This window comes from Schistocerca piceifrons, chromosome 8 (assembly GCF_021461385.2).
Source record: "Schistocerca piceifrons isolate TAMUIC-IGC-003096 chromosome 8, iqSchPice1.1, whole genome shotgun sequence".
Lineage (NCBI taxonomy): Eukaryota > Metazoa > Arthropoda > Insecta > Orthoptera > Acrididae > Schistocerca > Schistocerca piceifrons.
Window position 1 is genome coordinate 484,229,738 of NC_060145.1, and position 144,179 is coordinate 484,373,916.

Sequence of the window (144,179 nt, forward strand, 5' to 3'; positions counted from 1 at the left end):
AATCACTCCTAATGCGTACTCCCAGATAATTTATGGTATTAACTGCTTCCAGTTGCTGACCTGCTATTTTGTAGCTAAATGATAAGGGATCTATCTTTCTGTGTATTCGCAGCATATTACACTTGTCTACATTGAGATTCAATTGCCATTCCCTGCACCATGCGTCAATTCGCTGCAGATCCTCCTGCATTTCAGTACAATTTTCCATTGTTACAACCTCTCGATACACCACAGCATCATCCCCAAAAAGCCTCAGTGAACTTCCGATGTCATCCACAAGGTCATTTATGTATATTGTGAATAGGAACGGTCCTATGACACTCCCCTGCGGCACACCTGAAATCACTCTTACTTCGGAAGACTTCTCTCCATTGAGAATGACATGCTGCGTCCTGTTATCTAGGAACTCCTCAATCCAATCACACAATTGGTCTGATAGTCCATATGCTCTTACTTTGTTCATTAAACGACTGTGGGGAACTGTATCGAACGCCTTGCGGAAGTCAAGAAACACGGCATCTACCTGTGAACCCGTGTCTATGGCCCTCTGAGTCTCGTGGACGAATAGCGCGAGCTGGGTTTCACATGACCGTCTTTTTCGAAACCCATGCTGATTCCTACAGAGTAGATTTCTTGTCTCCAGAAAAATTATACTCGAACACAATACGTGTTCCAAAATTCTACAACTGATCGACGTTGGAGACATAGGTCTATAGTTCTGCACATCTACTCGACGTCCCTTCTTGAAAACGGGGATGACCTGTGCCCTTTTCCATTCCTTTGGAACGCTACGCTCTTCTAGAGACCTACGGTACACCGCTGCAAGAAGGGGGGCAAGTTCCTTCGCGTACTCAGTGTAAAATTGAACTGGTATCCCATCAGGTCCAGAGGCCTTTCCTCTTTTGAGCGATTTTAATTGTTTTTCTATCCCTCTGTCGTCTATTTCGATATCTACCATTTTGTCATCTTTGCGACAATCTAGAGAAGGAACTACAGTGCAATCTTCCGCTGTGAAACAACTTTGGAAAAAGACATTTAGTATTTCGGCCTTTAGTCTGTCATCCTCTGTTGCAGTACCATTTTGGTCACAGAGTGTCTGGACATTTTGTTTTGACCCACCTACCGCTTTGACATAAGACCAAAATTTCTTAGGATTTTCTGCCAAGTCAGTACATAGAACTTTACTTTCGAATTCATTGAACGCCTCTTGCATAGCCCTCCTCACACTACATTTTGCTTCGCGTAATTTTTGTTTGCCTGCCAGGCTTTGGCTATGTTTATGTTTGCTGTGAAGTTCCCTTTGCTTCCGCAGCAGTTTTATAACTCGGTTGGTCCATTGATCGTGACCGGGCCAAATATCTAACGAAATAAGCGTCAAACGAAAAAAATACAAAGTACGATACTTGTCTAGTTTGCAGGGGGAAACTAGATGGCGCTATAGTTGGCTCGCTAGATGGAGCTGCCATAGGACAAACGGATATCAACTGCGTTTTTTAACGCAGGTTGGCCTAGAACCGCTCGGCCACCGCGGCCGGCGGGTACGTTTTCCATGCTGGTTTGTGCAGAAGCTATCATCGACCTGTATTGCGTTCTCAGTTAACCTTATGCATCACTGTGACGCTTAATGAAATGGGCAATGGCATCGTTGTCATCACGGTTGAGTGAGAGATCTGTAACCATCTTAAAGGCTTCTCTTAGCGTTTGTTTCCGCTTCAAATGCCCTAACCCGAGGAGACGTAATTTCTCTTGAACGGCCTTTCATGCCTACGCGAGTTTATGCTTAGTCGGCATTTCATTGTATACTAATCGGACAGCTGTGCACGTGAGGTTAATTGGTGCAGCAGATACAGCATTCCCACGAATAATATAAGTTATTGATTACTACCGCCCTCTTGTACATATCGACTCTTCTTCTCCTTATGCTGCTCCTCCTTCAGTTAAGTCGTTTACTTTCTTTTCGATTGTGTTAACGCAATCATTCAGTGTATTATTCAGTCTCAGAAGGCTATGACAATGTCTCTGGTTACTTACGAACGCCTCCAACTTCACTTTCGAGAGTTTGAATTTTCACGTCAATTATAAGTAAATGGTTTATGTATGCACACCAATCCAAACCAGATTGAGCACCTGACATGCGTGTGAATTTATCCATGGTGATGTACTCACCTCTTTCCATGGATATGTATGTATATAGGAAATCGTCTGTACCCGTGGTCTAGGGGTAGCGTCTTCGATTCATAATCAAAAAACGTCTTCGGTCTCGGGTTCGATCCCCGCCACTGCCTAAATTTTGATAAATAAACAGCATTGGCGGCCGAAGACTTCCAGCATAAGATGTCACCCTCATTCTGCCAACGGCCTTGTCAAAGAGGGCGGAGGAGCGGATAGAGGTTCAGGGCACTCTCTTCTCCTAGGGGTGGGAAATTGCCTCTAATGGCGGAAGAATCAGCAATGATCAACGACATGAGGATGCAGAAGGCAATGGAAACCACTGCATTAAAGACACGTAACGTGTATCCACAGGACATGTGGCCTGTAATTGAAGAAGTGTCATGAAGATCTCTCCATTGGCAAAAGATTCCGGAATAGTCCCCCATTCGGATCTCCGGGAGGGGACTGCCAAGGGGGAGGTTACCATGAGAAAAAGATTGAAAAATCAGCGAAAGGATAACGTTCTACGAGTCGGGGCGTGGAATGTCAGAAGCTTGAATGTGGTAGGGAAACTAAAAAATCTGAAAAGGGAAATGCAAAGGCTCAATCTAGATATAGTAGGGGTCAGTGAAGTGAAGTGGAAGAAAGACAAGGATTTCTGGTCAGATGAGTATCGGGTAATATCAACAGCAGCAGAAAATGGTATAACAGGTGTAGGATTCGTTATGAATAGGAAGGTAGGGCAGAGGGTGTGTTACTGTGAACAGTTCAGTGACCGGGTTGTTCTAATCAGAATCGACAGCAGACCAACACCGACAACGATAGTTCAGGTATACTTGCCGACGTCGGAAGCTGAAGATGAACAGATAGAGAAAATGTATGAGGATATTGAAAGGGTAATGCAGTATGTAAAGGGGGACGAAAATCTAATAGTCATGGGCGACTGGAATGCAGTTGTAGGGGAAGGAGTAGAAGAAAAGGTTACAGGAGAATATGGGCTTGGGACAAAGAATGAAAGAGGAGAATGACTAATTGAGTTCTGTAACAAGTTTCAGCTAGTAATAGCGAATACCATGTTCAAGAATCACAAGAGGAGGAGGTATACTTGGAAAAGGCCGGGAGATACGGGAAGATTTCAATTAGATTACATCATGGTCAGACAGAGATTCCGAAATCAGATACTGGATTGTAAGGCGTACCCAGGAGTAGATATAGACTCAGATCACAATATAGTAGTGATGAAGAGTAGGCTGAAGTTCAAGACATTAGTCAGGAAGAATCAATACGCAAAGAAGTGGGATACGGAAGTACTAAGGAATGACGAGATACGTTTGAAGTTCTCTAACGCTATAGATACAGCAATAAGGAATAGCGCAGTAGGCAGTACAGTTGAAGAGGAATGGACATCTCCAAAAAGGGCCATCACAGAAGTTGGGAAGGAAAACATAGGTACAAAGAAGGTAGCTGCGAAGAAACCATGGGTAACAGAAGAAATACTTCAGTTGATTGATGAAAGGAGGAAGTACAAACATGTTCCGGGAAAATCAGGAATACAGAAATACAAGTCGCTGAGGAATGAAATAAATAGGAAGTGCAGGGAAGCTAAGACGAAATGGCTGCAGGAAAAATGTGAAGACATCGAAAAAGATATGATTGTCGTAAGGACAGACTCAGCATACAGGAAAGTCAAAACAACCTTTGATGACATTAAAAGCAACGGTGGTAACATTAAGAGTGCAACGGGAATTCCACTGTTAAATGCAGAGGAGAGAGCACATAGGTGGAAAGAATACATTGAAAGCCTCTATGAGGGTGAAGATTTGTCTGATGTGATAGAAGAAGAAACAGGAGTCGATTTAGAAGAGATAGGGGTCCAGTATTGGAATCGTAATTTAAAAGAGCTTTGGAGGACTTACGGTCAAATAAGGCAGAAGGGATAGATAACATTCCATCAGAATTTCTAAAATCATTGGGGGAAGTGGCAACAAAACGACTATTCACGTTGGTGTGTAGATTATATGAGTCTGGCGACATACCATCTGACTTTCGGAAAAGCATCATCCACACAATTCTGAAGACGGCAAGAGCTGACAAGTGCGAGAATTATCGCACAATCAGCTTAACAGCTCATGCATCGAAGCTGCTTACAAGAATAATATACAGAAGAATGGAAAAGAAAATTGAGAATGCGCTAGGTGACGATCAGTTTGGCTTTAGGAAAAGTAAAGGGACGAGAGAGGCAATTCTTAAGTTATGGTTAATAATGGAAGCAAGGCTAAAGAAAAATCAAGACACTTTAATAGGATTTGTCGACCTGGAAAAAGCGTTCCACAATATAAAATGGTGCAAGCTGTTCGAGATTCTGAAAAAAGTAGGGCTAAGCTATAGGGAGAGACGGGTCATATACAATATGTACAACAACCAAGAGGGAATGATAAGAGTGGACGATCAAGAACGAAGTGCTCGTATTAAGAAGGGTGTAAGACAAGGCTGGAGCCTTTCGCCCCTACTCTTCAATCTCTACATCGAGGAAGCAATGATGGAAATAAAAGAAAGGTTCAGGAGTGGAATTAAAATACAAGGTGAAAGGATATCAATGATACGATTCGCTGATGACATTGCTATCCTGAGTGAAAGTGAAGAAGAATTAAATGATCTGCTGAACGGAATGAACAGTCTATTGAGTACACAGTATGGTTTGAGAATAAATCGGAGAAAGACGAAGGTAATGAGAAGTAGTAGAAATGAGAACACCGAGATGCAGGAATGATGGTCACGAAGTCAATGAAGTTAAGGAATTCTGCTACCTAGGCAGTAAAATAACCAATGACGGACGGAACAAGGAGGACATCAAAAGCAGACTCGCTATGGCAAAAAAGGCATTTCTGGCCAAGAGAAGTCTACTAATATCAAATACCGGCCTTAATTTGAGGAAGAAATTTCTGAGGATGCACGTCTGGAGTACAGCATTGTATGGTAGTGAAACATGGACTGTGGGAAAACCGGAACAGAAGAGAATAGAAGCATTTGAGATGTGGTGCTATATACGAATATTGAAAATTAGGTGGACTGATAAGGTAAGAAATGAGGAGGTTCTACGCAGAATCGGAGAGGAAAGGAATATGTGGAGAACACTGATAAGGAGAAGGGACAGGATGAAAGGACATCTGCTAAGACATGAGGGAATGACTTCCATGGTACTAGAGGGAGCTGTAGAGGGCAAAATCTGTAGAGGAACACAGAGATTGGAATACGTCAAGCAAATAATTGAGGACGTAGGTTGCAAGTGCTACTCTGAGATGAAGAGGTTAGCACAGGAAAGGAATTCGTGGCGGGCAGCATCAAACCAGTCAGTAGTCTGATGACAAAAAAAAAAAAAAAAAAAAAAAAAAGGATAGCCTGGAAGTTCCATATATGCCTGCCAACATTGTTTTCTTGATTGATCCAAAACAATAATAATAATCAACAACGATAATGGTAATGTCATTCCAGCAATCTGCACATATCTTTACAGAATCATTGAACGGCATGTCGCTTCCTATGTGAGCGTGGTAAATGGTAAATGTGTTTTAAATTCAGATGTACTGTTTGAACGCTATAATTATGTTTTTATTATCCCTCACCAGCTCTTTTAGGATTCTGGAATGTGTCTGACTCCGATAAAATACACCAACAGCCATATGGCGTCCAAAACGGAAATATCGTCGAATTTAATCTTCGTTCTCCTCAGCAACATCATCGAATATGAACACTGTGTTTGTATTTACTTTTTCCAGTGGAGGGATAACACTGCTCTCACTGAATGTCATGTACATCACACCATCTAGACCCTGAAATATCTCGTGTAATAGTTGGTATTTGCGCTGAAACAGTGTTTTTGAAAATACTCGTATATGCTCAAAGTGGACCCCACCTGCATGTGTTAGCCGGCCGCTGTGGACCAGCGGTTCTAGGCACTTCAGTCTGGAACCGCGCTGCTGCTACGGTCGCAGGTTCGAATCCAGCCTTGGGCATGAATGTGCATGATGTCGTTAGGTTTAATTAGTTATAAGTCTAGGGGACTGATGACCTCAGATGTTAAGTCCCATGGTGCTTAGAGGCATTTGAACCATTTTTTTTTTTTTTTTGCATGTGTTAGCAGCAACATGGGAACATTTCTCTTGAAACAGTTGGATGGACCTACATTTACTGCACGTATGTGCCATCCTTCTTCCAGTCTTCTTGCACACTGTCACAGTCACTTACAACAGTCTTGATGCTTCACCCGCCTTGCCATGATACCGACTACGTCAGGTACCTGTATGCAACGGGTTTTTATAGAAAATAATGAAGAGTGTGCCCTGCCATGACACCGTCTACGTCATGCATGGCATGCAGTGGGCTTTTACAGAGAATTTAGATAAATGACTATTTTCTGCTGTTGCATGATTGCAGAAACTACCGATAGCAACAGCTTCAGTACATGCAGTATAATGAGAGGTGAGAAATAAGACATATACATGGTTATATACATTTTTTTTCAGTAAGCATACATGGAGTGCGCTACATCAATAGGTTCTTTCTTTATCTTAACACCAGTACAGAATATAGAAAATAAGCCTTCTTGTAAGCACGGAATTCAACATGTATTTCTCTCAAACTTATTGGCAGTACATACATTTCTGTTGGCACCCTATTGACCCACTGTTAGAAGTTGTCTACATGCACACTGTTCATATGGTGATACTCTGCAATGTTCCTATACACAACTTCAACACAAGGCAGCCATCTGTTCAGTCTTTCCAACAGAATGGATAGCACCATCTGTAGACCAAACAAGTTTGTAATAGTGGAATGCTGCAGATAAATGGATGTGTCACCTGATTTGACACAGAGGGCAGAAACAGCGTACACTATTGTAATGCAGTTACAGCTGCACAGTAAATATTCAGAGGAGGATGGCTCCAAAATACTCAGCAGTCAACTGCTGCTTGATGTAGGCTTTTGCATGACACAGTTAATCCCACTCCACCACTGTAAACGTCACTTTAACACTTTTAGCTGCATTCTCATCACCATACATGTCTCTGTCTGTGGATGCCCCTATACCAATATGTAAATGCATATCATCACTCACTGGAATATTCTGTGATAACACATATGATGAGGTTCAGTACTGACCTGCGTCAGGCTGATAGGGCCCCCAGTGCACCTCTGCAAGTCAGGGACTGGCTGGGTGTCTTCAACTGACAACAACAGGTCTTTGTCCAGCGCCAACAAGCTGACCAGGTGCGCGATAGGGCCCAAGCTACTGCTGCGGGTCCTGACAAGCCAGATGGTGCCACTGCTGCAGGTTCAGATGGGTTGGGTCATGTCGCTGCTGCATGTCCTTACAGGGTAGAGGTCACCGCATCATTGATGAACACAGAAGAAAATCCATTACAAGCTATAAGAGCAGCGCAAAGACTTCATCTTCCTCACAACAACAGTAACCACAGAGATTAAGGAAGACTTACTTACTACTCTGCAAGTTCTTACTATTCTGCTGCTGCTGAAGCTGGGCAGCGCTGGACGATCTTGGCTGTCATTTCGTGCTGACTGACTGTCCGCAACTGACGCTGCAGAGCTACTGTGGCCACCTTATATCCCTGATGTGATCGGATGCTGCGTTCGTATTGGCTGCTGCAAATATCAAACGCCTCTACTGGCACAATTGTGAACTAGATCAGTTTCTTCATCTGTTGAATCAGTGGCAGACATCTCTTGTCAGATGCAAAACTGATTGTGAATATCAAAAAATGGCAAGCAGTTATAACAACAACATCGGCTGTATGATTTGCAGAATGCGTCTTGATACAATTCTGCTGCATATCCTTTATCTACTGGAAAGTATTCTTCTTCTCCTTCTTCAGACACTCATCCAATATAACTTCTTTCCACTCTGCATGTAGCAGGCTGTGGGTGCAGTCCTCAGCTGTGTGCTTACAGGCAGTATGGATCTTAAACTCCTCCCCTCCTGGTCAGACACCAGCAGCTCTTTGACAGAATACATTCCACACAGCAGTGCGGATGGTGACTGACTGAAGATGGTAAGAGAGGATGGGTTGGTGGAGACAGAAGTGGATGGGGATGAGCAGTTGAAGCTCTACAATGGTATATGTTACATATACCAATATGCTTCCACTGAAGCAAATTAGCTTCAACTGCCCACCTCTTCCATTTTGGAAGATGATTGCTTTATGTGGAATATCTTGGCAGTTTGTGCATGCATATGAGCATTTATCAGTTGTGACGTGCATCTTGGCTCCATCCCTCTGCATTGCCACAATCTGCTGACATCCCTCTGCATTGTCACAATCTGCTGAACCGAATTCTTCTGTTCCTTTTCCCTACAGTCTTCCATTATCATAGTCTTCCATCCCCCATGTAACGAACTGTGGCTACAGTCCTCCCTCAAATCTGTATGTGTAATACAGATATTGAAGTTTCCTCTATCCTTCACATTCATCTCATTGATCAAATACATCATGAAGCTTCCACTATGACGGCTCAACATATACCGAACGTCTCTCACCAATACCGGTCATGTGAGCAAAGAAAAAAATTTCCTGCAAATTTCTTGGGCAAGGGGGGGGGAGGGGGAGGGGGACGTCAGTACAGCGTTAGAGCAATGAAACTCCCACCATTTCAGAAATTCCCACCAGTTTTTAATTCCACACCAAAATTCGAAATTCCCATCAATAGGGTAGGTGGGGGAGGGGGGGAGGTGAGGATGGGGTGGGGGAAAACACATGACTTCATCTGAGGGTGGGACTAAATAAATCAATTGAATTAATTTGCATATCAATTTGATATCAAAAGTGTGCCAGGACCCCCATTGCCCTACTACTAACTTGACCACATGAGTTACTGATGGAGCAGGCGTTGGAATTATCATTGATGGAGCAGCACTCGTCGCGCCATGGCATTTGCCTTGGGAATGCTCAGGAACTCCAACTGAAAAACCAAGCACAGGGCACACACCCGTAGTCAGTGTCGGCCGATCTTCGTTCGTTGTCATTTCAATGTCTTGTAGTGGATCGCCTATGTCATTAAGATTGGTGGTCAGGTGTTTCTTTCCCACCACCATTGTCAGTAGCTTGGGGTGCCGTGATGATGTCACTGGAGTAAACCCACGGTCGGCGAGGGGTTGACTGCAGTGGCAGCATTATCCTACGTGGCACTGCCTACGACACTGAAAATCTGAGGCAGGATCATGTAGGCGACATCGACCAATTTGGCTGTAATACCTTCTGTGTACACCGGAGGGACCTTGAACTGTAAATAAAAATCGTCAATGAATATTATAGTGCGTTTAAAATAAGTTGTGACTTTTGATAGCTCAGTACCAAGGGAGTGGAGGGAAGCGTAATTGCAGTGTGTGCTGGGCGTATTAGGAGGTGACCACAGTGTAATTCCACGCCTACTAGATGCGGAACCTGGCAGGGTCGCTGGACTAAGTGTACAGAAAGCCGCGCAAGCCGACTGATCTGCGGTCTTTCTCAAACGTTTTTAAAGATACTGTTCGGTAATAGACTCTAATTCTCGCACACCTTATAGTTTAATGACCCTGCTATCGTTTCGTTAATGATAATCGTTACTGTGATATTTCGATAGTAGGTAAACTACTGCAAGAAATTCTTAGTTTGCAGTGAAAAATAGGTATCGCTATGAATTTGTGTTTGGTGCGTGATAGGTTACATGTTGCTGCGTATGAAATGTAGATGATCTATTGAATTATCCTTTAAACTTGTAAGGATATCGTCATCTGTTTCCAATTTCCAGAAAGTTTAACATATTTAAAGCGCTGCGTGACGAGGTAGAATAAAATACTTGTAAATTTCTCGTATCTCATAAATGGATTGAGATATCCAAACAAGATTTTGGCAAATGATAGAGCGCAAAGACGAAAGTGTTTTGCGACAGAATTAATACGCGAAACTTCCATATCTGCCGTGATATTCGAACAACTACAAATTTTTTCAGTGAAGTAATGTAATGACTGAGAGCCATCGATAGCTGGTGAAATGGTAACTGATGTGTAATTTGTGACCTCACTTCGTGTTGTTTTTTGCCGCATTACTTTTCACCTAGGCCCAGATACTTTGTCGGATTTAAAAGAATATGATACGGAGGAAGCCTGATTAAACTCTCACCTTTACCATTAGCCAGTTCGTCGACCTAGTAACGTGACGTTTTGGCTTGCACAGCACTGCAAGTGCCATTACCTTCGCCTTATGCATGCAAGGTTCACCTTTATCTCATGAAATATATTTTCGTGCCTACGAAATGTCTGCTTTCCTTCACTACATTGTTGGAGCTTTATGCATCATAGCAGAGTGGTAATGCGTTTTGTCCATTACTACTGCCTAATTCCGAGGAACGTTTTGCAGCAGAACATTATGCAGTACAACGCTATCTTCCCAGCCCATTAACGTGTTCTCAGGCTTTTGTTGAAATTTTCGTATTTAGATGTATTGGACTGTTGTTATTAATGCAACGCCAACACAAAACACTTGTTCACAATACCTGACGACTATGGACTACTTCATTGCCAGAAAGTGCGACGTTACAACGAGAGCTGACGAATGTTGATGCTTCTAATGCGTACTGATGTGGCACAGAGGCGCGTTACCAGCCAATCCGCTGGCGGCGTGGTAGGGAAAGCCGGCTCGCCATTGGTGGTACCTGGGCAATGGCGTCGCGTTCTTCTCCGGTCAGCCATACGTCAAAAGTCGCAATTAATTTTAAGACCACTATAGTACTTATTCCGCTTCCCCATCTCCTGCGGGCTCTAAAGACTCTGAAAAAAAACCAAAATGATTAGTTTTGTACATTTTGTGTACTTCTTTACCATGGGGTGTTGGGTGTAGGCCAGTCAAAAAATGTTTGAGGTGAAGCAGCTTGATGGTCCGCACAGAACCGACAATTGGAAGTTAACTGTTCCCTTTGGTAGTCCGTACCGACCCAAGTAAAATGGTACCGGGCGAGTTCTTTTGTTCTGACTATGGCCCAATGGCCTCTATGCAACGAATTAAGAACCTCTTTTTGCAATGATCTGGAATGAGCGCTCTGGACTGATTTGATTCTGTGTGAAGAATATTGACATCTTGCCGAGTTGAAAGACCGAACCAACGAATTTTGAATTGTTTTAATTGTTCTTGGCCAACCATTGTGGATGTACTGAACCTAAAGTTGCAGATCCGGCGCGCCGCTGTTTCCTGAGCAGTTGTCCTGTATGTGGTTGCAAACCCTTGTAGTGTCTCTGCGTCCTGAGCATCTACATAAAAACACGAGGTATTTCTCTGTCTTCTCGAAAACTGGATCCGTACCAACAGGTAATATTGTCAGTGTGTCAGCGTTTGAGTGCTTCGCCGTCGGACTGTAAGGAATCTCATACGGTAATAATTAGACAGAATGAGAGACCAGCGCTGTAGCTTTTGAGCTGTGCACCATGGGACAGGGCGGGACGCCTAACAATGAGGTCAAGGGCTTGCGATCCGTGACGAGGTAAAAATTTGACTCTACAACTAGTGGATAAAGTTGTTTGCGCTGAATTCGATTGCCAAATCCTTCTTTTGTAATTGAGAAAAACTGTGTGTGTGTATGACTTCCGAAGGGACCAAACTACTGAGGTCATCGGTCCCTACACTTACACACTACTTTAACTTACGCTAATAACAACACACACACCCATGGCCGAGGGAGGACTCGAACCTCCGGCGAGAGGGGCCGTGCAATCCGTGAGATGGCGCCTTAAACCGCGCGGCCACTCCGCACGCCTGAGAAAAACTGCACTGTGTTTTAGTGAGCACATTTAATTCTGTGGCACAAGACCGCTCCAATCCCGTGGATGACGCGCCAGAATTTGCGGTTTCGACGGGTCGGAATGTGTCATGCAGTTGTCACTGAACAAAGCGTCTCTCAGTCGCTTGAGTGCAGTAGCACACTCCTCTGACCACACAAACTGAACGTTCTCCTTGCGAAGAAGATGCAGCAGAGCTCTGATTTTAGAGGCGTTCGGGATAAACCAAATGTAATGTGTTAGTCTCCCTAGAACTGTCTGCAATTCTTTGACATTACGAGCCTCTGCTAAGTCAGGAACGACTTTGAGATGTGTCTGTGCCGGATGACTTCCTTGAGCATTTATCAATTGACACTGTTGTTCGTTACATCGGAGGCCTTGGAGAAGAAATCATTTCAAATATCCTTCTGAGGTTTGACAAATGCTCTTCTGGCGTACGCCCGGAAACTACACTACTGAACATTAAAATTGCTACACCACGAAAATGACGTGCTACAGACGCGAAATGTAACCGACAGAAAGAAGGTCGGATTGTAGCCTATCGCGATTGCGCTTTATCGTATCGCGACATTTCTGCTCGCATTGTTCGAGATCCAATGATTGTTAGCAGAATATGGAATCGGTGGGTTCAGGAGGGTAATACGGAACACCGTGCTGGATTCCAACGGCATCGTTCAAATGGTTCAAATGGCTCTGAGCTCTATGGGACTTAACATCTGTGGTCATCAGTCCCCTGGAACTTAGAACTACTTAAACCTAACTAACCTAAGGACATCACACACATCCATGCCAGAGGTAGGATTCGAACCTGCGACCGTAGCAGTCGCGCGGTGCCGGACTGAGCGCCTAGAACCGCTAGACCACCGCGGCCGGCCCAACGGCCTTGTATCACTAGCAGTCGAGATGACAGGCATCTTATCCGCATGACTGTAACGGATCGTGCAGCCACGTCTCGATCCATGAGTCAACAGGTGGGGACGTTTGCAAGACAACAACCATCTGCACGGACACTTCGACGACGTTTGCAGCAGCATGGACTATCAGCTCGGAGACCATGGCTGCGGTTACCCTTGTCGCTGCATCACAGACACGAGCGCCTGCGATGGTTTACTCAACGACGAACCTGGATGCACGAATGGCCAAACGTCATCTCTTCGAATGAATCGAGGTTCTGTTTACGGCATCATGATGGTCAGATTCGTGTTTGGCGACATCGCGGTGAACGCACATTGGAAGCCTGTATTCGTCATCGCCATACTGTCGTATCACTGGGTGTGATGGTATGGGGTGCTATTGGTTACACGTCCCGATCACCTCTTGTTCGCATTGGCGACACTTTGAACAGTGGACGCTACTTTTCAGATGTGTTTCGACCCGTTGCTCTACCCTCCATTCGATCCCTGCGAAACCCTACATTTCAGCAGGATAATGCACGACCGCATGTTGCAGGTCCTGTACGGGCCTTTCTGGATACAGAAAATGTTCGACTGCTGCCCTGGCCAGCACATTCTCCAGATCTCTCACCAATTGAAAACGTCTGGTCAATGGTGGCCGAGCAACTGCCTCGTCACAATACGCCAGTCACTACTCTTGATGAACTGTGGTATCGTGTTGAAGCTGCATGGACAGCTGTACCTGTACACACCATCCAAGCTCTGTTCGACTCAATGCCCAGGTGTATCAAGGCCGTTATTACGGCCAGAGGTGGATGTTCAGGGTACTGATTTTTCAGGATCTATGCACCCAAATTGCGTGACCATATAATCTCTTGACAATTCTAGTATAATATATTTGTCCAATGAATACCCGTTTATCATCTGCATTTCTTCTTGGTGTAGCAATGTTAATGGCCAGTAGTTTACAATTTCGTTAAGTAGTCTGAAGACGACGGCGGCTTCTCTGTCATCTGTTCTAAATAACGTTGAAATATGGCAGCTGCTAACGCACTGCCGAAAGGTAACAGCAAAAATTTGAACAAGTCCTTGTGCGCGTATATCACAAACTTTTTGCGGATGTCCATCTCACGGTCTCTGAAGATAGGCGTCCTTCGAATCAATTTTCGAAAACTACCGGGCAGCACCTAACCTGTCCACAAGTTCATGTTGTCGTGGCAACAGATAGGAATCCACAACCGTCGTAGGATTTACAGTTTTCTAGAAATATGCATATAAGCGTAACTTTACTTTCGGTTTGATCAAACTGACCAATGGGGAACCCTCAATGGCGCAGTGGTTCGCATACTGGACTCGCATTCGGGAGGACGACGGTTCAAACCCGCGTCCGGCAATCCTGATTTAGGTTTTACATGATTTTCCTAAATTGCTTCAGGCAAATACTGGGATGGTAGGGCACGGCCGACTTCCTTCCCCAATCCGATGCGACCGATGACCTCGCTGTTTGGTCACCTCCCTCAAATCAACCAACCCTACTTGCTGCTAGCAATTGGTTGAACAACACCTTTCCGCTTCCGTAATTCTTTTGCCGCTTTGTCTCCTATGGTTTGTGGATCAGGCCTGGCGCGAAAGAATTTCCGTTGCGCATTATCTTTCAAAGTAAATTGTTTACCTGGCCTAATGTGTCCTAAAACAGTTCACTAAACTCGTTACATAATTAGGCGCAAAAACGTTCAGTGACAACACACTGCCTTGTGTCGGTAAGCGAAACAGATCGAAGGCGACGAGGCCGGAAATGTTTGCACTTCCTTTTGACTGAAGAGATGTTTTTATGACGTTTTGTATGATGCCAGTGAGGTACAAACGACGAGCACCGGAATGTCTTCTCCTTTAGACGTTGACATCACTTTTTGTCAATGAGACAACTTTGGACTGCCTAGCCAATCGTAAGTGTGTCTATTTAAAAATGTTACAGAAGCTCCGGTGTCGAGCTGCATCCGCACTTCCTGATGTGAAATGTTGAGTGACAAACAATTTATTAGCCTGTGTGTGGATGGGAGATGAGCTTCGTGATTTTGACATTTATTTACACACTGACCGATTGTCCTTTGACAGTGTTTGCACTAGCAGGTTTTGACAAAACTATGTTTACGATTAAGGCTGAATCTTTACTAGAAAAAAAGCCTGATCTTTCCTGCCTGAATTTTTGCAAGCATCCAGTCTGAACCTGCCGCAGTTGTAACATTGTTTGTTACGGAAAGGGCATGCCTGTCGTTTATGGGACTCGAAACAACGCGGACAGGAATGAGCACTATTGCCTTGTTTAGCGTGGAAACAGCTGGAACCTGTCTAGCCTGAGCTGGTTGTCGTCGGCTGCGCCGCTTTGAGCCGGACTGCGGGCTGTGTACGTCACGCACTGGCTGTTCACACTGCCTACTTTAAAGTAGAGACATGTACGCGAGCTCAGACCCTGACTAGCACTGTCTAAAGCGTCTAATAGTTAACACTTGTTTCAAGGTAGGGTCTCCGTATTTCAAAATTTGGTCTCCAGTACTACTGCCTGACTCGTTTAGAGTTATGTCGTAGCGTAGCATTTCATATGCAAAGTACTTGCCAGACTCGCATTTAAATTTACACTGTCTTGTGAGGCCTCACAACTCTGCTACCCACTCTTTATTTGTCCGATTCGGCTTTCTCCGAAGCGTGAAAGATTTAAACCTAGCAGCCGCGACGTGGACCTGCTCCTCGAAATGTTCACCACTGGCAGCCACTGGTCCGTCATACTCAATGTTTTCTGGGCGCGTCTCTGGAAACAGCTTGCAACATAAACATCTACCCTTAATGACCAGAAAATCTGAAGGGCGCTCACTATCTTGTACACGGTGTGCAGCGAAGTGCTCCTGAAGCTGAGCGATGTAATCTGTCCACTCTTCCGCTTGTGCGTCGAATTTGCGGAACTATGGTGCACAAACGGGTGTTGTATTCTGTGGATGATCGTGGGTGGTTGCCAATTTCATAAGCTCTGTCATTCAAATTATCAGTGTCTGTATTTGTTGGGCCTGTAAATGTACGACTTGTATTAGAGACATTTCTTGTGCATCCATATTTTACAAGCAACTTTCTATGCTCTTACATAAACTCAAAAGTCAATGCTTATCCAAATAAAAAAAATTATACACACGAAAAACAAGAACTGCTGGAAAAGAAAGTTACTGTTGGGTGCGACACGAACACTCTGAAAGGAAAAAGAATATAATTTACACTATTGGCCAATAAAATCGCTACACCACGAAGATGACGCGCTACAGACGCGAAATTTAACCGACAGGAAGAGGATGCTGTGATATGCAAATGATTAGCATTTCAGAGCATTCACCCCCCAGGGGGTCCACAACTCTTTTGTGGATACGTGCGTGGCGAGCACGGGGCCCCGAGCCATTGCAGCCTTCTTTCTCTCCCGGGCTGCATTTTCTTTCCCTTCCCCTCCTTTCCCCTCCATACCCCTTTCCCCTCGCCCTCTCCTCTCCCTCTATTGGTGTCCTTGCTTATGTTGGCCCCCGCTATCCTCCTGGTTCTGTTGGTTTTACACTCCGGCTTTGTTGCGTAATCATCTCCTCCTTTTGGCATTCCTTGGTCCCCCTCTGGGGTTTGACCTCCATTCCAAAATTTCTCTTCCGTAGTGTGAGCCATTTGGGGAAGAGCACCTTACCTAGTGTCTCCGACGTGTGCCCTCCTGGTCCATTCCACCTTTTCTTTTACGTCGTTGTCTGATGCTAGGGTGCATAGCCAGCACGGTAGCCAGCCCGTGTGGTGGGGTCGCTATGTACCCTTTTGGTTGAGCCCCCTGAACACACAGGGATCACACTTCTGATACCTGAGCAGTGACCTCCTCATGCATGCCTTGGAGTGGTTGCTCGTCATCCTGGAGCATCGGAACTCCCGGCAATGGCCGCCGTGCCAGACGGCCCTTGCTGTGGCTGGGTGGCGCCCGTGAGGAGAGCCCCTGATCGGAGTGGGTGGTATCAGGGCGGACGCTATGCAGATGAAACGCATACGGGTCTAAAACTCTGGCCGCTCTTCTGCGGCCGTCTCTCTGCGTGGTACTGATTCCTCAAGTGCTGCTTCTCTTGCCCCTTCGGCCTTCCCTTTCACGGCTACCCCCTGGGAGGAGGGTCAGGCCCGTCGTCTAGGGGCAAAACCTTTCCCCCGTTATCTAGTTTGCACCAGGACTGATGGAGATACTTTCACCAGTGTCAAACCTTTATTCTTTGTGGAACACATTGAAGACAAATTCGGCGAAGTGGACTCCCTGAGCAAGATGCGGTCGGGTTCGTTGCTGATAAAAACTGCTTCGGCTGCCCAATCTGCGGCCCTTCGTGCCTGTACCCATCTTGGCACAATTCCCGTGTCCATTACCCCTCACCAGTCTCTAAATATGGTACAAGGTGTGATTTTTCACAGAGACCTCATCCTTCAAACTGATGAGGAACTTCGGGACAATCTCGGACGGCGGGGTGTTCATTTTGTTCGGCGTGTTCAGAAGGGTCCTAAAGATAATCGTATTGATACTGGTGCCTTTATCCTGGCCTTTGAAGGGGATACCCTTCCTGAGAAAGTTAAGATTATGGTCTATCGCTGTGATGTGAAGCCGTACATCCCACCTCCTATGCGGTGTTTTAAGTGCTTGCGTTTTGGCCACATGTCTTCTCGCTGTTCCCAGGACCCTCTCTGTGGTGACTGTGGACGTCCACTCCATGAGGGGAGTCCCTGTGTTCCCCCTCCTGTATGTGTAAATTGTCATGGTAGTCATTCTCCACGTTCAGCAGATTGCCCAGTCTATAAGAAAGAAAAAAAGATACAGGAGTATAAGTCCCTTGATCGTTTAAGCTACACAGAGGCCCGTAAGAAATATGCACGATTGCACCCTGTGTCCATGACATCTAGTTACGCCTTGGTTACATCTTCATCCCTTCCTCCCCCTTCCTTACCCCCATCCCGGACCCCTCTCCTTCCCCCCTCCCCTGCGGCTCCCACACCTTCTCCTCTGGGCGCTGCTCCCCCTCCCCAGCCGGAGAAGTGTCCCACTCCTTCGGCGTCTGCCGGTCAAGGGTGCCTCTCCCGGGATGCCCCTTCCCGGCACCTTCCAGGTCAAAGGTCTGCTGCAGCGCGGAGACCGCGAGAGCCGCGGTCTATCGGCCCCCAGGTCGCCCGGTCTCTTTCTGTTCCTGATCTTGCTGCAGCTGGCTCCATTATGCCACACAGCCCTCCTCGATCTCAGCCTGAAAAGAAGAAGAAACATAAGTCCCGGGACAAAGAGCCTCTGGTGTCACCGGAGGTCCCTTCCCCGACTTCACAACCGGATTCTGACCTGTCGTTTATGGATGTCGCCCCCTCCTTGTCGGTGACGGGTGGGGACCCGGCGGTATGACTGGATTTAGCGTGTTCAGCCCTCATTTAAACCATCGTTCTGTGGTTCTCCAATGGAATTGTAATGGCTACTATCGTCACCTTCCGGAATTGAAATCCCTTCTTTCGTCCTACTCAGCAGCTTGTGTGGTTCTCCAGGAATCTCATTTTACTGATGCTCACTCACCGACCCTCTGTGGGTTCCGTGTTTTCTGTCGAAATCGGGTCGGACCCTTGCGGGCTTCTGGTGGCGTTTGTACGTTGGTCCGCACAGACATTGCTAGCACGTGGATTCCTCTCCAAGCTACATTGGAAGCGGTTGCTGTTAGGGTCCACTTAGACTCTGCAGTCACAGTATGCAATCTTTATCTCCCTCCTGACAGGACTCTTACACCTGCTGCCTTAACCACCCTTCTTCAGCAACTTCCTCCTCCCTTCCTCCTCCTTGGGGATTTCAATGCTCATCATCCTTTGTGGGGCAGTGCCTTTCCATCTAGACGAGGTCTTCTTATAGACCAATTTATTGCAGACCACGACCTGTGCCTTCTTAATGATGGCTCCCCTACTCATTTCAGTGCTGGTCATGGTACCTTTTCTGCCACTGATCTTTCTCTTTCTTCTCCCTCTCTCCTCCCTTCATTACACTGGTCGCCACACGACGACCTTTGTGATAGTGACCATTTCCCGTTGATTATCACGCTCCCTTCCCGCTCCCCGATGGAGAGGTTACCTCGTTGGTCTTTCCACCGCGCCGATTGGCCTCTATATACTGCACAGGTCGAGTTTTCTCCCTCTTTGTCGGGTTGTATTGATGACGTCCTACGTGACGTGTCTGACGCGATTGTTCGCGCTGCTAACCTTGCTGTCCCGCGCTCATCTGGACAATTTCGTCGTCGGCAAGTCCCGTGGTGGAGTACGGCCATTGCCATTGCCATCCGTGATCGCCGTCGAGCTTTGCAACACTTTAAGAGGCACCCATCTGTAGCCAGCCTTTCTACCTTTAAGCGCCTTCGCGCTAAAGCCCGTTATTTAATCAAACAGAGCAAGCGGATATGTTGGGAACGATTCGTTTCTTCCCTTGGTTCCACTGTCCCTCTGTCACGGGTATGGGCTACACTTCGCTGTCTCCAAGGTTGCCATCGGCAGTCCACCCTCCCAGGCCTTCACCTCCCAGATGGCATTTGTACGGATCCATTAGTTGTCGTAGAACATCTTGCGACCCATTTTGCAGTGGCATCAGCGTCGGCCTCCTATCCAGCTGCTTTCCTTCATCAAAAACAGCAGGCTGAAGCTGTCACCTTATGTTTCACCACTTGAGTCGGAATCTTACAACGAACCTTTCACTGAATGGGAATTTCTTTCTGCTCTATCTTCTTCTCACGATACGGCCCCTGGCCCAGATTCCATTCATAACTAGCTGCTTCAACATCTCAGTGCTCCACAACGGCACCATCTTCTTCGGGTGTTTAACTGTATCTGGCTCCAGGGTGACTTCCCTTCTCAGTGGAGGGATAGCATTGTGGTTCCTGTCCTTAAGCCTGGTCAGAACCCCCTATCTGTTGACAGCTATCGGCCAATTAGTTTGACCAATGTTGGTTGTAAGTTACTTGAACGGCTGGTAGCCCGTCGGCTCACTTGGATCCTCGAATCTCGGGATCTATTGTCCCCTTACCAGTGTGGCTTTCGAGAGGGACGATCTCCAATCGATCATTTACTTCGCTTGGAATCCGCAGTTCGGCAGGCTTTTTCCCAGCGCCGCCATTTGGTTGCAGTGTTTTTTGACCTTCGCAAGGCCTATGACACGGCCTGGCGCCATCACATCTTACTAACCCTTCATCAGTGGGGTCTTCGGGGCCCACTCCCGATTTTTATCCGCCAGTTCCTGATCCATCGGTCATTCAGAGTTCGAGTTGGTACTGCTTTTAGTTCTCCACGGACCCAGGAGACGGGCATCCCACAGGGTTCTGTCTTGAGTGTCCTTCTTTTCCTCATTGCTATCGATGGACTTGTGGCCTCTATCGGTCCCTTGGTCGCCCCTGCCCTGTATGTGGATGATTTCTGCATTTGGGTTAGTTCCTCCTCGATGCCATCTGCAGAACGGCAGCTCCAGGTGGCTATACGGCGTGCCTCTGCATGGACCCTCTCCCACGGGTTTCAATTCTCTCCTTTAAAATCGCGGGTGGTCCACTTCTGTCGCCGTACTACGGTCCACCCTGATCCAGAGCTCTATCTCGCTGCACAAAGATTGCCTGTGGTTCCACAGTTTCGTTTCCTAGGTCTTCTTTTCGACAACAAGCTCACTTGGCTGCCCCATATCAGACTCCTGAAGGTAGGATGTTTCCGTAAACTCAATGTCCTTCGCTTCCTTGCCCACTCCTCTTGGGGTGCGGACCGTTCCCTCCTCCTCCGTCTTTATCATGTTCTAGTTCTGTCACGTTTGGACTATGGTTGTCAAGTTTATGGTTCAGCTGCTCCTTCCACGCTGCACGTGCTGGATCCGGTCCACCATCGTGGTATCCGTTTGGCCACCGGTGCCTTCCCTACTAGCCCTGTTGATAGTCTCCTGGTTGAAGCTGGGATCCCCCCCCTTTCTGTTCGGCTGTCCCAGCTTCTGGTGTCTTATGCCCTTACTATCCGTTCTTCTCCCGTTCATCCTTCCTATTCTATCCTATTCCCAGACCATGGACGTCGCCCGCCTGACTCCCGCCCTCGGGCGGGTTTACCGGTTGGACTGCGCCTTGCGTCTCTTAACCGTGATTTTCGGGTTCCTTCTTTGTCCTGTCTTCCTCGCTCCCTCCCCTCCACCCCTCCTTGGTTAGTTCCTCGGCCTCGAATTCGGATGGATCTCCGCCGCGGTCCGAAAGATTCCATCCCCCCGGTGGTGTTCCGTTTCTTTTTCCGCCAAATTTTATGGGAGTTTCGGGATGCTGTTGTTTTTTACACTGATGGCTCTAAATCTGCTGATCATGTTGGGTATGCCTTCACGTCCTTTGTTGGAACGGAAAATCATCTACTGCCACCCTCATGTGGGGTGTTTACTGCGGAATTGATGGCAATTTCCCGGGCCCTTACCTTTATTAAACAATCCCAACACAACCGCGTTTTGTTATGTACGGACTCGATGAGTGGCCTTCTTGCTATTGACCGGTGTTTTTCGCGCCATTCCTTGGTCTCTGCCATCCATGACCATCTCGCTGATCTTCACCGTGCTGCTTGTTCCATTGACTTCCTATGGGTCCCGGGCCATGTGGGTATCCCGGGTAATGAGCTCGCTGATCGTTTGGCTGGGGGAGCAGTTACTTACCCCCCATTTTCTGTAACCCCTCCTGCAGCGGATTTACGGCTTCACATCAAATCCCACTTTGCACAGTCATGGGCCAATTCTTGGGAGGCTACACCACTGTCTAATAAACTTCGTGCCATTAAGGTGAATCCAGGCCCATGGCGTTCTTCCTTTCGCCTCTCCCGCAAGGACTCGACCACACTGTGTCGTCTCCGCATTGGCCATACCAGGCTGACCCATGGTTTCCTTTTGCGTGATGAGCCACCCCCGCTATGTGGTTGTGGAGCCTTCCAGTCAGTGGCCCACATTTTGGTTGAATGCCCCCTTCTTCTCTGCATGCTAAGTACAGACTCCCCCACACTTTACTTTTGATGTTGGCTGACGATTCCCGGATGGTCTCTCTGGTTCTAGGTTTCCTCCGGGAGAGTGGTTTTTATTCTCAGTTTTAAAGTTTTTAATCTCCCTCTGGTGTTGGGGCAGGGCGGTGAGTGTTTGGGTGTCTCCCACTGTAGGCAGTGTCCAGAGATTCCCGATTCACCTCCCTGACCGGAATCCTCTTTTCTTTCCCTTTTACTCTGTTTTTACTCCTTCTTTTTAAGGCTTGGTTAGTTTTTCTATTCCCATACGTACTTTCTGCATTATAGCAGTTGTACCTTTTAAGTCACAGGTGGTCTTGCCTATGCTGCTTCAGCATAGTGTTGGGTTCGTTCTCTTGCCAACTTCCCTCATTTGTTTTTACTATTGACAACGTGACTGCCCTTTTACGTTTCCCCTTTTTCCGTTTTATTGTTCTGACTTTTCTGAGATGTCCCGTTAGCAGAATGGAGTCTATTTGAAACAAGGGACTGATGACCTTGCTGTTTGGTCCCTTTAACCTCAAACGACCAACCAACCAACCAATCAGAGCATTCACACAAGGTTGGCGCCGGTGGCGAAACGTACAACGTGCTGACATGAGGAAAGTTTCCAACCGATTTCTTATACACAAACAGCAGTTGACTGGCGTTGCCTGGTGAAACGTTGTTGTGATACCTCGTGTAAGGAGGAGAAATGCGTTCCATCACGTTTCCGACTTCGATAAAGGTCGGATTGTAGCCTATCGCGATTGCGGTTTATCGTATCGCGACATTGCTGCTCGCGTTGGTCGAGATCCAATGACTGTTAGCGAATATGGAATTAGTGGGTTCAGGAGGGTAATACGGAACGCCGTGCTGGATCCCAACAGCCTCGTATCACTAGCAGTCGAGATGGCAGGCATCTTATCTGCATGGCTGTAACGGATCGTGCAGCCACGTCTCGATACGTGAGTCAACAGATGGGGACGTTTGCAAGACAACAACCATCTGCACGAACAGTTCGACGACGTTTGCAGCAGAATGGACTCTCAGCTCGGAGACCGTGGCTGCAGTTACCCTTGGCGCTGCATCACAGACAGGAGTGCCTGCGATGGTGTACTCAACGACGAACCTGGGTGCACAAATGGCAACATGTCATTTTTTCGGATGAATCTAGGTTCTGTTTACAGCATCATGATGGTGGCATCCGTGTTTGGTGACATCACGGTGAACGCACATTGGAAGCGTGTATTCGTCATCGCCATAGTGGCGTATCACCCGGCGTGATGGTATAGGGTGCAATTGGTTACACGTCTCGGTCACCTCTTGTTCGCATTGACGGCACTTTGAACAGTGGACGTTACATTTCAGATGTGTTACGACCCGTGGCTCTACCCTTCATTCGATCTCTGCGAAACCCTACATTTCAGCAGGATAATGCACGACCGCATGTTGCAGGTCCTGTACATGCCTTTCTGGATACAGAAAATGTTCGACTGCTGCCCTGTCCTGGAGAATTCCAGATCTCTCACCAATTGAAAACGTCTGGTCAATAGTGGCTGAGCAACTGGCTCGTCACAATACGCCAGTCACTACTCTTGATGAACTGTGATATCGTGTTGAAGCTGCATGGGCAGCTGTACCTGTACACGCCATCCAAGCTCTGATTTACTCAATGCCCAGGCGTATCAAGGCCGTTATTTGGGCCAGAGGTGGTTGTTCTGGGTACTGTTTTCTCAGGATCTAAGCACCCAAATTGTGTGAAAATGTAATCACATGTCAATTGTAGTATAATATATTTGTCCAATGAATACCCGCTTATCATCTGCATTTCTTCTTGGTGTAGCAATTTTAATGGCCAGTGGTGTAGTATTGCTGCTCTTGGCCTCTTCCTGATATAAACCGAAGTTATTGCGCAATTTTACTGACAAAATAATTTTTCTACTACGCATGTTAAGATGACTAAGCTTCGTCATGTTCGGAAATGTTGCCATGTTGTGGTCTGGGCATGTCGACTTTGATGAAACTCTCGCTACTGCTTGAAAGACTAATAAAGGTGTCCTGGTAGGATATATGCATGAGTCTTGGGACAGCACACACACAATCGAAGTAATAAAGACTAGTGAATATTAAAATATATTAGTTATCTTTGTCATCGCTTGTTAGAGCAATATTATAATGCAGGTCTAGCCTGTCTGTCTCATGAAAATAAACTAAATACAAGTTGTACATAAAGTCCGGGAACACTTTCAATTATTTATTGCACAAGAACCAAACATTGTACAGATATGTCATTTTTAAGAGAAACCCTGAAAGTTTTTTTTTTTTTCATGTATACTGCCACAGGGTAGTTTGATAATTTGCCGACAGTCAGCGCTAGTCGCAAACATGGCGAGTTCAGATGCGAGCGAGCTTTCTGTGTGTTGGATTTCGACAAAAACAAGTGTGCTACTGGCGTTAAAGCGGATGTTTAGAACCGAGTACGGTAAGAAGCCACCAACGAGGAAGGTCATTTACCGCTGGCACAACAAATTCGTTGCCACGGGTTGCTTGTGCCCGGCAAAGAGAAGCGGACGTCCCGTGGTGAGTGAAGTGAATGTGGAGCGTGTACGAGAGACATCCATAAAGATTCCAAAGTAATCGGTGCGTCGTGCATCTCGTGAACTCGAAATGGCTCCAGTGTCAGTGTGGAAAGTCCTGCAACAGAAGCTGTTGATGAAACCATTCAATTTGGAGCTAATGCAGGACCTCAATGACGACGACAAAGTCAAGCGTTTTGAGTTTTGTTCACAGTTGGAACAATTGAATGAGGATGGCATTGTTGATCACTTAACTTTTTAAAATAATTGCTTCCATCGTTTATTAGACCACCGGTTTCAGCACTCTGAAGGTGCCATCATCAGATCTGAAACGTGGATTAACATTTATAAACGATGTAGACATCATGGCACATAAGGCAGACCATCTGATAAAATAATTGTCACAACCAATAAAAAATAACATAAAACTGCTCTCATGGTCGTTCTTTCCATAAAATATAAAACTGAAGTCACAGATGAAACTACCACGGCTCGTCTAACGCCAGTCGGCATCATCACTGATGACGAAAACTTTTCACACTAATGGGAAAGTGAAGAGGGATAATTGTAGAATTTGGAGTACAAAACAGCCACACGAATGCATTGAATTTGGCCGGCTTGGTGGCCGAGCGGTTCTAGGCGCTACAGTCTGGAACCGCGCGACAGCTACGGTCGCAGGTTCGAATCCTGCCTCGGGCATGGATGTGTGTGATGTCCTTAGGTTAGTTAGGTTTAAGTAGTTCTAAGTTCTAGGGGACTAATGACCTCAGAAGTTAAGTCCCATAGTGCTCAGAGCCATTTTGCATTGAATTTGAGCATGATTCGCCAAAGGTAAATTTTTTTTGTGCCTTGTCACGTCGAACACTGCCACTGAATGTTCCTACTTGGACATGTTCCAGCAATGGCTGGTGCCCCGAATGCAATCGGACTCTCCGTTTATCTTTCAGCAGGATGGGACTCCAACCAATTTTCTTCGTGAAGTTCGTGGGTACCTGAACACGGTGCTGCCGCATCGATGGGTCGGCCGTGCTACAGAAGGGGACAGGTGTTTCATGAAACGGCCTCCCCGATCACCAGACCTCACTCCGTGTGACTTTTGTCTGTGGGAATACATTAAAGATCTGGTGTATGAAGCGCCTCTATCACGTGATGTAGCAGAGTTCTGGGAGAGAATATAGAGATACAGTTGACGATGCCATGCTGGGACGAGTATGGCAAGAATTCGATTACCGTATTGACGTGTACCGGGTCACTCATGGTTGGCATATCAAATGTTTGTAAAAAAAAAAAATACGTTCAGAGTTTCTCTTCAAAATGCAATATGTATGACATCTGTACAATGATTAGTTCTTGTGAAAAAATAATTGAAAGTGTAATATTCTCTGAACTAACGTCGGAAGGAAACTAATATTCTGTCTCGATGTACAGGGTGACACACTTGAGACGGACAGTTTTTAATGAAATAATACTGAGCCAACTTTAAAATTAATGTATGTTTATTTACACAAAATCAAAGCTCATTATTTGCCATTTTAGTTAACAATGTTATTTGTGAAAAATAAAGTCTTCATGGTGATGTCCATCATTCGAATGCAGGAAATCTCTTCTCAGAATCCTCCATCACATGGACTAAAACCTCTGCAGGGATGGCAGCAATTTCTTGAATGACTGCATTCTTCAACTCGTCCAGATCTCGTGGTTTGTGGTTATAGACACAGTTCTTAAGGTATCACCACAGAAAAAAGTCACATACTGACAAGTCGGGAGACCTGGGAGGCCAAGGAACATTGCCAAAACGTGAGATAATCCGGCCAGGAAACATCTGTCTAAGAACTGACATTGAAGTGTTTGCAGTGCACGATGTTGCCCCATCCAGCTGGAACCAAACGCGTTTTAAAGGGATTCGTTGTCTTCTTAGTTCTGGTTTCAAGAATGTTCCAAACATACAAATGTGATGATCCAAATTAACAGTAACTGTGGCCCCATTCTCTTAAAAAAAAAAAGGTCCAATAATGCCAACAGAGCCAAGAGCACACCAGACTGCTACTTTTTCTGAGTGTAGAGGACGCTGGTGGATAAGGTGTGGATGCTCTAGAGCCCAGTAACGTAGGTTTTGCTTATTCACGGTCCCGTTTAAATGAAAATGAGCTTCATCGCTCATCAATAAAATTTCATTTTCAATCGATTCCAAAATCACTCGCATTCTGTAAGCGAAGTCTTCTCGTATAGAAAAATCAGTTTCCTTAAGTTGTTGGACAATGAGCATTTTGTTGGGATGGAATTTTAATTCTTTACGCAGAATTCGTCTAACGGATTCACGATTGATTCGTTCCTCACTAGCATGACGCCTAGCTGGCCGTCCTGGACTTCTGAATGCCGCTTGCCTCACCCTTTCAACATTTTCTAGTGTCGTTATTCTCCGTCTCGGGCCAGGATGCTTCTTGTCCAGTATGTTTCCAGTTGATCTGAAGTTTTCCACCCACCTGAGGATTGTGTTACGGCTCGGAACAGCTCCAAGTCGACCGACATTAAACCGCGCGCGAAACAATCGTTGCGTAGCAATAATAGATTCACCACTTTTCACGAAACTGTCACAGACAAACACTCGACGTTGCAAGTCCCACAGCTCCATAGCGACTGAGTAAATGAAATGGCGTCTTGTGTGGATCAGCACTATCCCCACCACGACCATCTCCCACCAGCGCGCCCTCAGTACTACGCAGTTCAAAACCGTCCGTCTCCCGTGTGTCACCCTGTACTACTCGAAGAACAGTTCCAAACCAACAGTAGCCTACTAATTATTGCCGCAAACTCTTCTTGTGTGGTATCTCGGTACACAAGAGGGACACAGAGACTGTAGTGCAGGGAACTGTGGCTGTGACGCAGGAGACGGTGACAGAGGGATGATGAGTTGGGCTGAATGAGTGAGAGAAACAGGACAACCGCGACTGGACGGGTATGGGCGACCTACAGCGATGTACTAGTGGCTGTGAGTGAGTTCCAGCGTGTGGGAGTTAAAAAAAGCGCGAATATGTTGAAATAGATACATATAGTGAAAATAGTAGACGTTAACGTATTATCCAAGAGCATAAGCGATAGATCTATTGCCAAGATGTACGCGTGAGTGAACGCTGCGAGGCAGCTAACACTGAGGCAGTGTGCGTGTGTAACAAACAGCTCAATGCTAGGTCGCGCAATAGTGGGCAGTCGTTGCTCGGGAGTAGAAGGAATATCGCGCCGGAGGCTGGAAGTGTCTGTTGCGATGCTCCAGAGTGGTCAGTCGCTTAGCATTACATATTCAGTGTAATAATTGCAGTGTTGTGTATTAATGATTTATGGAAGAAATAAGTTTTGAAGTAAAATTAATTAACGAAATGCTACAAATATTATTACAACTTTTTTTGAAGAATCTTTTGACGTATTGTTACATCGATCTATCGATCTACAATAAGGTAATCAATACTCATGTATTTATGAGCTTTTGCTGTAGAACGAATTTGAATGAGGCCAGCTTTGTATGTAACCCCAAGCTTTTTTATTGTATTTTTTGTAAAGATCATTTGTTTGCGTAATGTAATTTTTATGATATAGCTTAACAATTGCAAGTCAGTTTCACAATATAGTAATATTTTCGAATAAGATATGTGATGTAATAAAATAGAAGTGATGTTATTCAATGGAAAAGTTGGAATTTGAGATTTTGTTTACCGTTTTATCAATCACAATTCGCGTAAGAATCATGGATTGACCATTGTCATAAGATATTGCATTATGAAATGAGAATAGTCTTTACTTGCAGTTTCGCGTGGCTTGAGGCAGTCACAACTAGCGTGCTATTGATTAAGAAATTGCATTATCGTCTTTCTAATTACTTCTTGATCGTAGATACAATCATACCCGGTTGTGAAGTTATTATTATGACAAAACTACTTCCTAAGGGACCAGAAAGTTCTTAATGGCACAAAAAACAAGTATAACATCACGTAAAAAGGAAATTGAGAATTACAGCTGATGCAAGAAGACGATAAAACTTTTTTTTAATGTAACACGCGCATTGGACTGCTGACCTTGTCTGTAATCTTAGCAAAATGCATAATTAAAATGAAAATAACACTGAGGATATGATAGGAATGGGCACTGTTAAATGATTCAATATTTCTAGAACAAATATTAATTATAACTAAAACATATATCGTATTTTATACTTAGTACAACTACGACGGTAGATTTTTATGTCCGTTTCATGTCCATTGTGCGCTCTTTTATATAGCCATTGTTCTCTTGAGTCGCCACGATAAGTTATAACAGTTCTTCTTTTTACACGTCACTCAAACTTAGACGGAACACGTTTCTATACATTTAGTAAAAATTAGATCAGACAGCCACAAATCTCCCCCCAGGGGGTCCACAACTCTTTTGTGGACACGTGCGTAGCGAGCACAGGACCCCGAGCTAATGTGGCCCTCCTTCCTTTCCGGGCTGCATACCTTCCCTTCCCTTTCCGCATCCCTCCCCGTCCCCCATCTTCGCCCCCCCCCCCCTCACCTCTGGCTCTTTCCTTCCCTTTCTCTCCCTCTGGGAGTATGGTTTGTGCCTACGTCCGGAGACGGACTCTAAACTGTTCCAAATTCCTTGCTTTTACACTTGCAAGTCCTCGTCCTTCCTCTGTCCTTCTCTTTTCCTTCCCTCTTCTCCTTGCCCTTTTCTCCGCTGCGGCGTTTGAGACCCCCTTTTCTTTCCTTTCCCTTCCTCTTTTTTCCTCCCTGTGCGTGTCTGAAGGCCGACCCACGCACTTCCATGCGTAGCCGGTGACGGGGTAACGCGTAATTCCCCGCCCCGGGTAGACAGGTAGGACACGTACATACCCTCTGGTAACGGCCAGGCCCAGGGAGGGGTGATTACCCGAGCTGATACCTTCCGAAAGTGCCGATTGGTCCCTCCGTCCGTTTGTCGGGAGGTGTGACCTGAGGTGTGAACAATCACCTAAGGCGGGTGTGCCCTCGGTGAGGGCCCCCACAAGGGAGGAGCGCGCCATCGGAGACGCCGGTAATCATGGGGGATTCTTCCGCAATGGTTTCCTCACCTTCCACTATGTCTGCTCACAAACGTAAGTTCACTGAGTCTCAGCCACAGACGGTTCTTCCATCGTTGCCACAGTTCCTTGTTGTTTCTCGGTCTGACGAAGGTCACGACTTTTCCACGGTCAACCCTTTCATTATTCAGAAAGGTGTCGACGCAATTGCGGGTCCTGTAAAGTCTTGTTCCAGATTACGGAATGGCACCCTGTTGTTAGAAACACACAGTGCCCTCCAGGCTCAAAAATTGCTGCGTACTTCTCTGCTCCACACCTTCCCTGTCCGGGTGGAACCGCACCGTACCTTAAATTCCTCGCGTGGAGTCGTTTATACACGCTCCCTCGATGGATTGTCTGACGAAGAAATTCAGCACTACCTGTCTGACCAGGGCGTCACAGCTGTTCATCGGGTTATGAAAAGGGTTGACTCGAACATCATTCCAACCCGCACTGTCTTCTTGACATTTGACAAAGTTCAACTCCCATCAAAAATCAAAGCAGGCTATGAGATAATTTCCGTTCGCCCTTATGTCCCAAACCCTACGCGTTGCTATCGATGTCAGCAGTTCAATCACACCAGCCAGTCCTGTTCCAATCCGGCCAAATGTGTTACGTGTGGCAAGGATGCCCATGAGGGTGCTTGTCCACCTCCATCCCCTCGCTGCATCAACTGTATGGGTGACCACGCTGCTTCCTCTCGAGATTGCCCCATTTTTAAGGACGAAAAGCTGATCCAGGAAATAAGAGTGAAGGAAAAGGTGTCGACCTTTGCTGCTCGAAAGTTACTCGCCAGTCGACAGCCCACCGTCCCTCAGAAAGGAAAATACAGCACTGTCCTTGCATCTCCTCGGCCAACAAAGGAGGCAGCCACGCAGACTTGCGACCTCACATTTAGTACCACGGTCGTCAGATCGGCCAGTGCAAAGATCGCCCGTTCAACCTCACCACTTTCGCCTGCCCACTCTATGGCTCACCCTTCGTCAGGTTCTGCTAAATCTCGAGCCCAAAAGTCAGACGCCAAGTCTTCGAAAAAAGAGCATTCTCGTGAAGAGTTTTTACGTACTGCAACTTCACAACCATCGGTTCCTCCTTCATCTAAACAACATACCTCCAAGAAGGCTACGAAGAAACACAGTTCCTCTCCTTCTCCGCCAAGGCGTGTCCCATCTACAGCACCACCTGGCGGAAATCGCCCTCGGCCATCTTCTGTGTCGCCGAGGCGCACTGCTGGTGGCCGGTCAACTGGCCGATCGTTGGTGGCAGGAGCTGCTCCTGACCAACCTATGGATCAGGATCTTCTGCCTTCGACTGAATGCCATTCCATGCTGTCGGTCGCAAGCTCTGAGCAGTCGTTGAGTTGACAACACCCTTGGTCACGTTCCTCCATTTTCTGTTCACCCTATGTCCATTATCCACTGGAATATCCGCGGCATTCACGCCAATCGGGATGAATTGTCGATCCTCTTACGATCCTACTCGCCGGTCATCTTCTGTCTTCAGGAAACAAAGCTGCGTCCCCATGACCGCTTTGTTCTCCCTCATTTTCAGTCCGTCCGATATGACCTCCCCTCTGTTGAAGGCACTCCAGCCCATGGAGGACTCATGATTCTGCTCCATGATACTCTCCATTATCACCCAATCCCCTTAAACACTTCCTTCCAAGCTGTCGCCGTCCGTCTTTCCCTTTCTGGATACACGTTCTCTCTTTGTACGGTATACATTCCATCGTCTACACCAATGGCACGAGCTGATCTCCTTCATCTTCTTGATCAGCTTCCACCCCCCTATTTGCTGGTTGGGGACTTCAATGCCCACCACCCGCTTTGGGGATCTCCACATCCTTGTCCACGTGGCTCACTATTGCCAGACGTCTTGCACCAAGCGGATCTAGTCTGCCTCAACACTGGGGTCCCCACATTTTTGTCTGCCTCCACGGCAAATCTATCTCATTTGGACCTTGCGGTCGGTACTCTTCCGCTAGCTCGGCGCTTCGAATGGTTCGCCCTTGATGATACACACTCGAGTGACCACTTTCCATGTGTTCTTCGACTGCAGCCTCAACTGCCATAGATGCGCTCGCGACGCTGGAAGTTTGCCCAAGCCGATTGGACACTTTTTTCGTCTCTAGCGACATTCGATGACCGTCGCTTTCCCAGCGTCGACGATGAGGTCACACATTTTACCGACGTTATTCTCACAGCTGCGGAACGTTCAATACCACGCACCTCCGAATTGCCCCGGCGCCCCCCAGTTCCTTGGTGGAACGAGGCATGCTGTGACGCAATACGTGAGCGGCGACGTGCTCTTCGCATTTTCCGTCACCATCCAACTTTGGCCAACTGTATCCGATATAAGCAGCTCCGTGCGCGATGCCGTCGCGTCATCCGCGATAGCAAGAAGGCAAGCTGGAAATTCTTTATTAGCTCATTTAACACCTTCACTCCCTCCTCGGAAGTTTGGAGTCGGCTTCGACGGTTCTCAGGCGCGCCTAGTTTCTCCCCGGTCTCTGGGCTCACTGTCGCGCATGATACCTTAGTGGACCCCGTCGCAATTTCTCACTCATTGGGTCAGCACTTTGCTGAGATATCGAGCTCTTCAAATTACCCGCCAGCGTTTCTCCCGAAGAAACGTGCAGCGGAAGTGCGACATCTTGCTTTCTCCTCTCAAAATCGCGAAAGCTACAATACTGTTTTCTCCATGCGCGAACTCCAACATGCACTCTCTTCTTCTCGCTCCTCCGCCCCAGGACCGGATGGTATCCATGTCCAAATGTTGCTGCATTTATCAACCCATAGCCTGCGTTACCTCCTTCGCCTTTATAATCGAATTTGGACCGACAGTACCTTTCCCAGGCGATGGCGGGAAGCTATTGTCGTTCCCGTTCCGAAACCTGGAAAGGACAAACATCTCCCCTCTAGCTATCGCCCCATTTCTCTCACGAGTAGTGTCTGTAAGGTTTTGGAGCGTATGGTGAATTACCGTTTAGCTTGGTGGCTGGAATCCCGCAGTCTTTTAACACCAGCCCAATGCGGATTCCGAAAGCATCGTTCTGCCGTTGACCATCTTGTTGCTCTCTCCACTTATATCATGAACAATTTTCTCCGGAAACGCCAAACGGTAGCAATATTTTTTGATCTGGAGAGAGCATACGATACCTGTTGGAGGACAGGCATCCTCCGCACACTGTTCTCTTGGGGCTTTCGAGGCCGGCTGCCCCTTTTTCTTCGCGAATTTATGGCAGAGCGCACATTTAGGGTGCGGGTGAACACTACTCTCTCCCGTACTTTCTCCCAAGAAAACGGGGTACCCCAGGGCTCCGTGCCGAGTGTTGTACTGTTTGCCATCGCCATTAATCCAATTATGGATTGTCTCCTTCCTGATGTCTCGGGCTCCCTCTTTGTGGACGATTTTGCGATCTACTACAGCTCTCAACGGACCAGCCTTCTTGAAAGACGTCTTCAAGGATGTCTCGATCGCCTCCACTCGTGGAGCATCGAAACCGGCTTCCGTTTCTCACCCAGTAAGACCGTTTGTGTTAATTTTTGGCGACGTAAGGAGTTTCTTCCGCCCTCCTTACATCTAGGTCCTGTCAACCTTCCGTTTTCCGACGTCGCTAAATTCTTGGGCCTTATGTTTGACAGAAAACTGTGCTGGTCCTCCCACGTTTCCTATCTTTCGGCTCGCTGTCTGCGTTCCCTTAACACCCTCCGTGTCCTGAATGGTACCTCTTGGGGAGCGGACCGAGTGGTCCTTCTCCGCCTCTATCGCGCCTTAGTGCGCTCGAAATTGGATTATGGAAGCATAGTCTACTCCTCTGCTCGGCCGTCTATTCTTCGGCGTCTCGACTCTATCCACCACCGTGGATTACGTTTAGTGTCTGGAGCTTTTTACACCAGCCCTGTGGAAAGCCTTTATGCTGAGACTGCTGAACCTCCGCTGTCCAATCGGCGGGCAGTCCTTCTGAGTCGTTATGCTAGCCATCTGTCTTCCATGCCTGCTAATCCAGCCCATGACCTTTTTTTCGACGCCTCCTTTGATGTCGGGTATGCAGGCCGCTCCTCCTCCCTACTACCCCCGGGAGTCCGCTTCCGTCAACTGCTCCATTCTCTTTCCTTCTGCTTTCCTAAAACCTTCTTGACAACTTGGGGTACAGCACCGCCTTGGCTCCGTCCCCGGATCGACTTGCTCAGAGACCTATGTCAATTTCCCAAGGATGGTACCCCTACACTTGTCTACCGTCGGGCATTTGCTGCTCTATGTGCACAAATGACGGAAGCCACATTTATTTACACCGATGGCTCGAAAACATCGTTAGGTGTAGGGAGTGCCTATATTGTTGGCGACACCCCAAATCACTTTCGGCATCCCGACCAGTGTTCGGTTTATACTGCGGAGCTTTACGCTGTTCTCCAGGCTGTCCACTACATCCGCCGCCATCAGCGGATACAGTACGTAATCTGCTCAGATTCTCTCAGCTCTCTCCTAAGTCTCCAAGCTCTTTACCCTGTGCACCCTCTGGTCCACCGGATTCAGGACTGTCTGCGCTTGCTCCACCTGGGGGGCGTCTCAGTGGCGTTCCTCTGGCTCCCGGGACACGCTGGTATCTGTGGAAATGAGGCGGCCGATATAGCGGCCAAGGCTGCAGTCTCTCTTCCTCGGCCAGCTATTCAGTCTCTTCCGTTTACCGATCTACGGAGCGGTTTATGTCGCCAAGTTGCTCATTTATGGCATGCGCATTGGTCAACACTTCCCCATATAAATTGCGGGAAGTGAAAGCCCTTCCTTGCGCTTGGACCTCTTCCTCCCGAACGCGTCGTCGGGAGGAGGTAATTTTAGCTAGACTCCGGATAGGGCACTGTCTTTTTAGTCATCGACATCTTTTAAGCGGTGATCCTCCCCCTCTCTGTCCCCACTGCTCTCAGCTGTGGACGTCAGACACCTTTTAATTGAATGCCCCTATTTTAATCCGTTACGCTCCCGTCTACAGCTATCGCCTGATCTATCGTCGATTTTAGCAGATGACACGCGCTCAGCTGACCGCGTTCTACAGTTTATTAGTGACAGTGAAATGACGTCAGTCATTTGAAGCTTTTTTTGGGGGACAACCAACCCCTTTCTATAGTGGATTTTTAAGCATTTCTTCTGCCTTTAGTTTCTCAAATTTTATGACTTTGTTCCCATTGCTGCTGATTTTAAATTTCGTTTTTTTCCTGTTTTCTACGTCACGGGCTGGGCGCTAATGACCATAGAAGTTTTGCGCCCTAAAACCACAAAAAAAAAAAGCCACAAATCTGCATCCGTCTTATTTAAGAAAAACAGTGCAAGTGTTTACCGCTCAAGGCTTCATTTTTTTCTCCAGCGAACAAAATAGTGAAGGCTCGCATATTGATCCGTATTCTTCTCAGTTTATATTGCCGCTCAAAGACGACGAATTACATTATTTAGGGTATTCGACCGTCACTATGCGACGCCTTATTATACATTAATCATTCTTTATAAACAAGTATTCGCCTTCTGGCTGAAAGTGTTAACTATTTGCTGTTCTAATGAATCCAAAAATAGCGAATATCACAGATATTACATTCTCCTCAGTCATGTTCCACATACCAATTCCAAGTCGTTTTTACTCGTATTTAAATGGATTCTTCAATGTGTCTCAGTCAAATATGCAGCATTTTGGCTTTTTCAACTGGAGTTAGTTTAGTAGTGCTGAGAGCAGGACAACGCTATCCAAGGCGGCACCAATATGAGGTAAGAAATGTGTTTCACACAGTTCATAGGATTTCGGGGGACCACTTTTGTACTGATTCAGATTTACAGGGCCGTACTAATATCGAGTAGATCTGAATGTAATGGCCTCTAATTTGGCATTATTGCACACAGGTTTCAATAAGTTTGCGTTTACTGGTATTGCTTTCTTGCTGGTAGACAGGTTGTTTAAAACAGGGTCAGGTAAATGTACAGATACACGTAATCAGATACGCAGTCAGCACGCCACTTGATACAACTGTTCCTTGTTAGACATAAACATCACACCTTACTTAACACATAAATGTTAGTTTAGACATAAAGGTCACAATGTTCGAATGCTAATGGAACATTTTGTCAGACGCCTTGTCCTCTGCAGGCTGCATCTCTCTGCCTGAAGGGTTCTGAATGCTAAGCGAAATGTGAAATACATAAAGAGGCTCCTCAGAAAAAAAATGATAAAACAACGGCTCTGTGAACGAGTCGTAGAATTTTGAAAGAAAAGTGACTTTTTTAATTATTACAGAGTAACGCCGAATACGGAAAAACGAACCAGAACTTCAGGAGCATTCGTGCGGCATACACTGTGTCGCTACGAAACGGAGACAATGGGCGGGCTCTTTCTTTTGTGCCACCTGTTGCAGCGAACATTCAGCAGGGAATCCGTGAAAGCGAAAGGCCAGCCGCCCGCCACAGCTTCCAGAGCTTCCTGTGGCGCCTCTGTAAGCGGAGCGGTTGTAGTATCTGCCCAAGTGAAGCAGAATTCTGCGAAAGACTCTCAAAAGTTGGATGCTGCTGGCCATTCCATCGGAAGCAGCTTTCAGGTTTCTGGAACGGCATTTACTGTCCGGAGCAGACGGTATGCAACTGCTGTAGTAATTAAAACTTTGGTATTATGCCGGCCCTAGGACTTCTGCTTCAGAGTGGAAAACACTGTATAGCCAGTTATTCATGAAAACTGGTAGTCTTAGAAGTAATTCTTGAGCCAAAAGCTATAAAAGTAATAAAGAAAAGTCGTTAGACAATGCAGTCTCTTGTTCATCTTTGCCAAATGAATACGGTTCACAAAAAAGGAATTCTTTTGACAGACGTACGTTTATTTGAATACGTCTTAGATTAGAGTCCATACTGTCAACTGGGTACAATGTTTTATCATTTTTATATGCCATCTTTGTCATATTCTATTTGGACTAATGCCTACAGTAAGTGATATGTCGGGTACCATATAGTCTATGTTTTATTTAATCCTAGCTTTCCCTTTATGATCAGCAGTCTCTATTTCATGAATGATCCCTGTCTTGCATGGAAACCATTCCGTTAATTTGGCAGTGGGCTAAGGCGAATTTTAATTTTCTGCTCTCTCAAAGTTCAGAAACGGAGGGCTGAACCATTGGGAAGCACAGGACATTAGTAGGGGGGGGGGGGGGTGGATATGGGGGTGGGGGGTCACTGGAAGAAGAAGGAGAGAAATGGTGGCAGATGATCCCAGAGTTCTATATTTTGGCGTGCGTGACTCGGAGCGCGTAGGTGGAACGATCTTCCCCACCTAATTCGTGGGCGCGTGCTTCCATTGGTTGCTGGAGGTTTGCGTTAGAAGCTTAGACTTCTTTCTACAAAAAATGGACGAACAAGGGATCCGTAATCAGCGCTTTTTTGACACAAGCCGATCGGACCGTTGAGTTGAGCTCAGAAGCTAGACCCGTGATCGGCAGGAATGAGCGACAAAAGTGCGTTCTCTTTGGGGTGTTGCGGAGCGAACAAGAGGTAGAAGAAGACGGGGCGAGATAAGGTCTGGATGTGTTGGAGATGCTGTCAGCTGGTGGGGACACGGTGCGCAGCTCGACCACGAGGCAGTGACTGTGAGACGCGATGCAGCTGCTTGCTGGCGTTCTGCTAGCAATGTCGAGATCATAGTCACAATTCTTTGTACCAAAAGCTTTCCGAATTTCTCAGATTTTTGCCACGAGTGCCGTATGCTAAATTCTTTGCACCGCCCTGTTTTAGCTTTACCAGTATGTCCGTTCTCTTTCTTCAATAACTATAACCCAAATCCAGTTTTCTCTCGCTCTGTTCTTGTCCCGTGCAAATTGGTTAACGAAATTCTAAGTTTGTCAGCCCCGCAAATCTCTGTGAATGAGTAACAGCAACTTTTTCTCTTCTTCCTTGCCCTCAGCGACGTTCACATCTGCCACAGTTTGTTAGATCAAGCACAAGCTAATAACATCCATTCACTTGTTACAGTAGAAGCAGCCCCCATGCTGACCATTTTTTCTGTTCAATTACTGCCAAGTTTTCATTTCGTAGGGGATATTAGCATTCAAGAACATTGCTTGTTGTGCAATTTCCTTCATGTAAAACTAGCTCTTAATAAATCAAAAGGTTTGAATGCAATCTTTTACGTCGAGCCCTTCAGGTTATTTACGGGTGCATCAGTCAATAGAGTTGGATGTACGTGAGCTACGCCTCAAAATGGTGCTCGTCTCCGTAAGGCCACACTGAGCTGCTTGTTTCCACTGTGTTAGCTTAAACAAATAGTTTTACTTGCTTTCAATGCAGAAATTTCTCCTACTACAATTAACCACTATATGGCCGTCTCACTTAATGTGGTACGACATCATCAGCTGTGGATATGTTAACAGAACAATGGGAATCAGTGATAAAGGGATTACTGACACACTTTGCCTATTTTCAACTACAAATACAGATTAAGATCACTAGTTTACCATCATATCACTCCATGCTACGAAACAATAAAATTACAGCCGGCATCTCATAGTATTTTTTCCTAATGCATTGTGTGGGCGTCATATTTTGGACGACAGAATAGTGCTAGGAGGATCTAGTTGCATTACCCAGTAAATTACCTCTCCAGTGATCTCGTCCTTTGTCATTGCCTACACCATAGCATTCTTTCATATCACGCCCAACAACCAACAAACGATCTTTTCTCCTATAATTAACTTCCCAGTGCTGCTAATTAATATTCAACGACTTATTGTCGTTGTTGTCTTCAGTCGGTTTGATGTGTCTCTGCACTCTAGTCTAGCCTGTTTCAAGCTCTTCGTCTCTGGGTAACATCTGCGACCTACATCTACCTGGTCCTGCCTACTGTACCCATCTCTTGGTCTACCGCTATAGGGTGATTTTTTTCCACCGTGTACAAACTCTAGGGATTGATCGAGGAGAGGATACAGAACGAAAAAGGTCTCATGAACTTATGTCCGGAAATGCACGATTACCATGCTAGAGACCCTTTATTCAATCATACTTTGTTAATGGACACTGCGGTCTTATACGGCCGCAGTTACAGTATACATGGTTCCCTCCTAGAGGGTCATGCCCTAGCGTCCTCTCCTGCCATAGTAACTGGTAATGTTATGTCTGAGTCACATTTCTTGCTGACTCACGTTGTGCACAACGGTTCCGCAGTCGGATCGAGAACTTGGCTGACATCTACATCTACATGGATACCCTACAAATCACATTTAAGTGCCTGGCAGAGGGTTCATCGAATCACCTTCACAATTATCTATTATTCCAATCTCGTATAGCGCGCGGAAGGAACGAACATCTATATCTTTCCGTACGAGCTCTGATTTCCCTTATTTTACCGTGGTGATCGTTCCTCCCTATGTAGATCGGTGTCAACAAAATATTTTCGCATTCGGAGGAGAAAGATGGAGATTGGAATTTCGTGACAATATTCCGTCACAACAAAAGCGCCTTTCTTTTAATGTTTTCCAGCCCAAATCCTGTATCATTTCTGTTACATTCTCTCCCATATTTCGCGATAATACAAAACGTGCTGCCTTTCTTTGAACTTTTTTGATGTACTCCGTCAGTCCTATCTGGTAAGGATCCCACACCGCGCACCAGTATTCTAAAAGAGGACGGACAAACTTAGTGTAGGCAGTCTCCTTAGCAGGTCTGTTAAATTTTCTGAGTGTCCTGCCAATAAAACGCAGCCTTTGGTTATCCTTCCCCACAACATTTTCTACGTGTTCTTTCCAATTTAAGTTGTTCGTAATTGTAATACCTAGGTATTGAGTTGAATTTATGGCTATTAGATTAGACTGATTTATCGTGTAGCCGAAGTGTAACGAGTTCCTATTAGCACTCATGTGAATGACCTCACAGTTTTCGTTATTTAGGGTCAACTGCCACTTTTCGCGCCATTCAGATATTTTTTCTAAATCGTTTTGCAGTTTGTTTTGATCTTCTGATGACTTTATTAGTCGATAAACGACAGCGTCACCTGCAAACAACCGAAGACGGCTGCTCAGATTGTCTCCCAAATCGTTTATATAGATAAGGAACAGCAAAGGGCCTGTAACACTACCTTGGGGAACGCCAGAAATCACTTCTGTTTTACTCGATGACTTTCCGTCAATTACTACGAACTGTGACCTCTCTGACTGAAATCGCAAATCCAGTCACATAATTGAGACGACATTCCATAAGCACGCAATTTCACTAAGAGCCGATTGTGTGGTACAGTGTCAAAAGCCTTCCGGAAATCTAGGAATACGGAATCGATCTGGAATCCCCTGTCAATAGCACTCAGCACTTCATGTGAATGAAGAGCTAATTGCGTTTCACAGGAACGATGTTTTCTAAACCCATGTTGACTGTGTGTCAGACATGGTGTTTACTTAAGGAAAGGCAAATGTCAACGGGCGGCGATCAGCAAGGTTGTATCAGGACACCAACAACAACCATTGCAGTCAATGTTTGCAACAGTGTTTCGCCGTTTGTTTGAGAGGAACGTTTCAGGAAGCAGGAAGTCATGAAGGACATACCCGAAATTTTCGAACACTTGACTTAGAGGAAAATGTGATTAGCACTGTGGAAGGCGACCACCGCGTCAGTACCAGGCAGTTGATCCGCAAGTGCAGGGTAAGCCGGAAGATCGTGTGGGATGCTCTTCACGACAATTTTTATTACCCTTATCACTTGCTGCGTGTGCAGGGCTAGCGACAGACTTTCCAGATCGGAAGCAGTTTTGTCACAGGTTTCTTCAGCGGGGAACCACGATTCTGGGATCTGTGCCATCCATCCTATTCACAGATGAGGCCAACTGTCGTGGAGTTGTATCTTCAACTTTCAAAAGTCATCTGTAGGACATTATGCACAACCCCCGCTGTATGGTGACAGCGAATCATCGGCATCAGTGCAGCCGGAATGTGTGGGCTGGGATAATTGGCGACCGTATTGCGCGACGCCTAACAGGTCGGAACTATCGGCGTTTCTTGCGGGTGACTTTGTCTCCCCCGCTGGAAGAAGTGCCACTGGTGATTGAAATAGTTATGTGGCTGTTACGTGATGGTGCTCCAGCCCACATCGCCATTAACATGTCGGATCTCAATCGTGTCTTTCCTGGTCGACGGATCACACGAGCGGGTCCTGTTGCGTGGCGTGCTCGTTCACCGAATCTCAACCTGTGTGAGTTGTGCTTATAGGACCATCTTAAAAGTACTGTGTATGCAGAGCCCATTCCAGATGTGGAGACTCTGGAGCAGCGGATTCGTGCTGCATTCTGTACACTGGCCAGACAGTAATTACAACAACTGGTGTATCATCCCATATGTTAAAGTTTCGGAACTAGAAACCTGCATGTTAGAATACGAAAAGCATATAAAAACGTTTATTCAATAGTGAAGACAAATTGCAGACCTTATGCAGAGTTCCCACGCCCGGGTTCCCGGGTTCGATTCCCGGCGGGGTCAGGGATTTTCTCTGCCTCGTGATGGCTGGGTGTTGTGTGCTGTCCTTAGGTTAGTTAGGTTTAAGTAGTTCTAAGTTCTAGGGGACTTATGACCACAGCAGTTGAGTCCCATAGTGCTCAGAGCCATTTGAACCATTTGAACCAACCTTATGCAGAGTACATTAAATGTAAATATCTCGAATATGGGCAACTATCAGCTTTATAATGGAATGATGACAATGAAAATTTTTGCCGAACCCGGACTCGAAGCCGTATTTTGCACTTATTGCGACCGGCCGCCTCACCATTTGGCTATCCGAGCATGACTCACTGCCTGAGCAAAACTTCCATATGCCGTCAACCATCTGTCTACAACCTGTACTCGGACATCCAATATGTACATTCCCGTACAGGGAAAGCCACTTGCGCGGTGTCGGCGGATAAATACCGATACTGCAGTGGCTCTGTTATTCCGAATTACGATGCAAAGTTCCTTCGGACGTGCATGTATGTCCGAAGTAACAGGGACTGCGATGACCACAGCAGTTATAAAATACAATATATGTATTCGTAGTTGCGAATATTGATAACTGTAAGCTTTATAATGGAATGACGACAACCCGTCCGAAGGAACATTGCGCCATAATTCGGAATAACACAAGCACTGCAATGTCGTACTTGTACAGAATGTTGTGTACGATATCGCTGTATGTTGTTGTTGTTGTGGCCTCCAGTCCAGAGACTGGCTTGATGCAGCTCTCCATGCTACTCTATCCTGTGCAAGCTTCTTCATCCCTAGTACCTACTGCAACCTACATCCTTCTGAATCTGCTTAGTGTATTCATCTCTTCGTCTCCCTCTATCATTTTTACCCTCCACGCTGCCCTCCAATACTAAATTGGTGATCCCTTGATGCCTCAGAATCTGTCCTACCAACCGATCCCTTCTTCTAGTCAAGTTGTGCCACAAACTCTTCTCCCCAATTCTATTCAATATCTCCTTATGTGATCTTACCATCTAATCTTCAGCATTCTTCTGTACCACCACATTTCAAAAGATTCTATTCTCTTCTTGTCCAAACTATTTATCGTCCATGTTTCACTCCCATACGTGGCTACACTCCATACAAATACTTTCAGAAACGACTTCCTGACACTTAAATCTATACTCGATGTTAAATTTCTGTTCTTCAGAAACGCTGTCCTCGCCATTGCCAGTCTACATTTTATATCCTCTCTACTTTGACCATCATCAGTTATTTTGCTCCCCAAATAGCAAAACTCCTTTACTACTTTAAGTGTGGCCGGCCGGAGTGGCCGCGGTTCTGGGCGCTACAGTCTGGAGCCGAGCGACCGCTTTGGTCGCAAGTTGAAATCCTGCCTCGGGCATGGATGTGTGTGATGTCCTTAGGTTAGTTAGGTTCAATTAGTTCTAAGTTCTAGGCGACTGATGATCTCAGAAGTTAAGTCGTATAGTGCTCAGAGCCATGCTTTAAGTGTCTCATTTTCTAATCTAATTCCCTCAGCATCACCCTGTTTAATTCGACTACATTCCATTATTCTCGTTTTGCTTTTGTTGATGATCATCTTATATTCTCCTTTCAAGGCACTGTCCATTCCGTTCAACTGCTCTTCCAAGTCCTTTGGTGTCTCTGACAGAATTACAGTGTCATCGGCGAACCTCAAAGATTTTATTTCTTCTGCATACCTACTCCGAATTTTTCTTTTATTTCCTTTACTGCTTGCTCAATATACCGATTGAATAACATCAGGGAGAGGCTACAACAATGTGTCACTCCCTTCCCAACCACTGGTTCCCTTTCATGGCCCTCGGCTCTTATAACTGCCATCTGATTTCTGTACAAATTGTAAATAGTCTTTCGCTCCCTGTATTTTATCCCTGCCACCTTCAGAATTTGAAAGTGTAGAAGTTTTTATTGGCTAGTCAGCCCATATAATTAGGTTATCTGAAAATGAGAGAAGCCGCAGACTAAGGAAGAAAGATACAATCTTTGCCGATCCTCCTTTAACAGGAGAATGTGAAGTACTACTGTCTGTTAAGAAAAGCAGAAAGAGAACCGCAATGAAAATACTGGAAATCTTATATAACATAGTATCCCAGGTTGGTATTAAATGACAAAACTGTGTCCTTTGACCCCTACGTTAAATTAAGCTTTATTTACAAATACTAGATTGAAATCGTAAATTATTATCTGTTAAATGAAACATTATATAAAGAGCTTTACGTCTGCTTTTCCAGTTCATGTAACTATTTCCGCGTGACAAAAATGTAATAATTTGCTGCGCAAATACTCTATTTGACATCAGTTTTTAACTTTTGTATCTTCTGCGTAAATAATATCTGTGTTTAGAACAGTCAGCTGTCACCTGAATGAGGCTTCGGAAGCTGAAAACAGGTTCGTGATCTAACAAATAAATGAGGGTGTGCTGAAAAGTAATGGCTGCGCATTTTTCATGTGAAAACTATTAACGCCTTAAAAAAAAGGAATGTTATTCACATACACCTTTATCTCCTTGTCTACGTGTACTGACGAAAAAAAACCACAACACCAAAAAAATTAATGCAGAGTAATAAAGTAAGTGATCAATATTGCAAGAGCACAGGTTAATGTAAAAGAGAGATAATAGATTGTAAATATGAAATGCTGGTACATTAATAAAAGGTGTAACCGTCAGAATGTTGAATGAAAATATGTAAACGTGCACGCATTCTGTTGTACAGGTGCCGGATGTGTCTGTGGGATGTTGTTCCACGCCTGTTGCACTGGTCATTACAGCGACAGTCAGTGCTGTTTGCGGATGACACAGGACTTGTCGTCCGATGACGTACCATACAAGCTCCATTGCAGACAGTTCTCGTGGTCGAGCAGGCCAAGGCATCACATCTTCACTCTGTAGAGTATGTTGGGTTACAACAGAGGTATGTGGGCGAGCGTTATCCTGTTGGAAAATACGTCACGGAATACTGTTCATCAGTGACAGTACAACAGGACGAATCACCAGACTGAAGTACAAATTTTCAGTCAGGGTGCGTGGGATAATAACGTGAGTGCTCCTGCTGCGTACAAAATCGCACCCCAGATCATAACTGCAGGTGTAGGTCCAGTGTGTCCAGCATGGAGACACGTTGGTTGCAGGTCCTCAACTGTTCTCCTCGCAACCAACACAGGGCCATCACTGCCACCGAGGCAGAACTAGCTTTCGTCAGAAAACGGAACTTGTCTCTGTCCTGCCCTCCAACGGCCTTCCGCTTGACACCACCGAAGTCGCAAATGACGATACTTCGGGGTTAGTGGAATTCACGCTACAGAGTTTCTGGCTCCTGTCCGTGAAGTAGCAGATTTTTAACAGTTCGTTGTGTCACTTTAGTGTCAACTGCTCCTCATATAGCTGCTGGAGACGTAGTACGATGTGACCGAGTCATACTGCAAACACGATGGTGTTCCCCCTCGGGTATCTCGGGTGTCCAGAGCCCAGTCTTCTTGGGACCGTACAATCTCGTGACCACCGCTGCCATAAATCATGTACAGTGGGTACATTCATAGCAAGTCTTCTTGCAATATCGCAGAAGGAACGACCAGCTTCTCGTGGCCCTATTACATGACCTACACTCATGCTCATAAATTAAGGATAATTGCAGAATGTGATGCCACACAATGTGGCACTACACAGAACTGGCGCTAATAGCATAGGCACATAGGGAACACACACGACACAGATCTGTAAGTCCACAGTATTGGTGATAAGTTGAGAAAACCGTCCCGAAACACATGCGCTACAAAACGACACTGTATCCTGCGCATGTGCCCCGACATCAGTATGGGATATGATCACCATGCACACGTACACAGGCCCCACAACGGGTTGGCATACTCTGGATCAGGTGGTCGAGCTGCTGCTCGGTATAGCCTCCCAGTGCCCGTCGGAGCTCCTGAAGTGTCGTAGGGGTTTGAAGACGTGCAGCGATACGGCGACCGAGAGCATTCCAGACGTGCTCGATGAGGTTTAGGTCTGGAGAATAGGCAGGCCACTCGATTCGCCTGATATTTTTTGTTTCAAGGTACTCCTCCACGATGGCAGCTCGGTGGGCCCCTGCGTTATCATCCATCGGGAGGAAGATACGACCCATTGCACCCCTGAAAAGGCGGATATATTGGTGCAAAATTACGTCCCGATACACCTGACCTATTACAGTCCCATCCCCTCCATACAGGTCGGGTTGGTATCTCGTTCGTGGTTTAGGCCAGTTGAAAACTCGGCGAGAATCACTGTTCAGAATATACGTGGACTCGTCCATGAACATAACCTGGGACCACTGTTCCAATGACCGTGTACTGTATTCTTGCCACCAGGCCTTACGGGCTCTCCTGTGACCAGGGTCAGTGAAATGCACCTTTCAGGTCTGCGGGCGAATAAATCATGTCAGTTCAGTCGTCTGTAGACTGTGTGTCTGGAGACAAGTGTTACAGTGGCTGCAGTAAGGTCTCGAGCAAGGCTACCTGCAGTACTCTGTGGCCGTCTGCGGGCACTGATGGTGAGATACCCGTCTTGTGGTGGTGTACACTGTGGATGTCCCGTACTGTAGCACCTGGACACCTTTCCTGTCTGCTGGAATCGTTACCATAATCTTGAGATCACACTTTGTGGCACACAGTGGGCCCGTGCTACGACCTGCTGCGTTTGACTAGCCTCCAGTCGCCCTAGTATTCTACCGTCATAACGTCATCAACAGGTGTTCTTTGAACCATTTTCAACACACAGTCATCGTTTGCAACTCTGAAAACGTATGCACACTTACTCATTGCACCGTACTCTGACATGCACAAACACACCTCTGCGTTTGTGGACTGCTGCCAGCGCCAACGTGCGACGACCGCAGGTCAGATGCACAGCATGGTCATACCCCGAGGAGATTTAAACCCGCAAACGGCCCACCAGAACGTTGTTTCACCATGTATCAGCATTATTCTTAATTTATGAGCATGAGTGTAGTTCAAACTATGTGAGGTGTTGATAATGGCGTCTTTGTCGCCTTAAAAGCATTCTTGACTGACATCATCTCATCCCGGCCAACCTCAAAGATACCTAACGCTCACAACCGTTACAGGGTATATTTAAAGCAAAACTGATTTCCACCTCCATGGCGGCGCTAGAAGCTGCACTCTTATGGGACTGACACGAAATTTGCGTGCACCCCATCTTCAGGTGAAGAGACACGCCTACCAACATTCGTTTACGTACTCCTTCTTAGTGTGGGGACTTTTTTTTTCCTCATTGTATATATTTCGTGTTATAGTCATCCTGACTACAAAAAAATGACTGCCAACGAGAAATCAGTTAGTTGATACCCTCACTGTAGAATTCCAGAATAAGATTTTCACTCTGCAGCGGAGTGTGCGCTGATACGAAACTTCCTGGCTGATCAAAACTGTGTGCCCTACCGCGACTCGAACTTCGGAACCTTTGCCTTTCGCGGGCAAGTGCTAATCTGCCAGGAAGTTTCATATCAGCGCACACTCCGCTGAAGAGTGAAAATCTCATTCTGGAAACATCCCCCAGGCTGTGGCTAAGCCATGTCTCCGCACTATCCTTTCTTTCAGGAGTGCTAGTTCTGCAAGGTTCGCACGAGAGCTTCTGTAAAGTTTGGAAGGTAGGAGACGAGATACTGGCAGAAGTAAAGCTGTGAGTATCGGGCGTGAGTCGTGCTTCGGTAACTCAGATGGTAGAGCACTGCCCGCGAAAGGCAAAGGTCCCGAAGTTCGAGTCTCGGTCGGGCACACAGTTTTAATCTGCCAGGAAGTTTCATATTAGCGCACACTCCGCTGCAGAGTGAAACTCTTTCTGGAAACATCACCCAGGCTGTGGCTAAGCCATGTCTCCGCAGTATCCTTTCTTTCAGGAGTGCTAGTTCTGCAAGGTTCGCAGGAGAGCTTCTGTAAAGTTTCGAAGGTAGGAGACGAGATACTGGCAGAAGTAAAGCTGTGAGTAACGGGCGTGAGTCGTGCATCGGTAGCTCAGATGGTAGAGCACTTGCCCGCGAAAGGCAAAGGTCCCGAAGTTCGAGTCTCGGTCGGGCACACAGTTTTAATCTGCCAGGAAGGTTCATATTAGCGCACACTCCGCTGCAGAGTGAAACTCTTTCTGGAAACATCACCCAGGCTGTGGCTAAGCCATGTCTCCGCAGTATCCTTTCTTTCAGGAGTGCTAGTTCTGCAAGGTTCGCAGGAGAGCTTCTGTAAAGTTTGGAAGGTAGGAGACGAGATACTGGCAGAAGTAAAGCTGTGAGTACCGGGCGTGAGTCGTGCTTCGGTAGCTCAGATGGTAGAGCACTTGCCCGCGAAAGGCAAAGGTCCCGAAGTTCGAGTCTCGGTCGGGCACACAGTTTTAATCTGCCAGGAAGTTTCACTGTAGAATGTTTGTCCTCGTTGCACCGCTCCATTACTACCAAACTTAAGTCTTTCACGATCTTGTTAAAGTTTTGGAATCATGAAAATTAGCCGGCCGATGTGGCCGTGCGGTTCCAGGCGCTGCAGTTTGGAACCGCGTGACCGCTACGGTCGGAGGTTCTAATGCTGACTCGGGCATGGATGTGTGTGATGTCCTTAGGTTAGTTAGGTTGAAGTAGTTCTAAGTTCTAGGGGACTGATGACCAAAGAAGTTAAGTCCCATAGTGCTCAGAGCCATTTTTGAAACATGAAAATTGGGTGGGACCAAGTCGTGACTGTATGGAGGACAGTGAAACCAACGTGTTCGATTTATGTGGCGAGTATGGTCTGGCATTGTCGTGCTGAAGGAGAGGGTGGTCTTTTGGAATTCGAGGTTTCAGTTATACACACATCAAAAGAAGCTTTGCATCACCCCTGTTCCCAGAACTCCTGAACAGGAAGTAAATATACCATTGCACCATTGCACACACACACACACACAGAGAGAGAGAGAGAGAGAGAGAGAGAGAGAGAGAGAGAGAGAGAGAGAGAGAGAGAGAGAGGGTGGGGCGGGGGGGGGGGGGAGAGCTTATCAGATGACTCGAGAACGTTGAAACAATAACGAGGAATACCTCCACTGCCATTCTTGAACAAATGCTCTAAAAGAAAAGATTGCGGCACATTTGTGAAATCTCTCTGTCTTCCTCCACTACTCTGAAACATTTGCATGCATAAACAAACAACGTAAAGTGTTTAACACGTCAATACATTTGCAGATGGTGCTTTAAACAATTTGCCCCAAATACACTCGCACACATAACACTTCGCTCTCTTCTTAGGTGCACGTGGGACGGTAATACATTAAGGCAAAATACACTCGAAAATAAAAAAGAAAATTGCATCGCTAAATTAAATACACCGCGTCTAAACTCTGAAGACGATACGGCAAAATATCGTTAAAAACACTATCACAGTAGTTTTCTACACGAGGCACCGTCGTAGCTGTAGACTCTGAAAGTGGCGTCACGTCCGCGGCCGCAGCTCACCACAGTGTGTGGAGTCCGCAGCTGGTGGTCCAGTGTCTATTGCTGCTGCCTCTGGATCACGGGGTTCGATTCCCGGGTGGGTTGGGGATCCTCTCTGCCCAGGGACTAGGTGTTTGTGTTGTCGCCGTCATTTCATCATCATTCGTGACAATGGCTAGATTAAACTGTGCAAAAATTGGAGTGTGAAAAAATTGGAATTTATACGGGCGCTGATGACCGCGCAGTTGAGCGCCCCACAAACCAAACATGACGACAAACCAGAGTGTTGTGCAGGCCAGAGTGTTGTGCAGGCCAGAGTGTTGTGCAGGCCAGAGTGTTGTGCAGGCCAGAGTGTTGTGCAGGCAAGAGTGTTGTGCAGGCAAGAGTGTTGTGCAGGCAAGAGTGTTGTGCAGGCCAGAGTGTTGTGCAGGCCAGAGTGTTGTGCAGGCCAGAGTGTTGTGCAGGCCAGAGTGTTGTGCAGGCCAGAGTGTTGTGCAGGCCAGAGTGTTGTGCAGGCCAGAAGCCGGGGGTTTTCTTTCGGATGGATCCACGAGCGCGCGAAGACCGTAGCCGGCCAGACCAGCACCAACTTGTGATGGGAGCTCAGACCATCTCACGACACGAAATTAAAATCAGAGTCAATAATATATTCATACGTATTCCTTATTTAATAGTGGCCATTGTCACGGACATCTTCATGGAAGCCTTTGAGCAAACGGCCCAGCTTCTGCTCCGTTACGTCGCAGTTGTTGGCTACGATATGTGGACGACGCATTCGTTATCTGGCCTCACGATGAAGCGGAATTGGGAAACTTCCTCCAGCACTTAAATAGCCTGCACAAAGATATAAAGTTCACACATGAGACTGAAAACAATGGTACCTTGCCATTTCTGGATGTGGAAGTATACAGAGCTGCTGAATTTAAACTGGGACACAAAGTGTACAGGAAACCAACGCACACTAATCGGTACCTGCACACGGAGAGCCACCACCTCCCAGCTCTAAAGTATTCTGTTCTGCATACGTTAACTGCCCGAGCCTACCAGATAAGCGATGAAAATAACATCAAAGAAGAATTAAAGGAGCTACAACACACGTTTCGTGCCAACGGCTATGATATCATAAAAAAGGTTGCTAAAACCAAAGGGAGCAGAACACGAGAAGAAGGCAAAGAAAAGAAGCTTCCACTGGTACACTTACCATATGTAAAAGGCGTCAGTGAACGACTAGGCAACGTCCTTCACCGACGAGGTTTCAAACCGATTTTTCGAAGCAGTCACAGGATCCACGAGATGATGAATTCCGCCAAGGATGTTGTCAACAGTCTTAACACTGCAGGTGTTTACGAACTACGGTGTGAGTGCGGAGGTGCCTACATAGGAGAAACAGGGAGACCTGTCAGCTTACGAGTAGCAGAACACGAACGCTATGTACGATTACAACAACATAACAAATCGGCGATAGCGGGACACCACCGTGACTGTGGACAACCTGTCAAGTTCCAGGAAGCCCGAGTACTGGCGAAAGAATCGTGGATGCGAGAACGCAAAATACGGGAGGCGATCCAAAATATTAAACAGCCTGACAACATCAACAGAGAAGATGGCTACAAACTCCCGGCGTCCTGGCTGCCGCCCATCCCAGTCCATCGGGCCGCGGAGCAGAAGCTACACGGGACACGGACGTATCTGCACAAACAGTTGTAGAGCAACTGTCCGTCCACTTCCGCGCACACCAGGAGGAAGACTTTCCGACCAGAAGCCGAACGCTGATTCGCGGACAGCTACCAATCGTTGCCGACATGGACATCCACGAATAGCCTCTTTCCTTCTATCTTCCCTTACGTCATGACTAGCCAATCATATCAGAGGGCCAATTAAAAGTTTTACAACAGTGACGTCAGACATCGATAGTCTGTAATACGTAGAAGCACCTATCCCCATGCAAAACCAGTCGTGCCCTGAGGAAGGCCGTTGCAGTTCGGCCGAAACGTCGGTTTTAGTTTATTATTGTTGTTAGTTTTTAGCAATGACGCGGCATAATACCCAGAAGAATTTTAATCACTTATTTAATTCGTTTGCGGGAGACGGGGTTCCCCCACTTCTGTAGACATTATGACTGCAACCCAGATCATTGCTCCCCGTGGCATAATAACTGTAAGCGCAAGGGAATGGAATGAAGTGCGATATAGTAGCCACCGTCTGGAGCCTCCTGCGTGTGTGCCTATCGTCAGGGCGTCGCCACGAAGGTCAGCACAGCCCAGTGTCCTAGTTACAGATCACGTTACTAAATATCACAGATGACGGACCGGATATCGGTCTCCTTTGATCTCGTGGGCACCAAAGAAAGCATCAGGTGGCGGTATTCTGTTGATCAGCAAAATCCAGACTCGCTTCCCGTCTCTGTCGCCCCTACTTGTCTGTGTGAACTGACGTCTCCAAACACGAAGACGGAGCTTTTCATCTCTCCTCAGAATGCTGTATTCCTACTGGCAAATGCAGGTGACAATAGGAAGCTGACGCAGTTTCGATATCAAAAATAGAGTGAAATAATCCATTTGCACTGCCCTGTCAAATTAATTGTTTAACAATTTACAGGAGTCAAACAGATTGCTTAAAACGCTCACTTCCACCTTATGATGATCGTCCTTCCTAATATTTTCAACGTTTGAGTATCACACGCAAACATTATGTAAACCAAGTAATAAAATTTCCGCCACAAACATCGTAGCGCGAAATATATCCGACGTCTGGTGCGCGCCCTCCTCCACCACAACGTTTCCACTAAACATATCTGGTGCAAAAAATATCCTGACGTTCACACAAACTCGCGATCACGAAGCACGCGCCACTTGCTGTCGGGCGCCGCACTTTTTCGCCGCGCCGCACCGAACGCATGCGCGCGCAAGGCAACTATCGGAAACAATAAGTTGATCACTCGAGAATTTGACATCGCGATTGGTTTTTGAATTGGCTCTCTCCTCTATATTCGGGAGGATGGTTCAAAAAAAAGAAGACGTATGAGGGAGCACACTGACATGTATTTCCTGCTTGCACGAATATTCAAATACTTCTGTTGTGCTTCTTCTAATTAATTCTATTTTCGTATATGTAATGCAGATGACGAAGAGATTGTAGACATGTATAATATGATGAAATAAAAGAAATTATTCAAATACTTAACGGAGACGAAGATTTAATACTGGTGGGGAACTGGAATTTCGATAGTAGGAAAAGGAAGGAAAGGAAAAATGGTAGGTGAATGTGGACTGGGGGAAGGGAATCAAAGAGGAAGTCACCTGCAAGAATTTGGCACAGAACATAATTTAATCATAACTAGTACTTGAATTAAGAATCACGAAAGAAGATTTCAGATTGAACATAACGGTAACACAGAGATTTTGGTACCAGATTTCGAAATGTAAGGCATTTCCAGGGGCAAATATGGACTCTGACCACAATTTATTGATTACGAACTGTAGATTAAAACTGAAGACACTGCCAAAAGGTAGGAAATCAAGGGGATGGATCAAGGATAAGTTGATAGAATCAGAGGTTGTTGAGAGTTCCAGAGGTATCATTAGGCAACAACTGACGAGAAAATGGCAAGGGAATACAGCAGAAGATCAGTGGGTAGCTTTGGGTGATGAAATAGTGAAGGCAGCAGAGCATCAAATAGGTAAAAAGACAAACTCTAGTAGAAATCCTTGGATACCACATGAATATAACTGATGAAAGGACGAAACACAAAAACACAGTAAATGAAACAGGATAAAGGGAATACAGACGTCTAAAAAACGAGATTGACAAGAAGTTCAAAATCGCTAAGCAGGAATGGCTAGGGGACGAATGTAAGAATTTAGAAAGCATATTTCACTAGGTGAAAGATAGATACCGCCTACAGGAAAATTAAGAGGCCTTTGGAGAAACGAAAAGCAGCTGCATATATATCAAGAGCTCAGATGGAAAACTATTCCTGTGCAGAGAAGGGAAAGCTGAAAGGTGGAAGGAGTATGTCTCTGCACGGGAGATGTACTCGAGGGCAGTATTATAGAAACGTAAGAGGACATGGAGAAAGATGAGATGGGAGATACGATATTACGAGAAGAATTTGGCAGACCACTGAAAGATCTAAATCCAAACAAGGCCCCGGGAGTCGACAACATTCCGCAAGAATTGCTGTTAGCATTGGGAGAGCTAGTCATGCCAAAACTCTTACGTCTGTACGCAAGATGTATGAGACAGGCGAAATACCCTCAGATTTCAAGAAGAATATAATAATTCCACTTCCAAACGAAGCAATTGCTGACAGGTGTGAATATTACCGAAATATCAGAAAAATAAGTCATGGTTACAGAATACTAACACGACTTCTTTACAAAACTGGTAGAAGCCGACGTCGGGGAAGATCAGTTTGGATTCCGTGAAATGTAAGAACACGTGAGGCAATATTGATCATATGACTTCTCTTAGTACATAGTTTAAGGAAAGGCAAATCTACGGCTATACCATTTGCAGACTAAAAGAAAGTTTTTGACAATGGGATAATCTGTTTGAAGTTCTGAAGGTAAAAGGGGTAAAATACTGGGAGCGAAAGGCTGTTTACAATCTGTGCAGAAACCAGACGGCAGTTATAAAAGTCGAAGGGCATGAAAGGGAAGCAGTGGTTGGGAAGGGAGTGAGACAAGGTTGTAGCCTATCCCCAATGTTATTCAAGCTGTACATCGAGCAAGTAGTAAAGGAAACCAGAGACGAGTGGAGGGTCTGAACCGGAGGTGTGACCGTGTAGGTTGCAGTTCCTCGACTTGCGTCATAGGGCGGTGGATTTTCGGGTTCGCTCAGTAGGTCAATCGTCTACTAAACACGAGAAGCGGTTACATGGCTATAGAGGGGTGTGTGGGGTGGACAGTGTCGTTTCCTTAGGTCCGAGGGCCTCGGAAAACTACAGAAAGGGCATTAGTCTAAAGGGGCTCAGGGTGAACACAGGAAGAGGGTAGACCTAGTAACAATCGGTGCTGTACTTGTAAAATGTCGCAATTGTGTTGGGAAGGAGGCAGAGCTCCAAGTGCCAATAGAAAGCGCTGGAGCTCAAATCGTTGTAGGTAGGGAAAACTGGCTAAAGTCGGCGGTAAGTTCAATCTACATTTTTAGAAAGGAGCTGGCCGTGTTCAGGAAGGATAGATGAAATACAGTTGGTGTTGGTGTGTTTATAGCTGTCCAGAAGTAGTTTACCTCGCAGAGAAATTGAAGTAGGCAGTTCCTATGAGTTAGCGTGGATCGCGGTTATACTTACAACCGGAATAAATCAATAACTGTTTCCTTTTACCGACCTCCCTAGTCAGATGATACATTTGCTGAACACTAAAAAGAAGACTCGAGACTCATTTCAAATAGGTACCCTACTCATACAATTATAGTTTACTTTGACGAAATACACATTTAAAATCGGTGGTAGGCATAGAACGTCGTCCGAAATCGTACTGGATGTGTTTTCAGAATGTTATTTTGAACACCGTTCAGCAGTCCACTCGCTATGTAAATGGTTGCGAAAACATTCTTGGCCTCACAGCAATAAATAGCCTCAAGCAAATAACGAGCAATATGACGGACACAGGGATTAGTGTCCACGAGGTCGTTGTATCATGGCTAAATACCGTAACATACAAATCCACCAAAAATTACCGCAAAGTAATGGCTCTGAGCACTATGGGACTTAACAGCTATGGTCATCAGTCCCCTAGAACTTAGAACTACTTAAACCTAACTAACCCAAGGACATCACACAACACCCAGTCATCACGAGGCAGAGAAAATCCCTGACCCCCCCGGGAATCGAACCCGGGAACCCGGGCGTGGAAAGCGAGAACGCTACCGCACGACCACGAGCTGGGGACACCGCAAAGTATATCTACATGAAAAAGCAGATAAAAATTTCCTTGGCGCGTTCCTAAGAAACAGTCTCCACTTCTTTCAATCTCATTATGTAGGTGTTGACAAAATTTGGCTTGAATTCAGAGAAATACAGTCGATGGCAATTGAGAGATCTATATTCCAAATAAATTATTAAGAGATGGTACTGATCCGTCGCGGAGCGCAGAAGGCATTGCAGAAGCAACTGAAAAACCATTCCGAATTGAAAAGAACGCAAAATCCTCGAGATTGCCGAAGTTTTGCACAAGTTGGAAATTCAGCACTATCTTCAATGTGAGATGCTTTTAATAGTTTCCACAACGAAAAATCTGTCCTGGAATCTGGCAGAGAACCCAAAGAGAGTGTGGTCGTTTGTTAAGTACACTATCGGCAAGACGCAATCAATACCTTAACTGCGCGATAACAATGCTAATGTTACTACGACAGTGCCACTAAAGCACGGTTTTCCGGAATTCCTTCACCAAAGAAGATGAAGTAAACATTACAGATTGCGAATCAAGAACAACTGCCGATATGAGTAACTTAAACGCAGATATCCTCGGTCTTGTTAACCAGCTTAAATTACTTAATAAAGGCAAGGTGTCCGATCCAGATTCAACATCAGTCGGTTTTCTTTCAGGATACGCTGATGCAGTAGCTTCATTCTGAGCAATTATATACAACCGCTCGCTTCTCGAAAGATCCGTACCTAAAGACTGGAAAGTTGCACACGAAAGGAAACAGGAGTAATCTGCTCAGCTACACACCCACATCATTAACGTCGGTTTGCAGTAAGATTTTGGAACATATACTGTCTTCGATCATTGTGAATCACCTCGTACAAAATAATCTGCTGACGAATAGCCAACACTGATCAGGAAATATCGTTCTTGTGCAACAAGACTGGCTCTTTTTTCTCACGAAGTAATATGTGCTGTCGACAGCAGATGTCAAATTGATTCCACATTTTTAGACTTCCAGAAGGCTGTTGACAAGTTTCCTGACTAGCTACTTGTAATCAAATTGCATGCCTAAGGATCAGATGTGGGACTGGATTCGTGATTTTCTGTCAGAAAGGTTGGTAATAGTTGACGGTAAGTCATCGAGCAAAACAAAAGTGATGTCTGGCATTCCCCAAGGAAGTGTTACAGATCCCCCTCTGTTGTTCCTTATCTAGCGTCTGGTTATAATTAAACTTTCCCTATTTAACGTACTCGTACGGTAATTAGTTTCCATGTTATAACATGTTAAATAGGGAATGTATAATTATAACCACTCGGTATAGAAATGATTTAGGAGAAAATTTGAACAGCTCTTTTAGACTGTTTGCAGATGACGTTCGTATTTACCATTTGTAAAGTCATCTCCTGATCAAAATCAATTTGAAAAAGATTTAGACGATATATTTGTATGGTGCAAAAAGTAGCAATTGACTCTAGTGAAAAGTGTGGAATTATCCACAAGGAATCCGTTAAATTTCGGTTACACGATAAATCACGCATGTATAAGTACGGATTACAATTACGAATAGCTTGAACTGGAATGATCACATAGGTAATGTGCGAAGCAAAGACTGCGACTTATTGGCACAAGACTTAGAAAATGCAACAGGTCTACTAAAGAGATTGCGTACACTACATTTGTTCGTCTTCTTCTGGAGTATTGTTGCGCGGTGTGGGATCCGCACCAGGTAGGACTGGCGAAAAGTTCAAAGAAGGGCAGCTGGTTTTGTATTAGCGCGAAATGCGGGAGATAGTGGCACGAATATGATACGCGAATTGGGGTGGCAGTCATCAAACCAAAAGGCATTTTTCTTTGCGACAGGATCTTCCCATGAAAATTCAAGCACCAACTTTCTCCTCACAGCGTGAAAATATTTTGTATGGAGAACTGATGATCGTAATAAAACAAGAGAAATCGGAGCTCGCAGGAAATGATTCAAGTGCTCGTTTTTCCCGCGCACTATTCGGGAATGGGATGATAGAGAATAGACTTGTAGGCGTTTCGTTGAACCCTTCTCCAGGCACTTAATTGTGAATATCAAAGTGATCGTGTGGGTGTGAATGTACACAGTTATCGTACCAGCAGCCATCGCAGTAATCGCAGAGTGTGGCGGTGTGCGTGCATAAACAGAGCCAGAACTGTCAGTGACTCCAGTGGCAGTCTGGAACTACTCTTAGATCAGTCAGTCACCGTTCACTGAGTTAGGTTTGGACAGGGTTCAGAATTTCAACATCAGTGCCACATCTTCTCGTCATCATCACTCTAAAGCTATGTTTTGTATAGTTGATTTTAATAAATAATTGTTAATTGATACTCATTGACCCATTGTGTTGGAATTAATTTTGCCTTGTGACGAGACAGTTGCTGCGTCCAAGCATCGCATCTCAATACAGCGCTTACTGCCTGTGGTAGTGGGTTCGCTTCCGGCTAACTTTGTTTTGGGCGCCAAACTGTGGGTGTAGAAACATATGGTAATGTGCGTGCTGTTGGAATCATATACAACTAGTGAGTTAAGCGCACTTACCTTTCTTCTTAAAAGAATCTGTGGCTTGTTGCATTGACCCTCAAGATCCTTAATTATATTTCGAGTTTTATTACCAAGTTATTATCAGAGAAGCTGATTTAAAAGAAACGAAACAAAGAGGGTTTATAAAAAACTGAATTTAATTTTCTTTTAATTTACTATCCTCCCTTTCTCTTTTATCAACAGTTCACCTGATTGCGTCTTCTTCTTCAATTATCAGGCTGCTTAGCAGCAGTTCGCCATGCATTAATGTCTTCGGCTTTCCTCTTGAGAGCGGTATAGGTGGTGCAGCTGGCATGCTCCATCATCTGCATCTTGTGTTCCGCCCTTCTACTGTCCCTTCAATGATACTTTTGGTGATATCAACACGTCTCAAAAGATGGCCGACACATGTGTCCCTCTATGTGAAATTACCGTCAGGAGAGAAGGCTTCTCTTCCTCCACTCCGTGGGGCACCTCTGCTTTCGATATCTTGTCTCCTCAGCAAATCTTGGGCACTTTGCGGTAGCACCACATCTTTAAGGCTTTTATTTTACGTTTTTCTGCTTCTCCGAGTGTCCGTGTTTCACTTCCGTACACTCCAAACAGACCTATCTATAAGGTTTTCCCTCAGATGTTTGTTTGTGCGGTTGCGGTTTTTTCTCTTGTTAGAGGCAGATTTTGCCTGCTCGATTCGGCTTACAATGTCTTTGCATGACCTACCACCTGACGTAATTTTACTCCCTAGGTGCCCATAGGATTCGACGGTCTCTGGTCGCTCTTTGTTACGTAATCGTTTGGCAACGGTGTTACGTCTGCTCGCCACTAAGATTTTTGTTTTACCTTCATAACTTTCGTATTACGGGAAAGGCTGAGAGTGATTTACATCTCGACCAGCATCGCTACCAATTGTTCAGCATCTCCACTTAACACTGCGATATAATCCGTATCATCCAGAAGTCTCAGCATGTCTATTTTGTTACCATGAAATTTAATTCCTCCTATAGCTGCTAGTTTCTCCCGTACTTCATCTACTGCCCTATGAACGTGTTCATGGAACAAGACAGGAGAGACGTTCTTGGACCTCTTTCCAAGTCAATTCGGGGTAAAAACTAGAGCTTCCGACGATTTCCACCATCGTCATCGTCTGAATGTTTTAGACAACAGTGCCGTCGCGAATGACTTCGTTCTCACACATGCAGGAATGAGGAGCCCTGACGTAGACAACGTTTAACGCCGGTAACAAATAGCAAAAAGTACGTCTGAGGTGCTGCCTCCGCTGACAGAGGACTTGTGGTTGTACTGCTCCACTGAACTGCTACAATCACGTGACCGATAGGGACTTAGGCCTTTACTGAATGATCTTCCAACAACTGCCCCCTGAATTTGTGTGCTCGCACGCGGGAGACTGCCCTATAGCACAGCTGGACGCTATGAGCGAAGAGCTAACACACATCCAAAGTAATCTGTCCCTTTCCTGAAATTATTCGTTCTTGTACTACACACAACGCAATGAAGTGACAAGAGTCATGTGATACCTAACACTTCTTTACAGACGAATGGAAAAACTGGTAGAAGCCGACCTCGGGGAACATCAGTTTGGATTCCGTAGAAATGTTGGAACACGTGACGCAATACTGACCCTACGACTTACCTTAGAAAATAGATTAACCAAAGGCAAACCTACGTTTCTAGCATTTGTAGACTTAGAGAAAGCTTTTGACAATTTGACTGGAATACTCTCTTTCAATTTCCGAAGGTGCTAGGGGTAAAATACAGGGAGCGAACGGCTATTTGCAATTTGTACAGAAACCAGATGGCAGTTATAAGAGTCGAGGGACACGGAAGCAGTGGTTGGGAAGGGAGTAACACAGGGTTGTAGCCTCTCCCCAATGTTATTCAATCTGTATATTGAGCAAGCAGTAAAGGTAACAAAAGCCCAAAATTTCGAGTAGGAATTATAAAATCCATGGAGAAAAAATAAAAACTTTGTGGTTCGCCGATGGCATTGTAATTCTGTCAGAGACAGACAGCAAAGGACCTGGAAGAGCATCTGACCAGAATGGACAGTGTCTTGAAAGGAGGATATAAGATGAACATCAACAAAAGCAAAACGAGGATAATGGAATGTAGTCGAATTAAATCTGGTGATGCTGTGGGAATTAGATTAGGAAATGAGACGCTTAAAGTAGTAAATGAGTTTTGCTATTTGGGGAGCAAAATAACTAATGATGTTCGAAGTAGAAAGGATATTAAAATGTAGACTGGCAATGGCAAGGAAAGCGTTTCTGAAGAAGAGAAATTTGTTGACATCGAGTATAGATTTAAGTGTCAGGAAGTCGTTTCTGAAAGTATATGGATGGTGTGTAGCCATGTATGGAAGTGAAACGTGGATGATAAATAGTTTAGACAAGAAGAGAATAGAAGCTTTCGTAATGTGGTGCTACAGAAAAATGCTGAAGATTAGATGGGTAGATCACATAACTAATGAAGAGGTATTGAATAGAATTGGAGAGAAGAGAAATTTGTGGCACAAGTTGACCAATTTAGTACTGGAGGGCAGCGTGGGACCGAGAGATGAATACAGTAAACAATTCAGAAGGATTTAGGTTGCAGTAGGTACTGGGAGATGAAGAAGCTTGCACAGGATAGAGTAGCATGGAGAGCTGCATCAAACCAGTCTCTAGACTGAAGACTACAACAACAACAACAACCCAATGCTGTCCTGTCGGATCTCCTTTTGTCCGTCACAGGGTAGTGACTCGACGCGGCACGGGATCAACAAGTTGCTAGAAGTCCACTGCAGAAGTATTGAACCATTCTGTCTCTATAGCTGTCCATAATTGCGAAAGTGTTGGCGGTGCAGGATTTTGTGCACGAATTTACCTCCAGATTACGTCCCATAAATGTTCTACGGGTTTGTGTCGGGCGATCTGTGTGCTCAAATCATTCAGTCGAATTGTCCGGAATGTTCTTCAAATCAGCTTGGTGACATGGCGCATTGTCGTTCATAAAAGTTCCATCGTTGCTTTCGTACACGAGGTGAGTGGAGGCTGCAGACGGTCTCTAGGTGGCTGAACATAACCATTTCCCGTCAATGACTGGTTCACTTGGGCCAGAGGACCCAGTCCATTCCAAGTAAATACAGCCACCATTATGGAGCCACGATCAGCTTGCTCAGTGCCTAGTTGACAATCTGGGTCCACGGCTTCGTGTGTTCTGCGCCACACTCGAGCCCTACTATCAATTCTTATCAACTAAAGTCCGGGTTCATCAGACCAGTCGTCTAAGGTGCAAACGATATGCCAAATTTCGCGCACTGTCTTACCGGATACGTTCCTCGTACGTCCCACACTCATTTCTGCGGATACTGCAGGCAGTGTTGCTTGTCTGTTAGCACTGACCATTCTACGCAAACGCCACAACCCTCGGACGTTAAGTGAAGCCCATCGGACTCTGCGTTTCCCGTAGTGAGAGGTAATGCCTGAAATTTGGTATTCACGGCACACTCTTGGCAGTATTAATCTCTGAATATTGAATTGCCTAACGGTTTCCGAAATGGAATGTCCTATGCGTCTAGCTCTGACTATTTCTACGCGTTCAAAGTCTATTAACTCCGGTCGTGTGGCCATGATGAAGTCGGATATCTTTTCAGATGAATCATCTGAGTACAAATGACAGCTCCACCAATGCGTTGCCCTTTCATACCTTGTGTTCGCGAGTCTACCAGCGTCTGTATTGTGCGTATCGCTACCCCGTGGCTTTTGTCACTTCAGTATAATTTGATATGCAGGCGCACACTACTTCCTGTTACGCTGGACTTTATGTAAGCGCGTTATGTATGACTGTTTGCCGTCTATTTTTGAGTCAGGTCGTGTTACTAACTCGTGCTCTTGAGCATTATATATTCGTATTCTCCATATCACTAAAGTACCTGTCATATTTACACTGAAGCGCCAAAGAAACTGGCATAGGCATGCGTATTCAAATACAGAAATACAGTATGTGAGCTAAAGTATCCGGACACCCCCAGAAATGTACGTTTTTCATAATAGGTGTATTTTACTGCCACCTAATGCCAGGTACTCCATATCAGCAACCTCAGTAGACATTAGACATCGTAAGAGAGCAGAACGGGGCGCTCCGCGGAACTCGCAGACTTCAAACGTGGTCAGGTGAGTGGGTGTCACTTGTGTCATACGTCTGTACGCGACATTTCCCCTTAGGTCCACTGTTTCCGACGTGATAGTGAAGTGGAAACGTGATGGGACACGTACAGCACAAAAGCGTACATGCCGACCTCGTCTGTTGACTGACAGAGACCGCCGACAGTTGAAGAGGGCCGTAATGTGTAATAGGCAGACATCTATCCAGACCATCACACAGGAATTCCGAACTGCAACAGAATCCGCTGCTAGTACTATCACAGTTAGGCGGGAGGTGAGAAAACTTGGATTTCATGGTCGAGCGGCTGCTCATAAGTCACACATCACGCCAGTAAATGCCAAACGACGCCTCGTTTTGTGTAAGGAGCGTAAACATTGGACAATTGAACAGTGGGAAAACGTTGTGTGGAGTGACCAATCACGGTACACAATGTGGCGATTCGATGGCAGGGTGTGGGTATGGCGAATGCCCGGTGAATGTCATCTGCCAACGTGGTTGGTGCCAACAGTAAAATTCGGAGGCGGTGGTGTTACAGTATGGTCGTGTTTTTCACGGAGAGGGCTTGCACACCTTGTTGTTTTGCGTGGCGCTATCACGGCACAGACCTACATCGATGTTTTAAGCACCTTCTTGTTTCCTACTGTCGAAAAGCAATTCGAGGATGGCGATTGCATCTTTCAACACGATCGAGAACCTGTTCACAATGCACGGCGTTTGGCGGAGTGGTTACACGATAGTAACATTCCTGTAATGGACTGGCCAGCACAGAGTCCTGACATGAATCTTGGGCCTCACCGACCGAAGTCGATACCTCTGCTTAGTGCAGCACTCCGTGAAGAATGGCCTGCCATTACCCAAGAAACCTTCGGGCACCTGATTGAACGTATGCCTGCGAGAGTGGGCCAACACCATACTGAATTCCAGCATTACCAATCGAGGGCACCACGAAATTGTAAGTCAGTTTCAGTCAGGTGTCCGGATACTTTTGATGACTTAGTGTATGTAAACAGCAGAATACGGCGCTGCGGTCGGCAACGCCTATATAATACAACAAGAGTCTGGCGCAGGTGGTATATCTGTTACTACTGCTACAATGGCAGATTGTCAAGATTTAAGTAAGCTTGAACATCCTGTTACAGTCGGCGCACGAGCGATGGGACACAGAATCTCCGTAGTAGCGAGCAAGTGGGAATTTTCCCGTGTGAGTGTACCGTGAAAATCAGGAATCCGGTGAAACATCGAATCCCCGACATCGCTGCGGCCGGAAAAAGGTCCTGCAAGAACGGGACCCATGACGACCGAAAATAATCGTACAAACGCGACGGAAGTGCAACGCTTCCACAAATTGCTGCAGATTTTAATGCTCGGCCATCAACAAGTGTCAACGTGCGAACCATTGAACGAAATATCATTGATATGGGCTTTCGGAGCCAAAGGCCCACTCGTGTACCCTTTATGACTGAACGACACAAAGCCTTACGCCTCGCCTGGGTCCCTCAACATCGACATTGGGCTGTGGATGACTGGAAACATGTTGTCCGGTCGGACGAGTCTCGTTTCAAGTCGTATCGAGCGGATGGATATGTACGGGAATGGAGACAACCTCACGAATCCATGGGTCCTGCATGTCAACAGCTGTTTAAGCTGGTGGAGACTCTTTACTGGTGTAGGGACTGTGCAGATGGAGTGATATGGGATCCCTGATATGTCTGGATACGACTGACAGGTGACGCGTACGTGAACACCCTGTCTGATCACTTGTCATCCATTGATGTCCATTGTGCATTCCAACGGACTTGCCATACCCGACAAGTCCAGAATTGCCACAGTGTGACTCCAGGAACACTCTTCTGAGTTTAACACTTCCCCTAGTCACCATACTCCCCAGGCATGAACATTATTGATCATATCTGGGATGCCTTGCAACGTGCTGCTCAGAAGAGATCTCCACCCCTCGTACTCAAGGATTTATGGACAGCGCTGCAGAATTCATGGTGTGAATTCCCTCCAGCACTACTTCAGACATTAGTCGAGTCCATGCTACGTCGTGTTTCGGCACTTCTGCGTGCTCACGGGGTCCCTAAACGATATTAGGCAGGTGTACCACTTTCTTTGGCTGTCAGTGTATATTCTGCACCTGGGTTTCTTTTGTCACTTACTATGCAAACACTGTACATTTGATTACATACGCACGTACGCACGCACACACACACACACACGCACACGCACACATACACACCGCACTATCTTCTGCGCGACGCAAGCAGGATCAGCGAACCTACCTGTAAGACAACAGAGCGCCTCAGCTAGCAGCTACGAGCCAGTGTGCTGAGAGGTTGCCTAACTTCGCAGCGCCTCGGCGCAACTCGCTAAGTGGCTGCGACACAGAAGCGAGCCACGGCACTCGGTTCCGGAATTGCTTTAGTGGGGGCAAAATGGCGACACGCAGCCGAGCATCCTCGACAATGGCATGCCTCAGGAAGATCACTTACTGACAATGTCGCTGGCATCCCCGTATACTGCTCCTTCTCAAGGCGGGGAGCGGCGGTTACTGAGGGCGCCCGTTAATTTTTACATAATTGTTCAGATACAGTATTCAGTTAGAACACACCTGTTCGTACTCCTCTGCATCATATGTGTGCAAGGTTAAGCATTTTCCCTAATACGAACGACTTGTCATATGCTATCCGAGACTGCCTTACGATTCTAAAAAAAAATAAAAAGGACGGTCAAGGTCGACGATGACGTCATTAGCGACGGAGTACAAGCTCTCGTTCGACAAAGACGAGGAAGGAAATACAGGGTGGTTGTAATTGAAGTGCTACTACTCGCCGAGGTTCAGTGTCGGCTGTAATTATCGTATGACAGCGTAACTTTTTAGATATGCTTTAATGCGGAACCGATTTACCCTGGAAAACAAAATTAGTCCCAAATTTGGGCACTTGGTACAAATCAGTCGCTGTACACTGTATGTACGACGGTGCAGTATCCACGCTGTCATTTAACAATCCGAAACGTGAGTGAACAGTGCGGCTACCGAGACGACAGACAGTGTGCTGTCAGTCAAACTGTTTTATGTGAGTGGCAGCACTTACAGCCCTGCACTCAAAGTCTGAGGAGAGGCCCTATGTCATTACTCGCTGTAAAGAAGATGATAACGAAATTCGAAAACACGGGCGAGATTGGTGTTGCACCTGGAAGAGGCAGGTGGCCTATCTCGGTGAGGGTTACTGACGAGGTTACTCGTGTTGTAATTGACCGTGCAGGATGTGTCCCGCGTAGTACAATGTCACGAGCATTCTCCAGCCAGTCGTGAACAGTACGGAAAAAAGTCCATCGCCGATATTATTCGATCTGCATATTAAACAAGCAGTAGAGGAAATAAAAGCGAGTATGAATTAAAGTACATGGACAAGAAATATAAACTTTGAAGTTTGCCAATGACGTTGTAATTCTGTCAGAGACAGCAAAGGACTTGGAAGAGCACTTGAACGGAATGAACAGTGTCATGAAAAGAGGTTGTAAGATGAACATCAACAAAAGCAAAACGATGGTAATGGAATGTAGCGCCGGCCGACGTGGCCGTGCGGTTCTAGGCGCTGCAGTCTGGAACCGCAAGACCGCTACGGTCGCAGGTTCGAATCCTGCCTCGGGCATGGATGTTTGTGATGTCCTTAGGTTAGTTAGGTTTAACTAGTTCTAAGTTCTAGGGGACTAATGACCTCAGCAGTTGAGTCCCATAGTGCTCAGAGCCATTTGAACCATTTGGAATGTAGCCGAATTAAATCAGGTGATGCAGTGGGAATTAGATTATGGAATGAGACACTTAAAGTAATAGATGAGTTTCACTATTTGGCAAGCAAAATAATTGACGATGGTCGACGTGGGGAGGATACAAAATGTAGCGTGGCAATGGTAAGAAAAGCGTTCCTGAAGAACAGATATTTGTTAACATCGGGTACAGATTTAAGGGTCAGGAAGTCCTTTCTGAAAGTATTTGTATGAGGGTAGCCACGTATGGAAGTGAAGCATGGACGATAAGCAGTTTAGACAAGAAGAGAATAGAAGCTTTTGGCGCTACGGGAGAATGCTGAAGATTAGATGGGTAGATCACTGAATTAGATCACTGAATAGAAGAATGCTGTAGATTGGATGGGTATATCACGTTACTAAGATGGAGGTACTGAATAGAACTGGGGGGAGAAGAGAAACTTGTTCCAAAACCTGTCTAGAAGAAGGGATCGGTTGGTAGGACACATTCTGAGGCACTTGTAGAGGGAGACCAAGAGATGAATACAGTAAGGAGGTTCTGAGGGATGTAGGTTGCAGCAGTTACTCGGAGATGAAGGTGCTTGCACAGGATAGAGAAGCATTGAGCAGTCTTTGAACTTTGCACTTTACTACTTCACATAACATTTCTGCAACTGCAGGCTCTTGTGTAATGTACTTTCTTACATCACGCATGTTTTTCAAGACCAGTTGTTTTTTATTAGCGATTTCGGATAACATATTCAAGTGTAAGCGCAGTCTCTCAAGGTTTAGGTCATTTTTGAAAAACTCTGTGATTTTTCCGAATTTGTTTCACCTCTGTTTACTAAAACCAAACACTCTTGTTCAACTGCAATGATCTGTGTGAGACCAGTTGAATCAAACCGCTCAATAATGCAAGATTGTACCGTTTCACAAACCTCAATGTAAATAGCTTTGTAGTATTCCTTTGGGGTTTTGAAAGTGTGCGGTGAGCTGGCTTCGTTGTTTTCATACTTCGATTCCGAGGAAGCGAAGGATGATCAACTTGTGAAGGTTTTTCTTTTAAACACAATTCCCAAATGTGTTCAGAACTATCACGCCTTCCATTCAAAAAACAAATCAAGCCCTCATATATTTTTTTCCAGATCTGCAACACTTAGATGAGGGCATTGAATTTTTTCATTCACATTCTCTGCTGGTTTCATTGCATAGCAATAAAGACGTAAAAGGAAATAAGTCTTCAATTGTAAGATTGACTCAAGATAGCCTGCACATTTGTAACCTGCCTCTGTTTTGTTCTATGCAGAAAATGTTTCAACAAACTCTAGAAGTTCAAAGTTTTTCAATATTCTCAAGATAGTAGAAGCGCGCATAGGCCATCGAGTCAGCCAAAGGGGTCGTAGACCAGCTTAGTCGTTGGCGCTCTCACAGCGTATGCTTCTGAAAAGTCCCATCCTTTTGTTGAATTCCCTTACGGCGTTTATTAGGTCCTTGGCTAAAGCCATAATATCCCTCATAGACAAGATGGGGGAGACTGTCTACAACTGCCAAGTTAAACTGTGAGCAATGCAGTGCACGTAACGTACTTTTGGTTGTATATCCAAAACTAACATTTTTAGTCCTTTGAACTTACCTCTCATATTCGAGGCACCATCATAGCACTGTCCTCTTTAAGTTATCCATTGACAAATGAAGACGAGCAAAAACTCCTTTTAAAATACTGAACAGAGTTTGTGATTCAGTGTTGGGGGTCTCGTATAAGCCAATGATTAAGGAATCATCGACAGTACGAATACAAAATGACACTTGTTCGTGAATCGAAGAATCACTTGTTTCATCAACGTTAATAGAATATTCAGTCTTCTTGAATGAAGCCAATACCTTTCTCAGCACAGACTTTCTTAGTAGATCAATGATCTCGTTTTGAATATCGTGGGACGTCCACTTATACCCAGAACGCCCTAACCAATCTTTAAACTCAGGTACGTCATTCTTTCGGTGTTCCAACAATTGAAAAACATTTGAGTTTACGTCTTCGTGCCCTCTAATTGCTAGTCGTTGTCGGCATAGAAATTGCACGGTAGTAAAAATTGTCTCAAGAGCTAAACGGCCTTGATTCATATCACTGTCTAACTGTTCATTCAATTGGGAGGCCACTCTTCGGTTAGGGATAGAATTTAATTCCAGAACACCGTTTTTATGCGTAAACGTTTTTTCATGAAGACGGAATTTTTCCAAAGCCTTTTTCCAGTTAGGAAACCCTACGGAAGTAACTACATCTTCTTTTTTGTAAAAAATTGTAATAGATTTTTAGTATCTGCCTCTTTGCAGGTTTTGCAAAAAACTTTTTCGGTAGATGCTTCATATTATAGCAATGTATATTTGATCAATCAAGACTTCCGAAATGATCTTCCCTTACCGGATTGTCCAGGTATTGGCTGTGAACCGTTCTCGCCTGAAGACGACAAAGCAATTGACGATGCAGTATCATCAACTTCCAAGCCCGCCTTTTTGGTAACAAATTTATACATTGCAAACTTAATTCACAATACACTAAAAGACTAAAGTAAACGAATAAAATATAGACATATAAAATAGACCACTAGACACTAAAGTCGGAACACTAAACACATCTGCAGCACGCACTGAACTAAACTATCCACACTGAATGATTGCCACAGCAGGGTGGGCTTAATATAGCCGCGGCGTCGTAATGTCTCGACGCGTCAAGGCAACGCTAGGCGGAGGGTTCCAGGCGCTTGTGCTCCAGTCCTTTTGATGTCGTCGCGGCCGCACCGCTGGCTCGCCGGCGCCAGATTTCACCCGAAGCTTCGTGCACCGGGACAAGTTCTAAGTGTGCCCGCAGCACCGCAACACAGTCATGATTCATACCACTCGTTTTCAGCTAATCTGCTTACTACGGTAATAATTATTTGTTTTAACTCATTACTGAATGTATTTTAAAAGGTAACTATCGTCAAAGAAGGAAAATAAAGAATCGTGATTTTACAAAGCATAATATAACTAATGATTTTCTCAAATTATTTTTGAGGTGGCTTGGGGCTCCTCAGACCCCATGAAGTCGGAGCCTGTGGCGACGGATCTGCCACACTAACTGAGCCGTGTATGGACTCGTGCTACACCTTGTGTTTAGATTGCATTGGTTTCCCTTTTCTTCCCCTGACATGTTTGTTTGATATGTTGTCTGTCATTAAGTGCCTGCTTGGTTGTCTTTTCTCTCTGCTATCGACATCTGCGTTTGATTCCGGGAAACTGCTATGGAGGAAATGAGGTATTTGACCGGTTGTAACCTTGTGTGGCGGCGCGGAAGTAGGGGCGTGCGCTCAGAGAGTGTGGTGGACGCGGGACGGCAGTGTGGCTCTCCAGCGCGGACCAGGCGTGGCCGGCTGTACCGAGTCGCCACGTGATGTATGTCGGTTGTGTGTAACGAGCGGGTGGAGTTGACGGAAGAGCTCCCCGCGGGATGGTTGTATACTGAATCGCCCCACGAGTAGTTGCTGTTCATTTCGCCTTGGTGTGACGTTAACAAGCTTCTTTAAGTCCTCCGTTTCAACATTGGAGTTTAAAAGGAGACACCTAAGATGAAGTAGTGGTCGCTACCCGTCAACGTTGCAGAGAAGACGTGAACTCCGGTGACAGAGCGTGTTGTCGCGTGACCGTGGCGTGTTGGGTACGCTGGCGACGCGTGCGCGGTCTGATGTGTGGACCCTGGCCATCGGAGGTCGTGTACTGCCTGCTCGAGCATAACCGCAAGTTAAGTTAGGGGAAGGTTTAATAATTAAGTAATAAGTTTGCGTAACCAGTGTCTCTTCTGCCTTGTGACCTCCGGCGATCGGGTTTCCTGTTCCCGGCACCGGTGTAATTGAAGACAGTGATCTTTCATCCTCCTCTCGTTACTGCCCGATGGGAGGTGTAGTCTTGGCAGTTTAATTGTTTCGCTATTCTGTCGTGTGTTATGAGTAAATTCATGCTTCTTGTTGGTTGATCATGTGGTCGCTCATTCAGGACTGTGTGGTGTAATGTTTCCTTGCACGAGGTTAGCTCTAATTCTGTCAGCAAGTTAAGCCACCTTATTACAAGTTTTCGCTGGCTAAAAGTCGGTGCAGTGACCAGCCTGAGAGTGGCAATGGTGTTTACGGGCGTATTTAAATTGGTCAGTATTCTGCCTCGCCTGAGCATTCCTGAGTGGGTGATTTGTGGCCGCCTTACACGGGTCCGTCATATCTGTTATGTTATAATGATATTCCAGGACACTTTTGTTTAAAAACTTTTTAAATTCCTCCATTCCTTTATTGCCATTAATCGTGTGTTTGCCGAGACCTTTGATTTTCTTAATGGCGGTGCTGGTAGCTTCACTATCTCACCGTACTTTAACAAGGTTCTGTATTTACTTTAGTAGCCTGTTTATTAAAGTTCTTTAAATTTTAAAACTGTTGCATTGCTATAAATTACTTGATTGCCGTTAGCGGCGTGTTTTGAAAGGCTGTTATTGCCATACTGTTACTTTCTGTGTTTTTTTTAAATTTAAACTGTTGTATTGCTATAAATGACTGGATTGCCGTTTTTAAAAGAAATTTTTAAACGGCTGCATTGCTGTAAATGACTTGATTGTCGTTAGCGGCGTGTTTAAAAGGTTGTTTATTGCCGTACTGTTAGTTTCTGTAAGATATGAATAAAACATTTGTGGGTGAAAATCTCAACTCGACAGTAAACTATTAGAAATTTGGCCCCGTTTCCCAACTTGTGGTTTGGCTTGTAGTAAGCGTAGCCACGTTGTGTGTCAGATCAGTAACAGCTTCAGCTTTTGCCTCCTCATGTATGAGGTCATTTCGATCAAACACTGACTTAAAATCATCCAAGTTTGCCTATGGCAAAAGGCAATCTTGCCTTTAAGTTTCGCATGATGTTTCTATTAGACTAGTGAAGTCTTATTTACTGTGCATTAAAAGGATCTGGATTGAATACTTCCTTACGAAGTCGTTCCTGAATCCCCGTGGACCACTCCTTTAAGAGAATTCTCTTTCAAATTGTTCATAAGTCTGGTAATATTCAGCGGTTTCTGTTGCCCGTGGTTTTTCTGTGCATCTGTTCAGGTACATGGTAATACACCACAAAAGGACTTCACAAAAAGAACACGAATAGCTTTTTTAGCAAACAAGAACACCTGAAGCTGCCTGTGTTTCAGTAAGCTTTCCTGAAGAATAACTGAAGATAGAGTACGAGCAGCCCCCACCGCATATGGTGCATCTGTTAACGGTTGGGTTTGTTGGGTTGAACATATTCTGGTGTGACCTATTTCATTGTTGTACGGGCACACTATTCAAGTGACGCGCGACTGATGGAACATTGTCTTCTATGCTTTTCACTTCCATTACCTCTTGTTTCATGCCTTTCATTTGTGTGTAAATAGAATCACGCCAGTCATTTAAGTCTCTTTGTATTTCGTCGTAGATTTTTGGCAATTACTTTCATCTGAACTACGCTCGAGTCCAGATCTAAAGCAACAAACCGAAATTTTGTAATGTCACGTTTATTTAGCCAGAAAACAGTATAATCAGGTGATAGTAAAGTAGAAGCAATATAAAGAATACAGAACGTAAAGAACTGCAGCACGCATATCGGTAGACAAAAATGTTGTTCGTTTTCTCCAACTACAGACACATTCCAATAATTGTTAATGCACTCAGTATGTGGTGTGACCACCTCTGTCAGCAATACACACATGCTGTGAATAATGTCATCAATTTCAATAATGCCCATTCTTCCTGCAGCGCCGATCGCAAGTCTTACAAGGGAACCTCCCCATCGCACCCCCCTGAGATTTAGTTACAAGTTGACACAGTGGATAGGTCTTGAAAAACTGAACACAGATCAATCGAGAAAACAGGAAGAAGTTGTGTGGAACTATGAAAAAAATAAGCAAAATATACAAACCGAATAGTCCATGCGCAAGATAGGCAACATCAAGGATAACCTGCACTCAGAAGCGCTGTGGTCCCGTGGTTAGCGTGACCAGCTCCCGAACGAGAGGTCCTTGGTTCAAATCTTCCCTCAAGTAAAAATTTTAATTTTTTATTTTCGGACAATTATTATCTGTCCGTCCGTCCGTCCGTCCGTTCGATGCGAGGTAACTGCGCCGTAGTATGGGGACGCCACAGCTAAACAAACATCGAAACACACGTCAGTCGACTACAGCGCACGGAAGAGAGAGTATTCCTGCTAACGAGGCTCCCTGGCTGGCGGTTGACTGTTCGCTACTTTGGACGAGAGTGCATTAAATACCTGAGATGTATTCCGTGGGCAATATGAATCCAGCAAATACAGCTCGCGACTTCAATAACAATCGCACGGTTTTGCGGTGCGGTCGCAAAACACACACTAAACTTATTACAGTGAACAGAGACGTCAATGAACGAACGGACAGATCATAACTTTGCGAAAATAAGTAAACTTTTTACTCGAGGGAAGACCTCTCGTCCCGCAGCTGCCCACGCTAACCACGGGACCACGGCGCTCCTGAGTTCACACTATCCTTGATGTTGCCTATCTTGCGCATGGACTACTCAGTTTGTATATTTTGCTTATTTTTTTCATAGTTCCACACAACTTCTTCCAGTTTTCTCGAGTGATCTGCGTTCAGTTTTTCAAGGCCTATCCACTGTGCCAACTTATAACTAAATCTGAGGGGGGTGCGATGGGGAGGTTCCCTTGTTAGTGAGTGATTGGAGGATGGTGATCCGATGCAAGCCGTCTCCCTTGTGCATCCCAGACGTGTTCTATGGGATTCATGTCGAGAGAGCGAGCAAGTCATGCCATGCGTGCAATATCTTCCGTTTCGAAGAAAACATCAACCACCCGTGCTCTACGAGGTCGAGTATTAGCGTCCAGCAGTACCAAGTCTGGACCCACAACACCTCGCAACAACCGCACATGAGGTCCCAAGATGTCGTCACGTTACCTGACAGCAGTCAAATCTTGCCGTACAATTTTAGGAAGAAGTGTTCGACTGGTCAACATAGTCTCTGCCCACACCATTAAGGATCATCTTCGATATCAGTCTCTGCGACTGTCGGGTCCCGAAATCGTGTTCCACGTTCCCTCCATATCGGAATCCGTCGAGAATCACTGTTCAGACCAGATCGAACTTATCTGTGAAAAGAACACTGGCGCACCGTTCGAGCGTCCTGGTGGCATGTTGACGGCTCCACTCTAGACGTTCTCTTCTGTGAAGACACGCCAGAGGTAAAGAGACAGCAGATCTCCAACAATCAAGGCCACATTGTCGAAGCCTTCTGTATACCGTTTGCCTCACTACAACACGTCCAGTGGATACTGCGAGATCCGGCCAGGGTTACCGAGCGGTTCTAGGCGCAACAGTCTGGAACCGCGCAACCGCTACGGTCGCAGGTTCGAATCCTGCCTCGTTCATGGATGTGTGTGATGTCCTTAGGTAAGTTAGGTTTAGGTAATTCTTAACTTCTAGTGCTCAGAGCCATTTGACCAATTTTATACTGCGAGGTCAGATGACAGCTGCCGTGCAGTACTAAAGTGGTACCGTCGTGCATCTGAACTGAGCGTTGAGCGTGCCGACTTTCTGACGCCATAGCGTGGAAGAGCACGTCAGATATTCTGAGCGTGCGCCTGAGCGTTGACCAATGAGATGGCACAACGCCACCTACGTCACACGCCCGCCGTCTCCCTTTAGTTGTCAGGCGCCATATTGGCATTCATTTCAAGCCTATATGTATATATGCCGTTTCTGAGCACCAGCTTATTGAGAATCACTGGAACACCGTTGTTATCTGTGTGATTCGTTCCAATAAAATAATGAGAAACATCATATTCATGTCAAAAGAATTAGTGCAACTTGCTTATTATGAGAGTAGGCTATTTGAAGGCAGCGACACACTGAAGATCCACCCAAAACGCATTGTTCTTGGTACAATTTTTTATAATTAAATTTCAATTAATAAAATAACTACCTACGATAAACGTTTTTAGCAAGGGGTAACGTAATATGATTAGTTACCAAGCGCGTGTTCTTGCATTACCGTGATGAGTGGCCTCACTGTGCACTGATGGATTATATCTTAGTTGGGGTGCTGGTTCGCGTCCAAACACTACAAATTTTTTTTTCCCAACATTCGCGTTTTTATTAGGTTCTGATAGTTTATTATTAGTTTAATATAAGTATATGCTATAATATTTGATGTTATGTAAATATAAGTTCACATTTTTTGAGGGGTGACTTTGTTCGATTGGCTTAATTTACAGGACGGCTTGCGCTACTTGTATAAAGATATTTTGCTCCTTTTTTTTATGCTTCATAATTCCCATGTTGGAAAGATTCTGTTACTGGGTGGAAACAGTGATCAAGTAAGACTGACCTTGGGGTTTTACTAAAATGTAGGAATGATGAAATAATGTTTATCTTATGCGGAGAGGTATTCCAAATTTGTACCGCACTGTTTGTAATGGGACTTTTATAAGCCTGTGTCCTTACTGATTGGACATGGTACTTTCCTTTTCGTGGACGATGGAGGAAATGTGCGTTCTAATAGAGCTAACGTGGGAATTTTACGTGCGCCCGTTGAGTAAACAGTGTGATTTACGAACTAGAAACATCCCTCAACTGCCGCTGGAGTCCGTTGCTATCGCATATACCACGCTGGGGCCCACGTACCGTGTGCACAAGTCGCATCGTTTCTGAGCGTTCTGCAGCACGTTGAACTTGGCACGCTCAACGTTAACGCTCGACAGCACGGTCCGTGTGCCGACGGCTTTGCAGCCAAATAACAGTTCTATGTTTCTGATGTTACACGTGGCCGGCACTTCCCTAGTCTTCGGGATACAGTTTCGGTCTCTATAAACTGTCGCTACATCCGAAAAACAACAGAAGGATTCACATGAAGCCATCGGGCCACATCAGTTTGCCACTGTCCTGCTTCCATTCTTCCTTTGGCCCTCCACCGGAGAGAGTCTGGTAGGCGTCTTCTCTCTGTCATACTGCACCGTCTGTGACTGTGTACACAGCGACTGTGGATGTGGGACTGCCAGGCAAACACGAGGAGTCGTGACGTCACCATTGGCGTGGTTGTCCGTTGACCAAAATGCCATCTTCCGTGCGGGACACGATCGTACGGTCATCTGTTGACGGTTTGTATGATTATATCGCGAATTAGACGCAGGACGGGGAAATAGTGGTTTGTTGCTTTAATTTTGGACACCAGTGTATTTTGCCCAGGCATCGCACTTGCACTAAGTAGTTCCATAGCGGCATTTACTTGAGATTCGACAGTTTTGTTAATTTGGTCGTCTCTTTCCCTGGGCCAGTCCGAAAACGCGAAAACGCATTCGAAAATCACTGGCTTTCCACCTCAAATTTTTCTTGCAATTTTCTGTCATGTTAAGTAGTAATGTTATCTACCCATATAGACAGCGGCTGAACAGCGTCTGACATTGTTGTTTGAGCTTTGCTGATAGACGAAACTTTGACATTCAGTTTCTTCATGGCCTCCGGCAGGCAATCCTGGGCTGATCTTAATTCCGAAATTTCAGCCTTCAGTTATTTCTGCTTTTTTACACAGATCCGCTAGCCCAGAAGACGACGCTGCTTGTGCCGACGAAATCGTGCATAATTTTGCAGACAACGTATTTTCTCGCGACGAAATTGTGCTTAATTCCGCCCACAGCGCATCCTGTGCCGACGAAATGGCACGTAATTCCGTCGATTGTTGTATTTGGTATTGGTCGTGGCTCAGTGGGCTCGGCAGCATGTTCAGTCGACGCGGCAACACGGGGTTGACATTCGTCGTCAGCATGCGTGCCTCATTCCACGTTAGATTGCTATTTCGCAATTTTAACCATTACCCGACTAAATACGAAAAAATCCCAACAATATTAGATACATCACTGTAGAATAAGTAATTAACAGTGCTTATACTGTTGTTAATTGCCAGATTATGTCAGTAATTAATTAAAGTAACACTGGGGTTTCTACTGCTTGTCTTCATGCTTGTGCCGGCCGGTGTGGCCGTGCGGTTAAAGGCGCTTCAGTCTGGAACCGCGTGACCGCTACGGTCGCAGGTTCGAATCCTGCCTCGGGCATGGATGTGTGTGATGTCCTTAGGTTAGTTAGGTTTAAGTAGTTCTAAGTTCTAGGCGACTGATGACCTCAGAAGTTAAGTCGCATAGTGCTCAGAGCCATTTGAACCATTTTTCTTCATGCTTGCGAAACCCTACCGCGACCAGCACGGTTGCCGGATCTCTCCCCACTTAAGAACGTTTGCAGCATTCTGGGTAGCATCCTCCAACCAGCTCTGAATTTTGACGACATAACGCGCCAGTTGGACAGAATTTGGTTCGATATCCCTCAGATTGACAACCAACAATTCTATCAATCAATGCCAAGCCAAATAACTGCTTGCATAATGGCCAGAGATGGACCAACGCATTACTGACTTGCTCAGTTTGTCAAGCTCTTTCTTTTGAATAAACCACAGAAATTTTTTGTCTGGACATGTACGTCACATCTATCGATTTCCGTCCCATTCGGATAATTACTTCGTGGCGCGTCGTTTTTGCGTCTTAGAGCCTACTTAAAAAATTTTAATTCTCCACTGAAAGGTCGACTTACTGAATTACCCGCACTCGCATGATCATACAATAACGTGTCTTCCTGCCTTCTAATACGCAATACGTCACATTTGTATATGTTTAGAGTTAACTGCCTCTCAGTGTTGATACGCCGCAGGTTTTCCTGCATTTCGTCGCAATTTTCAAGTGCTGAACCTTCTCAGTATACAACAGCAACATCTGCAAAAAGCATAATGGAACTGTCAGTGTTATACACAATGTCTTTTATCTATTGTGGAAACTAACGGTCCTATAACACTGCCTTGGTGCACGCTCGAAATTACTTTCACGTCTGAAGATCTTTCCCCGTTGAGAATGATGTGCTGTATGCTGTTTGCTATGAACTGATGAATTATACAGCTCGTCTAACATTTCGTACCCAGGTAAGCAGAGTTATTAAACACGGTTTTCCGAAACTCCTTCACCAAAGAAGACTAAGTAAATATTCCTGAATTCGAAACAAGAACAACTGCCAAGATGAGAAACATATAAGTAGATATCTACGGTGTAACGAAGCAGCTTAAATCACTTAATAAAGGCAAGGCCTCCGGTCCAGATTGTGTACCAGTAAGGTTCTTCTCAGAGTATGCTGATAAAATAGCTCCATATTTAGCAATTATATACAACCACTCGCTCACAGAAAGACCCATACCTAAAGACTGGAAAATTGCTAAAGTCACACCACTACCCAAAAAGGGAAGTAGGAGTAATCGGCTGATTTACACACCTATATCACTAACGTCGATTTGCAGTAGGGTTTTGGAACTTATACTGTATTCGAATATTATGAAGTACCTGGAAGAAAACGATTTATTGACACACAGTCAGCACGGTTTCAGAAACACAACTAGCTCTTTATACTCATGAAGTAATAAGTGCTATCGACAGGGATGTCAAATTGATTCCATATTTTTAGATTTCCAGAAGGCTTTCGACACCGTTCCTCACAAGCGTCTTCTAACCAAACTGCGTGCCTACGGAGAATCGTCTCAGCTGTGCGACTGCATGCGTATAGTTCGTAGTAATAGGCGGAAAGTCATCGAGTAAAACAGATGTAATATCCGACGTTCCCCAAGGAAGTGTTATAGGCCCTCTATTGTTCCTGATCTATATTAACGACATAGGAGACAATCTGAGAAGCCGTCTAAGATTGTTTGTACATGATGCTGTCTTTTACCGTCTTTCATCAGATGATGAAAACGACTTGCAAAATGATTTAGATAAGATATCTCTATGGTGGGAAAAGTGGCAATTGACCCTGAATAAGGAAAAGTGTGAAGTTATTCACATGAGTACTAGAAGAAATCAGCTAAATTTCGATTACGCGATAAGTCACACAAATCTGAAGGCTGTAAATTCAAATAAATACTTAGGGATTACAATTACAAATAACCTAAATTGGAACGATCAGATAAATAATATTGTGGGTAGAGCAAACCAACGACTGCGATTCATTGGCAGAACACTTAGAAGGTGCGACAGGTCTACTAAAGAGACTGCTTACACCACGCTTGTCCGCCCTGTTCTGGAGTACTCCTGGGCAGTGTGGGATCCGCATCAGGTGGGACTGATGGATGACATCGAAAAAGTACACAGAAGGGCAGCTCGTTTTGTATTATCGCGAAATAGGGGGGGAGAGTGCCACAGACGTGATACGTGAATTGGAGCGGCAATCGTTAAAACAAAGGCGTTTTTCGTTGCGACGTGATCTTCTCATGACAATTCAATCCCCAGTTTTCTGTTCCGATTGCGAAAACATTCTTTTGGCAACCACCTACATAGGAGAAATGATCATCACGATAAAATAAGAGAAATCAGGGCTCGCACAGAAAAATTTAAGTCCTCGTTTTTTCTCGTGTGCCGTTCGAGAGTGGAACGGTAGAGAGACTGCTTGAAGGTGGTTCATTGAACCTTCAGCCAGGCACTTTATTGTGAATAGCAGAGTAATCACGTAGATGCAGAGTCGTTTTGTTCATTAGGTGGCTGTGCGGAACTATAACAAACGGCTTCGGGAAGTCAAGGAACACAGAATCAACTTGGGAGCCGTTATTTGCTCCATTCTGGGTCTCGTGGACAAACGGAGTGAGCTGGGTTTCAGTACGATCGTTGGTTTCGGAACCAATTTTGATTCCTACAGAGGAGATTTTCGGTCTCCAGAAATAGAACGAAAAATGTCCTCGGAACGTCACAGAACCACCTCCGACCTGAACTACACATCCCAGACAGTGCGGCTTAATGTTCTGCTAGTCGCGCACACCTCACAGGTGCTCTACAAAGTAGAAGTCAGCTACCTCCTTATTTGTTCATTTTCAAATGCAATCGAGTTTATTGTTTGCATAAAATTTGTGTCCTACTTTGTCCATTGATTTACATCGTGTTTCGTGGTTACGAATGGTATGCAGTTCTTGTAGATACGTTGTACAATCTTCACTGATGCACCAAGAAATTGGGCAACTTCGTTCACAGTGTGGCCATGAACACGTCGAAACATGGGAGCACTTTCTGCCACAGTATCACTCCTTTGTGTCACAAATTTTTCGCAACAGCCGTTTCAATGTACACTCTAAGACAAAAAGTAAAATAAAATATAACAAAAACGTCGCACCACAAAGTAATTGTTGGGGTGTATGGGAGGCGACAGTTTGGTTGTCTGATTGGTGTCCACCGTTGTCCGGGGCGTTCCCAGTCGCGCCTTCGCTGGTCTTTGGGGCTCATTTCGAAGGGGGACTCATCACTGAAGACATCTGTACTCCAGTCAATGAGATTCCAGGCCGAAGACGTGTCTGGAGATGCTCTGGATAGCGATGGAATACCAAGCCGACTGTTGGCCGCCATTTGGTCAGACATCCAGGAATGATGTTCTGGGGCGCCATTTTATTTAATAGCACATGTTTAGTTGTCATCCGCGGCACCCTTACATTGACGATATTCTACGCCCTGTTTTGTTGCCATTCATGTCAAGCCACCCAGGACGTACATTTCAGCAAGGTTATGCTCGCCCGCACACGACGAGAGTTTCTATTGCCCGTCTTCGTGCTGGCATTACGGGAAGGGCCCGCCAACCAGCTTGGGGTTTTGACGATCTAACGTGCCAATTAGACATAGTTTGGCGCCTTATCCCTTGGAGGACGTCCAACTACTGTATCAATCGCTGTGCCAAATACGCTACTGGCCATTAAAATTGCTACACCAACAACAAATGCAGATGATAAACGGGTATTCATTGGACAAATATATTATACTAGAACTGACATGTGATTACATTTTCACGCAGTTAGGGTGCATAGACCCTGAGAAATCAGTACCCAGAACAACCTCCACTGGCCATCATAACGGCCTTGATACGTCTGGGCATTGAGTCAAACAGAGCTTGGATGGCGCGTACAGGTACAGCTGCCCATGCAGCTTCAACACGATACCACAGTTCATAAAGAGTAATGACTGGCGTATGGTGATGAGCCAGTTCCTCGGCCACCATTGACCAGACGTTTTCAATTGGTGAGAGATCTGGAGAATGTGCTGGCCAGGGCAGCATTCGAACATTTTCTGTATCCGGAAAGGCTCGTACAGGACCTGCAACACGCGGTCGTGCATTATCCTACTGAAATGTAGGGTTTCGCAGGGATCGAATGAAGGGTAGAGCCACAGGTCGTAACACATCTGAAATGTCACGTCCACTGTTCAAAGTGCCGTCAGTGCGAACAAGACCTGTAACCGATGGCACCCCATACCATCACGCCAGGTGATGCGCCAGTATGGCGATGACGAATACACGCATCGAATGTGCGTTCACCGCGATGTCACGAAACACGGATGCGACCATCAATATGCTGTAAGCAGAACCTGGATTCATCCGAAAAAATGACGTTTCGCCATTCGTGGACCCAGGTACGTCGTTGAGTACACCATCGCAGATCACAGGCGCTCTTGTCTGTGATGCAGCGTCAAGGGTAATCGCAGCCATGGTCTCCGAGCTGACAGTTCATGCTGCTGCAGACGTCGTCGAACTGTTCGCGCAGATGGTTGTTGTCTTGCAAACGTTCCCATCTGTTGACTCAGGGATCGAGACGTGGCTGCACGATCCGTTACAGCCATGCAGATAAGATGCCTGTCACCTCGACTGCTAGTGATGCGAGGCCGTTGGGATCCAGCACGGCGTTCCGTATTACCCTTCTGAACGCACCGATTCCATATTCTGCTAACAGTCATTGGATCTCGACCAACGCGAGCAGCAATGTCGCGATGCGATAAACCGCAATCGCGATAAACTACAATCCGACCTTTATCAAAGTCGGAAACGTGATGGTACGTATTTCTCCTTCTTACACGAGGCATCACAACAACGTTTCACCAGGCAACGCCGGTCAACTGCTGTTTGTGTATAAGAAATCGGTTGGAAACTTTCCTCATGTTAGCACGTTGTAGGTGTCGCCACCGGCGCCAACCTTGTGTGAATGCTCTGAAAAGCTAATCATTTTCATATCACAGCATCTTCTTCCTGTCGGTTAAATTTCGCGTCTGTAGCACGTCATCTACGTGGTGTAGCAATTTTAATAGCCAGTAGTGTATTTTCAACGAATGATTTATTTAATATTTAGATGCTGCTGAATTAGAGAGGTGTTTAGAGAGTAATGTAACTGGAAATGATAGTTGATTTTGTGAAGAGTTTGACCATATTTTAAGCAAGGAAAGGACTTTGAATTTTTGGACATTTTTATCAGTCTCACGTAGATATTTGAATTAATTGATAACAGTGACAGTTGAAGGAATTCATCACTGTCGGCATTGCAGCTCTTTTCCTACTAACGTTTCTCTCTCGTGCTGATAACGAAAGGACTTGCAACAATTTTTTAAATACAAAATCAATTTAGCCCTGTCGGGAACAGATATTGTGCCGAAGAGCGTTATTCAACTGTTTTTTTTTTAATTTTATATCATTTGTGATACCAATAATTTTGGTGTGGAGTTACCACGTTGCACGATCAATTCAAAAATACAGTACACATTCGCCAGTTAAACCACAACATAGTCACCAACTTACTCGAATGTCTTATATCAGTGCTGGAGGGTCTTGTAACGGCCTGTTAACAGTTCCACACCATCTGTAGCGCACCAATGAGGCCAGTATGCTCTTTCAAGGAGGTATCTAGTATTTTACGCGGTGAGCTTACGTCATGGAGTGGTTTTTTCTGTCTTTATCACATGTTTTTGTATGCACACACACTACGAGATTGAAAAGCAGTATGTTGCTGATGCAACCTGAACAACACATCTCCATAGCAAAGAGAAAAGAAGCGCTTAACCAAGAGTCCGCAGTATGGACTGGCGTAGAGTTCCGCTCTGGCTGGGGGAACATCGGACGACAGGTGTTTGGGGGTGAAGCGCCAGCTGCAGCCAGGTGTGTGGCCCGCCTTCACACAGCCACGAGACCTCTGGCTAGCAGTGGGTCAGCGCTGTCCCTGTCGGACACGATGTACACAAGAAACTGAAGCATGCGGAACACATGGTCCGATGTCAACGAAACTTTGTACATCAGGCACGGACGTCCACTGGGGCTGTATTCGTCCGACTAAGAGGAAGTCCGTATGGTAGTACGAAAACGGCCGACCTACAGTGAGATCAAAAAGTATTCGTCTAGCTGCGCATATTTCAGAAAACAGAATCTGCGTAACATGAAAAGAAATGTATACAAAGTCTAAAGAGCCAGTCGTGTAAGAAGTACCTCGGTAAGGCATTTTTGTTGAAAAGCAAGGAAAGAAATACATCCAGATCGACAGCAAGGTTAGCAAAACGCAGTACAAGAGTTAGTTCAAATGGTTCAAATGGCTCAAATGGCTCTGAGCACTATGGGACTTAACTTCTGTGGTCATCAGTCCCCTAGAACTTAGAACTACTTAAACCTAACTAACCTAAGGACATCACACACATCCATACCCGAAGCAGGATTCGAACCTGCGACCGTAGCGGTCACGCGGGTCAAGACTGAAGCGCCTTTAACCGCACGGCCACACCGGCCGGCAGTTAGTTCATGAAGTATTCGTCCACCATTTGAATAGGCCGAAATTCTGCGCACAGTGATTAAAATATAACACTGACTCAGGGCACACACTAGAGTCAACCGGGCGTGGCCCCGTTCTATCGCCTGTTGTGGTTCTGAACGTCGCCGATACAGTGCAATTAGCTCCATGGGCCGTAAGGGTATTGGGACGACGCTGATCGAAAGGAAACTTATTCTGCCATTACATAATGAGTGAAAATCTTTTCAAGAGATGACTAAAATAGTCGGTAGAGCTAGATCGACGGTTCAGTCGATAACAGGTCGATTTTGCGCAACAAAATCATTAAGAAACCAACCACATACCGGACGCCCTCACACTTTGATGCAGATGTGAGATTTATCATGGGGGAAATGAAGAAGAAACCTAAAATCAGCGCTCCTAAGTTGGCTGGGGAGTTAAGAGTCTAGGGGAAACAAGGTATGTGCCAACACAATCAGAAATACCTTCAAAACGTATGGGTATGACGGCCAGGTAGCGTTCAAGAAATTTTAGGTTAGTGAACAGAATCGAAAGAAACGTCTTCATTTTCCGATGGAACATAGATTCAAAAAGGAAGACTTCTGGAACAGAGTAATATTTTCTGTTGAGAGTAAATATAACGCATTCGGGTCGGTTGGCAGGCGAATGGTGTGGCGTAAGAAGAATGCGGCGATGTTGCCACACAATCTTGTGCCAACGGTTAAACGCAGAATGGTGAGGCGCTGTATGAGTGCTGCAGGTGTTGGAAAATTACATTTCATAGAAGGTACAATGGATCACCATATGTACATCAACATTTTAAAGGACAATCTGAATCCTGAGGCCGAAAACATAGGTCTGCAAGGAAATAACATTTTTGCAAAAAGATAACGACCCAAGGCTGTGGCTCCTGTATAATACCCCAAAACAACACCCCTCCTCAGAGCCCAGACATTAATCCTATCGAACACCGCTAGAAAGTACTAGAAGATAGCATCAGGGGAAGACACATTTCTAACAAGAGAGACCTAAAAGAGCACTTCAAGATGAATGGGACAAAATTCCAGCCTCTCTGACGGCAAACTTGGTCAAGTCGATGCCCAGACGACTACAAGGAGTAATAGCTGCAAAGGGAAACCCCACTAAATATTAATTTTTGTGATTAAAATCATATTTTCAGACTGTAAATTTAAAAAAAAAAGCATGAGTGGACGAATAATTTTTGAAGTAGCCCTTGAATAAATTCTCAATTTTGTCAAATTTGCTATCGCTATGGCTGTATTTTTTTCCTCTTTCGTGAATAAAAATGACTTACCAACGTTCGTTGCATATGACTGGATGTTCACATTTTATGTTCCCTTCCTTTTACGTGACATATACTTAGCTTTAAAAGAAAAAAAATACATCTAGACGAATGCTTTTTGGACTCACTGTATGTAGCCCGTCCATTGCAACTGAACTGGTTGACTGGACAATGGACAGTGATTTGTACTTGCTGGAAAGTGTATACCTCAGAGTCAAAGAAAGTAGCTGATGCGATAGCAATTCTGGATTAGTCCTATACTTAGCAAACGAAGCGAACTAGGAGAATTTCATCACTTGCATGAAAAACTGAAGAGGGGCACCGGAAAATTTTTCAGCTGCAACTGGATGAACATGGAAACATTTCAGTATATGTTTACAGCTATTCAGCCCATAATTACGAAATGGTCGGATTTCAGAGGAACTATACAACCTAAGGAACATTTGGCTCTAACACTCAGGTTAACTGCACACACGTTTAATGATTACAAATGGAAAAAAGTACTATGCAATATTAGTTTTATAAAATATTTAACAGTGTTGTAGTATCTACACATTTTGTATACGGAAGAGATAAACATTTCAGTCGGTACTATTGTCCGCACCCACCAGGGTAGCCGAGCTCGCTAACGCGCTGCTTCCTGGACTCTGGTAGGCTCGCCGGCCCCGGATCGAATCCACCCAGCGGATTAACGACGAGGGCCGGTGTGCCGGCCAGCCTGGATGTGGTTTTTAGGCGGTTTTCTACATCCCGCTAGGTGAATACCGGGCTGGTCCCCACGTTCCGCCTCAGTTACACAGCTCGCAGACATCTGAACACTTTCGCACTATTCCACGGATTACACTAGTCGCAGACAGTTGGGGTACACTGATTCCGTCCTGCGGGGTACGGGGTGGTGGCAGGAAGGGCATCCAGCCATCCCTAACACTAACACTGCCAAATCCGTTGTAACCACGCCGACTCTGCGATCGCTGCGGGACTATGGCGTAAGCGAAGGAAAGCAAGCAACTGTACTGTTGTCAGCAAAATTTGACATGTAGAATGCTGCAGTCGGCATAGGGACCGTTTCATTTTCATCGATATAGTCGACGTCTCCAGCACTATTATCGCTGTATCTTTGACTAAACGGTTCCTCCTGACGAAACAAAGTGCACCCAGGCGGTATGTATCTAGAACATTCACTGCTGGTGACTGAGGAGATATACTGTAGAATAGGACGGTGATGGGCACAGCAGCAGTTTATGTCGAATTGAAAGTATCCTGTGAACAGGTACGTTCTTTAAAAAGGGTAGCATGCCAATTAAATACACGTAACTGCTGTCTTCCTTCAAAGCAGCGCTGCCGGCAATCAGTTTCAGCTTCTCCTTCTATGCTGCAAGGAATTGATCATCACATGTATTATGCCGTGGTCTGCGTTTGTTGCTGACATTCCTTGTTGACAGGTCAGGCGCAGCTTGCATGGTTCTAGGCATAGGATTTGTAAGCTGAGGACAAACTGTTGGCTGTGAACGATGAGTGGATTATTGGAACGAACTTTCAAGTAAGGACGACGGAGTGCTCATTGAAGATGAAGGACGGAAGTTCACTTTCTGGTGATATGTCAGATACTAAATTTCTTTCTAGTTCAAAGCAGTGCGTGATATTGCTCTCTTGGAAGGTGAAATGTTCCCATGGAGTCTTCTGTGTTCAATAGTGACAATCAAAAACAGCATAGATCGAAAGTGTGCCCACGCTGAAATATTTTCCTTCTTTCTGTAAATATCTTGTATTCTCTGCGAAAACCGTCCCTTAAGCTGTGCAATTTTTTCTTTGCCACATTAACTGAAATAAAAGCAAATGAAGTAAGTCCATAACTAGACAATAAATTAAAAACAATACGAATAATAAAAGTGGCCCTGATGAAAATGCTGTGTGGCAAGCACTCAAGGAAGTCCTTAACGTAGGTTGAAGTAACATAGGAATGTTTAAAGTTTTACTGATGTTCGTCATTACAGTGAACAACTGTTAATTTAATAAATGCGATACATGCACGAGCAGAGTTATGGGGCTTGAAAAATAATGTAAACAAACACCATAAAAGAAAGAACAATTGGCAAGTTACTGCCAATGAAACGCACGTGATGAAGCTTCGAGAAGGTTTATACGCCTTAAGAACCTAGGTTCTTCAGTTACGACGGTAACAATGACACTCCCTTTTCCAGATTTCGATCTTTGAATGTATCAGTAGCCGAATACGCGACGTTACCTCTGCATGTATCTATTCCAGTCTTCTGTTAGCCCTCCTCCTCCTTAGTCCTCTCTGTCTCTCCATCTCCTACTCCCCCACCATACTCCACCCATCGCCCATACTCCAAGAGGGGTTCTTAACCCCACAGCTCGTACTTCTTTCCAAATGGTAACATGTGTACCAAGTTAAGCTGAAATTGATTCAGGACCTTACAGGGAGTATTTTACCCGCAGCTTCACCCACATCTCACATATATTTAACATGTATCACACATACTTGTACGCATATTTCACCTGTGTCTCTGGCGAATTTTTGGCCCCGCATTTTCGTTTTTACGCATCTCGATCTTTGTGAAGCCTTATCTTCTAAGCTGTGTGCCGTACAATTGTATAATTTTTCATGTACATGCAGCGGCATATGTGGATGCTGTCTGTGAAATATGATGGTAATAGGGTTAGCAGGAACGAAGTAATAAATGAAAAAGTTTTTTTCACACATATGACGCCATATCTCCTGAACTCTGCCCCGTACAATGATGTATTTTTGCAGGTATATATATAGAGGATATAAAATGTAGACTGGCAAGAGGATATAAAATGTAGACTGGCAATGGCAAGGAAATCGTTTCTGAAGAAGAGAAATTTGTTAACATCAAGTATAGATTTAAGTGTCAGGAAGTCGTTTCTGAAAGTATTTGTATGGAGTGTAGCCATGTATGGAAGTGAAACATGGACGATAACCAGTTTGGACAAGAAGAGAATAGAAGCTTTCGAAATGTGTTGCTACAGAAGAATGCTGAAGATAAGGTGGGTAGATCACGTAACTAATGAGGAGGTATTGAATAGGATTGGGGAGAAGAGAAGTTTGTGGCACAACTTGACTAGAAGAAGGGATCGGTTGGTAGGACATGTTCTGAGGCATCAAGGGATCACAAATTTAGCATTGGAGGGCAGCGTGGAGGGTAAAAATCGTAGAGGGAGACCAAGAGATGAATACACTAAGCAGATTCAGAAGGATGTAGGTTGCAGTAGGTACTGGGAGATGAAAAAGCTTGCACAGGATAGAGTAGCATGGAGAGCTGCATCAAACCAGTCTCAGGACTGAAGACCACAACAACAACAAATTCTGTGGTATACGTGAATGCTGTCTGCTGTCTGTAAAATGTGTCCTTAATCCAGTGAGTTCATCTACATCTACATTCATACTCCGCAAGCCACCCAACGGTGTGTGGCGGAGGGCAATTTACGTGCCACTGTCATTACCTCCCTTTTCTGTTCCAGTCTCGTACGGTTCGCGGGAAGAACGACTGTCTGAAAGCCTCCGTGCGCGCTCGAATCTCTCTGATTTTACATTCGTGATCTCCTCGGGAGGTATAAGTAGGGGGAAGCAATATATTCGATACCTCACCCAGAAACGCACCCTCTCGAAACCTTGCGAGCAAGCTCTACCGCGATGCAGAGCGCCTCTCTTGCAGAGTCTGTCACTTGAGTTTGCTAAACATCTCCGTAACGCTATCGCGGTTACCAACTAACCCTGTGACGAAACGCGCCGCTCTTCTTTGGGTCTTCTCTATCTCCTCCGTCAACCCGATCTGGTACGGATCCCACACTGATGAGCAATACTCAAGTATAGGTCGAACGAGTGTTTTGTAAGCCACCTCCTTTGTTGATGGACTACATTTCTAAGGACTCTTGCCATGAATCTCAACCTGGTACCCGCCTTACCAACATTTAATTTTATATGATCATTTCACTTCAAATCGTTCCGCACGCATACTCCCAGATATTTTGCAGAAGTAACTGCTACCAGTGTTTGTTCCGCTATCATATAATCATACAATAAAGGATCCTTCTTTTTATGTATTCGCAATACATTACATTTGTCTATGTTAAGGGTCAGTTGCCACTCCCTGCACCAAGTGCCTATCCGCTGCAGATCTTCCTGCATTTCGTTGCAATTTTCTAATCTGCAACTTCTCTGTATACTACAGCATCATCCGCGAAAAGCCGCATGGAACTTCCGACACTATGTACTAGGTCATTTATATATATTGTGAAAAGCAATGGTCCAATAACACTCCCTTGTGGCACGCCAGAGGTTACTTTAACGTCTGCAGACGTCTCTCCATTGATAACAATATGCTGTGTTCTGTTTGCTAAAAATTCTTCAATCCAGCCACACAGTTGGTCTGATATTCCGTAGGCTCTTACTTTGTTTATCAGACGACAGTGCGGAACTGTATCGAATGCCTTCCGGAAGTCAAGGAAAATAGCATCTACCTGGGAGCCTGTATCTAATATTTTCTGGGTGTCATGAACAAATAAAGCGAGTTGGGTCTCACACGATCACTGTTTCCGGAATGTATGTTGGTTCCTACAGGGTACATTCTGGGTTTCCAAAAACGACATGATACTCGAGCAAAAAACATGTTCTAAAATTCTACAACAGATCGACGTCAGAGATATAGGTCTATAGTTTTACGCATCTGTTCGACGACCCATCTTGAAGACTGGGACTACCTGTGCACTTTTCCAATCATTTGGAACCTTCCGTTCCTCTAGAGACTTGCGGTACACGGCTGTTAGAAGGGGGGCAAGTTCTTTCGCGTACTCTGTGTAGAATCGAATTGGTATCCCGTCAGGTCCAGTAGACTTTCCTCTGTTGAGTGATTCCAGTTGTTTTTCTATTCCTTGGACACGTATTTCGATGTCAGCCATTTTTTCGTTTGTGTGAGGATTTAGAGAAGGAACTGTAGTGCGGTCTTCCTCTGTGAAACAGCTTTGGAAAAAGGTGTTTAGTATTTCAGCTTTACGCGTGTCATCCTCTGTTTCAATGCCATCATCATCCCGGAGTGTCTGGATATGCTGTTTCGAGCCACTTACTAATTTAACGTAAGACCAGAACTTCCTAGGATTTTCTGTTAAGTCGGTACATAGAATTTTACTTTCGAATTCACTGAACGCTTCACGCATAGCCCTCCTTACGCTAACTTTGACATCGTTTAGCTTCTGTTTGTCTGAGAGGTTTTGGCTGCGTTTAAACTTGCAGTGAAGCTCTCTTTGCTTTCGCAGTAGTTTCCTAACTTTGTTGTTGAACCACGGTGGGTTTTTCCCGTCCCTCACAGTTTCACTCGGCACGTACCTGTCTAAAACGCATTTTACGATTGCCTTGAACTTTTTCCATAAACATTCAACATTGTCAGTGTCGGAACAGAAATTTTCGTTTTGATCTGTTAGGTAGTCTGAAATCTGCCTTCTATTACTCTTGCTAAACAGATAAACCTTCCTCCCTTTTTTTTATATTCCTATTAACTTCCATATTCAGGGATGCTGCAACGGCCTTATGATCACTGATTCCCTGTTCTGCACTTACGGAGTCGAAAAGTTCGGGTCTGTTTGTTATCAGTATGTCCAAGATGTTATCTCCACGAGCCGGTTCTCTGTTTAATTGCTCGAGGTAATTTTCGGATTGTGCACTCAGAATAATGTCACTCGATGCTCTGACCCTACCACCCGTCCTAAACATCTGAGTGTCTCAGTCTATATCTGGTAAATTGAAATCTCCACCTAAGACTGTAACATGCTGAGAAAATTTATGTGAAATGTATTCCAAATTTTCTCTCAGTTGTTCTGCCACTAATGCTGCTGAGATGGGAGGTCGGTAAAAGGAGCCAATTATTAACCTAGCTCGGTTGTTGAGTGTAACCTCCACCCATAATAATTCACAGGAACTATCCACTTCTACTTCACTACAGGATAAACTACTACTAACAGCGACAAACACGCCACCACCGTTCGCATGCAATCTATCCTTTCTAAACACCGTCTGTGCCTTTGTAAAAATTTCGGCACAATTTATCTCTGGCTTCAGCCAGCTTTCTGTACCTATAACGATTTCAGCTTCTGTGCTTTCTATCAGCGCTTGAAGTTCCGGTACTTTACCAATGCAGCTTCGACAGTTTACAATTACAATACCGATTGCTGCTTGGTCCCTGCATGTCTTGACTTTGTCCTGCACCCTTTGAGGCTGTTGCCCTTTCTGTACTTGCCCGTGCCATCTAACCTAAAAAACCGCCCAGTCCACGACACACAACACCTGCTACCCGCGTGTAGCCGCTTGCTGCGTGTAATGGACTCCTGACCTATCCAGCGGAACCCGAAGCCCCACCACCCTATGGCGCAAGTCGAGGAATCTGCAGCCCACACGGTCGCAGAACCGTCTCAGCCTCTGATTCAGACCCTCCACTCGGCTCTGTACCAAAGGTCCGCAGTCAGTCCTGTCGATGATGCTGCAGATGGTGAGCTCTGCTTTCATCCCGCTAGCGAGACTGGCAGTCTTCACCAAATCAGATAGCCGCCGGAAGCCAAAGAGGATTTCCTCCGATCCATAGCTACACACATCATTGGTGCCGACATGAGCGACCACCTGCAGATGGGTGCACCGTGTACCCTTCATGGCATCCGGAAGGACCCTTTCCACATCTGGAATGACTCCCCCCGGTATGCACACGGAGTGCACATTGGTTTTGTTCCCCTCTCTTGCTGCCATATCTCTAAGGGGCCCCATTACGCGCCTGACGGAGCTCCCAACTACCAGTAAACCCACCCTCTGCGACCGCCCGGATCTTGCAGACTAAGGGGCAACCTCTGGAACAGGACAAGCAGCCATGTCCGGCCGAAGATCAGTATCAGCCTGAGACAGAGCCTGAAACCGGTTCGTCAGACAAACTGGAGAGGCCTTCCGTTCAGCCCTCCAGAATGTCTTTCGCACCCTGCCACACCTCGAGACGACCTCCCACTCTACCATAGGTGAGGGATCAGCCTCAATGTGGGCAGTATCCTGGGCAGCCAGAGTCGTAGTCCGATCGGGGGATGCGTGGGACGAGCTGGCCGTCCCCGACAAACCCCCATCCGGACCCCCACAGTGATGCCCATTGGCAACAGCCTCAAGCTGTGTGACCGAAGCCAACACTGTCTGAAGCTGGGAGCGAAGGGATGCCAACTCAGCCTGCATCCGAGCACAGCAGTTGCAGTCCCTATCCATGCTAAAAACTGTTGTGCAAAGAACGCCTGAATTAATCTACAGAGAGCACAAACAAATCGACACAAAATTTAAACGGTTATTAAAATCCAAGATTGCCTAGTAAATGCTACTTGCGCACTGCTGGCACACTGCTCAGCGGCGGAAGGAGACTACGCGATTTTACACTATTCAGGTACTAAAAGGCGATGCTACAACTCTCAAATACTATAATACGCCCAAAATTTACGAATTAAACAATGCAAGTACCAAAAACACGCAAAGAAATTAAGAATTAAACTGTGTAACAAATAAGTGAGCTAGGAGTATACGACTTTCTGCTGGCAGCTGCTTATCCAACGGCGGCAGGGAGCAATAAATTAAAGCGCCACGCATGAAACGACAGTTTTACTATACGAACGGCGAAAATGTGGTAAGCAATAGACTTTTTTCCTTTCGTCATTTTGTGGAGGATGTCAACGAAGAAAAGTTTCGTAAAGGTTGGAAGCTACGCGTAAGGCTTGTTGCGAGTGGGTAAGTGCTCTCATTTTGAAATACTGGATGAATAAGTTCCGATTAGTGACGTGTCATGAGCTGCGCACCTTTTTTCAACACCACCCCCACCATTTCGACAAGAAGGTGGTTTTTTCCCCACAGAGTTTCTTTGCAGACAGTAAGCGATATGTGTGTCAAGTTCGTTTAAAATCCATTCAGTAGTATAGGAGCAGACTTGGAAGATACATACATACATACAGTTTTACACTGAAGCGCCAAAGAAACTGGTATAGACATGCGTATTCAAATACAGAGGTATGTAAACAGCTAGAACACGGCACTACGGTCGGCAACGTCTATATAAGACAAGAAGTGTTTGTCGCAGTTGCTACATCGGTTACTGCTGCAGTGGCAGGTTATCAAGATTTAAGTGAGTCTGAACGTGGTGTTACAGTCGGTGCACGAGCGATGCGACAGGGCATCTCCGAGGTAGCGATGGTGGGGATTTTCCCGCACGACCATTTCACGCGTATATCGTGGATACCAGCAATCCGGTAAAACACCAAATCTCCGACATCGCTGCTGCCAGGCAAAGAGCCTGCAAGAATGGGACCAATGATGAATGAAGAGAATCGTTCAACGTGATAAAACTGCAACCCTTCCGAAAATTGCTGCAGATTTCCATTTTGGATCATCAAGTGACAGCGTGCGAACCATTCATCGATATGGGCTTTCGGAGCCGAAGTCCCATTCGTGTACTGCACGACACAAAGCTTTATGCCTCGCCTGGGCCAGTCAACACCGACACTGGACTGTTGATGACTGGAAACATGTTGGCCGGTCGGACGTGTCTCGTTTCAAATCGTATCGAACGGATGGACGTGTATGGGTATGGAGACACTCATTAATCCATGGATCCTGCATGTCAGCTGGTGGACGGTGTTTAATATCTTGGAGTGATACGGGACCCGCTGGAAAGTCTAGATACGGCTGTGATAGGGGATATGTATGAAAGCATTCTGTCTGATCACCTGCATCCAGTGCCTTCCGACGGACTTGGGCAGTTCCAGCAGGGCAATGCGGCACTAAATTAATGCAGATAAATAGGAAAAAGAATCCTATAACGTCTGAATACTGCATTAGTAGTGTAGCGTTCGACACAGTCACGACGATTAAATATTTGGGCGTAACATTGCAGAGCGTTTTGAAGTGGGACAAGCATGTAATGGCACGCTACGGTCGCAGGTTCGGATCTTGCCTCGAGCATGGATGTGTGTGATGTCCTTAGGTTAGTTAGGTTTAAGTAGTTCTAAGTTCTAGGGGACTGATGACCTCAGATGTTGAGTCTCATAGTGCTCAGAGCCATTTTTTAATGGCAGTTGTAAAGAAGACGGATAGTCGTCTTCGGTTCATTGGTAGAATTTTGGGAAGATGTGGTTCATCTGTGAAGGAGACCGCTTATAAAACATTAATACGACCTCCTCAAGCGTTTGGGATCCCTGTCAGGTCGGATTGAGGGAGGACATGGAAGCAATTCAGAGGCGAGCTGCTAGATTTGTTACTAGTAGGTTTGATCATCACGCGAGTGTTACGGAAATGCTTCAGGAACTCGGGTGGGAGTCACTAGAGGAAAGGAGGCGCTCTTTTCGTAAATCGCTACTGAGGAAATTTAGAGAACCAGCATTTGAGGCTGACTGCAGTACAATTTTACTGCCGCCAACTTCAATTTCGCGGAAAGACCACGAAGATAAGATAAGAGAGATTAGGGCTCGTACAGAAGCATATAGGCAGTCATTTTCCCCTCGTTCTGTTTGGGAGTGGAAGAGGGTGAGAAGATGCTAGTTGTGGTACGAGGTACCCTCCACCACGCACCGTATGGTGGATTGCGGAGTATGTATGTAGATGTAGACGTCCAGAATTACTACAGAGTGGCTCCAGGAACACTATTCTGAGTTTAAACACTTCCGCTTGCCACCAAACTCCCCAGACATGAACATCATTGAGCATATCTGGATGCCCTGGAACTTGCTGTTCGGAAGAGATCTCCACTCGCTCGTACTCTTACAGATTTATGAACAGTCCTGCAGGATTCATGATGTCAGTTCCCTCCAGCACTACGTCAGACATTAGTCGTGTCCATGCCACGTCGTGTTGCGAGACTTCTGCGGGCTCGCGGAGGTCCTACACGATATTAGGTAGGTGTACCAGTTTCTTTCGTTCTTCATTGTACAGTATGTGTGGATTTTCTGTGTCGCGTAGCTCAGGTCCCGGATGTAAGTATGACATTTACGAAATTCACGGTTGTACCATTTGTCCACTTCTGCATACTTGTAGACAACAAACAAATCAGGTGCCTCCACTTTGGCGCACTAAGTTTTAAACTGATGCGAAATAGTACTGTTTCGCGTGGCTTGGCACTGCAGCACTGTTGGCGTGAAATAGGAGCAAGGCTGAGGGGACCTTTCACAGATGTGGTAATGGTCCGGCCACACACAATATTCTGCACTCTCGGTGGGGAATACCGGCGACAATTCGGCAGTTCTTCGGTAACTGCCTACACAGGCTGTTCCGTCAGCAGCACTGCTCGGCCGTGACGCAGTATCGCCATTAGCTGCTGCTACAGTGCAGCGATGTGTGGGCCCTTACGTAGCTCGCTGCCTGCTGGCCGGCTGCAGCCCTGCGCGGCCTCTGCGTAGCGCCCGCTTCTGGGAAACCAGCGCCGCACACATCGGAAATCGATGTCCAGGTTGCGAGGGCCGCCGCCGCTTACACCGCGCAGCTGCTGGCCCCCCGCACGCCACGCAGGGAGGGGGTACAGGAGTACACGCATACACACGTATGGTCAATGCTACCGTCGTCACGGCCGAGAGAGTAGACGTACCATTCAGCCGGATTCTGCCATTAAAATTGCTACACCACGAAGATGACGTGCTACAGACGCGAAATTAACCGACAGGAAGAAGATGCTGTGATATGCAAATGATTAGCTTTTCAGAGCATTCACACAAGGTTGACGCCGATGGCGACACCTACAACGTGATGACATGAGGAAAGTTTCCGACCGATTTCTCATACACAAACGGCAGTTGACCGGCGTCGCCTGGTGAAACGTTGTTGTGATGCCTCGTGTAAGGAGGAGAAATGCGTACCATCACGTTTCCGACGTTGATAAAGGTCGGATTGTAGCCTATCGCGATTGCGGTTTATCGTATCGCGACATTCCTGCTCGCATTGGTCGAGATCCAATGACTGTTAGCAGAATATGGAATCGGTGGGTTCAGGAGGGTAATACGGAACGCCGTGCTGGATCCCAACGGCGTCGTATCACTAGCAGTCGAGATGACAGGCATCTTATCCGCACGGCTGTAACGGATCGTGCAGCCACGTCTCGGTCCCTGAGTCAACAGATGGGGACGTTTCCAAGACACCAACCAACTGCACGAACAGTTCGACGACGTTTGCAGCAGCATGGACTGTAGACTCGGAGACCATGGCTGCGGTTACTCTTGACGCTGCATCACAGACAGAAGCGCCTGCGATGGTGTACTCAACGACGAACCTGGGTGCACGAATGGCAAAACGTCATTTTTTCGGATGCATCCAGGTTCCGTTTACAGCATCGTGATGGTCGCATCCGTGTTTGGCGTCATCACGTTGAACGCACATTGGAAGCGTGTATTCGTAATCGCCATACTGGCGTATCACCCGGCGTGATGGTATGGGGTGCCATTGGTTACATGTCTCGGTCACCTCTTGTTCGCATTGACGGCACTGTGAACAGTGGACGTTACATTTCAGATGTGTTACGACCCGTGGCTCTACCCTTCATTCGATCCCTGCGAAAGCCTACATTTCAGCAGGATAATGCACGACCGCATGTTGCAGGTCCTGGGTACTGATTCCTCAGGATCTATGCACCCAAAATGCTGAAAATGTAATCACATGTCAGTTCTAGTATAATATATTTGTCCAATGAATACCCGTTTATCATCTGCATTTCTTCTCGGTGTAGCAATGTTAATGACCAATAGTGTGATACATCTGTTTGCGTTCCACAAAGAGTGTTACTTCTCGGGAAATATCCGGGATTTTCTCACTGTCACTAATCCGAGACCGACTGGCGGAAATTCTGTATAGGAATGCAGGATTTCTGGGTGGACTTCATCTGTTATTGTCAACCGAGCCCTGCCGTTTCCTTGTCGCAACGTTTTGACGAGTTTCCTACTCGTCACCCTCAGGTGAAGTGTCTGCTTCATGTACAGTTGGTTCCTTTATAGACGCTGCCGAGGGCCCACAAGAGATGTCACAGGTAGTGGTTGGGGCAGGAGCTTGCGTGGTGGAGGGATCTGGACGTCCACACACCACAGCCCAGCCACGAGACGTAGCCCCACACTGTAACGCAACCTTCCCTGTACTTCAGTCAGCACTGCGTCTGAAACAGGTAGCGGTCTCCAGACATCTGCCGAACCTAAGCGCTTCCACCGCATCGGCACAAGGTGTCGCGCGATTCTTCATTCCAGATCACTCGGTTCTGGCCACCCAGCGTCAAGCAGCGTCGCTCAGCACTCACTACAGAAGTGCGTGGCTTACGAAAACTACTCCACCACTGTAGCCTATTCTTCTTGCAGCCATTGTGTACTACCTGTACCGCTTTCAGCACTTTTCAAGTCACGACTGTTTCCTTCTGTGGTTTCATGTTATTTTTTTCAACCATCCTCTGCAATGTCTCACGGAATCTGTCCATCAGTACATTAGTCCTGGCTGGTCTTGATTTAGCTGTTATAGCGTCCCTATACAAATATGTAATAATAATATTTTTTTCAAGTGAAGTGAAACGTAGAAAACCTGTGAGAAAATCTCGCGTGACTATGAAGTGCGTACAATGCGAACATTTACAAAAATAAAAGTTTAACAAATAAAGACGATAATTATGTACTTGAAAAATAAGCGATATCATTGATTCTGTCGTCTTCATATACAATGGAGAACCAAAGAAACTGGTACATCTGCCTAATATCGTGTAGGACTCCCGCGAACACGCAGAATTGCCGCAACACTACGTGGCATGAATTCGACTGATGCCTCAAGTAGTGTTGGAGGGAACTGACACCATGAGTCGTGCAGGGCTGTCCGTAAATCCGTAAGAGTACGAGCGGATGGAGTTCTCTTCTGAAGGCACCCCACATATGACCGAGCGAGGTGGCGCAGTGGCTAGCAAACTGGACTCGCATTCGGGAGGACGACGGTTCAATCCCGAGTCCAGCCATCCTGATTTAGGTTTTCTGCTATTTCCCTAAATCGCTCCAGGCAAATGCCGGGATGGTTCCTTTGAAAGGGCACGGCCGATTTCATTCCCCGTCCTTTGCTAATCCGATGACACCAATGACCTCTCTGTTTGGTCTCCTTCCCCAAACAACCCAACCCAACCAACCCCAGATATGCTCAATAATGTTCGTGTCTGGGGAGTTTGGTGGCAAGCGGAAGTGTTTAAACTCAGAAGAGTGTACCTGGAGCCACTCTGTAGCAATTCTCGTCGTGTGGGGTCTCGCACTCTCCGTTGAAATGCACAATGGATATGAATGGATGCGGGTAATCAGACAGGATGCTTACGTACGTGTCACCTGCCAGAGTCGTACCTATCACTACAACTGCACACATCCTACACCATTACAGAGCCCCCACCAGCCTGAACAGTCCCTCGCTTTCATGAGGATGCCTCAGTACCCGTACACTTCCAATCGCTCGATACAATTTGAAACGAGACTCGTCTAACGAGGCAACATGTTTCCAATCATCAACAGTCCAATGTCGGTGTTGACGGACCCAGGCGAGGTGTAAAGCTTTATGTCGTGCGGTCATCAAAGGTACACGAGAGGGCCTTCGGCTGCGAAAGCCCAATATCGATGATGTTTCGTTGACTGGCCCAGCATAGTTGCACTTGTGACACGTTGAGCGATTCTCTTCAGTCGTCGTTGGTCCCGTTCTTGCAGGATCATTTTCCAGCCGCAGCAATGTTGAAGATTTGATGTTTTACCGGATTCCTGATATTCACGGTACACTCGTGAAACGGTCGTACAGCAAAATCGCCACTTCGTCGCTGCCTCCGAGATGCTATGTGCCATCGCTCATGCGCCGACTGTAACATCACGTCAGGTTTCTTTGGCGCTTCAGTGTATATGAAAAGGTTCTCTTTCTCTCGCTGGCTGTTTTCCGAAGTGTTATTACGTATAGTGATTATCCAGTTCAGTAATGTAATGTAATGTAGTTACTGAGCTGGTGCCAAATACATTATAAGTTAAAGTGTGAATTGAGTCTTTTTTTTTTTTTTTTTTTTGTAGAAGTGTTAAACCTATGTCAAATACCCACAGTTTTCAGAATTAGTGCATTGTCTGTAGCGGAGAGAAAACAGCATCGCTGGAGCGCCACTGCCCACCGACATTACGCGGCACATTTAAAATGTACATCGTTGTTTTACAGACGCGTTAATATCAGCGCAGATCATTTAATAATTTTCCTTCTAACAAACCTGGAGATTTGGACCTCGCAGTTTAATGATTGCTGATCATTTAAAAATATTGTGCGGCCTAAACTACGGCTAAATCAGGACGACTTTCATCACGAAAAGTGTACATTACATTTGATCTAACACGACGAAAAACAAAGTTAAAGCGAAAAGCGTGATTTTTTTTCATGAAGAATTATCAAGGTCCATTTGGTTGTCTTTTAATGTGTTCGTAAGATATCGCTTGTATGTGTCTTAGAATTTGCAGAGAGTTTCTAGACTGTTTTTACTATTTTATCAACAGTAGCAGTATTATGCCAAATATAGACAATTTCACTGAAATATTGATAGCAATCTTTAATTAACATAATAATAACAAACTGAAATATTAATAAATTTTCAAAGAACATATAAACATAATTTAATCAGAGTACGGGCACATTAAACTGGGGATATTCCTTGACGATACCACTTCAGTCACACCTCCAACAGTGCATTTGGGCAGTTTCAGAAGGGCTGAAATGTCCCTGGATACCGAATGACTAATCCACGTCAGAAGTCTGTGGATTCTCCTCACTCACGCATTCCGCTGTTGCTGCTTGTCTACTGACAACAAAGTACTCCACCCGCCTCTCTTGAGGTCTAGTGGTAAATCTCGCTCTTCATGGTCGTGTCAGGATGCCTTTGATCAAACAGTGTATTCTCCAACGCTACTTCTCAAGCGGAGCTCAGTTGGAAACCAGTGTACCGGTTGGCAAGATCGTCATGTACATTTATTTCCACTGCTTCTTCGATGACCGAATCCCAGAACCCATTCAACTTCGTCCGTTCAAAAACGAACTTGTGTCCTTCGTTGATGTTCTGCTCTGCCGCTGTAGACACGTCCATTTGGCCGAGGCAAATGGCGCTCACATGCTGCGAACAGCGCTGCAAGATGCATCGCTGCGCCTGGCCAGCCTATTTCAACCGTTCAGCGGAGACTGTGTTTTATATTGTGCGTCTCCACTACCCTGGCAATCATGGGCATGGCTGCGGGTGGCAGTGAATACCGAAGGAGCACCAGGCTCTTGATTTCTTCTTCTGGATTGTTCTCTTTCTTCTTCTCGCTCCGTTGGAGAGCACCTCTTATTTGCGTCTCTGAGCAGCCATTCTTAGGAAAGATTTCGTTCACATGCTGCAACGAGGTAGGCGGACTTTCCTCGTCGCATACGACTCAGTGTGGCAGTGTGTTGGGCACAGATCTGCGTTGTGCTATCTGGTGACAGCAGCTGATACCCCGAGAAGATTTCGTCAGTAGCTAAAAGTACTTAGAAAATCCAGATTCGATACTGAAACCTTAACAGCGACGCGTTGAAGCAATAATCGTGTATCGATTATCAGTGGCTACGTTTTCGATTTTCGTCGAAGTGACTCGGTGTAAAATAGTCAACGTTCTCGCAGCCTCTCTTCGATGTGCTGCATCTTGTTGTTCGTCTCGCGAAAGTTGGCCGATGGTCGTTTAGTGGTTCGTCTGACGTTCCGCTTGCACAAGCGTCTGGCTTATCATACACTCATCGTCCACTGCTGGTGGCCAATTGCACTCGAGCCCATTGCCGTAGCATGAACCAGCCGCTGTGGTTCTCTCTGTGTTATGTCCAAGGGTCGTTGACTGCAAAGTGGGAATCCAGGTTCTGTTTTTCTCGAGTTTCCCTTTTCTTCATCATGTAGTGCCGCTACCTAATGTTCGAGTAAAAATTATAAGTGAAACTTCCTAGCAGATTAAAAGTGTGTGCTGGAGTGAGACTTGGGAGCTTTGCCTGTTGCGGGCGAGTGCTCTACCGACTGAGCTACTCGAGTGGAGCGCGGCACACGACTCGCCTTCACAGCTAGAATTCCGCCAGTACCCCGTCTTCTTTAGACAACGTAGTTGTGTGGAGATAACCGATTAATTTCCTTATAATCAATTATTCAAAAGTGCACAGGCAGGGTGACAACTCCAGCCAGTAAATTGCCCTGAAGATGACCCCCATCGCGGGTTGAAACCGGTTGCGGCAAAATAAATAATGCGATTGTGACTGTCATTTTGAAGAATTGATCCCGTCTTCTGCCTTAAAAACTTCACAGAATCTCTGCCAGGAGTTCAAGATTTGCAGAAGAGCTTCTGTGAAGCTTGGAAGACAGGAGACGAGGTACTGGTAGAAGTAAAGCTGTGATGGTGGGTCGTGAGTCGTGCTTGCGTAGCTCAGTAGCCGGCACGGTAGTTCAGCGTGTTCGATCAGAGAGCTGGCTGGTCTCTGTAATGAAAAAAAAAAAAACTGAGTGATGGGATAAACAACGGACTTTAACGGATGTCATGTGACGTCTACTACGACCAATACAACGAACGATAAGGAACAATATGCGAAAAAGAAAAAAGTCGGTAGAGCACTTCCCCGCTAAATGCAAAGGTCCCGAGTTCGAGTCTCGGACTGGCACACAGCTTTAACTTACCAGGAAGTTTCATATCAGCGCACACTTCGCTGCAGAGTAAAAATTTCATTCTGAGAAAATTTTAAGTATTTAGCAGAAGTAATGAGGAGTAATGTGGAAGCCACCACGGAGCGTTGTGTGTACAGTCGTGAGGCGACACGTACATTACAATAACGGACGCACAAGCGGATTGCAAAGTCAGCATTAAACTGTTCCGCAGAGCAGTAACCTTGTAGCAAGCGGGCGATGTGACCACACCTGGGCAAGCGGCCCGTTATGGATAACGTCACTAGACGCCAGATTTTAGTGAAACAAATACGCACCGGTTACATATAAACAAATCTGAATTTCGAGGCAAGAATCACTTTTTGCCGCCATAAAAGAGCAGTTAACACCAAGATGCCGGATCTTCGCCGGAGAGCGAGACCACTGTGCACAACCTTGAGCAACCGTGGGTGTGACACACAGGGCTGGCTGCGCCCGCCGCCAGCACTCAGCCCTTCACAGGGCTCTGTGCCACAGCCTCGACAACTCCCCGTCCGGGCCTGCCACCCCGACACTGACAAGGGGAGCCCACGACGTTTGGAACGCTGATTTACTGCAAACTTCATACACTCGCAGTAATCGATGAGGACAACAAAATGTGTAAGCAGTAACGCGCACTTCTCAAGCGTTATTGAGAAAATCGCAAGATAATTTCGGTCGTCAAATATATACACCTGTGCGTTGCTATTTTGACCATGGAGCGCCGGCAGCCGAGTGGTCATTCGCTGCTCGGCCGCCGAGCCGGGCGGACGTGTGGCGGCAGCGCTAGCAGGGCTGGCGTAAACAGCGGCTGTGTGGCTGCTACGAAGGTCGGAGAGCGCCTTGTTTACTTTGCATCTTTCAGTCACTTAAAATGACAAAATGAACGAAATTAACTGTGAAAGAAGAGATACGGTTAGATTTGATTGGACCTGTAAAACACCAAAGGCTTTTGAGATCAAAAGGTGGCTTTCAGAAACAGTTAAGATCACAGGAAATGAAATTATTGGCGTTCATCTTCCTTTTTTTCCAATTCTGTCTTTTTGAAATTGATTTCCTCTGATTTGTGCTCCTCTATAGTTGACTAGTGTGGTGGAAAAATGAAATTTAATCACGCAGACGGAACCGTTTGTGACGTTCTTGTTTCCCATGCTGGGCTAGGCATTCGAACAGAGTTTTCGAACTGCCGTTCGAGGTCTCTGCCGGAGCAATCGATGCTGCTCTTCAGCCCTATGGTAGGGTTATATCTAATATTGCAGAAAAATGGTCGGAGCAATATATGTTTCCGGTTTTGAATGGAGTTAGACAGATTAAGATTGAGCTCTTACGACATATCCCTTCTTACTTGAATATCTGTGGCCATCGCGCTCTCATAATTTATCATGGGCAGCCACAGACTTGTGCGTTATGTAACGCCACAGGGCACGTCAGAAGTGAGTGCAGTAGAAGGCGTGTTCCTCAGTTACCGACTAACGAGGCGGCTGTCCCAGGACAAGTTATTAGCATGCAAGTGACGTACGCTGCCGCGGCAGCTAGCCGGGCCCTCTGTCAACAGAATATGGCCGAGCAGGCGGGACCTTCCGATGCGCGCACGGAAACGGGAAGCACCGCGGGGTTGACTAACGATGACAATCAGAATCTGGCCAGTAATGACGTCAGTGATGGCGCACCGCGCTTGCCCTCTGAGTCTGACAACTCTTCCAACGAGCGACAAGCTTCATCGATAATACCTGATGTAGACATGGTACAGTACGAAGCGGTAGTTACACACGAAAGGGCCAACATCCCAGAGGGAACTACAGTGGATGGACATAAACAGGAAGTGATGCAACAAATAACTGACAACCCCACAGATGACAGGACACCACAGACAGGTTCACGAAACGTCAAAGGAAGAGCGGGGGGTGGGGGGGGGGGGGCGTAAGAAGACGAACCAATGACACCACCCATCTCACGTGTCGTAGAAACAGCAGCAACGGCCGATTTCGAAATTAACGGAGCTCAAAAATCTTCCGCCACGAAGGCGGGACAGGTGACTTCTCCTCGACCTTCCATGGAGTCGCCAGGAAGTACACCAAAGGTTTCACCGACGATTTCACCGAAATCATCAAGAAATAAAGAGACGAAGAGCACATCAAACTGCAGAGAACTTGGCCCCTCCTTTAAGAGAGCGGCTGAGGAAGATTCAGGGGACCGAAAAGAAGGACGAAGATACACAAAAGGAAGCTGTCGGCGAGTGTTCGGATCGGAACAAGAGACAAGAATGGGCTGAAACGCCACACGGAACATTTGAACCCTTGCATGACAATACATCAGATATGGGCAATTAATCCCGACTTGGACAAGGACATGGACACGACATCACCGCGCCACGTCTTAACTGAGCAGACGAAAAGGAGGATCAGACCGATGCAGTGGGTGTGGAAGGGCCTTTTGAGGAAGAATTTTTTTATTAAAAATTGTCACACTAAGAAGAAAGAAAAAAAGGAAAAGAAGAAAACCGTCAATTGAATAAAAGTAAAATAACTAATATATATATTTAAACAGAATATATTGTACACGGCTCCAATAACGTGTCCTCTGTTTACTGTCTTGTAGCGTCTCACAGTGGAACATACATATAACGTGACCACCCTAAACATAAACAAAATTCAGAGTCACGCAAAGGTAGTTGCACTGAAGGACTTTCTGTATCAGTCAGCTACAGATATCGCCTTCCTGCAGGAAGTTAATGTCAAAGAATTGTATGTTTCAGGGTACAAAGAGGTGTTGAATGTGGCTCCAGAAAACGCGTGTGGAACAGCCATCCTTGCTAAAAAAGGGATCGAGATGACAAACGTGTGCCTTTTAGAGTCGGGCAGGGGAATTAGCTGCAAAATTTTTAACACCACTTTTATAAACCTTTACGCACCATCAGGCAACAATGCGAGACGAGAGAGGGCAGCCTTTTTTAAAAGTGACATTTTATTTCTACTCCAAGAAAACCCTTCAGAAACTGTCATTGGTGGAGATTTTAACTGCGTTTTAAATAAAAAGGATCAGCGACCAAATTTTAACTTCTCCCAAGAACTGCAGGCGTTGGTCACCAACATGAAGTGGTTTGACGCGTGGGAAATAAAATATCCGACGCTGGTTCGCTTCACATATGTCACTGGTGCTACACAGAGTAGAGTAGACAGAATATATGTCACCCCCACTTTAGACACCAAAGTCAGAAGTATCGAGGTGATACCAGCCGCCTTCTCTGACCACCTCGGAGTGAGGTGGAGCATCAAATTAACCAGGCGAAAGACATACTGGGGGCGCCCACTGTGGAAATTAAATATCAATACCCTCTCTGAAAACGCTCTAGCTGTAAAGATGGAAGAAACTTGGCAGTCTGTTTTAAGGATGCGTACTAAATATAGAACAACTATTGAATGGTGGAGTATGGCTGCTAAGAAGAAGATAAGAGCAGCGCTGATATCTTACGCCAAAGAAAGGGCAATGTGGTCAAGACACACAATGGAGTTTTACTACTCTTGCTTAAGAGACCTTTACGACCAACCAATGTCTCAAGACGTCTTTATCAATATTAAAAACGTTAAAATCAAAATGATAAGTATCAAGAAGGTACATTTGGAGGGATTACAAATCAAATCACACATTAGAACGACGGTGAAGGCAGAAAGCACCTCCATCTACCACTTGATACAACACACAAAAAACAGAAGAAGAAATTTTATTGCCAGTCTCAGAACGGAAGATAACAGAGTCCTGACAGAACCAAGCGATATCTTAAATGAAGCACATAGATTTTTTCAGCAATTATATTCTGGAAATGCTACTGACGGCAAGTCAGTACAAGAGTTTTTACAGAACTCCGGAATAGAGGCAGTTGTTACAGAGGAGGAGAACAGAGGTTTAACGTTAGAAATTTCGAATGACGAGGTTTTTGATATACTCAAATCTTCACCTTCACGGAAGTCTCCCGGCCCAGACGGCCTGTCTGTGGAGTTTTATAGGACCTTTTGGCACCTAATAGGTTCCCAATTCACGGAAGTAATTAATGAGGGGAGAGGAAATTCCTGCTGCTTTCAGGGAAAGTGTAGCTGTACTACTTCCAAAGGGAAGGAGTACGGACACGAAAGATATTACTAAAATGAGGCCGATCAGTCTCAGATTACAAGGTAGTTGCACGTGTAATTGAAGAACGAATGGGACAGATTTTAGAAAAAGTCATTGGATGCCACCAGACGTATCTCCCTCGACGTGCCATTTTGAAGACTGTATGTGAATATCGAGACATTATTTCTATTTTCTCGTCATCGTCAGCGAATGGAGGCATTGCCTTCATTGATTTTGCTAAAGCGTTTGACAGAATCAACTACGGATATCTGTTCAGAACCTTGAAACACATAGGTTTCAATGATGGCAACTTAGCGGTTTTAATGAACATCGTCAGAGGCATACGAACCAAAATCTCAATCAATGGACAATATACTAATGAAGTATTTATATCTAGTGGAGTTCCTCATAGAAGTCCCCCCTATCCATGTTGTTTTATGTGGTTTCTCTGGAACCCCTTTTACGGCTTTTGAACAGAACCTTAGAAGGTATAACAATTGCTGGGCTGAAGACGGTTAAAAATGCATACGCTGACGATGTGGGAGTTCTAGTAAGGAGCGATGATGACTGTGCCCAGCTAACGGACAAGTTATTGCTTTATAGCAGGGTAACTGGTGCGAGGATAAATGAAACGAAAAGTTCCTTTTTAAATTTACAGGGTCTTGACTATGTGCAGCTACCGTGGGCAAACATGGTGGATCGTCACACTGCTTTGGGGCATAACTTTTTACAGTTGCCCATTAAGAAGAACGGCTGCTAATTGGAAACAGGTTTTAGGAAAAATCAGAGGCAGCTTAATACTGCATGAAACGAGAGACTTAAATATCAAGCAAAGAATTAAACTAATAAACTGTGCAGTTCTTTCGGAAGCTGCATATGTCGCTCAGATTTTACCAACAACTCTAGACGTAGCGAAATCTATAATGAGCACAATATGTCGATACGTATGGAAAGGCCATATTTTTAGAGTAGCAGTAGGAACGACTACATCGAGACCCGAAAGCGGAGGCCTAGGGCTGACAGACCTTCGGAGGAAAAACACTGCCCTCTTCATTAAAAGAACGCTAAAACTTATAGAGACACAGCCGAACAGCATATCTGCCGCTCTACTTGACCTTCTTAAACCCGGATGCATGCAGCCGCCAGTAGAGGTTCACAACATAAATTACAATCTAAAGCATATTAAGGATTTTTATGTAGAATTAAGCTACTTGACATGCATTTTAACTGACAAAAATAAGAGGACAAGTAAATATATAGTAGAAAAGTTACAATCACGCGAAAACCAAAATAAAATGGAGCTAAAGTATCCCAACAAAAACTGGGAAAATATATGGACTAATATAAATAACAAAACACTGACCTCGGAAGTGCAAGCGTCATGGTACAGAGTTGTCAATAACAGAATTAGTACCAATGAAAAACTGTATTCAATAGGACTACATGCAACCAATGTGTGCCAAAAACGTCAAAATTTGGACTCCTTAAAGCATCGCTTCATCTGTAATGGATACAAGAATATTTGGAATGACATTGCATCGCAACTCGCTTTTCTCAAACGGACCGATGGAAGAGAAATCACAGTACACAATATACTCTTCCCAGAAGAAGTTTCCTTTCCACCACAAAAAAACAATGTCATCTTGTGGCTATTCGGAAATTTTGTCAATTATGTTGTCAACAACAAAGGCAATGACAATCTACAAGAATATCGAGAATATATGAAAGACGAATACACGAATACTTCAAAATATACCGGAACAAAGACCATAAAAAGAAGTTCAGGAATATGATGCAAATTTTGTTTCAGAAACAAAGCATCAGTTAATACCTAAATACGGGGGGGGAGGGGGGGGGAGGGGGAGGGGTGCTTCGTGTGGGCCGGTACGGTAGCCGTGAAGGCCTCAACAGAACCCCGAAAAAGCATGTTTTCCCAAGAAGTAACAGGAGTCATGCCACAGCAGAAGAATAGTAGGGAAAAACTATTCTAATGCATAAGACGTGCATCACTGAAGAAGTTTAATTTCCTCTCTTAATTTTTACTTTTGCTTCTCTCTCATTTTTGATTAAATTCTAATGGAAGAATATTTTGCGTTCCGTTAATGCAGTCAACAGTATTATAGAGAGAGTTATTTTCATGGTAATCTATTCGGATTACAATTTTCTAACATTGTCTTCAAGATGCAATTCAGTTTCATAACCCATTAAAAAAAATTAAAAAAATAAAGTGGTTAGCGTTAAAGCCGCGTAATCGCTGAGTCACTGGATCGAGTCCTGCTCGTCAGTTTTTTTTTATAATTTCTAATGCAGTCATTTTCTTTACTATTTATATTACAATTGACGTAATGCGAAAAATACGTGTAATCGGGTGAATTTTTATTAAATTTACAATGTTATTTGGCAATCTACAAATTTTTACTGTCACAAATAATATAATATTCATAACTACCGACTATTAAACCGCCAAATGAAAATGTATGCTTGTCCGTGATTTGAGAAATCCCTTATATCTGGAAGGACCCCGAAACGACTTGTTACCTCCAAGTTTTGACCGGCACAGACGGCTTTCGAAAGATGTACAGTTAACCTTCGCTTTCGACATTACAAGTTGCGGGGTGGTATTTTTCGTAAAAAACATGAAAAACAAAGTTAAACGGCACCAGCTGCACTGAATGAATGCTGTTTCCGCACACGCAAGGTCTTTTGAAGTTTTCCCTGGAAAAACAAACTTCGTTAACATTTTCAAAAACGTCTCTTTCAGCCGATAATTTGGAAGCAAACCATGCATAACGCAGCATTTCGTTAAATATCGGCGCTGATCATTGGTCATGCAGTATCGAGCGTATTTTGATAGCGTCTTCACGAGAAGCAATTTCTCCTCCTCTTTCGATTAAATACGAACAATTGTGAGGACACGGACAAGCATACATTTTCTGTATCACTTTAGCGTTTGGTCGTTTACTAATTGGCTCTGAGCACTATAGGACTTAACTTCTGAGGTCATCAGTCCCCTACAACTTAGAACTACTTAAACCAAACTAACCTAAGGACATCACACACATCCATGCCCGAGGCAGGATTCGAACCTGTAGCCGTAGCGGTCGCGCGGTTCCAGACTGAAGCGCCTAGATCCGCTTGGCCACTCCGGCCGGCCTTGGTCGTTTACTAATCGGTAGTTATGAATATTGTATCATTTGTGGTAATAAAAATTTGTAGACTGCCAAATAACATTGTAAATTTAATAAAAGTTCATCCGGTACACGTATTTTTTGCAGTATATGAATTATAATATAAATAGTAAAGAATACGACTGCGTTAGAAATTTTAAAAAAAATGACGAGCGGGACTCGATCCAGCGACCCAGCGATTACGGGGCTTTAACGCTAACCACTTTTTTTTACGTTTTTTCTTTTTGCGTTTTGTTCGGTACTGTTCGTTGCGTTTGGTCTGGGCGGACGTCACAAGACATCCGTTCAAGTTGATCGTTGATTCCTTTACTCAGTTTTTTTATTACAGAGGGTAGCTAAACCCTCTGACCGAACACGCTGAGCTACCGTGCCGGCACTACTCGGCTGCCGGCGCTTCGTGGTAAAAATGGCCACGCACAGGTGTATATATTTGACGACCGAAATTATCTTGCGATTTTCTCAATAACGCTTGAGAAGTACGCGCTACTGCTTACCCATTTTGTTGTCCTCATGGAGTACTACGATTGTACGAAGTTTGCACTAAATCCGCGTTCCAAACGTCGTTGCCTCCCCTTGTGAGTTCCTAGCGGGACTCGTCGTGCAGGTCCTACCAGACGCCAGCGAGTCACAGCCCACGCACAGCCGCCTTTGCGCGCCATCGTTGTGACGCGAGTGGTGCCAGGGGCTGGCTGCCGCCGCTCTTTGTCAGCAGCACCGCGTGTTAGCTCGGCAGCCAGTGCGGAACCCGCCAACCATAGGTCATCGCAACACAGAGAGGCGGGATTGCCTCACTACGTCGTATACTCAAGTCAAAAAATATTAATTGAACTTCAGCAGTGTTTCCACTGCAAGGTCCTCGAGCAAACCATTCACCCCAAGCCTGCAGAGTGCTTTCGAGGCACAACAACGAAAACGCCGTCGTGCTCGTGAATTGCGATGGCTTCCCTGAACAAACAACGTCGGTGGAACTAGTCCTTCACCAGAGCGAGAACCTGCGTGTCAGCGATTATATTAAATTTCCCCTTGTGTCACATCCTACACCGTTAATGTTCCATTATCCTGGTGCTGATGGTTGGTTGGTTGGTTTGGGGAAGGAGACCAGACAGCGTGGTCATCGGTCTCATCGGAATAGGGAAGGATGGGGAAGGAAGTCGGCCGTGCCCTTTCAGAGGAACCATCCCGGCATTTGCCTGGAGTGATTTAGGGAAATCACGGAAAACCTAAATCAGGATGGCCGGACGCGGGATTGAACCGTCGTCCTTCCGAATGCGAGTCCAGTGTCTAACCACTGCGCCACCTCGCTCGGTGGTGCTGATGGATCGTCCAGTCATTCAAAAGTAGAAATTCCCACACGTGCACTGTGTGTGGTGCACTCCGGACGGTGCGAATGGGTCCCGTCGTGACCACTGTCCACTGCCTCCTGGCGTAGCTGGCATGTGACATGGTACAGAAAGTACATAACATCACAATGACCGTAAAACAAAGTCAGTTAGTGAATATTTGTGCATCTTATTACACATCCGCACTTAAGTCTTCACTAGGGAAAGTTGTGGGAGTATAGTTGTTTTGTATATTTGGGTCTATGCTTGGGGTCCAGTAGTTGCCGGCATGGTAAATTAGCATGTTTGCACAGGCCATTCTCAGAAATAAAAAAATACGCTACTGGCCATTAAAATTGCTACACCACGAAGATGACGTGCTACAGTCGCGAAACTTAACCGATACGAAGAAGATTCTGCGATATGCCCATGATTAGCTTTTCAGAGCATTCACACAAGGTTGGCGCCGGTGGCGACACCTACAACGTGCTGACATGAGGAAAGTTTCCAACCGATTTCTCATACACAAACAGTGGCTTACCGGCGTCGCCTGGTGAAACTTTGTAGTGATGCCTCATGTAAGGAGGAGAAATGCGTACCATCATGTTTCCGACTTTGATAAAGGTCGGATTCTAACGTATCGCGATTGCGGTTTGTCGTATCGCGACATTGCTGCTCGCGTTGGTCGAGATCCAATGACTGTTAGCAGAATATGGAATCGATGGGTTCAGGAGCGTAATACGGAACGCCGTGCTGGATCCCAACGGACTCGTATCACTAGCAGTCGAGATGACAGGCATGTTATCCGCATGGCTGTAATGGATCGTGCAGCCACGTCTCGGTCCCTGAGTCAACAGATGGGGACGTTCGTAAGACATCGACCATCTGCACGAACAGTTCAACGACGTTTGCAGCAGCATGGACTATCGGCTCGGAGACTGTGGCTGACGTTACCCTTGACGCTGCTCAACGACGAACCTGGGTGCACGAATGGCAAAACGTCATTTTTTCGGATGAACCCAGGTTCTGTTTACAGCATCGTGATGATCGCATCCGTGTTTGGGGACATCGCGGTGAACGTACATTGGAAGCCTGTATTCGTCACCGCCATACTGGCGTATCATCCGGCGTGATGGTATAGGGGGCCATTGGTTGTACGTCTCGGTCACCTCTTGTTCGCACTGACGGTACTTTGAACAGTGGATGTTACATTTCAGATGTGTTACGACCCGTGGCTCTACCCTTCATTCGATCCCTGCGAAACCCTACATTTCAGCAGGATAATGCACGACCGCATGTTGCAGGTCCTGTACGGCCCTTTCTGGATACAGAAAATGTTCGACTGCTGTCCTGGCCAGCACATTCTCCAGATCTCTCACCAACTGAATACGTCTGGTTAATGGTGGCCGAGCAAACTGCCTCGTCACAATACGCCAGTCATTACTCTTAATGAACTGTGGTAGCGTGTTGAAGCTGCATGGGCAGCTGTACCTGTACACGCCACGCCATCAATGCCCAGGCGTATCAAGGCCGTTATTACGGCCAGAGGTTCTGGGTACTGATTTCTCAGGATCTATGCACCCAAATTGCGTGAAAACGTAATGTCAGTTCTAGTATAATATATTTGTCCAATGAATACCCGTTTATCATCTGCATTTGTTGTTGGTGTAGCAATTTTAATGGCCAGTAGTGTGATAATAAAATAAACTGAAGAAAATCAATAAAAAATCGGGTTAGTGCGATAAGTACTCGCCCTCTGCTGGTTCTTTAGAGAGTTAATTATGTATAGGATCACAGATGATGATGATAATAATAGTATTTTCATGTGGCTCAATGGCCTCTGTAAGACTTTGTACTGGACACCACTGACGTGACGTGCGTTTCCCCAACCTATCCCAGTTAATCATCGAGGGAAAGGGGACTTCAGTTAAACTAAGATTGAAAGAGCCGTCGATCCCACGACCATTCAGTTTGCACACAGGCCCTTTACTGCTAGACAGCTGAAACCGATAGCTCTAATTAAAGATTTTTTATCAACAGGTTTTGATGAGGTTGGTGTGACATGTACGGTCGTAACTTCCGATTGCATTGTTCTAGACGCTTTAATTATACGCACTGCCCAAGGGCCCTAGACTTTGGTATATGGCATAAATTTCAACTTGGCTAAAGGGAGCGGAAGTGGTTTTAGAGCCATAACAATGTGTCTACCAAATACGTGTTTTGAGATCGAGGCAAAAGAAATTTTGCGACGGTAGAAACACTGTCACTTCTACCAACATATTCACATTGCTGATAACTGTGATATCTCATGGTTCTTAGATCGTGTTTATACTGTTTCAATTGCTCCCAGCTTTACCACTAAGACATTGGTGGAGCAGATATGTGAAAATGGCCAATTTTATAGATACATCATTATGACTGTAAACCCATGAAGGGGTCTTAAAACAGTCATAAAGGCATACAGCCAGGCTGCAGCTCTCGGCTAGCACACAATTCCATGCCGGCACGTTGTCCAGTGTTATGAAAGAACGCAGTCTTGGTTGGAACCAAGACATTTTTCTTTCATATTTTTACCACTCGTTGCTGTACCACACCGCTTGGAAAAAAGCTTTCCTGCGTTTTCTCCGTAGTGTATTTCTTTAATTCCATCCATCTTTTTCTGTTTAAGAGTGTTATGATCGCGTCATGGAAGTGTAAATTAATTCAGTCTGTAGCGCAGTTGCTCATTTATTTTGTTTGAAGTAAAGCATCCGTTCGTTTAGTGCGCAGACCATAGACAAACCAGACTGCACAGACGTGACACTCCCTCTCGTTTTTCTTACTCACAGCGATAGCAGCACCCAAAGCGGCCAGCAAGCGACACTTCTGAATAAGATATCGGATGAGTGCGAATACTAACGCTTATATTGATTTGTAGCACTGTTTTTACAATTGGGAGTCTATTTAGTACCATAAAAATCGACAATAACTGCAAAATGACACAACATTTGTCATTCCCTAGTGTCCTAAGGATCCTGAAAAACACGAACCGGTACGTTACAGGACTATTTATTCATGATTCTGTTGTAACGTACCTATATTTACGGGACAATTTCGTTTTCCTTCAATAACAAAAAATTACTAGTAAACACCAAAGACCTGACCTTTAGCATAGAGGCACTGTACACCTGCCCAACAAAATTGGGCTTTATCCTCTACATTTTCAGCCAAATCAATGAATTTTGGACGTAGGAAAACCTACATGGGATGTAATACCTACGTTATTTAATGCACGACAAGAGTCACCACAGCTGTAGCTTAAGAGAAAACGACATATACGTGATAATAAATCGTCACAAGCAATGAAACTGTTTCCCAATACAAAAGTAATAATTTCCACAATTGTTGCTAAATTTGAGCCACAAACGGAAAGAAACTTCAACACATTTGCTTTTGAAGCAAAAGTAATTACGTTTACAAAACTAGTGGTGTGTAAGAAAGTGGAGCGAAGTGTAAGAATAGGTGAACAGTAGACCCAATAAAAAATGAGTAAGTTTCAAGGAAAGTGCCTATGATAACAACATTAGTATAGGCTTCGCATGCATTATATATATATATGTTTATATTCTCCTGTTTTCAGCGGAGTAAGGTGCAGAAATACAGATATTATAAAATATTTCTTCATGAATAAGTTATAACTTATCTCACTGAATCAACGTAATTCGGCTGATTTTATATGTATTTCACGATAATTCATGTCACTTGGTAATTTACTGACGTATGTAACGTACAATTATAACAACTATTTCGTTAATTAAGTACAAAATAATTCAAACCAACATCATCCTTACGGCTTACGTGACTGTCTGCTCTACCATGTAACCGAGGGGCTGGAGAAGCTAAATTTAAGGGATTACAAAAAATGGTTCAAATGGCTCTGAGCACTATGGGACTTAACTTCTCGGGTCATCAGTCCCCTAGAACTTAGAACTACGTAAACCTAACTAACCTAAGGACATCACACACATCCATGCCCGAGGCAGGATTCGAACCTGCGACCGGAACGGTCGCGCAGTTCCAGACTGTAGCGCCTAGAACCGCTCTGCCACCGAGGCCGGCTTAGGGATTACAGATTAGCATTTTATTCATGTAGAGTCAACATGGAAAAAGGAGGAGTTGCTACTTATATAAAAACAGTACACAAAGTCAAAAATATTGAAACAAAAGTTTTTTGTGTAGAACAGATCCTTGAAGCATGTGCTTGAGATACTACCGCAGTATACTTCAACAGTAATTGTAACAATCTACAGATCCCCTCGAGGTAACTTTCAGCTATTCATAAAAAATCTAGAGGCATTATTGAGCTACCTGTCAGACAAAATGAAGCAGTTAGTGGTTTGTGGTGATTTTAATGCAGATTTCTTAAAAGATACAAATAGGAAAAATGAGCTAGAATCTTTGTTTGGTTGTTTCAATCTAGTATTTGTTGTAAATTTTCCAACTCGTTTGCAGCAGGATAACAGGTCACTTATCGATAACATTTTCATAGACAATGCAGAAAAAATTAATGTGTACCCAATTGTTAATGGACTATCTGATCATGATGCACAGTTAATGGAGATAACACATATAGCACCTTACAGGCTTGAGGCAGGTTCATACAAGGCAGGGAGGCTTATTGATGTGAACGGGATACAGAGTTTTAAGAGCAGCCTAGAAGAGGTAGAATGGGATGAAGTACACTCCTGGAAATTGAAATAAGAACACCGTGAATTCATTGTCCCAGGAAGGGGAAACTTTATTGACACATTCCTGGGGTCAGATACATCACATGATCACACTGACAGAACCACAGGCACATAGACACAGGCAACAGAGCATGCACAATGTCGGCACTAGTACAGTGTATATCCACCTTTCGCAGCAATGCAGGCTGCTATTCTCCCATGGAGACGATCGTAGAGATGCTGGATGTAGTCCTGTGGAACGGCTTGCCATGCCATTTCCACCTGGCGCCTCAGTTGGACCAATGTTCGTGCTGGACGTGCAGACCGCGTGAGACGACGCTTCATCCAGTCCCAAACATGCTCAATGGGGGACAGATCCGGAGGTCTTGCTGGCCAGGGTAGTTGACTTACACCTTCTAGAGCACGTTGGGTGGCACGGGATACATGCGGACGTGCATTGTCCTGTTGGAACAGCAAGTTCCCTTGCCAGTCTAGGAATGGTAGAACGATGGGTTCGATGACGGTTTGGATGTACCGTGCACTATTCAGTGTCCCCTCGACGATCACCAGTGGTGTACGGCCAGTGTAGGAGATCGCTCCCCACACCATGATGCCGGGTGTTGGCCCTGTGTGCCTCGGTCGTATGCAGTCCTGATTGTGGCGCTCACCTGCACGGCGCCAAACACGCATACGACCATCATTGGCACCAAGGCAGAAGCGACTCTCATCGCTGAAGACGACACGTCTCCATTCGTCCCTCCATTTACGCCTGTCGCTACACCACTGGAGGCGGGCTGCACGATGTTGGGGCGTGAGCGGAAGACGGCCTAACGGTGTGCGGGACCGTAGCCCAGCTTCATGGAGACGGTTGCAAATGGTCCTCGCCGATACCCCAGGAGCAACAGTGTCCCTAATTTGCTGGGAAGTGGCGGTGCGGTCCCCTACGGCACTGCGTAGGATCCTACGGTCTTGGCGTGCATCCGTGCGTCGCTGCGGTCCGGTCCCAGGTCGACGGGCACGTGCACCTTCCGCCGACCACTGGCGACTACATCGATGTACTGTGGAGACCTCACGCCCCACGTGTTGAGCAATTCGGCGGTACGTCCACCCGGCCTCCCGCATGCCCACTATACGCCCTCGCTCAAAGTCCGTCAACTGCACATACGGTTCACGTCCACGCTGTCGCGGCATGCTACCAGTGTTAAAGACTGCGATGGAGCTCCGTATGCCACGGCAAACTGGCTGACACTGACGGCGGCGGTGCACAAATGCTGCGCAGCTAGCGCCATTTGACGGCCAACACCGCGGTTCCTGGTGTGTCCGCTGTGCCGTGCGTGTGATCATTGCTTGTACAGCCCTCTCGCAGTGTCCGGAGCAAGTATGGTGGGTCTGACACACCGGTGTCAATGTGTTCTTTTTTCCATTTCCAGGAGTGTATATACAGAAAATGACACTGATGCCAAATTCAATTTATTCCAACGTAAATTTGTCTCAATATTTGAGAGTTGCTTTCCTGAAACGTTACCCAAAAAACCCATTACAAAGTCAAGTAAGCCACGGATTGCTAAGGGAATTAATATATCGTGTAAGAGGAAGAGGGAAATATATGGACAGGCCAGAATAATCCAGAATCCGATGTTACTTGCTTACTACAAAAGGTACTGTAATATTTTAAGGAAAGTCGTTAAGAAGTCTAGAAGCTTATGCGTTCTGACAGAAATTAATAATGCGGATAGTACGATTAAAACTAAGTGGAATTTTGTCAAATGGGAGACGGGGCAGCCTGACAGTGTGCAGCATACCACAGCAATACAGCTAAATGAAGACGTTGTGAGTGATAATTCACAAGTTGCAGGTATTTTTAACAATCACTTTATGACTGTAGCAGCAAAAATAAGGTTAAAGGGTTCAGCTGAAGAAGCAAAAAAAATGTTAAAAATGGCCTTTACAAATAGCACCAACATCCTCCACTGAAATTAAGGGCATTATAAATATACTGAAAAACAAGAGCTCATGTGGTGTTGATGGAGTCTCTACCAGAATCTTGAAGTGTTGTTCTAATTTATTAAGTGGAGTCCTTAGTGATATATGTAATGTTTCGCTGGCACAGGGAATTTTTACAGACAGATTGAAATATGCAATTGTCAAACCTCTTCATAAGAAAGGGGACAAGAGTGACTTAAATAATTATAGACCAATCTCACTGCTGACGTCATTTCCTAAAATATTCGAAAAAGTTATGTCTTCAAGAGAAGTCTCACATTTAAGAGAAAATAATTTACTCAGCTTGTCACATTTTGGATTCCAAAAGGGTTACTCGGCTGAGAATGGTATGTACACATTTACCCATCAAATAGTACAAGCCCTAAATAACAAATTATCGTCAGTATTTTTTGTGGTCTTTCCAAGGCATTTGACTGTGTGGACCATGTCACACACAGGTTTTATGGAATTGAAGACTATACACACAGCTGGTTTGAATCATACTTAATGAACAGAAAGCAAAAAGTTGTGCTGAATAACATAAATAATGTTGGGGGGGTGGTAAATTCTAGTGAATGGGAAGTTATCACAAAGGGAGCCCCCCAGGGTTCCTCTGCTGTTCCTTATTCATGTGAATGACCTCTCACTTTATGTTCAGCAACCAGAACTAGTATTTTTGCAGATGACACGAGTGTTATAATAAATCCAATTCCAGAAAAAGCAGCTGAAGATATTGTTAAGGATGACTTTCAAAGAATTATTAAGTAGTTCTCAGAAAATGGACTCTCCCTTAATTTTGAAAAAACTCACTTATCTAGTTCTGTACACCGAACAGAGTCATACTGACAATTGATGTAGCATATGAACATGGCTCAGTTAACAGGGTAGCTTTCTCCAAATTTTTAGGTGTTCACATTGATGACAACTTGAACTGGAAGAAGCATATTACTGACCTTCTCAAACAATTAAGTTCAGCTTCTTTCACTCTTTGTATAATTGCTAGTCTTGGTAATAAGCAGATCAGCCTCCTAACGTACTTTGCATATTTCCACTCAATAATTTCTTATGGGATAGTTTTCTCGGATAACTCTCCACTTAGACATAAATATTGATTGTACAAAAGAGAGCAGTGAGAGTAATTAGTGGTGTTCACCCAAGGACGTCATGTAGGCAACTATTCAAGGAGTTAGGTATTTTAATTGCACCATCATAGTACATATATTCACTAATGAAATTCTTTATAAATAATCTATCTCAATTCGCGAAGAACAGTGATGTTCATACGTACAACACTAGAGGGAAATCCTATTCGTTATTCAAGCTGTCAGTTGCTCAAAAAGGAGTACATTATTCAGTAACAAAAATCTTTGATCATTTGCCGAACAACATAAAGTGGCTGGCGGGTAGCAGATCAAGATTTAAATCTAGCTTAAAAATCATTTCTTCTGGACAACTTCTTCGGTTCCAAGGACGAGTTTCTGTTTCAGAACTGGTAAAAAAAAGTACCTCTAAATGTAATTGCACGTGTAGAACTAAAAATTTCAGTAATATTAATATTAGCACTAATCATATATATATATATAGTAATCTGACTTGTTCCACATCATATCTATAAAATAATCGTGAAAATGATCTACGGAATATGACGTAACTAAACTAAACAAAACTCATGTCTTGGAGTGGCAGTGTTGCTGCAGCCGTCAAACGGTAACAAGTTTCGCACTAGAGCGTCGTGACTGCTATTAAACTGTGACTGAAACCACCATCTAAGTCATGTGATTCGGGCAAGATGCTGAGTATGTCATACACAATTTTTGAAATTTTTGTTACAGATCAAATGATGTTCTTTTTACTAGAAGCGGAAGTTAACGACTTTCACATGTCCACAGATAAGTCTTGTTTTATACCTTGCGGATTAGGTAAACAGACGAAAATCTCAGTTGTGAAAGTGATTTACTTTAAAGTGCTTGCAGATATATTTCCATGAGTTGAAAGAATGAACGTCGATCCTTAGATGTAAAACTCGATGAAAGATTAACGTTTTAAAATGACAGTACATTAATATCTAACTCACTACAGGCATTCTATACAGTACTTCCTAATGTATTACGTCAATTATTTTGATATCTGTACTGGATTAAGCAAAAGTCACAAAATAAAAACAGTTACCATGGGGAAAAAGACGGATTTATGGATATAAATGGACTTCATTTTTTATAAAAGCAGACTTATGGATATAAATGGAATTCAGAAGGTGTTGGATATGTCTTTCTCCATCTGAAATTGGAACTAGCGCTTCTAGAAAGCTGTAGACATTGGTGCGACTGGAGGATGTATAGGGTGTGATTAAAAGTAGGTTGTTACTTTACTGTAGCATACAGATTCGAGGAATGGGACACGTTTAGAGATGTTCCATTAAGTTTCGGGTGTGCAGCCGCAAGAAATCTTCTTCTTCTTCTAATATTTCGGCTGTAAAACGTTCAGCCATCTTCAGAGTGAGCCGCAAGACTGCCGCTCCAGTGCTTGCTTCGTCCCTTTATACTATTGTACCGCGCGACTGCGCATGCGGCCACAGATGCAAATGCGCCACAGACGTTGGTCGGCGGCAGAGACGTGCATAGTGCGCGAGTTGTATCTATGACTCCGCAGTTGATCTTTGTTGGCATATCGATATATCATTGTGAGCTGCACTGTGACGACGTCTTTGCGAGTTTATTACAGCAAGTGCCGGATTCCAGGATTTATCACGATTGAAACCACTGTCTCTATTAATTAAGTTCGTCGTCAAGCGAATTTCAATTGCCTCCTTTACTATCGAGTCCCAAAATGACGATGTAGTTGCCAATATTTCGACGTTGTCATACAACATACTGTGACAATTATCAATACAGTGCTCTGCCACGGCCGACTTGTTAGGTAGAGATTTGGACGATGCTACGATGATGGTTTTGAGTAAGGGACTGAATTTTGCACCCACGCCACAGGTTCTGCCATTGCCTTCGTTTATCAGCGCCATTGAAGAAGCTGTTCGACCACTTCCCTCTGATTCAGCAGAGGAAATAAGACGTGAAACATGCCGTGCAATTATGAAGGCTCGCCCACAAAGGAGCAATATATCTGTGGCAGAGAGGGCTGCTCTACGCAAGCTTCGCTTGGATACTCAGACGGTGGTACTCCCAGCAGATAAAGGTAATGCTACTGTTTTATTGTCTCGGGACGAATACCATGATAAAATGTACAATTTATTGAGTGATAGCATGTACCGGAAGATCAGCAGGGATCCCACTAATCGAGTGGCAAAGAAAACTGTTTCGCTTCTGAATGATTCTCCCTTTCCACCAGAAGTTGTTCGGAGATTGAAACCAAGTGGTCCGGTGCCTCCTAGACTTTATGGTCTACCAAAGGTCCACAAGAAAGATGTTCCTCTACGCCCCATAGTGAGTAACATAGGCTCTCCGACCTATGACGTTGCCAAACATCTGGCATCATTGTTGAGGCCTCTTGTGGGAAAATGTATTCACCACATAAGAAACTCAGCTGACTTCATTAGTAAACTGAAATCATTGAAAATGAACCCATCTGATATATTAGGTAGTTTTGATTTGGTGGCTTTATTTACAAAGGTCCCCCTTCCAGAATCTCTACCACTTATTGAAAGAAGTTTTGACAAAGAGATTTCAGCTTTATTTAAACATGTTCTGACCTCCACATATTTCTTATTTAACAACGAATTTTTTGAACAGACGGGCGGAGTCGCCATGGGTAGTCCCTTATCCCATCTGGTGGCCAATTTATTTATGGAGGACTTCGAGGAGAAGGCGCTTGAATCTGCTGACTTGAAACCCACGGTATTCTGGAGGTATGTTGATGACACCTTTTTAGTTTGGCCCCATGGTGAAGACAACTTGCAAGACTTTTTAAGACATCTAAACTCCCTCCACGATCAAATAAAGTTCACAATGGAAATTGAAAAGGAGGGATGCCTTTCATTCTTGGATGTTCTGGTTCGCCGCAGAGAGGATGGCACTTTGGGACATGAAGTGTATGGGAAGCCGACACACACCGATCTGTATTTACGTGCAAATAGCTGCCGCCATCCTGCCCAGACAATGAGTGTTCTCCGAACTTTGACTCACAGAGCGCATATTATTTCTGACGAAAGCAGTCTGCAAGATGAACTTTCCCACTTACAAAGAGTGTTTGAGGACAATGGGTACTCTCCACAACAAGTACAGAGGGCACTGAAAATGAAAACGAAAGAGGCCACAAAGAAAGCAGAAGAAGATGAAGAAACCTTTAAATCGATGGCCTTCCTGCCATATGTGGGTAGCCTCTCATCAAAAATAGGACGCATTCTCGGCAGACACAAAATAAAAGTGATTTTTCGTCCTCCACCTAAGACAGCTGCACTCGTGGGCTCCGTCAAAGATGATTTGCTGCTCCGAAAATCTGGAGTTTACAAAATTCACTGTGAATGTGGCCTTTCTTACATCGGACAAACAACTCGTACTGTCCAAGAAAGATGTACAGAACACCAGAGGTACACACGACTTTTGCAACTTAACAAGTCGGCCGTGGCAGAGCACTGTATTGATAATTGTCACAGTATGTTGTATGACAACGTCGAAATATTGGCAACTACATCGTCATTTTGGGACTCGATAGTAAAGGAGGCAATTGAAATTCGCTTGACGACGAACTTAATTAATAGAGACAGTGGTTTCAATCGTGATAAATCCTGGAATCCGGCACTTGCTGTAATAAACTCGCAAAGATGTCGTCACAGTGCAGCTCACAATGATATATCGATATGCCAACAAAGATCAACTGCGGAGTCATAGATACAACTCGCGCACTATGCACGTCTCTGCCGTCGACCAACGTCTGTGGCGCATTTGCATCTGTGGCCGCATACGCAGTCGCGCGGTACAACAGTATAAAGGGACGAAGCAAGCACTGGAGCGGCAGTCTTGCGGCTCACTCTGAAGATGGCTGAACGTTTTACAGCCGAAATATTAGAAGAAGGAGATTTCTTGCGGCTGCACACCCGAAACTTAATGGAACAGTCTTTGCGCCGCCAAAACCTGAAGATTCACACCTTTAGAGATGTCAGATTTCACGAAATATGGTTGACTTGTGGGTGTGAGCATATGTAAGTATGTGTTTGAATTGACATAATTTCTAAATATATAGTGTAACGGAAGAGATCTGAGAAGTTAGTGTAGATTTTTCTTCTTAGGACCTCAATCAGCATGTCATCTATTAGTACTACTGTTTGTCATCGCCTATAGCTTAGCGGATATACAGTGTGTTACAAAAAGGGACGGCCAAACTTTCAGGCAACATTCCTCACACACAAAGAAAGAAAATAAGTTACGTGGACATGTGTCCAGAAACGCTTACTTTCCATGTTAGAGCTCATTTCATTACTTCTCTTCAAATCACATTAATCATGGAATGGAAATACACAGCAACAGAACGTACCAGCGTGACTTCAAACACTTTGTTACAGGAAATGCTCAAAATGTCCTCCGTTAGCGAGGATACATGCATCCACCCTCCGTCGCATGGAATCCCTGATGCAGCCCTGGAGAATGGCGTATTGTATCACAGCCGCCCACAACACGAGCACGAAGAGTCTCTACATTTGGTACCGGGGCTGCGTAGACAAGGGCTTTCAAATGCCCTCATAAATGAGAGTCAAGTGGGTTGAGGTCAGGAGAGCGTGGAGGCCATGGAATTGGTCCGCCTCTACCAATCCATCGGTCACCGAATCTGTTGAGAAGCGTACGAACACTTCGACTGAAATGTGCAGGAGCTCCATCGCGCATGAACCACATGTTGTGTCGTACTTGTAAAGGCACATGTTCTAGCAGCACAGGTAGAGTATCCCTATGAAATCATGATAACGTGCTCCATTGAGCGTAGGTGGAAGAACATGGGGCCCAATCAACACATCACCAACAATGCCTGCCCAAACGTTCACAGAAAATCTGTGTTGATGACGTGATTGCACAATTGCGTGCGGATTCTCGTCAGCCCACACATGTTGACTGTGAAAATTTACAATTTGATCACGTTGGAATGAAGCGTCATCCGTAAAGAGAACATTTGCACTTAAATGAGGATTGACACATTGTTGGATGAACCATTCGCAGAAGTGTACCCGTGGAGGCCAATCAACTGCTGACAGTGCCTGCACACGCTGTACACGGTACGGAAACAACTGGTTCTCCCGTAGCGCTCTCCATACAGTGACGTGGTCAACGTTACCTTGTACAGCAGCAACTTGTCTGACGCTGACATTAGGGTTATCGTCAGCTGCACGAAGAATTGCCTCGTCCATTGCAGGTGTCCTCGTCGTTCTAGGTCTTCCCCAGTCGCTAATCATAGGCTGGAATGTTCCGTGCTTCCTAAGGCGCCGATCAATTGCTTCGAACGTCTTCCTGTCGGGACACCTTCGTTCTTGAAATCTGTCTCGATACAAACGTACGTCGCCACGGATATTGCCCCGTCCTAATCCATACATCAAATGGGCATCTGCCAACTCCGCATTTGTAAACATTGCACGACTGCAAAACCACGTTCGTGATGAACACTAACCTGTTGATGCTACGTACTGATGTGCTTGATGCTAGTACTGTAGAGCAATGAGCCGCATGTCAACACAAGCACCGAAGTCAACATTATTTTCCTTCAATTGGACCAAGTGGCGGTGAATCGAGGAAGTATAGTACATACTGACGAAACTAAAATGGGCTCTAACATGGAAATTAAGCGTTTCCGGACACATGTCTACATAACATCTTTTCTTTATATGTGTGTGAGGAATGTTTCCTGAAAGTTTGGCCGTACCTTTTTCTAACACCCTGTATAGCGGAACGTCTGATATAGTCTCGAGAAAGAGTGCGTTGCAAAAACTAATGGATTATGTAGGTGCGTGCTGTGTGGTGGAGTCGCATATAGCGCTTGCATTTGACATTCAAAATTCATTGAGTTTATCGCGAGGTTGCATCGTTGGCTCTTAATACTCATATTTATACGATCACGGTCATGTTATTTGTCCGGAAAACACCACCTCATTGTGAGAGTAACATGCAGTAGTTGTTGGGATCGGGATTTTTTGTTTAACATGTGCTCGATTACGTCTATGACACATTGGTATGACTGGCAGGTAGAGCGTAAGAGAGATGCACACGCATCGTTGATTTTCGGTCAGTATTATTTGGTGTCGTATGCATCCAGTTATTGAGCAGCTAATATTATACTTAGTGCTGGGTGTGTGATATGTTCACATTTGAGCATCATGTTTATGAAGTATATCTGTTTGTGTAAAGGGATTGTGTATGTGCTGTTGTAGGGAGGGTATGGATTTGACTTGGGGTACTGTGACAGCGAAGAGAGGAGTATGTCTAGTGGCAAGGAAGGTACAGGTATTTCCAGAGCCACTGCCGACAGCAGGGTGTACTTCCAATACTTCGCTGATTGCCGAGTACGGTTCAGTTGAGACCTCGATCGTAAGATTTCCAATACTTCGCTCATTGCCGAATACGGTTCAGTTGAGACCACGATCGTAAGATTTAATTATAATGATAGAAGATATATGTGAGGGGATTTCTAGAATGTGTTTGTGTATGGAAAGCCTCTGCTGGTATTGATTCGCGTTCCCCTGTTAATGGTAGCAGTCTTCCGGATGCAGAGCATTGTTGGAGTGTAGGAATGTAACTTTATCATCTTCTAGATGACTGAATAGCGAAGTAAGTATGTGTTGGACGGCTTTTGTGATCAAGTGTAACTTTTAGAATATGGTGCGTTTGCAGTGGGACGTTATTCCCTCCCATGTAAATTGTTCAGTCTACTGCTTCTGCACATTTGCTGCCTTTATTTAGTTGAGGGAATATCGACTGTGGTGTGTTGGACACACGTTTTCCTGTTCTGTAGACGTGGGAAAGACCGTAGTTGGTTTGTAAACAATATTGATCATGACGAATCTGTTAGATGACCGACTTCGGTATTCAAAAGTGTGAATATCAGTTTACTCTACTTGTTTCTAGTTAGTCAATGATTTACAGCACGCTGCACCTCGCTAAAGTTTGGTGTTTGTGGAGAAATAATTTACAATGTATATGTTGTGCATTATGTTGCGTTAACGATTGGGAGGCTAGTGCGATGTTCTTGATATCGAGAAGAACAGCGAAAATTGACCGTACTCTGTGATATACTCCCTGGTTGGAGATCCGTTTGAGGCTACAATATTCTTGCGAGTATGGTTTGTATTTGATGACTTGTACACAACTTTGCGATGATTAGTTGTCTTTGCAAAATGGTGATCAGTGTAAAATAGTTTATTACCACTGACAAGGGAACCTCCCCATCGCACCCCCCACAGATTTAGTTATAAGTTGGCACAGTGGATGGGCCTTGAAAAACTGAACACAGATCAATCATGAAAACAGGAAGAAGTTGTGTGGAATTATGAAAAAATAAGCAAAATATACAAACTGAGTAATCCATGTGCAAGATAGGCAACATCAAGGATAGCTTCAGCTCAAGAGCGCCGTGGTCCCGTGGTTAGCATGAGCAGCTCCGGAGCGAGAGGTCCCTGGTACAAGTCTTCCCTGGAGTGGAAAGTTTACTTTCTTTATTTTCGCAAAGTTATGATCTGTCCTTTCGTTCATTGACGTCTCTGTTCACTGTAATAAGTTTAGTGTCTGTGTTTTACGACCGCACTGCAAAACCGTGCGATTAGTAGACGAAAGGTCGTGCCTCTCCAATGGGAACCGAAAACATTTGATCGCAAGGTCATAGGTCAACCGATTCTTCCACAGGAAAACACGTCTGATATATTCTATACGACACTGGTGACGGCATGTGCGTCACATGACAGGCATATGTTGTCGACCCACCTAACTTGTACACTTGGCGAATGGGTAAAAAGATTCTTCTACCTTGCCCGATTTAGGTTTTCTTGTGGATGTGATAATCACTCCCAAAAAAGTGATCGCATCGGACGGACAGATAATAATTGTCTGAAAATAAAAAAATTAAACTTTTCACTCGAGGGAAGACTTGAACCAAGGACCTCTCGATCCGCAGCTGCTTACGCTAACCACGGGACCACGGCGCTCTTCAGCTTAATCAATCCATAATGTTGCCTATCTTTCACATGGACTACTGAGTTTGTATAATTTGCTTATTTTTTTATAGTTCCACACAAGTTCTTCCTGTTTTCTTGATTGATCTGTGTTCAGTTTTTCAAGGCCTATCCACTGTGCCAACTTATAACTAAATCTGAAGGGGGTGCGATGGGGAGGTTCCCTTGTGAGTGTAGCGTCTGTAGAAAGAAAGAAAAGGTTGGGGGTGTATAGATTGAGGGAACTGTCGGTGCAATTTAGCAATCTTTGTGAAACAAGGAGAGAGAGCCCAAGAAAAAAATGCTCGATTGATTGTGGTGGGATATAGGAGCGGTGAGAACATTTGCGCATGTTGAGAGCAGGAAGACTATCACGTTAGGTCCGGGAGGAAGACTGGATTTGGCAATATTTTGGTAAACAGATTGTGTTAGGGCAGGAATTTTGGCGCTTACAAGCTGAGACTATAAGAAAGTGAGCGTTAACTATTTCTGGGGAGGCTATGGAATTTAGTAGAGTTAAACTTGGTTATTATTTTAGATAGCAATGTGAGTTGAGCATAAGATTGATTAGTTTTGTTGGTTTCATGCTTTTGAGATGGTATGTAGCTAAGTGCGGTGAAGCATGAGTCAAACGTGACGTAGGGTCCGTTAGAATCGCTAAAGAGAAAGCAGGTTCTGCTATTGTGGAATGGAATTGTGCAGCGTCTTCGCCGGACCACTGTTAGAGTGAGGGTATAGAGAAACGCCGAACGTATGCGGCTCTGTTTGGAGTGCACGCTGTGTAAATAAACGCCCGGTCATTAACGGCGCCTACATACAACTTTGGCCTCGCGGTTGCGCGCCTGCCCGATCACGTCAGCAAGTGTGTGTAGGTGAGCACGTATTTGGATAGGAATTTCTCAGGTGTTATGTATGAATGAGGGTGCCGCCAACTCATGCTTGCGGAAGCCAAGCAGGGGCTGTGCACGGTTTGACATCTGATGGATGCGTCACTTATTGCTACCTCCTGTGTACTCCAATGGACAGGGGGTGGTGGACTGTGATTGCGACCATTGATTGCATTATTTTGGGAGTGGGTCACTAGGCATTGATATGCGCTATTTGGACAGTTTATGAGTACTTAGCGTGTCTACACATCAATGTGCTGTATTATTTATAAGTAGTTTGCAGGTCTGGACTGAAATTATTTCGCAAAATTAAGAGTTGTTTGCGTGTCTGGAGACTGTGTATTGTGACCCGAAGCATAACATGAAGAGTGTTTTGCGTAAGTGTGAGAAATATATTCGATCACTTATATAAATGTTTGAAACTAAATAGAGTGAACTCCTTCTTTACCTCCCCCCCCCCCCCCCCCCACCAACCCTGAGCAGGCTGAGTCGTTTTCCCTCACCATCTTGGTTTACATCACGAAATGGTCAACAGCATCGTAGGCCTCGTGGAGAACACACTGTTTGCCGCCATCATGGATAACTGTACTTCTGTCATCAGCTGGTGTCAATGTGGCATCCTCTGACAGCGAGGAAATGTACTAAGACAGTTGGGGTCTGGAGCTCGTTGTGAACACACTAGGTGGATTACGGTACTTGCGCCACTACAGCATCCTCTAGTGGTATCGATATGAACTAAGTCAGTTGGGCTATGGACTCAGTGCGAATGCACTTGGTGGTGGTGCTGCCTCTAATTGTTTAAATAAAGGCTGGTATAAGATTTCGACAGTTGACGATTAGCAAGCTGTATCTTTTAGACAGACTATTATTTTCACAATTTAGGAGTTGTTTGGCTATCTGGACGTAAATGCTCTGCATTGTTTATGAGTGGTTCGCATGTCTGTAGGCTGTGAAGTGCGTTATTTTTGACGGTTTACAATTAGCAAGATTGTGTGTAGAGCTTTATACGCGAGTTATGTAGGAGTGGTTTGCAGGTCTGTGTACTATGGGGCATGTCAGATCGTGTGTTCTGTGATGAATATACTCCATCCCTAAATAAATTGCTCGCAAATAAATAAAGTTCACTCCTTCCTCTCTCCATCAGGCTAGTGTGGGCTGAGTCCTTTTACCACCCGCCCCTAGGAAGAGGTGGCAGTCTGGCGACTTAGGTTCGTGGTGGTGGTGAGCTTTGTTTGCAGCAATTTTCTTACGTTGGTAGCGAAAACGCAAGTGAGCTTTGTTAACTGGCCGATTTCACACTTGGCGCCTGATCCTAGGAGGAAAATGGCGATCGGGTGGATGAGGTTAGTACAATTGTCCTTTCTTTCCCCACAATTTTCTTAGGTTGGTAGCGAAAGCGCAAGTGATCTTTCTTTACTGCCTGAATTCAAACTCTGCGACGGTTCCTAGGAAGAGGTGGCGTTCTGAGCCCTGAAAAGTAGTTGCAAGTAGTTAGTTGAAAGTATAGTGAACACGTTTTCATTCCTATATGAAATTGTAAATTGAATTATTTAATATGATTAAAATTGAAATGCAATTAAGTACTTTGGTAATTGATAGGTTAGATGCACGATGTGAGTGTTAGCATATTTACAGAAAACTATGTCCGGCGCGTGTATGGAGGTGGCGGCCGAGGGTGTGTGACGTAAGCTGTCAGACGTCCGCGGCCCGGTGGCTTGGCACGTGTCCAGTTATAGCGCGTGCGCGTGGGAGAGCAGGTGATCTTGTGTCAGCACATGATGTAACAGTAGCGTATTCTGGTGGTCACGAAATGAACTAAGCGACTTGAGCTCTGGAGCTCGTGGTGGGTACATAGGGTGCAGCCATCTTGAATACCGCTACTTGCGTCATGGTCTGACATCAGGAGAGCATCCTCTGGCGGCACCGATATGAACGAAGCCGGTTGGAGTCCAGACCCAGTGGAGAACACATCTACTTGAAATTGGTTAAATAATAAAGACAAGTGCGTTTTTCCCGCCATTATCGTAGGTGTTCCACATTATCATGTTGGAATTTGAACTTCACATGATATTTATTGGGGAGGGGGTTAGGTTAGTGGAGGTAGGCCAAGTGTACAATCTTACATGACGTGGTGGATACACTGGGTGCAGCCACCTTGATTGACGTCACGGTCGCCATCTTGGATGATGCCACAGTGGTGCTCTCTGGTGGCGACGATATCAACTAAGCCAGCTGGGCTCTAGAGCTCATGTAGAGCACACATGCTTGAAACTGGTTAAATAATAAAGATAAGTGCATTTTTCCCTCTGTTTTCCTAGGTGTTACACTTTATCATGTTGGAATTTGAACTTCCCGCCATTTTCTAGACGGAGGTTGGGTTAGGTTAGTGGATGTAGCCCAATTGACCTTCTTCCTGCCAGAATCGGCCATCTTGGATGACGTCACGGTGGCGCTCTCTGGTGGCAAGGATATGAACTAAGCCAGTTGGCAAACACACATGCTTGAAACTGGTTAAATAATGAAGTCAAGTCCATTTTTCCCGCTATTATCTTGTTGGAATTTGAACTTCCCGCCATTTTTGTGGGGGAGGGGGGGCGAGACACTTTCCCGCCAAAATTCAAACTTCCTGCAAAAATCCGCCATCTTGAATGACTTCACAGCTACCATGTTGGGTGAAGTCATCACCGCCATCTTGGATGACGTCATCGCCACCATCTTGGATAACGGTACCAAAACCCCCTTGTCTACACAGGGTTCCATACTTTACACTGTAACAACCCAACCATTCAATACTAAGGCTTCCCGCAAAGGGGCTGTGGAGAACAGGCTACGGAAAAGGCAGTATCTGCCGCATGCAAGGCTGCCAACTGTTGAAGAGTTACAAAGGTGGAGGCGTTACTTTTCAGTCAATCCTTCTATATTCAAATTTTAGTGTTTTTTTTATGTTATACTTTCTGACTTGTTCGACACTCACGATTTGTTTTGTTTTATGGCCCAAAAACAACTAGGGTCATACGCACCCATGTCAAAACTGTAGAGCACAAAGACAAAGAGAGGAGTTAAAAACGACCACACATCAGTCCCAGCCGGCCGCGGTGGTCTAGCGGTTCTAGGCGCTCAGTCCGGAAGCGCGGGACTGCTACGGTCGCAGGTTCGAATCCTGCCTCGGGCATGGATGTGTGTGATGTCCTTAGGTTAGTTAGGTTTAAGTAGTTCTAAGTTCTAGGGGACTGATGACCACAGATGTTAAGTCCCATAGTGCTCAGAGCCATTTTTGAACATCAGTCCCAATCGATGGAAGAGAAGACAGCTAAAGAAAGGGACGTGGAGAAAGGTCTATAAAATACGCCACAGAGAAACGGAGATCCAGAACTAAAAGTTAAATGGCCTTCGCCATATTGCTACGATGGATAAAAAGTAAAAAGTGGTCAACAGCTCGCGCATTATTCGCTAAAACGGCCGATAAATCAGATAGCAAAACCAAACGGGAATGCAAGCGGCTAAAAAAAGGGCACGCCATCAGGAAATGGCAGACAGTCAAAAGTTGGGCACAATGTGCACGAAGTGGTGGAGGAGCACCACTCAACAAATGTCAATGGCTAAAGAGACAGTGCCCAATACGAGCCTAGTTAAAATGATCTGCTCATGGCGAGAGGGCCAAGAGGAGGTCGTCCAAGCTGCTGGGAGAGGCTTAGTAACCCGGAGCTTGTTGCCATGAAGGGAGGACCAGTGGTGATGCCAAAGTGACACCACCTGCAACACAATGGTGAGGGAATATAAGAAATAGCAGTCTGAGGTAGGAGGACTGCAGCCTTGGCAGCAGCCTCAGCGGCCTCGTTTCCTGTCAGACCGACATGACGAGACACCCACATAAATATCACGGCGGCTCCATCAAGAGTAAGCAAGTGGCAGCATTCCTGGACCCATTGCACTAAGGGAAGGACGGTGTGGAGCACATAGGGGCTTTGAAGGGCGCTGAAAGAGTCAAAGCAGATGATGCAATTGGGGAACCTGTGTCGCCAGCTGTACTGCGTGGCCTGATACAGAGTGAAGAGCTCTGCTGCAAATACTGTGCAGGCTTCTGGGAGTCGATACCGAAAAACGTCGGCGCCAGTGACGGAGGCACACCTGACACCACGGTCAGTCCGAGAGCCATCAGTATACACGAAGGTACTATCGCGAAATTCCATACGAAGGTGGTGAAACTGAAGGCAATAGAGCGAGGCTGGAGTAGTATCCTTAGGAAGCAAATAAAGGCCAAGGTGAACATGGGCCACCGCACAAAACCAAAGTGGTGAAGGGTTCACACCCACCAGGAAAGTTTCAGGTAGCGTGAAGTTAAGCTACCAGAGCAAGAACCGAAAGTGAATTCCTGGTGGTAACAGAGAAGAGGGACGCGCCCCATACTGGTCACTGAAGAAGGAGGCATAGGATGTGTGGCTATGCATAGCAGACAAACGGCATGCATATCCGCTAAGGAGAAAGTCATGGCGGTAGGACGGCAGTAGTTAGGCAGATTCTGCATACAGGCTCTCCACCAGGCTAGCGTGAAGGGCGTCAGTGGCCAAATGGATGCCACAATGGTGGATAGTATTAAGACGCCGTAAGAGGGACGGATTTGCAGATGCGTAAATGAGATGGTGAACTGCAGAACGTTCTGCTCGAAATCCACACTGTGCAGTGGTTAGTAAATTGCGAGACTCGAGATGCCACACTGGATTTGCATGAATCATATGTTCCGTCATCATGCAAACACAGCTGGTGAGAGTAATAGCGTGGTAGTGAGAAGAAAGATGTTTTTCCTTCCTGCATACTGTGTCCAAACTAAGCGCCTGCAACTCTCGCTTCCCGCGAAGCAGATCGATACAGCGGGCCCCGGACCGAGTAGGGATCAGCCTGGCCGGTCGTCCCGGAAACATAGACGCTTCACAGAGACCACCAGGAGGCGTCCACAGCGCCGCAAGAGGTCGCTACAGCCGCGGACATCTTTCCTTCCGCTCGACACGTGACTGCAAATAGAGCCAGCCATATCCATGCGCCAAGCAGTGTTTAGGCTGGCGCAGGAGCCTGGAGAGGCAGTTCACGCCGAGCGAGCCCACTGATGTCACCGTAGCCCCCGCGTCATCGTCCACCGCCGCCATCGTACCGGAGCCATCCTCGCAGGGCGTCTACTCGTCCTCGGACTCAGGTGACGGCAAAGTGGACTCCGCGCCGCTCTTCACGAGACGCCCGGGGCTTGGTTTGGTGAAGTTGTGTGGTTACTACAGACAGTTTATGTTTGGAAGAATCTCTGATTCAGTTATTGGTAGGGTTTGAGGATCAGTCCTACCTCACGAATATTGTTTTGTAAATTTTGAAGAAATAAAAACGCTATAACTCACACTCTGAGATTTTCCTATCTGCGCACGGCGGATATATTACTGAGCTTAGGCTATGACAGTGGCTTCATGCCAGCACCTGGAAAACGTGCCCTCTGCCCAGATGCAGTTGTACATATTAAGCAGAAAGTGCTTTCCCATAAGAGAAAGATGCTGCAACATCTGAATGTCTTCAGCTTCTGGCCCTGGGACGGAGGATTGGGATGAAGTGAGAGCATGATCTAGCTCCCTCATAGTAAAGGCGGCACTGTAGCACTCATGATTTGGAGAACAGGAAGGTGTTGCCCGAGCCTCCTCCACTCGTTTCCAATGGAGGAAGGAGGAGTGATAGTGGGAGGAGCTCGAAACCACCTCAAAATGGCGGCCCAATGTGTTGGAGATAGCAATAGGATCCACGATGACATCGTCTGCGACTGCCAGGCCAGATATTGGGGAATGGATCTTGGTCCGAGAGAGCCATTAGAGGTTGGCCCAGACGACAAAAGATTAAGTGGAACTGCTAAAAGAAGTAGTAAATGAAATCCAGCTAGTTCTTTTGCTATCCCGAAGAACGCGATGACACTGTGCATGCATCTGTTTATAATGAATGCAGTTTGCCATCGTAGGATGACAGTTTAAAACGTGGAGAGCACGACTTCGCGTGCTAATTGCGTCGGAGCACGCCTCTGTCCACCAGGGGATCGGTACATGGCGTGGTAAAGAGGCAGTGTGAGGAATGGAACGTTCTGCAAAGGTAAGGATAATGTTTGTAAGATATTACACCTGGTCATCACAAATGGGGAAATACTGTTCGTCGAAGGTCGCCAGGGAGGAGTAAAGATGCCATTTGGGTGTGCATGTAGATGGAGTAGGACTCAGCAAATGGATAGCACATGGCAAATGGTCACTCGAGTATGTGTCACAGAGAACCGACCACTCGAGATGATGGGCTAGCTGGGCAGTGCAGAAGGATAGGTCCAAATGGGAATAGGTGTGCGTGGAGTCTGTAAGGAACGTGGGTGCTCCTGGGTTAAGGCAGAAGAGGTTAAGTTGATTAAAAAGGTCAGCCAAGTGGGCACCTCTCAGACAGATTCTGGGAAAGCCCCGAAGGGGATGATGCGAATTAGTCACTGAGCAGCAGAAAGGGGTCCGGTAGCTGCACAATAAGCTGGAGGAAGTCTGCCCTGATGACATCGTATGACGGAGGGATGTAAACGGTACAAAGGGAAAAATCACATGAGGAAGGAAAAGGCGAACTGCAACAGCCTGAAGGCGACTAGTCAGGGAGAGGGGTTGAAAATCAAGGTCATCCCGTATGAGAAGCATGACTGCCCCAGGAGATGGAATGCCAACCTCGGGAGAAAGGTAAAAATGGACTGGGAAGAAATGCAGGAACACAAAGTGGTCATGAGGACATAATTTTGTCTCCTAAAGGCAGAGAACAAGTGGACGCTGCAATTCTAAGAGCAGCCATGAATCTTCTTTTTTGGAGTGAAGGCTGCGAATGTTCCATTGGAAGAGAGTCAAGACAAGGAAAAATTGAACAGGTGTCATCTCAGTGGCTGCCAAGTGCCAGCCTTCGAAGATTCGCTGCTACAGGGCACAGGGGCATAATGAGCTTGCTCCATGAGGTCTACAGAAGCGTCGGCATTACTCTGCTGTGGCCTGTGGAGTCCAGGACAGAGAAACAGTTGGTGGTGCACACTGGTGGCACAGAGGTCAGCTGGGTGAGAGTATCACGTGGCGGCACCGTCGAAGAGGACCTACGAGTCACTGAAGGAGAAGACCATTTGCCTTTGTTTGACTTCTTCGAGCCTTCCCAGTGGGCAGAGGAAGACTCAGGTGTTGGTTGGTTGCAGGGATGTAGGAAATCTTCACGGTAGTATTCCTTCTGTCCTTTCCGGCCTGTCAGTTGTGTAGCTGGTGACTGCATCCTGTGAGACAAGTTTGGTAGCATGTTTCGCAGCTGGATGGAGGAGACAGAGACGCTGTCGTGACGCTGGGTGATTTCTCAACCGCGGTGCTAAATTTGAAGTCACATGTCTGCGTGGCCATGTCTTCCGTCGAGCAAGATGTTACAAGTACATTACTGTAGGTGCCAGATGGTAGACTGCAGGGTTTCCAACTTGCCAAAAACTTGCAAGCGACTAGGTAAGGCATTTTTCTTTCACCCAGATCTCCTGGACAGCCTGCTCATGGAGATGCATGGGACAATCGTGCAGCTGATGCAGCAGTGAGAAGGAGACAGACAATCACGCTCATGAGGATCCGTAACACAGGTTACACAGTTGGCTGGGTGTCAACAGAACTCTCTAGTGTGGTTGTAATGATGTCACTGGTAGCAGTGCATCGGGTTCGGAATATATGGTCTGACTGTGATAACTTCATAACTTACTTTGATCTTTGATGGAAGAACCAGTCTATCAAAAGTGAGAAAGAGTGTGTGTGTGTGTGTGTGTGTGTGTGTGTGTGTGTGTGTGTGTGTGTGTGTGTGTGGACATTAAGGAGGCGTCTACTTTTTTCATTACCAGATGGACGGCAATGACACCCCGATCAGAGAGGTACGTTTGGATTTCCGCCTTGGTCAGACCATCGAGTAGCCTAGTGTAAATAAGACCATGGGAAGAATTAAGTGTTTGATGGGCCTTAGCATGAACAGGATAGCCATGGAGGAGAGAAGCTGCAAGCAGCTGTTGTGCTTGAGAATCTGAAGCAGTCTCCCAAAGCAAAGTGCCATTGAATAAACGAGAGCAGGATTTCACAGGGCCAGCAATTGCATCAACACCTTTCTGAATATTAATGTATTGAAGGGCTGACAGTCTTCAGAACGTGAAACCATGAGGAACCTTGGTGCAGCTGGGAGGGTCTTTGAATTGTTAGCCTCATTCCATTTACATTTTGTAGCTGTCGACTGTGAAGATGATTGGCTCATTGTGAGAAAATCCCCCCACGATTGGCTGTGTCTCCGATGATCCGATGATGCGCTCCTTCCAACTGGGGGTCCCCTTCAGGATGAGGCACACCCAGCTTAGGTGACTGTTCACACCTCAGGTCACACCTCCCAAACGCCAGACAGAGGTACCAATTGGCAATTTGGGAGGTAGCAGCTCATGCAATCACCCTCTCTGGGCCTGGCAGTCCCAGGGGGTATATGTCAACCCTACCTGTCGACCCAGGACTGGGAATTACGTGTTGCCCAGTCACCTTTTATGCATCAGACGCATGGTCTGGCGTTCAGGAGTGCACAGGGAGGAAGAAATAGAGGAACCTCAAATGCCGAAGCAGAGGAAGAATAGGAGAAGGTGAATCAAGAAATAAAAAAAGGAATAGTGGAGAGTATTCTGATATTGACGACTAAAAATGCAGAATACATTTCCAAAAACAACCCAGACATGCACCCCAAGGGAGGGGCAAAAGAACAGCAAGTGAATACACATGTAGCATGGAAGGAAAAAGAGGCTGCAAAGCTGTGGCCCCGTGGTAAGAAGCACGAACCTGCCAAAGAGCGGCAAGCCCTGTGAGGGTGGGTCCACACCCATGACTATCATCTCATTTTTGGCTCTATAGAATGAAAACTAAATCTAATCTAATCTAATTAGTATGTCCCTAGCACAAGCTCAGTCTGTCATCATCAATAACTCTAACATCATTGTGTTATACATAAAAACTATTGTCTCAATATTCTCTGTAGGTATCAGCATCATAGTGTCACATCCATTTACATCATAGCAACATTGAATATCTCCATAAAGCCTCAGTCATCATCCTTATAACATACTAACAGCTAACTGAATAAACATGTAATTTAGTTATTCTACTCATGGCAACACCAGTCCTTTTTACTGGAGAAATACGTTACCTTGCAGTTCTCAAATACCACATAATATTCCCTTGGATCTGACAATACTTCTATTAACCCCCCCCCCCCCCCCCAGGGAACAACATACACAGCTTGACTACTAACAAGGATCATAAAAGTTAACTTTATATTTTTATTTCATACTATTATTTTTTCCGTGCACTGAAAAAAATTATTGCTGACTGTTTCACACATTTACAATCTGACACCTATATTTAATTGTACTAGGTATTTTGATTGTAACATTTAGCATGATGATAAACCTAGTGATCTTCACTTCAAATGTGGTTGTGAGTACATAGTCACTGGATAAAGCATTTACTATATTCTTCCAGTAACATCAAGATGGCAAATTTCTCTGTGGTCAGTCAGATTACTAAACACTGTTTCCGACAACATCCATGGGTTTTCTCAATTTGCTAATTTTTGTACCATAATAAAATTAATATCACCTAAGCAAGGTCAACATATTAGCCTATACACTAATTCACTTACAGTACTACACAACTATTTACACAACATAGAACAGCAGAAGATATTTTATCATGAAAAGGAAAGTAGCTACTCATCATATAGGAGAGATGTTGATGAAGGCCTTAATGGCTGAAAGCTTTATTTGTGACAATCTGTTTGTTGTGGCTATCTGCGACTCAGCATCTCTGTTATATGGCAAGTACAGGTTTCCTTTTCATAATACTGTTACATTCAGTCACGGGTTTTTCATTCATAGAAGATATTTTGGAACAGATAAATAGATGAATCAGAGAAAAACATGCAGTATAGGAACCAAAATGACTTTAGTAATACTGCAAGAGCGTTGGGGTCCTGGGTTAGTCAATCCTAGGTCCTGGGTTTGCCAATCCCATCTCACACAAAGTTAGTTACCCCTTGATGGAGCTATTGTTACATTGTTTATAATGCAGATTCCTAGTTTTCACTTACTTTAAGTTTTGTCACTGATTCATTAATTAGCCCTAGCTGTATTGCATCACATTTCAGTACTTTTGTCATACAGTGCCTAAAATATCATCAAACTTTATTGTGTTTGAAATTTTTTTAACTTTGTACAAAAAAATATTACTAGCAACACTCTGCAAAATCCAACTTTTAAGTTTGTCAAAACATTCCTATAACCAAAATTTTCACAGTAACATGATACATGTATCGTAGCGGCTTATCATAATATTGCAGATGTTAATAACCATACTGATGTTTTTATGTGTCATTCTGCCTTTAATTCAACTCTGCTTCTGATGATTTTCTTTCCTCTACTAAACTTGTAAACATACTTTGAGTATTTGTGGATCAATTCATATATGGTGAAATGTTTGCACAGGTTTCCTGTACAAGGTTGCTACTGATGAACACAACTGTATTGTCTGAAATTTCACTAAGTTCTGTCACAGGTGAACTTGTTGAAGGTGAAGTTGTTGTTTCATCTACAACAAATGTGCTGTTTTTTTTTTAGTTGTATGTTTATCTTTGACAACAAGTTTGATCTTGGCATGAGTTTCTTTAAAATATTACTTAATGCAGTTTTTGTTTCTTTCAGTTGGTTTCTAACTTCTTCCTAACTGGAAGAAATTGTTTTAGTGAGCTTTTCAGATCCAGCTTTAAGGAGTTGTAACTCAAATTAACTGTATTTCTCAAAGAGTTGTAAATGGAATTTATTTTATTTTATAACTTTGTCATACTAGTTTTCTTATGGTCATGATTGGTTTTGAATGCACTTCATAAAATGCCAGTATTAGTTTTAATTTCCCTTTGTAAAATGTCACTGCTGGTTTTCATTAATCATTGTATCTCTCCCATTTTAGCCAAAAGTATTCTGAGTACGTCCTCCTGTTCTGGTTTCTTGTCTGTTTTTGAATCGTCTAAATTTTCACTTGCATTGAATTTGATTGTGCCTGACACACACACACACACACACACACACACACACACACACACACACACACACACACACACACACAGTTTCTTTCCATTTCTTCTGTTATTGTCAAAGATGTGAAGTTAAATCTTGTATTTATCATCATTGTTGCAGGGTCATACCCATTAAAAAGTCTTCTGCCCTTTTTATTTGTCCTTTTATTGGTTTATTAATTCTTTTTAGATATTATTATTAATGACTTTCACATTGAGCTCAAACAATTTCATTGTGTTTTTACTGCAGAATATATGTACTACAGTTTTATTCCTGGAAATCATAAAGAAGATTAACACTGTCTGAGATGAAGGATACCAGACCAAGCCCACCAGTCTAAGGGAACCCTGTTCTGTCTGCAATCCACATATTGTTAACTAATTGATGGACTGAAGTTCAGCTACAATTCTGTTGGAGACAGTTTTCCTGACATAGAATTGTTTCAATTTAGTTGTGGGACAAGGAGCCTAGAACAATTTTTGTTAACACTGTTTGTTACCCAGTGTCCATAATTAAAATGAATATTCATTTTTTGTTCAACATTGCATGTTTTGTTGCAGCAACAGCTGGTTCTCCTGTAAATTAATGAAGGTATGAGTTCACCAACAGGCTCCCTGGGTGTTCAAAGTGTTTAGCAACAATAGTTAATCTTCTACATTAAACAAAATCATCAGTAATGCAGATTAGCTGTACTCTCAAAATAAATAGAAATTAAATGTAACTTTTACAAAATGAAACACCAGATTAAAATAATTTCCGTATGCATGCTTCACTTTTAAGCATTCCCAAAAACATTTTTCACATTCTGATACATTAACAATACATCTATCTTAGGTGCAGTGGAGACAGGCTACATCTGACTACTCTCTTCCACAGCACAACACTGACTTTCCGCTACTGCTTGCAGCAGTATAAATGTAAACCAATGGTACATTTATATTGACAGTTCACAGACTATGGTTCAATCAATAAATCCAGCCCTTTTCCTTCATCCCTCGTCCTTCCCCTTCAACCCTTCTGCTGAAGAAGGATCCATTGGCTCTGAAAGCTTGCTAGTTAAAACTGTCTTTTATGTGTGTGTGTTCTGCCATTGCTTGGTGAGTAGATTTTTTATCTGTTTAATTAAATAACTTTGCCAGTAAATATGTTGAGTTTGAATGATTAAATAGGTTTTGAAAATTTTTCCACATTCAAACTGCATCAGGTATTTTAATGATTCAAATGGAAGGTGCTATTGTTACTCATCCTTGAAACCAAGTATAATTGATATTGCTTAATATAATTTGCACTAATTAGCAATTAAAAGTTTCCCTGTTTACACCATGGATTGGGTCAATAGCGACAGTCATAAATATAAACACAGAACCCTATTGCAACAGACATTGGGGTCGATAGGGACACAAACATGTTATTTTAAAAATACAAATTAACCTTTAGAATATAAAAATGTCATTTAAACAAGTGTCTGCCTCAGCTTACTAATGGTTCTTTCATGAAAGTACACAAGCGGCAAGACGCAGTCAATACCTTCACTGCACAGTGCCGATGGTGCTGTTACCAATGACTGTGCCGCTAAAGTGGAGTTATTGAACGCAGTTTTCCGAAATTCCTTCACCAGAGAAGACGAATGGAATATTCCAGAATTTGAAACGCTAACAGCTGCTAGCATGGGTTTCTTAGAAGTAGATACCTTAGGGGTTGCGAAGCAACTCAAATCGCTTGATACGGGCAAGTCTTCAGCTCCAGATTCTATACCGATTAGGTTCCTTTCAGATTACACTGATACAATAGCTCCCTACTTAGCAATCATATACAACTGGTCGCTCACTGATAGATCTGTACCTACAGATTGGAAAACTGCACAGGTCGCACCAGTGTTTAAGAAGGGTAGTAGGAGTAATCCATCGAACTACAGACCTATATCATTGACGTCGGTTTGCAGTAGGGTTTTGGAGCATATACTGTATTCAAACATTATGAATCACCTCAAAGGGAACAATCTATTGATATGTAACCAGCATGGTTTCAGAAAACATCATTCTTGTGCAACGCTGCTAGCTCTTTATTCGCACAAAGTAATGGCTGCTATCGACAGGGGATCTCAAGTTGATTCCGTATTTCTAGATTTCCGAAAGGCTTTTGACACCGTTCCTCATAAGCAACTTCTAATCAAGCTGCAGGCCTATGGGGTATCATCTCAGTTGTGCGACTGGATTCGTGATTTCCTGTCAGGAAGGTCGCAGTTTGTAGTAATAGAAGGCAAATCATAGAGTAAAACTGATATCAGGTGTTCCCCAGGGAAGCGTCCTGGGACCTCTGGTGTTCCTGATGTATATAAATGATCTGGGTGACAATCTGAGCAGTTCTCTTAGGTTTTTCGCAGATGATGCTGTAATTTACCGTCTAGTAATGTCATCTGAAGACCAGTATCAGTTGCAAAGTGATTTAGAAAAGGTTGCTGTATGCTGTGGCAGGTGGCAGTTGACGCTAAATAACGAAAAGTGTGAGGTGATCCACATGAGTTCCAAAAGAAATCTGTTAGAATTCAATTACTCAATAAATAGTACAATTCTCAAGGCTGTCAATTCAACTAAGTACCTGGGTGTTAAAATTATGAACAACTTCAGTTGGAAAGACCACATAGATAATATTGTGGGGAAGGCGAGCCAAAGGTTGCATTTCATTGGCAGGACACTTAGAAGATGCAACAAGTCCACTAAAGAGACAGCTTACACTACACTCATTTGTCCTCTGTTAGAATATTGCTGCGTGGTGTGGGATCCTTACCAGGTGGGACTGACGGAGGATATCGAAAGGATGCAAAAAAAGGGCAGCTCGTTTTGTATTATCACGTAATAGGGGAGAGAGTGTGGTAGATACGATACGCGAGTTGGGATGGAAGTCATTAAAGCAAAGACGTTTTTTATCATGGCGAGATCTATTTACGAAATTTCAGTCGCCAACTTTCTCTTCCGAATGCGAAAATATTTTGTTGAGCCCAACCTACATAGGTAGGAATGATCATCAAAATAAAATAAGACAAATCAGAGCTCGAACAGAAAGGTTTAGGTGTTCGTTTTTCCCGCACACTGTTCGGGAGTGGAATGGTAGAGAGATAGTATGATTGTGGTTTGATGAACCCTCTGCCAAGCACTTAAATGTGAATTGCAGAGTAGTCATGTAGATGTAGATGCAGATTTGAATGAAATCTGAAATAGAGATATAGCTTCTACATTTGGGAAAACATGAATCATATCATCTGTGGAGGTGTCTCTCAAAAATGATGCCACATACGTTTTTCCTTCACACACAACTTTGGGACTTCTCCCAATAAAATATTTTGGATCTCCCTTAAGGCTCTCAGATTTCACTTTTACCTATTCCCCAATGTGTAACACATGATCAATAGACTGTCCTTCTCCATTCTGATTAGATGTGGAATCTTCTCTTTCTTCAAACCTGAGATCATTGTCGTTGTTACCCACACTACCTTCATCTTCATGTACCGGTTCATCCACTGGATTCACCGTGTTATGTGCGTGGAAGCTCTTGCCAGGTGGTACATTCAGTTTCCTTTTTCTACCTGGCTTGGGCAAATCATCATCATGCACCTTAGATTCCTTAAGAAATTAACCAAGATGTCATTAACAGAGGTGGCTTCCACGTTTTGTTCAGATGGCAACATTTCACAAACTTGGTCCTCATTGAAAGATACGTACCAGTCTTTTTGAAACCTGAACAAATGTTTTTCTCCATGGTTGCTGATAACATGTCAAGGGCTTGTTTCAAAAGTTGAGAAAGTACTTCTTATGACTTTGAGAACATTTTTTGTTAGTTCTGCTCTTTCAGTTGTCCAGGACCTTTGGCCAAACCTGTTTCAATGGCTAAACATTCCAACATCTAGAGGTTGTGTAACATGTATTGGTATCGGTGATAAGAAAACACACTGAACACCTTGGTTTTCTTTCTTTCTTTCTTTCTTTTTTTTTTCTTTTTTTCCCCCACACACAAATGGATGACAACTGGAGGCAGATGACAGGTCAACATGTATTGGGATCGGTGATAACATGTATTGGAATCGGTGATAAGAAAACACACTCAACATCTTGGTTTTCTTTCTTTCTTTCTTTCTTTCTTTCTTTCTTTCTTTCTTTCTTTCTTTCTTTCTTTTTTTTCCCCACAAACAAATGGATGACAACTGGAGGCAGATGACAGGTCGAGATGCCACCAATAATGATTTTTCTTACCTGAAAGCAACCACAATAAGGCATCACTTTAGAATTAAACCAGTCTACGTAACAGCTGTCATCCATCCAACCTGATTTACTTCTGCTAATGCCCCACCTTCAAGCCATAGATTGGATAGGTGTTTAGCTTTATATATTACACAAGGTGTCAATAGTGTACCATCACCAGTAGCAGCAAACATCATGTTTACATTTGATTTTGTTTGATTCATAACTCTGTCAGGGTATGTGCAGACTCTTTTGCACAGAAGTTTTCTGCTTCCAGGATCATCTCATCGTAATTTAATATTTGCTCCTGGGAAACAACATCGAGAGTTATTTTCAATTCCTCAAAATAACAAACAATATGCTGTGAGTTAACTGGTTTGGAATATATTTTGAGTTATTCATGGAGCATTATGTCTATTGGTGGAACATTGCGGCCAGTCTGGCCCTGGAAGAATTTTTTGGAATTGTTTTATTGTACTTCCATTCCTGTCAAAATGATATCACAAAACACTGTAAGTCAAAGATGCTTAGTGGATACCCCATTTTGCACAAGTAACAACACTTTTTACAGTCTTCACTTCAGTAAATACACGTTTGCCCTCCTTTCTTTTTCCCTATTTTCAATTTCCTCATTAGACATTTTGCTGTACCTTTCCAATGCATATTACGAAATTTTAAATTTTATTTCAAGCATTTTGGAGTGCCATCCCTTTTTAATGGCTTGTATAGCCCTTTCCAGGTACTCTTGTGCATCATTTTTATGGTGACAACCTGTAGGATCAGACTGATAGTTCCTAACCATGCTGTCCCTATTCATCCTTGAAAGCAAAACAAAATTACAGCATAAGAGAACATATTTTATACTTTCTACAAAAAATACAAACACAATTGTAGCATAAATCTAGAAACTTTTGAAATGATTCCATAAAGGTATGTCATATGTACAGCAAAAGTTTTATGCCAAAACAAATATTACAAAAACAGTTGATGAGTTTAAACATGGCTGCCAACTTTTGATATGACTCAGAAGTAATAGTAACCAACTTTTCCAGAGAAACAAACTCATAAGATGCACCAGACACAAGATGTAACTACAGTCACATAATTTCACCTTTGGGTTAGTGAGAAATAAAACTTTTTTGAACTGTCCCGATTCGCCCATGTCCCTGTATATCCCAGTTTCCGGGAAATAACATTACATATAAAATATAGCTGTAATTTTTCCCTAGGACATGCAGCTTTACTGTATGATTAAATGATGATGGCGTCCTCTTGGGTAAAATATTCCGGAGGTAAAATAGTCCCCCATTCGGATCTCCGGGCGGGGACTACTCAAGAGGACGTCGTTATCAGGAGAAAGAAAACTGGCGTTCTATGGATCGGAGCGTGGAATGTCAGATCCCTTAATCGGGCAGGAAGGATAGAAAATTTAAAAAGGGAAATGGATAGGTTAAAGTTAGATATAGTGGGAATTAGTGAAGTTCGGTGGCAGGAGGAACAAGACTTTTGGTCAGGTGATTACAAGGTTATAAATACAAAATCAAATAGGGGTAATGCAGAAATAGGTTTAATAATGAATAAAAAAATAGGAGTGCTGGTTAGCTACTACAAACAGCATAGTGAACGCATTATTGTGGCCAAGATAGACACAAAGCCCACGCCTACTACAGTAGTACAAGTTTATATGCCAACTAGCTCTGCAGATGATGAAGAAATTGATGAAATGTATGACGAGATAAAAGAAATTATTCAGGTAGTGAAGGGAGACGAAAATTTAATAGTCATGGGTGACTGGAATTCGTCAGTAGGAAAAGGGAGAGAAGGAAACATAGTAGGTGAATATGGATTGGGGGGAAGAAATGAAAGAGGAAGCCGCCTTGTAGAATTTTGGACAGAGCATAACTTAATCATAGCTAACACCTGGTTCAAGAATCATAAAAGAAGGTTATATACCTGGAAGAATCCTGCAGATACTAAAAGGTATCAGATAGATTATATAATTGTAAGACAGAGATTTAGGAACCAGGTTTTAAATTGTAACACATTTCCAGGGGCAGATGTGGATTCTGACCACAATCTATTGGTTATGAACTGCAGATTGAAACTGAAGCAACTGCAAAAACGTGGGAATTTAAGGCGATGGGACCTGGATAAACTGAAAGAACCAGAGGTTGTAGAGAGTTTCAGGGAGAACATAAGGGAACAATTGACAGGAATGGGGGAAGGAAATACAGTAGAACAAGAATGGGTAGCTCTGAGGGATGAAGTTGTGAAGGCAGCAGAGGATCAAGTAGGTAAAAAGACAAGGGCTAATAGAAATCCTTGGGTAACAGAAGAAATATTGAATTTAATTGATGAAAGGAGAAAATATAAAAATGCAGTAAATGAAGCAGGCAAATAGGAATGCAAACGTCTCAAAAATGAGATCGACAGGAAGTGCAAAATGGCTAAGCAGGGATGGCTAGAGGACAAATGTAAGGATGTAGACGCTTGTCTCACTAGGGGTGAGATAGATACTGCCTACAGGAAAATTAAAGAGACCTTTGGAGAGAAGAGAACCACTTGTATGAATATCAAGAGCTCAGATGGCAACCCAGTTCTAAGCAAAGAAGGGAAGGCAGAAAGGTGGAAGGAGTATATAGAGGGTTTATACAAGGGCGATGTACTTGAGGACAATATTATGGAAATGGAAGAGGATGTAGATGAAGACAAAATGGGAGATAAGATACTGCGTGAAGAGTTTGACAGAGCACTGGAAGACCTGAGTCGAAACAAGGCCCCGGGAGTAGACAACATTCCATTAGAACCACTGATGGCCTTGGGAGAGCCAGTCATGACAAAACTCTACCATCTGGTGAGCAAGATGTATGAGACAGTCGAAATACGCTCAGCCTTCAAGAAGAATACAATAATTCCAATCCCAAAGAAAGCAGGTGTTGACAGATGTGAAAATTACCAAACTATCAGTTTAATAAGTCACGGCTGCAAAATTCTAACGCGAATTCTTTACAGACGAATGGAAAAATTGGTAGAAGCGGACCTCGGGGAAGATCAGTTTGGATTCCATAGAAATGTTGGAACACGTGAGGCTTATCTTAGAAGAAAGATTAAGGAAAGGCAAGCCTACATTTCTAGCATTTGTAGACTTAGAGAAAGCTTTTGACAATGTTAACTGGAATACTCTCTTTCAAATTCTGAACGTGGCAGGGGTAAAATACAGGGAGCGAAAGGCTATTTACAATTTGTACAGAAACCAGATGGCAGTTATAAGAGTCGAGGGGCATGAAAGGGAAGCAGTGGTTGGGAAAGGAGTGAGACAGGGTTGTAGCCTCTCCCCGATGTTATTCAATCTGTATATTGAGCAAGCAGTAAAGGAAACAAAAGAAAAATTCGGAGTAGGTATTAAAATTCATGGAGAAGAAGTAAAAACTTTGAGGTTCGCCGATGACATTGTAATTCTGTCAGAGACAGCAAAGGACTTGGAAGAGCAGTTGAATGGAATGGACAGTGTCTTGAAAGGAGGATATAAGATGAACATCAACAAAAGCAAAACGAGGATAATGGAATGTAGTCAAATTAAATCAGGTGATCCTGAGGGAATTAGATTAGGAAATGAGACACTTAAAGTAGTAAAGGAGTTTTGCTATTTAGGGAGTAAAATAACTGATGATGGTCGAAGTAGAGAGGATATAAAATGTAGACTGGCAATGGCAAGGAAATCATTTCTGAAGAAGAGAAATTTGTTAACATCAAGTATAGATTTAAGTGTCAGGAAGTCGTTTCTGGAAGTATTTGTATGGAGTGTAGCCATGTATGGAAGTGAAACATGGACGATAACTAGTTTGGACAAGAAGAGAATAGAAGCTTTCGAAATGTGGTGCTACAGAAGAATGCTGAAGATAAGGTGGGTAGATCACGTAACTAATGAGGAGGTATTGAATAGGATTGGGGAGAAGAGAAGTTTGTGGCACAACTTGACTAGAAGAAGGGA